Source organism: Megalobrama amblycephala, linkage group LG13, assembly GCF_018812025.1.
Source record: "Megalobrama amblycephala isolate DHTTF-2021 linkage group LG13, ASM1881202v1, whole genome shotgun sequence".
In the NCBI taxonomy this organism is placed as follows: domain Eukaryota; kingdom Metazoa; phylum Chordata; class Actinopteri; order Cypriniformes; family Xenocyprididae; genus Megalobrama; species Megalobrama amblycephala.
The window spans coordinates 25475256-25619434 of record NC_063056.1 but is presented as its reverse complement, the minus strand read 5'-3'; the positions used below and the strand labels follow the sequence as shown (position 1 = coordinate 25619434).

The window sequence follows — 144179 nt, the reverse complement described above, 5'->3', positions numbered from 1 at the left end:
AGTCACGGGGATACAGGACATCACCTCCATGGCACACATACTACCTGACCCCGCCTCAGGTTAACAGCATCCTAAAGGCTAATGAGTACAACTTCAAAGTTCCTGAGTTTGATGGCAAGAACCTTAGTTCAATCATGGGCTTTGACAGCAACCAACTACCGGCAAACGCACCCATTGAGGATCGGAGAAGTGCGGCAACGTGCTTGCAGACACGCGGCATGCTTTACGGAGTATTCGATGGCCACGCGGGCTGCGCTTGTGCTCAGGCGCTCAGCGAGCGGCTCTTCTACTACATTGCCGTTTCGTTGCTGCCGCATGAGACGTTGATGGAGCTGGAGAACGCGGTGGAGAGCGGACGACCTCTTCAACCGATTCTGCAGTGGCACAAGCACCCCAACGACTACTTCAGCAAAGAAGCCTCAAAGCTCTACTTTTCCAGTTTGCGCACGTACTGGCAGGAACTTCTGGACCTGAGCGTTCCTGGGGAGCAACCTGATGTTGCCGAAGCTCTCGTGAGTGCCTTTAAAAGGTTGGACAATGACATATCCCTTGAAGCGCAGGTTGGCGACCCAAATGCGTTCTTGCACTACTGGGTGCTTCGTGTGGCATTCTCAGGTGCTACGGCATGCGTTGCACACATTGATGGTAATGAGCTGCACGTCGCCAACACGGGGGATGGCCGTGCTGTCCTGGGCGTACAAGAACCCGATGGCTCTTTTTCTGCTTTGACGCTCACCAATGACCACAATGCGCAGAACGAATCTGAGGTGCAGCGCGTGAAATCCGAGCACCCGCTTTCCGAGGCTAAGACTGTGGTGAAGCAGGATCGTCTCTTGGGGTTACTCATGCCATTTCGCGCCTTCGGAGACGTTAAATTCAAGTGGAGCATCGAGCTGCAGCGCCGTGTTCTTGAGTCCGGACCGGACCAGCTCCATGAGAATGAGCATGCTAAGTTCATCCCACCCAACTACCACACGCCGCCCTACCTTACGGCGGCACCGGAGGTGACACGACACCGCCTTCGTCCGCAGGATCGTTTCCTGGTGCTGGGCTCGGACGGGCTGTGGGAAACGTTACACAGGCAGGAGGTGGTGAGGATTGTGGGGGAACATCTCACTGGAGTGCACCAGCAGCAGCCAGTCAGTGTTGGTGGTTTTAAGGTGACCTTGGGTCAGATGCAGGGATTGTTGCAGGAGAGGAAGGCTCGCATCTCCTCCACCTTTGAGGACCAGAATGCAGCTACACATCTGATTCGGCACGCGGTGGGGAATAATGAGTTTGGATTGGTGGACCACGAGAGGTTGTCAAAGATGTTAAGCTTGCCAGAGGAATTAGCTCGCATGTACAGGGATGATATCACTATCATTATAGTGCAGTTTAACCCACACGTCATTGGCGGACAGTAAAAGCGGACAGACTCTTTCGTCCTGTTACTTATCTTGTGAACATCTCATCGCTGCATTGTCAGTAATATCAGCACAGCAAAATGTTACCTATACTAGTGGAATGTATTACATTTTTATTTTCACATATTCATGGCAGCTGCCTTAGAGGGGAATCCTAATATCTCAGTAGGTGAGTGGTGTTTATTCCCAATGTTATTTGTAGAACGAAGCCAAACAGAAGAAGTTATCCTGAGCCCACCACAGATCTGCTATCACAATTAAATGGTCAAAATGCAACACAAAACCATAAATCAATACGAACTCTCACATCTTGTAAAATTTATTAATGTAGGTTTAGCAGATTTTGCACTAAAGAGAGACTTTAAGTAGTGAGGATGACTGTAATGTGCCAAAATGTGCTTTTATGTTAAATGCTTTTAACTTCTGAATGAATGAAAAAGGAAAGTAAAATAAAGGTCATTTAAAAATGAGTGTGAAAGAATGAGAATAAACGAAATAGGTCCAGTTAAGTACTTTTAAATGAGATGTTTAATGAGATCACCCAAAAATGAAAATTGTCATCATTTACTCACCATCATTCCTAACACGTATGACTTTTTTTTCTGTATTCATAAATTAGATATTTTGAAAAATTCCCCAGTGACAGTTAGTGGGGCACAGTGTTTTTTAGACAAATGAGCTGTGTCTCATTTCGTAGGCTTCATCCTCCAGAGATCGTATTTGAAAGCTGTATACGTCATCAAGGCTGTCTCATTTAAAAAAAGTAAGTTAGGTTGCAAAGTAAGAAAGAAATTGCAGTATTTTACACTTCACGAGGAAGAACGGTCAGTTTTATTACAGTTACTTTTCTTTAAATAAGACATCCTTGATGACGTCTACAGCCTTCAAATCTGACCTCCGGAGGACGCAGCCTCTAAAATAAGACGCAGCTATTGACTTACAATTATTATTATTTTTTTTTTATTTTTTTTGCATTGTGCAGATGGAAATTAAAGTCATACAGGTTTGAAATGATAGTGAGTAAATGATGACAGAATTTTCATTTGTGAAATAAAAGAATCATCTTTTTAATGTTTTATTTTAGTTGATAATGCCACTAATTAGCATGGATATGCTGATTACAGGAACTTGAAAGCAGCACTGAAGTATGTTTTTCAGAATTTTTCATTTTTTTTTTGAGTTCTTTATTTTAGTACCAGTATTTTGCATTCTTTTTGACTGATGAGTTCTCTCTCTCTTTTTTTTTTTTTGAACGGCATGAATTTAATAGATACAGTTTTTAATGAAGCACATCTTGAAGTTCAACCAAATGATCTTCTCATTACTGTAAAAGTCCTGATAAAGAAGGCCTAAAGTAGGCCTAAGGCAAAAGTTCCAAACATGTGTAAATGTTAATGCTAATAACAAATATTATCTCCGTTACGTTCACATTCTTTCTTCAGTCCCCTCTGACAGTGGATCTATATTTATAATGCTGCTGGCCATTGCTGAAATTCTGTTTACTGAGGAGTGGAGACTTCTCTGAAAGGTGAAGGACAGGTATTTAAAGAAACAGCACAACCCTTCTTGTAAGACACACCTGTACGCTTACATTGCTGTGGGGAAATGTGAACCTGAATGATTTGCTTTATGGATTGTGTTTCCAAGTAACTCAGTTGATTTCTGTTTTTTTTTTTTTTTGTTTTTTTTTTTGTTTTCAGGTGTCAGAACATTTTTCAAGTGATTACTGGCCACAGGGTAGAGATTAGAACTTGAGTTCAATGATATATTTTAAGGTCGGAGGGTTATTGAACAAGGTTAAAACCATAACTCTGTGTGATTGTACTTTCTTGCCTGTTTTCAATGTTCTTCTCAGCTCTTGCACAAGAACACAGCTGATGTTTTGAATGATAGTCAATCAGCAATCAGTATGAAGGTATAGGCTTGCTAAAGTGTAAATAGAAACTACTTTATATTGGAATTGCTTAATACTTGAAGTAAATGTATGCTGCAGCTTAAGTTTGAAATGTTTAACAATATTTTGCAGCATGTCACAAGTGTATTTAACAATACTATATTACTACGTGCTGGTGCATGGCTTGTGCGAGGTCTCTTTTTGTATTTAAAATGTTTTAATAAAAATGTTGTAACCCATTATTGTCTTTTTGTATTTTGTTGTAATGCATGCAGACTAAAGGTTTCAGTTTCTAAGCTGAACAGTCTAGTCAAGGAGATCCAAACAGATCAAGGTGACCATTCTAGGAATGCACATTTATTTAGTATGAATGATTGAACTTTGTGTGTCTGTTTGGAATGCTGCCCAAACAGAGCAGGTGGTTCAGGGACGGGGGTCAAGTCATCCTGGTGTCGGATCACAGTCTCTGGTTTGGCAAACTGTAAGTAGGTCAGTCTATCATAAGGCTCTGTCATGACATGGCAATTTTGAAACTTTAAATGTCAAAAGTTAAGTGGGTTCAAGGACACGCATTTCTATAGTTTTGAAGTTGCGTAGCCAATTTAATGGGCCTAACCCAAATACCTACAGTCAGGTGGTTCATTATCCTGACACAACAGTTCAAAGGTTTGGGGTCGGTAAGATTTTTAAAATGTTTTTGAAAGAAGTCTCATGCCCACCAAGGTTTCTGAATTTTCAGCATCCTAACTTCCGTCTTCAGTGTCACATGATCAATCAGAAATCATTCTAATATGCTGATTTGGTGCTTAAAAACATTTCTTCTTATCGATGTTGAAAACCTTATGCTGTTTAATATTTTATTTTATTTTATTGAATGATTCTTTGATGAATAGAAGGTTAAAAATTATCTGAAATATAATTTTTTTGTAACAGTATAAAAGTCGTTATTGTCTGGAAGAAAAAAAAAAAAAACTGAAGCCAAACTTTTGAATAGTGGTATTAATAAGACTTAAAATGCAATACTCACTGTTAAACAATATGTTACAGGGGACCTCTGCTCCATCTCTATTCACCAAGACGTCATTGGCTAGAGGGGGAAAAAAACACTGAACCTCACTGTCAATCTGACATTAGTTTGCAGACAGTCTGTAACATTAGAAATCGAAGGAATTAAGAATATATAAAAAATGGAAATTAAATTATGTTTAATCGTGCTATTCGCACATTGTCCAATTCTCCACCTGAGGGCGCCAATGGCCAACAATCGCAAATGGCTCTGGTATGCCAATAAAGTGTCAAAATATCTTACACTATAGTTTAAAAACACCCATAACTAACCATTTTCTGTCTGTGATATAGTGCACGTGCGGAGCAGTTTTGTTTATACTGTCTAAGATGCGCGTTCATTACTTGTAGATATTGTGTGGAGAATGAAAGGATGATTGACAGGTAGAGCAGGCTGATCTCCATGAACGCGCACAATTGACGTTAAATAATGACGTTGACGCAAATCTGTGTTGCTTATGTTACTTCATAAATACTGGTCTTATCTGCAACAAAACAAACCAGAGACTGTTTAACTTTGAGCAAACTCCAATATGCCGTGAATGTTTGACTCCAATCCAGCTCGTGGGTACGTGTATGGACGACACGTACGAGTCTGGAAAATGTAAGGTTGTTGGTCAAACTTAGAGCGGATAGATAGTTTTTTTTTTACTAGGTGTTATTTAATTTAATTGTGTTGTATTTTTGCGATAAGTAGTGTTGTAGCAGCAGCAGGTTTAATATTATTTTATATTTATTCACTTTTTCCTTCTAGGAAAGAGTCCAGATTGTCTGGAGTGAGATAGGCCTGCTAACGTTAGCTGCTAGTGTAAGCATGATGATTCATTCTCAAGCCAGAAATCATCACTTAACATCAAGAGAAACTTCCAAAGTTCCACTGACTCATTCTTTCAATCATAACTGGTCGTTTATTTAATATAAATACACTTATATTGAAATGTGAGTTTTCTACATTGCAACAGTAATAATACACACACACACACAACTTCACATATCAGCTTAATCCATTTGAATTGATAATGAACACCAGACAAGTATAAAATTCAGTTGTAATCCAGTTAAGTTATGTTTTAAGGTCTTGCGTTTCTACACCACAGTTATGTTCTTCCTGTTATTCTCAGTTAGCTGGAACAGACTGTGTTGAAATATAAACACATAAAAATCTTGACTATGAGTTTAGAACAAAGAGACCAAACCACTATCAACTGCATTTATGCATCAGTATAGAGGAGAGTCAGAAAGTATATATTCAGTGTACACATTTTTAGCTCATATATGGTGGTAATATACAAATACTTTGGTTTTGGATGTGTTATCATTTCATTTCCTCAGCATTATAGAATTGTCAATATTTTTAGACTAAACTTTCAACTGATGATTATTATCCTGTGCTTATCCTTCATAACCTACCAGCATTCTCTATGGCCAAATTAATTTAACATTTCAGATGTGTGGTTAAACTGATAGAGCTGTTGGCATGTTGATATCTGTTTAATGAATAATGAAAATGCTTGCAATATTTTTTATATTTTGAATGTTATTTTTCAAACTGCTAGAAAACAATTGCATTCGGCAGGGCTACTTTCATTCGCACTATTTAATTTCAGAGATTTGTTGCCTTATTGAGAAAAAAAAAGGCACTTGCTTTCATTCGTTTTTGTCATACAGGACTTACCAGACTATTTATACTCACCTGGGAATATAATGAATTTAATACCTTGATTAATTGCACGGTGCTCATTGATGGATGTGTTGCACTGAGCAGATGAAGTGGGAAGCGTGTGCATGTGCTCTCACTGCACATTGAGCTCTCGGTAAGCCTGTGAATGAATGTGTGCAGATGGGGTGGTCTGTATTACTTGGTGAGTTAGTGCTGGGCTACAGATGGGAGGGTCAGTTGACACTGTTATGATTTTAATGTATTCTCAATTTGGCTCTGCTTCTTGTAACAGTTGTTTTGTTCGGCAGAATACCATCCAAACTGCCTAAAAGATGCATGTGTGTTGTAAGAACAGGAATCAGCTCCTGTTTTCTTGTTTCTATGATTTTGGCTGTTGACAACACGTGTTATGTGGGAGGGACAGAGTCAGAAGTTGAGATGATGATCAGATGGCTAGGCAAAAAAGAACAGAGGAACTAGATAGACATCTATCTACCACTCAGCCATTCATCCACCCATCCATCCATTTTCAGCCACAGGCAAGGTCAAGAGAGAAGTGCTGCTCATCTGTCAATCCATCTGATCATCCTTAGCTAGTGGCAAACAGAATGTATGAGAGAGAGATTAATGTAAGTTGCTATGTCCTAAATTGAATTTGAATTGAATTTCACTGTCAGTAACCGTTGACAATTAAAGGGTTAGTTCACCCAAAAACGACATTTCTGTCATTAATTACTCACCCTCATTTGTTCATCTTCAGAACACAAATTAAGATATTTTTGATGAAATCCGAGAGGGTTTTTTATCTCCCATAAGAAGCTGCATCAACTGCATAGGAGAATGACAGGGTAGAAAGGAAATTTTTGAACAAAGTCGTTATTTTTGTTTTGTTTTTGCGCACATAAAAAGTATTTTCGTCGCTTCATAACATTAAGGTTGAACCTAGTTACACTGACTATTTTAACAATGTCTTTACTACTTTTCTGGACCTTGAATGTGGTCATTTTGTTTCTTTCTACGGGAGATTGAAGAGTAGTCAGGAACTCACTGCGCCTTCAAACAACCCAGGTGAAGAAAAAGTACACTTCTACAATGTACTTAAAGTGCGCTATTTTCGTGCACTAATTTTGTACTTAATATACTAAAAATTCTTCTTTAATACTACTTAAGATAATCTTAAGAACATCTAAGTGTACTCAACTGTGCTATTTTGAGACAGCATGAAATATGAACTAAAATGTGCTTTTAATATACTATGTCTGTATTTAAAAAATATATTTAGATACCACTTGTAGTACACTATGGGTTCAAATGTGCTGTAAGTGGTATCTAAATATATTTTTTAAATACATAGTATATTAAAAGCACATTTTAGTTCATATTTCATGCTGTCTCAAAATAGCACAGTTGAGTACACTTAGATGTTCTTAAGATGGTCTTAAGAAGTACTAAAGAAGAATTTTTAGTAATTTTTTAGAATTTTTAGTATTTTTTTCCATGTAAAATTAGTGCACGAAAATAGAGCTTTAAGTATATTATAGCAATGTACTTTTTTTCACCTGGGAAGTCCAAATGAGACAAAAATATCCAAATGGTGAATCATTTCAAAAGAGTCCGCACACTCCACCAAAGAAGAAAACCATCAAATGCGAGACAAAAACAAGATTTTTACTGAAAAAAAAGAGAAAACGTTTCGGTCACATGTGACCTTTGTCAATGCCAAACTTACAATCATTTTCTATGGGAGATTAAAAAAAAAAAAAAACCTTGAGGATTTCATCAAAAACATCTTAATTTGTGTTCCGAAGATGAACGAAGGTCTTACGGGTGTGGAACAAAATGAGGGTGAATAAATAATGACAGAAATTTATTTTTAGTGTGAACTAATCCTTTAAGTATGTTATGTAATTTCACATCGCATGTCTGGTACAAATATGTGGTCTTGTTGCATTAATACAATAAATACTTTTCTCTTTATTTACCCTAAAAGAATGGTAGTGAAATGTGAAAACATGTAAATGAAGAAACAAATTCAGAGCTGAACACAACATCCAGCCCATCCCTCATGTTGTAACGCGCCGGGATTTAAACCTGACTAGTGCCTTCTCTGCTAGTTAGCTACAAATTAATATTTACACTGCCAGATAACAGACATTTTAGAATTATTTTGTCTTGCTGGGGAGGTTTTCTCTTTGTACTGAGTCCTTAAGCTTAAGAATGATTTTTATTTATATTTTAATCATACTGTGTTTTCCCAATTCCCCAAGTTGATAATGTAAACACAACTCTCCACTCTCTTAACTAGTTTTCACCCATGACACCAGAGTGCAGGAAGACAAGAAGCTCTGTGTGTGTCTGAGTCCAAAAATGGACACAGAACTCCCACCGGATGAGCTCTGGCTAATATCAAACATAAGATATAACCATGTTTTTTACCATTACCCTATGACAAACTCTTCACTCAAACTTTCTCAGTGAGTTCATTTTCTTTTGTTTTTGTGTGTTTGTTATGGAACATTGCTAAGAGACGGACACATATGAAGGTAATAGATCAGCATGAAGAGATACAGACAAGTGATACAGATCGAGAATTTATGAGAGTGATTTTTAGGCATCTCTGGTTTGTTTAATTTGTCTCTGGTATGTCACATTCTCATCTTGACACTAACATCTGTCACTTTCAAGATCTGCATTGTATGATAATATCTTATAGAAACACAGGACATACAATTATGTAAGAATTATGTAAGATTTGATCTTAGAAGCAAAGACTTTACTCATTACTATCTTAAAAAAAATCCTTAATGCTTAAAAGCTATATCATTATCTTTTTTTTATTACTGTATAATTTACATGTTAAAAAAATGTTTAAATGTGGGACAATTGTGGATTTATTCCATTTCACTATAATGAATAAAAACAGTATCTGGGTCAAAGTATTACTTTATTTACAGAATGAACAATTTCAGTTAATTTCAGTCAAATAAGCAATGTTGTCATTCTGTGAATTTTATACCTTCTTCAGTAATAGAATTACACTGCAGATCTGAAGGGCATTTAATAGAACCTGGCCGTTGACCTGCACAAGACATGCTTTAGAAGAAAAGTCAAAAACAAAAAGATTCATCACATGGAAAGATTTTAACACATTTTAGCTGATTCTTGAATAATGGGGAATAAATATAAGATTTAGTTTTTTTATAGGTTTAATCCATATGAAATATGACAACATATACTCAATGTCTCAAAGTACTCTACTGTACCAAAAATATACCACAAATGTTTAAAATATATATATATATATATATATATATATATATATATATATATATATATATATATATATATATATATATATAAACACTAGGGGGATATTTAGGTCAGATATTTAGAGCTTTTAAATAAAAAATATTTAATAAAACTACCAGGTCACATGACAAATCATTTACTGTTAAAACTGTCAGATGATGCAATTCTTGAACATGTCTAGGTAATGATAATAAACCACTTTACAAAATAAAGGTGTGTGTGTTGAGGGCCATGGACGTCAGTTTGTCTGGGTTGTGTACTGAATAATGTTTGCACTTGGCGTTTTATCTTGACTCTAGAGCATTGCTTTATTCTCAGTCTCTTCACCAGCTGCTGCTCTCCTCTGATTCTTCTTCTTGATTCGGTAAACAACAATGACCAGGAACAGAACTGGAAAAAAAAAATTAAAACTCAATTTGCTTGTTTTTATGTTTAAATATAAACAGAGAAGAACGAGTTCCAACATATCAGTCTTACTGATGAAGCCGAATATTCCTGCCAGTATGCCAATGGTGCTGCTCATGCCCAGCTTCCAGCTGTGAGCTTCTGGCTCCATGTAACAGTAGCCCAATTTAGTGCAGTTACATATACGCACTAAGAGAAAAGATAAATCTCAGCTTAGATGTCATACCATGCTAAAGTGCAAGCCTATGAGTGAGTTGAATGTTATATATGAAAGACAGAGAAAAAAAATAGTTTACCATCAAACTTTTGAGTTATACCCATCCCAGCATTGTCTTTGATGTTGATGGGAACAGTGACATCCTGATCACTTGAGGGCTTTTTCTTCAGAATCAGGTTCGCTGAGGTTCCTGCAGACACCCAAACGAGTTTACACAGCTATGTAAGTAAATTAAATGCAGCATTCACACAGAAGGGCTTTTCACACTTGAAATAGTGAATGCCGGGTCATAGAATGCTAGGTTATCTTGCTTCGTGTTTTGTTTCACAGTGCTCCTTACAGTAGCGGCTGCTGGCAGTAAATTTAGGTATGGCAGATTCTGGGTCTTAGCGCTAGTTTATGATAAACATTTTGTAAGCTTTAGGCTAAATCCTAATTGCTGAATGCATCAGCCACACTTTAGGCAGAATTCTAATGTCTTTGCATTATTTAGCCTGAGGGTGATGCTCTAAAGATGACTGACAGACTTTAATACACACAACATAGTACAAACGCATAGAATGTCATCTTAGAATTGCCTTAATGTAGTATTTTTTTTTACCTCCGAATGTTGTTTTAGAAAATTGCAAGTTGTGTAGGAATTCCACAGAGGAAAACAAAGTCATGTCTATTCTCAGAACAAACATAAAACAAACACAACAGAACTACTGTATATAAAGACTGTTCACATGAGCATGTTTGAACTAAAGGATTTATACTCTTTATATCGTCTTAGTCTGGAGTGAGGTTTACGTAAGGTAACGTGGAAATAAGCGGGGCAGCCAGAAAACAGTTCCATTTTCTTTTCGGAGTCCCTGCAACCCCTTCAGCCGTGACTTATTCACGATACAGCACTAGCCTCGAGTACCTCATTGCTTTTATAAAACTGTTACCACACAATACAAACATTAAAGCCAAAAATATGTATAAATGCAACTTTCATGAAGTAAACTTTCACTAAAAGCCTTCCTTCCGCCGGAAAAAATAGTTCCTAACAGTGAACAGCAACAGAAGTTACATTATTATGCCATTAGATGGCGGCAAAGACTGTCTTTATGAGTGTGTCAGTCAGTAGCGAAGACTTTTACATTGAAAAGACTGAATTGTTGTGAACACTGAACAAGACGCAACTGATAAATGCTTAGCGCTGTCAGTCACGGGAAAACCCCTTAACTGTTAAAAGGACAAGATAATACATCAGACATTTTTATTATGAACATAGGACTGACCTTAAGGAAAATGCTAAATCTGAATGCAGGTAATACACTTGTTCACTTGATCTCTTTCTCACAATACTCTTCATAATACAGTAAGCTTCAATGAACAATATCAATTGAGAACATACCGTTTACGTTGCTAAGAGTGGTTGCTAAGGGTGTTGTGTACACAGAACCATTGGGTGAAGCGGTCATAGCTGTGTTTTATCGTGAATAAAACACAGCTATTGACCAATCAGAATCGAGGACAGGAACTAACCGTTTTATAATATTAATTCAGTGTATAAAGAGGTCTGTGTTTGGATGAATATTTTGCCCATACAGACAAGCCGCGACTGGCTCCTAATTTACCTGTGGTTAACAATTAATCCTGGGTGTTCATAGGCTGCTGTTTCACACTATACATTCCTAAACCCTAGGTTAAAGGTGCTCTAAGTGATCCTGGGCAGAGTAACTTCCTGTTGACGTTCGAAGTGTTGTCAAACAAAACAGAGGCTAGCTAGACCCTCCCTCCGCCTCCTCCTCCTCCTCCCCCTCCCCTCCGTGCTTCCTGCAACAGTAATGAACGCGCATTTAAAATCATTCTTGTCGGTTTATTGGCTGGAGCATGTTTATTATGTTTTGTGGTCCAGGCTGCACCAGTTTGTTTTTATTGCCGTTTTTCGGAGCTTGTGGCAACTACAGAGACCTTGTTTTTTACAGTGTGTTCAGGGGACAGGCAGCGAGCGGATGCGATTGGCTGTCTGTTGCTAAGCATAGACATAACATCCTAACACAGTTTTATTTCAGACTCTACACATTTGGTACCACAATCTGAGGTTAACACTACAAAAGTGGTGCTAACCCCGGGTAAAACACTTCTAAATTACAAGTGTTAAACGTTTCTTTACCCGGGGTTAAAAGCAGGGTTTAGAACGGCGGTAACCCGGGGTTAAGCACAGTGTGAAAAGTGCATGAGCCTGTTTTTTAAAGGCTACAGTGGCTAAACTAAAGATCTGCTTACCATCCACAGTTTTGAGCTCAAAGTTTGATGACTTGCGGTTAAAGGAAAAGGTGAAAGGCTCTCCATAGGGGTCGGCATCATTATCTACAGCAGTGAGTGTCAAGGGGTTCATTTCTTGGATGCAGATGTAGTTCCGTGTCCACTTAAGTTTAGGGTAGTTGTCGTTCACATCCAGCAGGTGAATATTCACCTTCATCTCAGACTCCTGCTTGTCTCCCTCTGAAAGGAACAGAAATAGATTGTAGAATTTACCAAATGACGCTGGCCTGGAAAGGCAATGCATTGGTGCTCTCAGCTCTGCTGTGTTCTCACCTGTCTCATAAGCAATGACTGTGAGAGTGATCTGCTCCACTGTCTCTCTGTCCAGAGCAGCTTTAGTCTTCAGCTCACCGGTGTCAGCGTCCAGCTCCAACCAATTATGTTCATCTCCTTCCATCTTTAACCTGACAAACAGAACATTTAAAAGCAGGAATTACATAAAAGACATTTAAAAATTCTAATTATTACGTACTAACAAGAGGTATCAAACCTCTTGCTACCAAATTTTACCAGCGTAGACAGAATTATTAATCTTTTTTTTTTTTTTTAAGATATTATTGGTCCACCAATAGGCTCTCTCTTCAATAATGTTGAGAAGTAGTATAATCAAACCACTGCAAACAAACAATCTCATCTCATATATGATCTGATTATGTAGGAGACACAATGCAAATCATACTTGATAGTCTTTCCCTCTGGATCCTTGGCTTCAGCTTTCATTAATACGGTTCCAACCGTGATGTTTTCTGGGACATTGACATTAAGAGTGTCCACTTCAAATTCTGGGGGCTCATCCACATCCACTAGCTGAATGACAACAACTGCTGTGGCATTTTCATTATATTCCACTCCTTTGATCAGGGGCTCAGGATTACGGGCATCAATCTGAAGGTTGTAGACGCTCTGGAGCTCGTAATCCAGTGGCTGAAGAACGAGAATATGAAAACAAGGAAATATAAAGGGGACAAAAAGCAGAAATGTACATGAGAAGTTTTTGCAATATGAGTCGTCTTGTTACCCGAGCGATGTAGACTCTGCCCTCTCCAGTGGATTCATCAACCTCAATGGTGAAGAGGTTATGTGGGTCTCCAGAAGAGATGTGATACTCCACCCTAGAGCTTCCTGTTCCTGGGTCATCTGCATCCGTGGCTTTGATGGTGAGTAAAGTGGTGCCCACTTCAGCCAGTTCAGGAACACTGTAGGTTCCATACTGCAACAGGGAAGCAGAGATTTAATATTTAATAATCTATTGGAAGAAAGAATGCAATTTATAATTTATTTATGAGTATTTAAGTAGTAAAATAAAATGTATACATCTTTTTTCTCGAAGACAGGGATTTCATTATTAATGTCGATGACCTTGATGATTGCTTTACATTCTGTTGAGTAAACTACAAACAAGTGCAAAAGTTAGGACGCACATTCTTCTTCATAAATGTTCATTTTCAGTTCATTTGAGTTCAGTTTGCATTTACCTTGATCAGCCACTCTGAAGGTGAGCTCATACTCAGACACCACTTTCCTTTGAAAGTTTTGATTGGCTACTTTGATTTCACCATTTACTTGGTCGATGGTGAACATTTTCTCAGACGGCTTGATAGGCGTCTGGCTCAGGAGTGTGTAGGTTAGTAATGAGTTCAGTGTGTTCTCCTCATCACTATCATGAGCAGGCAGAACACCAATCAGATTACCTAAAGACATGCATATCATTAAAAATGACATTTAGGGAAAAGATAATCCAATCCGAGAAGCCTGAGACCACATTGAAAATCTGAGATTCAAAACCTAATGATGTTTATGATGTAAAATAAATGTTTTAGATTCTGTACTTTTTCTAGGTCACAATATGTCTAATTTTTGACATTGATCATGTGATTTCATTTGAATCTGATTGATCGATTTTACCTATTGGCTCATTTTCCTGCACTTCAAACACAGCTTCATCACACACAGGAGGGTTATCATTCACATCCTCCACCCGGACAAAAATCTCCAAGGGTTTTTCCAGCTCAATGCCCTGTTCATCTTCTGCCATGGCCACCAATATGTACTAAAAGACACATAAAATTGTTATTAAAGGTCAGGCTTAAAATGCAACACTCACTTTTATACAATAAGAAACAGTTAAATAGTTTGAAGACCCCTTACAAAGTAGTATTTACTATTTCTCTCTTTCAGTTCAATTTCTCATGCATTTCTATTCACCATATTTTTCTCTTCTCTGTCCAGAGGTGCTGTAACATGGATCTCTCCATCTTCATTGATGGTGAAGGGGAAGGAAAGTCTTTCTTTCTGTACCAGCCTGTATAGTGCGGTGGGATCATTGCTGCGCACCTATATATAAATAAAAAACATGCTTACTCATTTCAATGTAAGATTTGTAAACATTTCAATAAAATAAAATTATATACAGTGCCCTCCACAAATATTGGCACCCTTAGTAAATATGAGCAAAGGCGGCTGTGAAAATAAATCTGCATTGTTTATCCTTTTGATCTTTCATTCAAAAAATGTAAACCTTTCATCAAAGTAAAACAATTGAAAGCGTGGGGAAACGTACATTATGAAATAAAAGTTTTTCTCCAAAACACGTTGGCCACAATTATTGGCACCCCTAAAAATTCTTATGAGTAAAATATCTCTGAAGTATATTCCCATTTTTTTAGCACACCAGGGTGATCATGAACATGAAATTGTCCAGCCATGACTTCCTGTTCCACAGGAGTACAAATATGTGTAAACACAAAGGCCACATTCCCGTTCATCACAATGAGTAAAACCAAAGAATATAGTTCTGATGTGCAGCAAAAGATTGTTGAGCTTCACAAAATAGAAAGTGGCTGTAAGAAAAAAGCTAAAGCATTGAAAATCCCCATTTCCACTATCAGGGCAATAATTAAGAAGTTCCAATCAAATAAAGATGTTACAAATCTGCCTGGAAGAGGACGAGTGTCTAAATCGTCCTAATGAACAGTAAGGAGGAAAGTTTGAGTGGACAAAGTCTCTCCAAGGATCACAGCTGGAGAACTGCAGAAATTAGTTGAGTGTCGGGGTCAGAAAGCCTAAAAAAATTATCAAACAGCACCTACATCCCCACATGTTGTTTGGTTTCAAGAAAAATCCTCCTCGCGCATACAAAAACAAACTCCAGCATATTCAGTTGTCAGACACGACTGGGACTTAAAGCAGGACCGGCTTCTATGGTCAGATGAAACTTAAAAAAGAGCTTTTTGGCAGCAAACCCACCAGATGGGTTTGGTGCAAGCAGGGATAAAAACTACCCCATGCCCATGGTTAAATATGCTGCTGGATCTTTAATGCTGTGGGCCTATTTGTTTTGCTGGAGGTCCTGGACATCTTGTTCAGCATCATGGATTCTATCAAATACCAACAGAGAAAAATCAAAACCTGACCGATTCTGCTAGAAATCTTATAATGGGCCGTGATTGGATCTTCCATCAGGACAATGATCCAAAACAAACATCAAAACCAACACAAAAATGTGTCACTGAGCACTGTCACTGAAGCTTCTGCCATGGCCGCCCCAGTCCCCTGACCTGAACCCTAAAGAAAATGAGTGGAGTGAACTGAAGAGAAGAAGCACCAACATTGAGCTGGGAAACTGAAGGATCTGGAGAGATTCTGTACAGAGGTATTCTCAAGTGTTCTCTCCAAACTCATCAGGCATTATAGAAGAAGACTGAGAGCTGTTATCTTGGGAAACGGACGTTGCAATAATTGGGTGCCAATAATTGTGGTCAACATGAACTAGAGAAAAACATTTATTTCATAATGAGCTTTTCCACACATTTTCAATTATTTTACTTAAATGAAAGGTTATAATTTTGTGATTTTTAAAAAAAATGTATTTAAGATCAAAAGGATAAATAATGCAGATTTATTTTCACAGCCGCCTTACTAAGGGTGCCAATATTTGTGGAGTGCACTGTAATTACATTTTTTTATTATTATTATTTGAATAAAAATAAAAAGTGTAATTTTTAAAAGTATAGGCACTGCCTACCATAACATAACATTGTATTTAGATCTAGACTTACTGTGGTAAGATACATAGGGTATTCCTCATCTAAATTTTCTTTAATGGTGATTGGTCCAGGGCTGAACCAGAGGTTTTGAATGATATCTATGCTGATTCGTGCTGTGTTGCTCAAAGCGTTTGGATCTCCCAAATCTTCCACACGAACACTCAGTACAAAGTCTGGATCAAGGTGAAGATTCACTTGTCTTCTTTCTGCTCATACAAAATAAACACTCATTAATTATTACTGTTTATTCAACTGTGATAGAATTTGATTGGCTGAGTGGCATTCCATTAGGTATTTAGTACTACACTGTTTCACTGTTGAAGCCTCTTTTCTATCATTGGGACGCGAAACAAAGTATTGAACCAATTGCTTCGCAAAATTATTCAGTTTCAAACCTCTCAAAAAACCACAGGTTGTCGGCACTTGCAGGTCAAAATGGTGTAAATGCAACGAAAACACAGACCAAACACATATAAAACTTTTGACAAACCAACTGTAATTACTTATATGAAATTATAATCTAAATCAAAACAAAAGATTTAGTATGAATATCAGCACAGCTGATCTTGTCGCAAATAATTTCAGTTCAGAGGTGTATTTCATGTCCATTTATTTAGCAAGTAGCTGTGGTGTTCACCTTTAAATAGAGAGTTTCAATCAATACTATGTTATTCCACAGCATGATACAAACTAAGGAAGTGACAGACCTGTACATTTCTGTTAGTAGCATGATGTTGATAGATTTGAGCTGGTAATGTGAATCCTGAATGGTGAAGTAATCTTGGGTCAAATCCTGCCTCATTTCTGAGACTGTTGTAATCTGCACTGATGAGGGGCTGAACTGCTTGAGCTCAATTAATGACTGCGTTCTTATTTACAGCACGTGGCACGGTCCACACACCAGAGCAAATGTAATCACAGAAGTGGTCATCCACAGACATTAACACACCAGATTAATCTGAGTGTGTATGTGAGAGTACTGTAATCAGCTCTGTTCATTTCAACCTCATTCTGAATGAGGCAAGTTCTCATTTACTCAAAAGATGGGATCAAACAGTGTAGAGAGACCCAAATACTGGTTTCATTTGGTCCATCTATACATTTCGTACTGAAAGTTCTGTGTTATTCATAGTGAAATGCTAGTCTCTGTGTCTGGCATGATTATATGCACAACTTAAACTGCTTTTTCAAATAATGCTGTGAGACCAAATCTGTTAAATAGCATGATCATCGTGTGTGTTTCTGTGGATTCTCACCAACACGCTCGACGCATGTGTAAAAGGGGTTGTTCTCTAGTGGTATGTTGTTCTTTGGAATACAGTAGTCCTCAAACTTCTTCCTCAGGACATCAGGACTGCCACGGACCTCATCACGGCTATATGTTACAGTGGGCCTGGCCCTCAGAAACTCAGCTCCTGCAATACAACAGCAATGTAATGAAATAACAGTTTGGCACTCAGCAAAAATCACTTACAATAACATGCACATTTGAATTTTCCATGTATTTTTGTTCCTGATGTGTTGATGTACCTTCATCTGTTATAAAGATCTCTCCATTGTCTGGGTTTATGTCAAAGTAAAACGTGTCTCGGGGACTGGGGATTTGGTTCACAATGCTGAATTTCAGTTGAGCATTTACTGTGTCGGGATCATCTGCATCTGATGCGGACACCTGCATGAATACAAATCCTGCACACACACAAGATTAAAGGGTTAGTTCATCCCAAAATGAAAATTCTGTCATTAATTACTTATCCTCATGTTGTTCCACACCCGTAAGACTTTCGTTCATCTTTGGAGCACAAATGAAGATCTTTTTGATGAAATCTGAGAGATGTCTGTCCGTCTATTGACTGCCTTTGCAACTGAAACGTTGACGCTTCAAAAAGTTCATAAAGAGATCGTAAAACTAATCCATATTAATTGAGTGGTTGGTCCAAATTTTCTGAAGAGACTTGATTGCTTTATATGATGAACAGATTTAATTTAGTCTTTTACTCACATGTAAACATTGATCAGCGAACATATGCAGAAGCTCAACTGTTACCTGAAAAATGCACAAGAAGAAAACCTCTTCCGGAAGCTCAAACGTGCTGCGTAATACACACCACGTAATTAACGGTGTTGCCGCGGGTTGTTTTTCTTGTCCGCTGGTTAAAGCGACCCCAATAACGTGATATTTAGCCCCTGAAATGCTAAGTTTACCAGGGAAACGCCACCAAAAAACCCGGATTTTACCCCACGGAACTTTTTACTGGCAATTGGGCGGGTTTTATTCACGTTTGGTTGAGCTCAGTATTGGCTAGCTCCTGCATGACGCAGGTGTCGTGCTGCTCACGTGAACAGCGTCAGCCAATACTGAGTCGGCGTTCTGACATAGAACCTTGGAAGCGTTGAACATAAACGGTGCATTCCAAACGGGATATATCGCCCTCCGAAGGGCACTTTGGAGTGAAAATAATCACGGCCGCCATATTGAAGGGTCGTTCCAAACCGAAGTGCTCAAAACTGGCCACTTCAAAGGGCCCTTCGGAATGAAGGATTTCGAAGGGTACAACTGATGGACACTTCGGGCCCCCATGATCCTTTGCACAGGGAAGTTGTTTGGCATCACAGAATGGGTACAGAAGGTTAGGAGTTCGATTTTACCTATTTAGTATGTATAGTATTTTTCTATACTACTGTAATATTTAAACGAGTTAGATTTGGTACATTATTATGGTCAAAACGACATTGTACTTCAACAAAAATACTTTACAGCTCCTTTTATCAGTCCATTCAAATAAAATACATATTATTTTTTAAAATACATAGATACAATATACAATATGGTGCGATAAACCTAAAATAAATAAATAAATAAACTAACGTTAAACAAAGGGCGCAGCTTGCACAGTCTACTCCTCCTTGATTGTCTCGTTAAGCTGACGCTGAAGTGCGTTCCAAAAGAAGAGTTTTTTTGACCCCTACACCCTTCATCCCTTTGAAGCTCTCACTCTGGAGGGTAAACCCTTTGAAGGGATTAGGGCATAGGGATGAGCATTTCCGAATGGAACGCAGGGAAAGAGTGTACGAGACTGACGGGAGACGTGAATTTGTTGAATAAAGTTGTTATTTTTGTTTCGTTTTTGCACAAAAAGTATTCTCGTCGCTTCATAACATTAAGGTTGAACCACTGTTGTCACATGGACTATTTTAATGATGTCTTTACTACTTTTCTGGACCTTGAATGATGGTAATTACATTGCTTTCTATGGGGGAATAAAAAAAAAAACTTCTTGGATTTAATCAAAAATATCTTCATTTGTGTTCCGAAGATGAACGAAGGTCTTATGGGTTTGGAACAGCACGAGGGTGAGTACTTTTGGGTAAACTAATGAACATAATGACAGAATCTTCATTTTGGGGTGAAGTAACCCTTTAAAAGTACTATGAAAATGGAAAGTGTTTAATTTTTTATTGCTTAAAACAGTTTAGAGAATCAGCAAGTTTCAGCATCTAATGATAATGTATGTGTGTTTCTGACCTGCAGGTGAATGCTCTCTAACACTGCCACTGTACTGACTCTCACTAAAGACAGGGGCATTGTTGTTGACATCCACAACTTGCAAAACCACCGAGTAAGGCCCATCAACAATTTCACCATCTGCTGAATGTGCCTCAATCTGAAGATAAACACACAAATATAGAATTGTTTGTATTGGAATTAATATAATCATGTAAACATATTTTTTGGGACTTCATAAGTCTTGCAGTGTGTCGTGCTATACAATTTAAAACTTTTTTTTTAAAAAAAGTGTATGTCTACATACATTTTATATATATCAAACCAAAAATTATTCAGATACTAGATATAATTTTTTAATATTTTTTTACTAGTGGGTGCAGGACACTATTCATTTATGTAAGTGAGGATAGCAAAATAAAGTAAACTGTGACATATTATACCCAAAAATTCTTCATACAGTGGACTACCAGTAAAATTGATAAAAATTTGGAACCAAAAATTATTCAGACACTTTGACCTGACCATGTTTTGCTTAAGTGTTATCTGACATAATTAAGATTAAACTTTTCTGAGACAGTTTAAATTTTGTCATATTTTATTACCATTTTTTAACTATAGTGAATAAACTGTAATGAATGAAATGTTCAAGGTGTCTACATTTATTTTGGTTTGACTGTATATAATGTTCAGTTTTTATTTATATAATATAAAACATAATTTTATATAATTATTTTATGGTTTTATGACCTCATATTAACTGAAAGACTACAAAGGAACAACAAAGGAATATTCCACAAAACCATTTAAAATGAACTATTGAAGGTAATACAGGGATTAAAAATTGTGAAAAATAAATGGTGACCAGTTTAAAGACCTAAAGTATAGACTTTCCATATATATATATATATATATATATATATATATATTTGAACCCAAAATCATGTTGCTAAAAAATAATCCATGGATATATTATAGACCCAGGTGCTTGCATGTTATGTGTAATATATTTTAAATACACAAATATATTACTTCTAGATGGTGTTTTTTCTCAGGGCTCCATTCAAGAGGATTCTCCAGGAATAGCCAACCGTCTGAAGAGATACTGATCTTTTCTTCGGTCTCTCCACTTACATGATATGAAGAGACATCTTCCGATGCAGATGTAAACTGAACAAAGAACAGATTTCTAGAATATTTTCAATGAAAACATTCAAAAAATATTACTGACGACAGAAATAAATGTTCTAATTAAAATGTCTGTCTTGTAGAGACAACTAACCATTCAAACACAAGAACGGAGCCTACAGTACCTGGTAAATGGGATAAGGCACAGGTGTAGCCTCTGGCACATCTAAAACTTTATTTTCTAATGGCCCCTTTTTGTCCTCCAGACCTATCCCATGAGCCTGAGAGAGGAAAAAAAGGTCTGAGTGAGAATTATGAAGAAGAGCACCCGTTAAATGCTGAATAAAAAATGACTTGCTGCAAAGTCACCAATATAGATTATAGAGAATATTGTCAACCACACCATATGTTTTCAGTTATCAATCTAGACAGTCCTGGGAATGGGATTTCCTTGCAAAACACCCTACATCTGACGACACTTCTTAATAAATAACTGAATAAAGCTGTTTAATTACTATATTGTCTTACTGCAACGTAAGCAGTAAATAATCCATTAAACTTTCTGTGATGTGAAGGTCGCTGAATATTTGCCCATGTTTGTGGATTATTTATGTAGAACAAATCATTTAACTTTCCACTGGCTGAATGAATCCAGATTGTGTCTGTGTGTCAAGTCTCTGATTAATGGAGTGTGGGCAGAAAAATGGACTTCAGCACAGTTACTCATTTATGGACAGAATAAAAGATTGTAAGGAGACTACAAGGTCACCGAGTTAAAATCCTACTCGCACACACACACACACACTTACAATGCTGACGAGAAGGGTCAAGTGTAGCAAATGTGCACCTCTCATCGTCCCGGTCAACAAAACCTGATGGAAAAGATATAAAAAAAATTAAAAAAACATTGCCTTTAATTAAAATCACCTTTACTATAGCTACTACAAACGTAATTATAATTTATAGCAGTGAGATTTGTTTATCCCTGACATGATGGCTCCAGCTGTGCAAACTGAGCAATATTAAAGCATACTTTGGAGACACATAATTACCATTTGGCCATTCGGGAAATAAAACCATTTGCTTCTTTAATGTTAAACTTCAGTCAATGATTATCAGCGAAAAGTACTATTTAACCAGAAGTCCTGAATAATATTTTAAAACATTACAAATATTTCAGCTTGTGTGTACAGGAATTTCCTTGTTTCATTCTATTTTGAAACTAAATTGTGTATATTTTGTCAGTCCCTCTGTGGGTGTCATATAAAAATAGTGGATTGGATGGTGAGATCTTGACTCTTGTCATGTGGTACAGTGTTTCTGTGTGTGTTTCATGAATCGCAGCCCATAAAAAGGTTATTTAAAGGTCACTTGGCATTCTAGTGTGGGTGGTGTCCTGTGCCATGTGTGCATCACAGTTTATTACATTTTACAATGTCTGTATCGACAGTCATATTACAAAGCCTTTTAAACAAATGAACCATTAAATAATTATGTACATGTGGATCCACACATCTGAGAAGAGGAACGGTGTATTGTGTAGTGTATTGTTTTTGCTTCTTTCTTTGTCTGACTTCCTACCAATTAATTTCTCAGTTTCAAAGAAACAATAGAATATCAATTGATTCTCAAATATAATAACTTTGTGTAGATGTTGCTTTGTAAAAGCATATATATATATATATATATATATATATATATATAGGTTTCTCAATTTCACATATCATTCACACATCATTCACAATGTAAAAAAAAAATATTTGTTGATTTCTTAAAAAAAGTAAGCACATATTTGACAAATTTGAGTTAATAGAATGAAATAGAATGAAAGAGAGAGAAAAATATTAACGATTATGAGACACTTGGTAAATGAAAGCAAGTTGCAGATCACAAATTAATACAGGAGGTTGTGTACAGGTGTGGTTCCAGTTCAGCTCAACCATATTTATCTAGACAAACAATAAACATTATTATCTAGAAATGTTTATCTGAGCACACACAATGTGTGTGAACAGATAAATATCTCTAGATAAATCTGATTGTGTTAGTTGCGGTTTGAGTTTATCCAAGAGTGAATTAAGCTGTGTCGGCTGTTCTTTATTTCAATATTGTACTGAAATAAGCTGTAAGGTTTAGTGCTTTACTGATACTGGATTTTTATTTCACTTGTATCTGTCGGATCTATTGTGAAAGACAGACACACCTTGAGACAGATGTGACACAAGGTGACATTGAAGTTAATGTGACCTCTGATAAGCTACTTCTTCTGCTTAAAACTCATTCAACACAGATAAATTATTGTTTCCCTATATCTGTGTGTCTACGTACTTAAGAAATCAGGACATTCTGTGCACAAGCTGAAATCAATACTCATGCTCTATGTTAAATACCAGCTCAAGGCAGCAGCTGTAAGAATGAGAGTAAAGCAAATATCAACATTTTTTCAAACTGAAAGTGTTTTAAACCAAAACCAGGCAAATCAAACAACGTATAAAATGTAATTATCCATCAATGTGAGGTTATATAGATATAACAACAGTAAAGTCTTTAGTATCGAGGTATGAGAACAAGAGGCCTTGTGACCTCTGATGACATTCTAACAGAATAAGATAAAAAAATATCATAGTCTCACTAGTTCCTCTAGACAATATATGCTCATAAATATGTTCAAAACCAGAATGCAATATTACAATGCTACGACGCTTTCGATTTGGTTGATTTGCTGGTCTACACCCTTCTGAAAGCACTGAACAAAGTCAAACAAGACCACAGCCTGTCATAGGCAGTGAAAGCATCATCACAATGCAAATGACATATCGGTAACTATAAGATATAGTTTTAAAATCAGCCTAAGCTGAAAGACAACAACTAAGAAGAAATAGAAGTAAGGATAAGACACACAGACCTGTCAGCAGAGCTCCTCTCCTCAAAAGACTGTGCTTTCAGTCTTGCAGAGCTTCCTGCTCAAGTCAAAGTTTAACTCTACTTTATTGAGGCTAATCATTATCTACTGATTTATCATGAAAGGGAGTGGACTGTAAATTTACGGTATTTTATGGCACTATTTGGCGAATAGTATACTGGATCGGTGGATGTGTTAATGTGTAAACATCAAGCATTTAATTAAAGTCACCATGAAGTCAAAATTGGCAATTCTTATGTTTATATGCAATATTGCAGTATTTATTGTAAATGATTTAGATAAATTTATCTATTTATTTTTTTAAACTTCATGTTCCCTCTTAATTTTTAATTAAAGTAACTTTCTCTCCCTCTTGCAGCAACATCTTTTCTCGTCTCTGATGATGTGTTTACTCGAGTGAGGGCGGGACAACCTGTCACTCACATGACATCACAGCAATAGCAAACTACAACCGTCCAATCAATTCCAGATTGACAAAATCAAGTCCCGCCCAAATTTTTTTCTTGTTCAAGAAGCCGTTTTACTCGGATATACGTCACAATATGGAAGAAAAGACTATCAAAGTCAAAGGACATACACCAAACATTCATCCACAATCTCGCTCATGTGACTTCCTCTGCTATCAGAAACCTCACTTTAATATTTTCTATGCAAAACTATTAGGACAAAGGCGACAAAGCAAAATTTTGAGGACAAGCTTGGACAAAAATAGAAAACATCTCTGAGAGCAAGATGAAAATCACTGTACATTCACAAAGAGTGTAAAGGTCACCTTCACACAGCTGTGTGCTCACAATCTTGAGTAATACAGGGCTGCAATCTTTGGCCCTTGATCTTTTGAAAGACTCTGGCTTGGTTGTTCTCCATGTTTGAGCCTCAGTTCTTCCGATACTGAAAATGAACACATTTACAAGAACTTCTATTAGTATTCATCAATGACACTTAAAGGAATAGTTCACCTAAAAAATAAAACATCAATTATTCACCCCCAAAACTATATGGCTTTCTTCTGTGGAACACAAAAAAGGAGATATTTTTAAAAGTCTCAGTGTGTTTATTTATTTATTTTTTTATTATCACCATGAAAGTCAAAAAGTCCTTTGTTGCTTTGTACCCCAATAATTTCATTGTATTGACAAAAACAGTTGAAACATTCTTTAAATATCATATTTTGTGTTCCACAGAAGAAAGAAAGAATCATTTGATGATTTAAAGAATGATTTTAAACATTCTGATACTGGTAAGAGTGACAGCACACTTTGTCTCAGCAACAATTACATAATATAAATTAAAGCAAAAGAATACTGCAAGACAGTAACTTGTTGAAAATCTACTGTAATGACTTCCTGTAAATGTGATCCTTTAAATGTAAATGTTTATGACTAAAGGCACCTTGAGTGGCAGTTACTCAAGAAGTTCCCATGCTTTTCCATTGACTAATTATGCAGCCATATCAGCAAAATGGAAAGAAGGACAAGGGTAAAGGTTAAGATTAGGAACGAAGGTATTTACTGCAAGCATCGGTACTAAAACAGAGAAACCTGCTGCTGAAGATGTGAACTATTACACATGGTTGACCACATTTTTTTAACATTGCAAAACTGTTGCAAGTTTGCTGTATCATTTCATCGAGTCTACCTCCTGCCTCAATATGAGCAATACCTGACAATCTGCTAGCCTGCCTCACTCAACAGTAAGTATACATAAATAAACAGGCAACACAGCTGCCTAACTAGCTTCAGTATTACACAGTTTTGACACATACACTACATTCATAATCATTCAAAATTATCACACAGCAGTGATCACACATCACTTGAATGTGTCATTCATTTGTCCTTCTCACCTTTGAAAGGGAAGTAGGAGGAGTGTTTCTGAATAACAGGAACAAATGTATTCCTGTAATACACATATATTCACCAGTAGGGCTGAGACTAAAAAGACCATGCAATTATACACATAATCGGTGAATTATCTTTATGTATACAGAATTATCTTTATATATCAGTTTTGTACAGTGAAGTCAGCACAGTAAAGTCACTTGCATTAAGTAACAATAAGGAAGACATTTGTTACTGTATTTATTAATCTTTGTTAAAGGGTTAGTTCACCCAAAAATGAAAATTCTGTAATTTATTACTTACCCTCATGCCGTTCCACACCCGTAAGACCTTCGTTCATCTTCGAAACACAAATTAAGATTTTTTAGTTGAAATCCGATAGCTCCGTGAGGCCTCCATAGGGAGCAATGGACACTTCCTCTCTCAAGATCCATAAAGGTACTAAAAATGTGTGAGTACAATGGTTCAATATTAATATTATAAAGCGACAAGAATATTTTTGGAGCGCCAAAAAAAAAAAAAACTAAATAACGACTTATAACGACTTATTTAGTGATGGCCGATTTCAAAACAATGTGTCAGTGTGTCGAATCTGCTGTTCGGAGCGCCAAAGCCATGTGATTTCAGCCGTTGGCAGTTTGACACGCGATCTGAATCATGATTCGACACACTGATTCATTTATGCTCCGAATCTTCATGAAGCAGTGTTTTGAAATCGGCCATCACTAAATAAGTCGTTATTTTGTTTTTTTGGCGCTCCAAAAATATTCTCGTCGCTTTATAATATTAATATTGAACCACTGTACTCACGTGAACCGATTTAAATATGTTTTTAGTACCTTTATGGATCTTGAGAGAGGAAGTGTCCATTGCTCCCTATGGAGGCCTCACGGAGCTATCGGATTTCAACTAAAATATCTTAATTTGTGTTTCGAAGATGAACGAAGGTCTTACGGGTGTGGAACGGCATGAGGGTAAGTAATAAATGACAGAATTTTCATTTTTGGGTGAACTAACCCTTTAATGTTAGTTCAAAAAAATACAACTGTTCTTTGTTAGCTCATGTTAGCTCAGGTCCATTAAGTAATTTTAACATTTACAACTTTTGATTTTATTAATTAATTAGTATATTTTTCATTGCTATAGTTCATGTTATCAAATGTTAGCAATATCTATTGTCAAAAATTTGCTTACTTGATTGGTGACCTAGAAATTGCAAGTATCTTAGGGTGTTAAATTTGTCAAAATCCTTTTTTGACTTTTTTTTAAATTATACTATATCCCGGACTTTAAATGCATATTCATACTTTGGACCCCACTGTATGTTTAATTGTAAATCGGTTGAAAACACACTTAAAGGGTTACCCGTAAGACCTTCGTTCATCTTTGGAACACAAATTAAGATATTTTTGATGAAATCCGATGGCTCAGTGAGGCCTCTATTGCCAGCAAGATAATTAACACTTTCAGATCCCCTGCAAAGGTACTAAAACATATTTAAAAGAGTTCATGCGACTACAGTGGTTCAACCTTAATATTATAAAGCGACCAGAATACTTTTTGTGTGCCAAAAAAAACCAAAATAACGACTTTTCAACAATATCTAGTGATGGGCGATTTCAAAACACTGCTTCGAAGCTTTAAGAATCTTTTGTTTCAAATCAGTGGTTCGGAGTGCCAAAGTCACGTGATTTCAGTAAACGAGGCTTCGTTACGTCATAAGTGTTTTGAAATTTCAATAGTTCACGCGACTTTGGTAGTTTGAAATGTGATCCGACTCACTGATTTGAAACAAAAGATTTGTAAAGCGTCGAAGCAGTGTTTTGAAATCGGAAATGTTGAACCACTGTACTCACATGAACTTTTTAAATATTTAAATACATTTTAAATATGTTTTAGTAGCTTTCTTGGCATCTGAAAGTGTTAATTATCTTGCTGGCAATAGAGGCCTCACTGAGCCATCTGATTTTATCAAAAATATCTTAATTTGTGTTCCGAACATAGACTGTAAAAAAAGATGAAAGGTCTTACAGGTGTCGAACGACATGAGGGTGAGCAATAAAAGACATAATTTTAATTTTTGGGTGAACTAACCCTTTAATTTAGGGTACGTTTACACAAAAATGATGTACTGAAAATAGAAACATTTTTCCTTTGCGTTTTTCCACAAACAGACGACGATCGTCGAAAATGACTAAAAACACTGTATTATGCTGCCAGGCCAGTAGTTGGCAACGTCACTTGGTAAATAAATACTGCGCGCTTATAAACTGAACACATATTGCGCGTGACATTACCCTTTTCACAAATTCACATTTTTGTAGTTTACATGGAGGCAATATCGGTATTGTTTTCAAAAACTTGCACTTTGAAATCCGTTTTCAAAAGTTTGCATTTTCGGGCCCCCAAAAAGCCATTGTGTAGTAAATAAAGGCCAAAACACAGACAAAAAATGTTTTCTGTATTTAGTTAAAAATTGTTGTGTAAATGGCCCCTCAGCCAATCTGCACTCTTGTATTTGAGAAAAATACAACATCTGTATTATAATAATATGCCCCCATATTCACTCCACTGTAACAGCTGGTGTATGTTTTCATCAAGGTTAATGTATGATGTACTTTAGAGATGCTTTTCAGCTTTTCTGGATGTGTGCACTTTCAAAATGACTAAAGCATTTTAGATTCATCATAAAAAAACAATATTTTATTTCTTTTGGATGCTATATGCTCAAACTGAGAAAAAGTTGGACAAAACATGTTTTTACACACAAACACAAGGTACGACAAAGAGTTCTTACAATTCAAAAGCAATCCTATCAGCAAGTTCATTAAAAAAATGAAAAGGATTGGTTTTGACTTGGGGTTCCCACAAAAACATTTGTGTACTTAATGGATTTTGAAAAGAACGATAGGTAACACTAGAGCATTCTGTCCTTCACAGAGGGATCGAGAAGCCTGTAATCATTGCTCTTCTACAGTACAGTCTAATATAGACATACCTGGCTTTCTTAAAATCACTTACTTTGCACCCAAATTTCATACAATACAATTCAAACATTCAGAGCCATTCAAAGTCACACACTACAGACTCATCAGGTCATGACATGATTTAGACTTGAGTTTGAAAGCTGCTTGCTTGTTCTTCTTAGCAATCAGTTTGTTAATGAACCGCTTCGCTTTCTTTGGGAGACTCTCCCGACGCTTTTGAAGAGAACAACGCCTGGTGAGGGCCTCCAAGCTGTCTCTTCGTAGACGGAGCTGGCGGATGATGCCCTCAAACAGCGGCCAGACGTTGTGTTGCATTGCTGCTGACGTCTCAATGAACTTACAGTCAAAGACAGCAGCAGACGCACGACCCTCTGAAAAATAAGAGAAGAAAGTATAAAATGAAAATTCTCAGTGAGGTAACACAAAAAGTACTTTATCAATCCCATGAGGGGGATTCACAGATTAAGAAAATTAAATTTTAATGTTACTGCAGTGACCTTATTTAAGATAAAGAGTAGGGCCGCATTTAAGAGTTTTACTATATACTTACCACTAATGGACACTTCTCGGCAGCGGACCAGGTCACATTTATTGCCGACCAGGATGATTGGAGTGTGGTCAGCCTCACGTTCACGCCGGAGCTTAATACGAAGATCTGATGCGCGAAGGAAGCTTGAACGATCTGTTATGGCATAAACTATAATGAAAGCATCTCCTGTCTTCAAACATCGCTCCTGCGTCCAGCTGTCCTCATCCTGATGGAAACAAAAATTAGAATGTCTCAGAACCTCCAATCACTTATAATAAAGTATAATAATATATTAATTGCAGACAAACTAAAAGTGTTACCTGTGAATCCCACATGTCGAGTAGGGTAACGGTGGCCCTCTCACCGTCTACTGTAATTGTCTGCTCAAATACTTCACCTGACAATATTAAAAAGGACAAAGAGTTGAAACAAGGTTATGAATACTGGCCAGAGCAAAAATTAAAATTATAATCTGACTTACTTTAAGACAGTATATGAATTATATAGCCTATATTGAAAATAAAAAATATCTTTATTTGAAGTTTTCGGTGCAATCTGATAAGGTTTGTCTTGTGCAACTCTTGTGACTTTGAAATTCCACACAAGGGACTCTTGAATATGAAAAGATGAACCTTAAATGTTTCTTAAATGTTTAATTGTACGATTATGATGGAAAAATGTTAATTTATGAACTTTATAAATATAACGGATAGGTCACCCAAAAATTTAAATCCCCCTAAAAGTTCCAAACCTCTTTGACAATTTTTCTTCTGCTGAACACAAAAGATATCTTGAAGAATGTCGGTAACCAAACAGTTGATGGGCTCCATTATTTTCCATACTATAGAAGTCAATGGAGCCCATCAACTGTTTGGTAACCCATATTTCTTTCTTCATAGAAAAAAGTAATTCATACAGCTTTGGAACAACTTGTGAATGAGTAAATGATGACAGAATTTTTATTTTTGGGTGAACTAACCCATTAAGAACGTCAGTTGAAAGGTATTAGTGCACCTATATAGGCTCTGTGAAAAGTTGGAGTATAAAAGAAGCGTCGAGTTAAGTGTCAACATACCTCCATACAACTCGCATTCGCTGCCCATGCTGTCTGACGCCCCAGCGAATATACTGGCGAGCGCGGACTTCCCAACGCCGTTGTCTCCGAGCAGGACAACAGTGAAGGGTCCGACCGAAGACGGAGTCGGTGACTCGGTTGAGAGAGCGGAGTCTGAGGAGGCGGACGAGCAGGAACTGGACCGGGACATACCGATGTCAGAGTGCGCGAAACCATCGCTCAGCAGCTGCCCACCCTCCGTCCCGCAGATGCTCCACCGGTGCAGGTGATGCTGAACGCGGATACTGTGGCGCCGCATGCTCGCCAGCAGGGTCATATGTGCAATTTGTCGACAAACACTCGGTTAAACGACGGTTGTCTCTTTGAGTGTGGCTGAGGCAAAGAATTAACAGACTAGATCGGACGGTGTAAAATTGTGCTCCAATAGTCCCATCCAGCAGAAACCTGCTCAGCAAGAAGATCTAATTGCTCTTAGCTCCGTTGTCTTCAATTAGGCACACCTGAATGAGGACTGGTGCTTTTTGCCCTGGTAATCCTGTCCGTCTATATTTTGCGCAGTAATGTGCTTGGAGCTCTCAGTTCATGGTTATATTAAGGTCTCAGTAGCAGTGAGGATTTCCTTGACGTCACTTCTCCCTCCCAGTGAGCTTCAGCGGGTCTTTCCTTATACCGACTGATGGGTGGAAAATGCAGTATTTCATCTCTAGAATCATGTCTCGAATCGAGACGTGATTCTAGTCCTATGGGGTGATAGGAAACCCGACAATCTTTGAGAGAAAAACAGATTTAGGGATTTTTTTTTTAATAGCCTACATTATTAATGTCCACTTTCCATCATTATAACATAGCCCTTAATATATTCTCACACTACGGAAGAGGATTAGGGCCAAGCAATAATAAAAAAATAAAACCATCTCGAGATTAAACTCGTTAAATTTCGAGAAAAAAAGTCGAGATAAAATGTTGAGAATAAACTCGTTAAATTACGAGAAAAAACTCGTTAAATTTCGAGAAAAAAGTAGAGATAAAATGTTGAGAATAAACTCGTTAAATTACGAGAAAAAACATGTTAAATTTCGAGAAAAAAAGTCGAGATAAAATGTTGAGAATAAAGTCATTAAATTACGAGAAAAAAGTCGTTAAATTACGAGAACAAATTCGTTAAACTATGAGAAAAATGTCGTTAAATTTCGAGAAAAAAGTCGAGATAAAATGTTGAGAATAAAGTCTTTAAATTATGAGAAAAAAGTCGTTAAATTACGAGAACAAATTCGTTAAATTATGAGAAAAAAGTCGTTAAATTACGAGAACAAATTCGTTAAATTACGAGAACAAATTCGTTAAATTACGAATTTGTTCTCATAATTTAACGACTTTTTTCTCGTAATTTAATGACTTTATTCTCAACATTTTATTTCGAATTTTTTCTTGAAATTTAACGAGTTTTTTCTCGTAATTTAATGAGTGTATTCTCAACATTTTATTTCGACTTTTTTCTCTAAATTTAATGAGTTTTTTCTCGAAATTTAACAACTTTAATCTCGAGATGGTTTTATTTTTTTTATTATTGCTTGGCTCTAATCCTCTTCCGTCTTTATATATGAAAATAAAAAACTAGGCTATATAACTATTTTTATCCCTTTATATTTCAGGAATGATGATCATACATGGGGTTCATTATAAGTTTGAAACCTGTATGCCTGTATCTAGATTTTTTTTTTTTTTAACAGCCTAATAATTCCTTCTGAGAAGTGTTTCTCAAGTGTTTTCGGGTTCAGGTTGAAAATAAGGAGTTACAGCTTCATGCAGTGGATCTATAACAGATTATGCTGCATACTAAAACCAACTAAACAAAATTGACTGGAAAAAAAAGTCAGTGACATTATGTAACCGTGATTAGTATGTTGGTTAGCAAAGTAAACCATGGTTAAAGCAGGACACATGAGGACAGTAGATCCTATAAGGACAATTAATCGTATTCAGTAGCTACAGACACAAACAAAATCCAAGACATTCTCAGTCACTAGCTGTCAAATCCGTGTCTGGTACAGCAGTTTCCGTATTCTAAATATACTATATAATTTATATTAAGATCTGATAGACTTGAATTGAATGCTAACAAATCATATCTCGTGGTCATTTTATTTCTATTCACAAGAGACCAATGTGACCAAAACTAACCCAAACCAAGAACAATTTCAGTCTTTTCAATATTACATGGCATGCAAACAAATCAAGGGGTTAGACAGTGTACAACACCAGATGCTCATGCTCTCTATTTCACATATGTGCAAACGTGCACATAAACATGTACCGAGATGCAGATTACATTCACTCTGCTGCTCAAAGAGCCACAAATGACAGATTATAATGAGTTATTAATGTAATTGCTGGATTATGAGGACTGTTTCTATATTCAGAATTGATATGGACAAATAGATTGGATGGATAAGAGAAATTGCAGTAGAGTGCTGGATTATTTCCTTCATTCATTCACTTCTCTAAGAGCGGATCAGAAATAGGCCTTTAGAGATCAGAGAGGGTCAGAGATGTAAAAATGGTGCTTTACAGATAATATGGATGACTGATGCACCGCAAACATAAAACTAAAAGCATCATGGTGCTAACTGCAAAAGCTTATCAGTCTGGAACAACGTCTGCAAAAAGAGATGTAAATGGGTTTGTGCAACTTGTGTGTGTGTTCAGGGCTGCTATGCTCGTAGGGTCAATGAAGACTGAGACCTGAGCTGACCGTTGATTCCAATGCAATAATTGCAGTAACTGGGCCATGCGTCAGGAAAGAAGGGATGAGTTAATTTAGTCTTAGAGAGCAAACACGACAAAGAAACAGATTAGACAGGGTGTCAAGTGTCAACTACCTTAAAGCATCCAAGTTGAGATGTTCACCTGGACGATCAACTTTGACACGTTTGAATATTTATATATGGGTCATTGACGAATAAGGTTTTTAAAAGTGTAAAAAACATAATGGAGATATTATTCATTTTGAAGTTTTAAGTGTTCACAATGAGATTATGTGGGTTTTATAATCAATTAACACTGCTTTTGTCATTTTTTTACAAGATGGACAAAATTTGTCACCAAAAAAGTCATTCGGTTTAACCAAAAATCCGGTTTTACCGAATTACACTTTTGGTTATACTGAATGAAGATATTTTCAAACAATGCAAACAGGCTGATATCTAGTTAGCTTGTTAGCTAGCTAGCAAAACGTTTTATATTTAGTACAAGTTTTTAAAATATTACAATATTTTCCATGTTTTATAGCGGTTGTACCGAATGACCTGATGTTTCGGGACATGCGTTTGAGCAAGTGAAAACATGAATTTTTCAAATAGTTAAAAGAGAGTTATTTGCTTCATGACCATGTGGTCCTTTGCAGGTGTCTGAATGATGTCACATCCTGTCACATGATATTGACCGCATGACTTGATCCAAAATGGTCCCTGGTTACTCCGAATGACATCAATGAAATTCATTTTTCCTGACATTCTTTCTCATAACAAAGAAACAGCTTCCACACATTATTTTAATACCATTTTGCACTATGTTGATATATGATGTTATAAAATCATGCCAGAATAAAAAATATATACATTTATTTCATTTTAAGATATTTTAATCACAAATGAAATGGCTGTATTGGCCTTTGGACAGTTAAACCGAATTACCTTTTGACACTTCAGAATCTTTAAAATACCTTTATATGTAGCAAAATATAATTAAAACCTTTTGGATTCAATAACAGAGATCCAGTTGTACTACCTTACATACTTTGCTTGTTATATCTTCATTTTTATTATTATTAAAGCCTTTTGAAAAAAAAAAAAAAGACCCATCACGCCATTGACCCATATAAATATCAGCATCATTGCTCCAGTTTTCAGTGTCACATGATCTTTCAGAAATTATACTAATATGCTGATTTGCTGCTCAAACATTTATTATTACGTTGAAATTTTTTTGCAGCAGTTGTTTATCATCCAGGTAAAATACACAGTATTAAGACTCAAGGGTATGTAAACTTTTGAACTGGTTCATTTGTGTAAATTCAGTTATGCTCTGCAAATGCAACATTACGTCCTCATCAACTAACTGATCTGAGCACACGTCTTTACTTTGTTCTGTGACAATGTTACTAATGGTGACAATGGACAGATTTAGCTAGAAGCTGCATTAAACGAACCATCTGTGCAACTAATGTAATCCAACACAGCAACATCTACAAAGGTTCTCCTATTGAGATGGAACAAGCCTGGTTTTGGAAACATTCAATAGAAATCATACAAATGTAAAAACGAGGGTGATAAAGGGGGGAAACAATAAACAAGAGGATACAGGTCAAGCCTTATTTAATCAATGGGTTCTGTATCCATAAACACTAAAGAACAAATTAAACCAGTGATTAAAAACTAACACAAATTATTATATTTAGAATAAATTAACTGTGGAAACTGGATGTTCTCAGGAGAAAAAAATAAATAAACTACCCCTGGTTTCACAGACAAGGTTTAAGCCTAGTCCCAGACTAAAATGCACGTTTGAGCTGTTTTAACTGAAAGCAACTTGCATTGACATCTTAAAATATGTCAGTGCCATTGTGTTGTCTCAAGATGCACATCCACGTTTATTAAAAGCTACTTGAATTACCTAAACTACGGCGTAATCCTGGCTTAATCTAAGTCTGTGAAACCAGACCTTAATGTGACAATGTATTTGTCTGACAGATGCTCTGGTGCCATTTCTAATTATGTTATTAATCTATCAGCAGGTTCCCTAAATGGACACAAACACACTTGCAGACAACCGAGATGTAACAAGATTTATTAAAAGAAAAATTTTTATTGTTCAAATATACATGAGATATTTACACAGCTTGAGGGCAGTGAGTTTGTATATAATTGTCTTTGGGAAGAGTTTATACTTTAGAAGTGGTGCTTTGAAAGGCGTATGTGATGTGGTTACGGGCATGATTTAGGTAAATGTCATTATATGACTGAACAGCTCCAGAAAAATGCCTCCACTGCATGAGCTCAGACATGCTGACTCGTTGCGGAAATGACATTGTGCTGTCGGCATGGCGACCCAGCTGACATGCCCTTCCGGTCTCCTCGTTTATCTCCTTCACAAAACCTGGCACAAATACATGCAAATGAATTAAAAAGGGCTACTAATGAAAGGCATATGTATACACACACACTGCATTTAGGCATGTACACATAGTCAAGACAATCTGCTGAAGCTCAAACTGAGCATCAGAATTGGGAAGAAAGTTGATTTAAGTCTCTTTAAACATGGCATGGGTGTTGGTGCCAGACAGGCTGGTTGGACTATTTCAGAAAGGTCTGATCTACTGGGATTTACTAGGGTTTACAGAGAATGTTCTGAAAAAGAGAAAATATCCAGCAAGTGGCAGTTCTTTGGGCAAAAATGTCTTCTTGATCCCAGAGGTCAGAGGAGAATGGCCAGACTGGTTTGAGCTGATAAAAAGGCAATAGTAATTCAAATAACCACTTGTTATAACCGAGGTCTGCAGAAGAGCATCTCTGAACGTACAACACATTGAACCTTGAAGTAGATGGGCTACAGCAGCAGAACACTACACCGGGTGCCACACCTGTCAGCTAAGAACAGGAAACTGAGGCTACAATTTGCGCGGACTCGCCAAAATTGGACAATAGAAGACTGGAAAACATTGCCTTGTCTGACGAGTCTCGATTTCTGCTGCGACATTCAGATAGGGTCAGAATTTGGTATAAACAACATGAAAGCATGGATCCATTCTGCACTGTATCAATGGTTCAGGGTGGTAGTGTAATGGTGTGCGGGATATTTTCTTGGCACACTTTGGGCCCTTAGTACCAATTAAGCCTCATTTGAATGTCACAGTCTACCTACTGTTGCTGACCATGTCCATCCCTTTATGACCACAAATCATCTCAAACTGGTTTCTTGAACATGACAACGAGTTCACTTTAGACACCAAATCTTAATCCTATGACTTCAGAACCCAGAAGTCCAATTTGCCACTGATTCCTTCAAGATTTTCCTGAGGATTTTCAAAGAGTAAAACGAAGCCTCTGGTAATCATAACCTTACGATATTTTGACGTTTTGTTCTACAATGTACACTGCACACACTCACGCCTCAAACTGTATTATCTAGTTACTTTTTTTTCAAGTTTTCAAAAATGAACATAATGGCTTCAAAATGATCATTTTTGCTGTGTGCAATTTACGTCAAAGTATAGTCAAGTTAAGATTACTAAAGGCTTTATTTTACACATAAATCGTAAAACCCCATAGGAAAATCTTGAAGGAATCAGTGGCAAATTAGTGTTCCAGGTTCTGACGTCATACCTCCACCACTCTATAGAGCACCTTTGGGATGTAGTGGAACGGAAGATTCGCATCATGGATGTGCAGCCAATAAAATTGCAGCAACTGCGTGATGCTCATTAAGGACGTCAATAAGGACCAAAATCACTGAGGAATGTTTCCAGCACCTTGTTGAATCTATGGCCTGTGAGTGTGTGTGCATATATACATATATATAATGTTTATAAATATATAACTGAATTTTTAGCAGCAATACTTAAGCCATTAGTGGTCTTTCAGAAAGCATTCTAATACGGTAATTTTGTGCTCAAGAAACATTTATTATTATTATCAATGTTGAAAACAGTTGTGCTAGTTAATATTTTTGTGGAAGCTTTTATACCTTTTATAAGCCTTATAATGTAAACCCTTTGAACTATCTATTTTGGGGCTTTTTCAGGAAATATTGATACATGTGACTGATTGCGCATTAAACAGTATATCAAAATTAAATTAATGTTCAAAATTTTTTATTGATTGACAGCCCTAATGCATAACAGTAGAAGAATCATCTAGTTTCTCCTTTATTTAATTCTGTTTAGTTTTGTTTGTTTGATTAGATTTGTTTGCATTTATTTACCTGGTGTATTTCCATCTCCGGTGCACTGGCAGTCCAGCAGGTCATGTGTGAGGCAGGATGTATTAGGTTCAAAACTGAAAAGGTCCCGTAGCTCCTCAGCAGAAAAGCTACTATGCTCCGCTTTTTTGGCCAGGTCCACCACTGTCCCAGAAAGCCCCTGTTTACTCACCTGCCTCTGATAGATCTTCTCTTCTATGGAACCTATAAGGAGACACATGCACACTACTGCAGGCCAAACTCGTGCACAAACCCATAAACAAATACTTTTTCCATCTGACAGCCTTCTATAAATAAGAGACTGTCTCATCATGTGATATGTGTCATAACATAGAGCCTATTTGTAGAAAAGAAAGTTTGTGTGGGTTATGATTGATGAAAGCCTGTGAGATGTTTCATGTCAAGTTCTTCTTGATATTGCACAGTCATAACAAGCATCTAAATGTATCACTCGACAGACAGGCTGGTGATACTCATTTTCTGGGTAATTAAAAAATGTTTTGGTTACCTGTTGTTAGAAATCTGTAGATGTGAACTGTTTTCTTCTGTCCATCTCGCCACACACGTGCCATGGCCTGACAGATAATTATCAATACTAATTAAATGATTGAGTCTTATATAACAAATGTTATCACTCAAAGCTCTTAGAAAGCATTCATCATGGCAGTGAAACAAAATGATTGTGACATGAAAGATGCAGAACATTTTCACATAAATACATGAGAAAAAATGTGAGGATTTATAAAACAGGCTTATGGTTTTTTTGCATTCACTGCCACCCAGTGGTCTGTATTGAAGGTACAACTAAGACAAGCATGTGGATTTACAACAGTGAAGTCCAACTGCAGTCAGTGTTTCTAACTGATCTCAAAACACCATGAATAGCATGATATCTGATTTTGTGTAATACTGTATAATGTATAGTGATTTATTATTGCTTTACATGCTAAGTGTAACGTGGAAGTACACTGACCTGTATATCATTGGCAGGGTTCCAGTCTATATCATATAAAACAAGATGGGAGGCACCAATGAGGTTTAGCCCCACCCCTCCAGCCTTGGAGCTGAGTAGCAACAGGAAGTTGGATGAGTGTGGGCTGTTGAAGGAATCAACAATTCGTTGTCGCTGGGCAACAGGTGTCTGTCCATCAAGCCGACACCATTTATAGCCTATTTGATCACAGACATCCTGCAGCAAGTCAAGAGTCTGTGTGTAGTTGGACACCAAAACAACCCTAAGTAGAGAAAGACAGCGAGACAAAAATGTGCACGAGTCTCATACTCATCCCAACAAATTTGACTTGTTCAGACTTGTTGTTCTAATCACTTCTTGAAACCTTTAAAACGAGATGATGTCTGTAATGAAGTATGGCAGCAGTGGTGTATATGTGGTACCTGTCTGTTCGATTGACATGCTGTATTGCCGACAGCAGGTCTTTTAACACTAGAAGTTTTCCAGAGTCTGCAGTGCTGAAGGCACCTGTGGAATATCCGTCAGGAAAGAGTTCCATAATTCCGTCCTCATACATCTCATCTGACTTTTCCTGAAGCATATACCACAAAGCATGATTAAAAAGCAGCAATATTTAGATAAAGAACATGAAAGAGCAAAATACCATCACCTATTGTACCTGTAGAGTGTTGTAGAGCAGCCCGGGGTGGTTGCAGAGTTTCTTGAGGGCATTGATGCATACGAGGTGTGGGCTGTGTGTGTAAGTGTGTGTGCTGGCACCAGAGAGGCAGGCTCTGATGGGCCGCGTGGCCAGAAGGACTCCATACAGACGCAGCTGCAGTTCAGTGGGTTTGCAGAATACGGTCCACTCAATCCGTTCAGATAAATACTGATTAATGATCTCCTGAGTGCGCCGTAATGTAAACACACCTGTTAGACGAAAGAGCTCAGCGGCACGTTCCTCTCCAATATTTCGCTCTTCCTAAAACACAGTTCAATGCACAATATACCACACCAGCTGATGAATACAGACAAGACACACAGTGTATACACACACACACACACACAGTACCTGTCAAAAGTTTGGAAACATTACTTTTTTTTCTTCTTTTTTCTCTTATGCTCACCAAGACTGCATTTATTTAATATAAAAATACAGCAATTCATTTGCAAAAATAATTGTTTTATATATATATATATAATATAAAATATAAAAAATATGTGTGTGGATCATACCATGAAAATATTCATTATCTTGTTACCTCAGTGCAGGTGGGCTGGCGAGATCTGAGAATGGGCTCTTCATAAATCTTCCTGTAGGCAGCAGATGTTCCCAGAATTCCTGGATTTACAAACTCAACGATGGAATAAAACTCCTGCAGGTCATTCTGCACTGGAGTTCCTGTTAAAATAATAATTACAGAACTTTTTAACAATTACATAATGTTATACTACTACACTTGTTTATAAAAGTGTTGTGTTTGTTTGAAATAGGAAACCTGTTAATATAAGACGGCGTTCACATGAGAGTGCTGTGAGCGCGCTGGCCGTTTTGATGTTGCTGTTTTTAAGTCGATGACCCTCATCACAGATGAGCACTCCAAAATCCAGCTCTTTCAATTGGTCCACAGAGCGCAGAAACATCTCATAACTGATCACCATGACGGAGCAAAGAGGAGAAGAGACAAAGTCCTCCACGCGGTGATCCTACAGAGACAACATACACTTTTAATCCTCTTATCTTCATCCATCTAACTGACACAAACAGCCATGCATACACACCTGGTCCACAGTGTAAACACTAATCCTCTCCCTGCCCAGCCACTTTTTGAACTCAGCAGCCCAGTTCTTGACCAAACTTCCTGGACAAACCACAAGTCCCCTCTTCAGTACAGGCCGCCCACCGTAGGGGCCTTGTCTCAGTAGTGTCCATAGAATACAAACACACTGCAGCGTCTTCCCCAGTCCCATCTCATCTGCCAGAATAGCCCCACAGCGTCCAGGAAGTCTGCAACACACAAACATACATAAGTAAAGAAGTGCATATGTAAGAACACTGCAACAACAGATAAACTCTTATGGTAGCACTTTATTTTACAGTCCTGTTACTATGAACATACTTTGCACTTATTATAGTAATTACAATAACTGGTTAATAACTACGTACTAACCCTGAACCTACCCCTAAACTTAACCTTAATCCATGTAGTTACCTTATATTACCCAGTACTTTCTTAGGTAAGTACACAGTGCACGTACCGAAAAATAAAGTGCAACTCTCTTATTTACCTCATTCCCATTAAGCATTCATAAAGAAAGACCACGCCCTCTCTCTGATGTGGCCGAAGATGATTGGTCAAGTGGGGGTCGATGACCACGTCCACCAGTGGAGAACCTGATTTATTATACAGCCACTGGTGTTCAGTTGTTGGTCGTGGCATCACCAGGGCACCTAGGGACAAAGCAAGACAAATATGGATATTTTTTAAAAGACCACCAAGTCTTTAGATTAAAAAGCAATAGTTAAAATTCATAAGCCCCCGGTTTAAGGCTTAAAGGGTTAGTTCACCCAAAAATTATGTCATTAATGACTCACCCTCATGTCGTTCCAAACCCGTAAGACCTACTTTCATCTTCGGAACACAGTTTAAGATATTTTAGATTTAGTCCGAGAGCTTTCTGTCCCTCCATTGAAAATGTATGTACGGTAGACTGTCCATGTCCAGAAAGGTAATAAAAACATCATCAAAGTAGTCCATGTGACATCAGAGGGTTAGTTAGAATTTGTTGAAGCATCGAAAATACATTTTGGTCCAAAAATAACAAAAACTACGACTTTATTCAGCATTGTCTTCTCTTCCGGGTCTGTTGTATATCCGCTTTCACTCCACAGTGACGCTGCTTCTTCTTCTTCTTTCCTGTTTTACGGCGGTTGGCATACAGCTTATTGGTGCATTACCGCACCCTTCTGTTTTGGACAGTGACGCTGATGACGTGTTATTTGATGCGCCCGAGCTTCGTTTACAGTCTGAGGGAGACGCACGCTGTATTCAAGCTATTCTACATTGTTTGTATTTTGGTATTGCTATATTTTTTAAAATGGTGCGTAAGTGTGCATGTCGCGGATGTCCTAATTGCGTCACTGTCCGGAGCAGAAGGGGGCGGTAATGCACCAATAAGCTGGATGCCAACCGCCGTAAAACAGGAAAGAAGAAGAAGAAGCACTGTGGAGTGAAAGCAGATATACAACAGACCCGGAAGAGAAGACAATGCTGAATAAAGTCGTAGTTTGATGCTTCAAAAACTTCTAACTAACCCACTGATGTCACATGGACTACTTTGATGATGTTTTTATTACCTTTCTGGACATGGACAGTCTACCGTACATACATTGTCAGTGGAGGGACAGAAAGCTCTCGGACTAAATCTAAAATATCTTAAACTGTGTTCCGAAGATGAACGAAGGTCTTACGGGTTTGGAACGACATGAGGGTGAGTCATTAATGACATAATTTTCATTTTTGGGTGAACTAACCCTTTAAGACTAATCCCAGACTAAAATGCACGTTTGAACTGTTTTAACTGAAAGCAACATGCACTGACATTTCTTAAAATATGTCAGTGTCATTGTTTTGGCACAAGATGCACATCAGTAATGTTTTTTCTAAGGCACGTTGATAAAAGCTACTTAAATGTCCTAATTGAACTAAGGCCTAATCCAGGCTTAATCTAAGCCTGTCTGTAAAACCAGACCATAATCTCTAAGGGCAAATGGATATGCTAAATAATGCAACTGGGAATTTTAACCATTTTTAATCACCTTTTGTCTTCATTATTTTTATTTTTTTTAAATGGACTTGCAGTGTGACAAATTTATTTTATAATTTTTGTTAATATTAATATTCAATTTATCAATTACTGTAAGGACATAAAAGAACATGAATAGTTATAAAATAGACAAATGCTGTATTAGTTGAGCATGTGCTGTACCTGGTGTGTTAGGGTCATGTCTGGGTTTACAGATCGGTTTGTCAGGTTCAGTCTCTGTAAGTGCACCTCCCTTGAGCGCTGGTCTGCTAAAGGATTTGGATACTGGTCGATATACAGGAGCCTTCAAGACCGTTTCTGCAGGAGTTTCAACAGCAGCATCTTGAAAACAACGGCCTTTGGCGTAGTCCTCATCGGATATGACTCCCATGACCTCAATTTGTTTCCCTCCCACCATAAGAGTCTCACCCTCACACAAGCTCTCCAGCTCTGATGCCTTGTAGCCTGAACCTAACAGAAAAACATGGATTTAAAACACACATCTACACAGGCTGAATAATTATTATCATGATATGAACAATAACCGATAAATGGCCAATAGTAAAAAAAAAGTTTAAAATTTTTTCTAAAAAACAAAAACAAAAAACAACAACACTTCAATCATTTTACTGCTTTAAAAGTGAATTTAGGTATCCCAAAATTATAATGTACAGTGAGGAAATTGGATGTTCAGATATTTGCTAAAAATTACATTTAACAATGTTATTAAATTAGTGTTTTTAAAACCTTTAAAGCATTTGATGACAAAAAAGAAGAGTGAGCATAATCTGCACAAATATATATATATAAACTGGTAGCACTTTACAATAAGGTTCATTAGTTAAACATTAGTTAATGTATTAACTAACATGAACTAACCATGAGCAATACATTTGTTACTGCGTTTACTAATCTTCGTTAACGTTAATGAAAATACAGTTGTTCATTGTTTGTTTATGTTAGTTCACAGTTCATTAACTAATGTTAACAAGATTTTAATAATGTATTAGTAAATGTTTAAATTAACATTAACAAAGATGAATAAATGCTGTATAAGTGTAGTTCATTATTAGTTCATGTTAAATAATGTAGTTAACTAATGAACCTTATTGTAAACTGTTACCAAAAAACTATATTGACCAATAAAAAAAACTTTGTGCATCCCTATATTAAAATATGCATTTATGTGCAAAATCAAATCCAAAAGTATTGCTAGAATGTGCTGTGATAGGCTAACCTCGTCCAATGTCCCGCCCCTCCATGTCTTTGAGGACAACAGTCCGCCCCCTGGCAACTAGCACAGCGTCACCTTCCCAGCGCTTATGCTTCCTTGATGACGCCTTGCACCACATTACACTATAGTAGCGTGCTTTAAGAATAAACAAATAAAGGATCAGCAATAATACCAAGACATAGCAATAGCCTACATCACTGACAATGTTCTACTGATTACAAAGACTCAATAAGTTAGAAATGTGCCTTTATACAACAACCAGGCATGTGCAGAACTGCTGATATTGTGCTTTTGTTCTGTCAGTCTACATAATTACAAGTCAGGTGACAAACAATGACATTAAAATAATTCACATTTGCAAGAATTTCACATCAGCCTAAAGTCAGCATGAAATCAAAATTGACAATTATTATTTTTTTATGTATTATTACAGGTTTATTATACATGATATCTCTGTGCACATAATTTTCTTAAAATTTTGTTCCCCTGTAATCTTGAAAAACATTAACTTAACCCTTCCCCTCACAATCACATCTCTTCTCTGATGATGTGCGCATCAGCACAAGGGGCGGGGCAACCGCAAACAACAGCGATCCAACGATCCAATCAATTCCCAAAAGACAAAATCAAGCCCCCGCCCCTACATTTTGTCTAATTTTTGAAGCAGTTTCATTTTAATATACATGCAAGCAATTTCCATTTCATACTGAGTGCCTTAAATAAACGCATTGTACTATAAATAAACACCCAAATGAAGTCCACACAAACACCTCAACTGAGAAGGTTCTCATTCATTGCTGTTGCTATGTAACACTTCCTGTGTGACAAAAAAGAAAAAGATAAAAGGACAAGCTTAAACAGAGATTAAAGCAATTAGGAATTTATTAGCGAATATATATACAAAATAAAAACTCATTGTCTTCTTCAATCAGGGCATTCACACATTAAAAATTTTAATTCCTGCAACAAACATCAGAAACAATCCTCATACAAATGTCGACTGAATAGAAAAACTGTACAAACAAGAAATAACTATACAAAAAGTCAGCTAATTTCGACTTCATATTAACGAGTTCCCTTTGTGATACACTTGCAGATCCGACACCGGACGTGTCACATCAATGGCAATCCTTGGCGTAGTCTGGCCGCCCTCAATTTCTCCACTTTGACCCTTGACCGGAGAAGCTCCTCCTCCAACTGTTGCTTTCTCTTAAGCCCCTCCCTCTTCTCCTCTAGATATAGTCCAAGCTTTCTGTGATTGGCCAGAAGCAGCTCATGCTCCTCTCGTATCATCTGCAAAGCTTCTGCCTCAAAAACGGGATTTTTGAATGCCGCTCTCCCCCTCTGATACGCGCTCCTCCTGGCACCGAGTGCCGACGGTGAGGGTGGCAGGTGTACAGAGGAGGGGCACGGAGAAAGAGAGGCCGCGTACACGTGGGAGGCTAAATCCTCCTCCTCCTCATCTTCCTCCTCTTCCACTACTTCACTGTCCCTCTCGTTCTGTCCGTGGTGGGCCTGACTGCTCGGGGTGGCGATGGTGACAGGTGAACCGTGGGATGTAATCAAGTGGATATCAGGAGGCGGTTTCACATCCTCCGTCTCCACCCTCACAGCCTCAACATGCGGGTAGTCCGACAATGCTGGGAGGGACAGACTGCTGCCCGGTTGCTCGACTGGAGAATTCCTCTTGAAATGAAGCCTAGCACAGACACATACACATGATTTATTAAAAACAAAACAAAAAAAAAATCATAAAATGTAATTTTGAACATGATTTATAAAAATGTGCTGACAAGAGCTTTGACGAATGCTCATTTGTATGTCATCTTGGGAAAAATTCTCAGTTTTAAACCAATAACATGTCAACCATCTGATTCAACTACCCGATTCAAAAGAATCAGATCATGTTCATCCACAGCTCTCAGCTGGATTGACTTGTGGTGAGAAAAGAAAGAAAGACCTGTTGTTTTGTCAACACAACAGAAAGCCTAAGATAGAGAAGACATGGAGATGCCAGTGGAAAGTAACTCCTCTGGCACACGGTGACAAACCTGGCATTAACGCAGCATCGGAAATACGGTTAATGACATCCAAATCCCCTCAGTACTGCAGCTTTCCTCTGGCACACGACAGAGTGAAAGGACAGCGAGTGTGTGACTGCAATGTGTGCTTTGATCGCACTAAAACTAGCAAAGGAGATGTCTAACAATATTGCTAATTTCTAATTGGCTGAATGTGACAATTAACACAGCAGATAAGTAAAAATCTGGGGAAAATGTATGTTAAGATATTCAAAGAAGCTGTAATCAACATTTAACAGCCAATCTCATCTTTTCAGAGAAGCCAATTAAAATCCTATAGGTATTCAGAGATATTTACTTGTTATTGGTTTAAATTTTCCATTGGGTGATCATAATGTTTTTGATGCATCTGATAATGTGTGAGTTTTGTTTTTGTGTGAACATGTGTGTATTTGTATGCTCAATCTCACCTCTGGAGTGTGCTCGGCTCCTTGTCCCCTACATGAAACAGCTGTGGTATCATTTCCATGATGCGCTTGGTTGGCTCCGAGATGCGGCCCCGGTACGCGGGCTGGGCGTGGCTTCGCTGCAGAACTTCCTGCTTGGCACTTTCTTTAAGTCGCTTATAAAGGGTCCGAAGACCCTGTGCCGTTCTGGGGGGCCTCTCGCCTCCAAAACTATTATAGCGTTCTGCTATGCTGTCCCAGCACCGGTTTTTATCCACAATCACGGCATGCTTGTTGGTGTGCTCCTCCAGAATGCGTATGTGAGGCTGGACCAGCCGCAGAAGATCCAGTTTCTCAGATAGAGTGAAGTTGGAGGAGCGGGCCTTGCCGACCATGCTGTTTGTCATGAATAAGGTAGACATCCTGCTTTTAGGCTGGTCTCAATGCTCTAGGTTTGATCTCCTTCTCCTCTTTTCCCTGTGCTGTGTGTGTCTGTCTTTCTCTACTCACTTGTGTGAGCAGACTGCTGCACTGCTTGTCTCTGTTAAACAACACACACATGCACAAACTGGCTCGTAAGAAAAAGAATCAGGCTTAACTAGGCCAGCCTCGATTAGGCCCACGCCTACCCGGGGAGGGCTTTGCTGAAATTCCTTTTAGCTTAAGCTGACGCAGGTTCAGTAAAGCTGCTTAAGCCTGGCCTGACCTACATAACACACCCGACTACATTAGACTAGAAACACAGCGGAGCTCTCTTATGCCGCTGAAAACAGCGACATGTGTTTCATTATTAGCGGGAAACGACTGACGGCGGGTTTTGAGCGTGTTGTTATATTTTAATCGCGTCAAGTCCGTGTTTTGACAGTGCGAGTGCGCGCGACTGCTGAAACAGCAAAGGGAAACATTAAACTGCCGCTTAATGAGCTCGAGCCAGAACATCTCGCGCATTATGTGCAGACAGTGTTTGTGTGTGAGAGAACTGCTTTTAAGACACCAGTTGCTATATTTCCCAGGCTGACACACAAATGCACCACAGCTTACAGAGTGCAGGACAGCTCTGCCTTGAATCTGTGCGCGGCACGATTACGATCACACACACTGCGCCTGTCAATCAAACGGACCGTGTGCACGGATTGGTTAGTTTCACTCAAAGCCGAAGTTAAAGGAGGGGAATAGAGATGCCGTTTGTTCAACCTGACCGCTCGCTGAAGCTTTTGATGCTTTCCATTTCTTTATTTTCTGTACTAGTTTTGGTCTAAGCTTTAAAAAGTGACCAAGTGCATTTCCTCCTTCTTAGTCAGAGTTTTTTTATAGTGTTCGACAACTTCATTCAAGCAACTTCTGCGAATATCAACGTGATAAAGGCTTGCAAGACCACAACAGACAAGTCTTTTATTACGCGGCTCTCTGGCATTTAGCGTTACAATCAACCATGGCAACATTGTTTATCAGAGCGCTTTTTTCTTGCATAGATGAGCTGCTTGTGTCTATTAAATCTATTTTAAAAGTGTTTTGTTCATGGAGTCCAAGTTTAAAATATAGTAACAAGTAATGCATTACACGTTACTACATTACCAAATGAAATGTATTATACCAACCAGACTGCAAAATCTGTTTAACATTTATTTAACCAATAGGTGTTTATTCATAATAGATAATTAATCCTTTCAATCACACACACACACAACACACGTTTGTTTCTGTGAATTTTGGGGACATTCCATAGGTGTAATGGTTTTTATACTGTACAAACCGTATTTTCTTAAACCTAACCATCACAGGAAACTGCACATTTTTACTTTCTCCAGAAAACTCATTCTGTATGATGTAAGCCTTTTGAAAAATGGGGACATGAGGTAATGTCCTCATAAGTCTCCCTCTCCTTGTAATACCTATGTCATACCCATGTCATTATACAAATTGGTGTCCCGATATGTCACAAAAACGCGAGCTCACACACACACAAAACGTGACAGTGCTGTATCTTACCAGCAGTTGTGCAGTTTGCATGGGTGTTTGGCTGTATTGAGCAGCTGTCCTTATCTGCTGATTGTTCAGCTTCAGGAAAGTCAGGTGAAGAGCTGAGGCTGTTTTCCTTACATTCCCCCTGAGGAACAGCACTCAGGACCCTGGCTAATGCCTTACTGCCCAATGGAGCATTAGACACAGCTGGAGAATCTTTACTACTCAAACACCTCTGGACCTGCAGGGAGAAATAACTTAAACATGGCAAAGGGAAACAAACCCTAACAATGATGAAGCAAAATGGACCTACTGACGATAAAAAGGTAATAGACCCTTTTCACAGACTGCGATGACAGTCATCAGCATCGTAAATCTTGCAACTTTTTTATATTTTCATTTTTAAAAAATGTATGTATATTTATAACACTATACTTAGTATTATATTACCTTTGCATCAAATTACAAAACACTAGTTAATAGCAGTGCATTAAGACATTATCAGTCACATATAAATTATGTACATAATCAGAAACATTGTATAAAAATAGTTTTTATAATTTTTTTAATCATTATATAGTTTTGATTTATTCATTCAACCTTATTGAGCAGCACATTTCCCAAAGCAGATGTGGGTGGTGGTGACGGTAGTGATTGTTCTGGTTGGGGATCCAATAAAGGTGGTCCATCATTCCTCGCTGGCCCCGGTGGCATAAACCTGGGTTTCTTAGCAGCATTGCCACGGATCTGACTTGGAGCTCCAGATCTACGCATTCTGTCAATGAAGATACACATACCACTTTAGCTGAAGCACCACGCAGTTATAAAATCACAAAACCTCAAAGGTCAGATTAAAGGGATAGTTTACTTACTTCTGTAATTTAATCATAACTCTTTTAGTACTTTTGAGGAAGAAATATTTGAAAAACAAAAGAAATGCAATTTATACTGCCCCAGCAATTTGTTCTCAATGATTATTATAATTTCAGATTTCAACAGAACTGAGTTAACACCACACATATTTTAATTAATTTATTCATATAATATGTGAGTTAACAGACATTTTAGAGGTGGCATAAATGACATAAATGAAATTAACATTTCATCCTTTATTTCTTATAAAACACCACTGATTACAAATAAACTGTGTATCTTTATCTACTATTTGTTGTCATATATTAACAACCAACAGCGTCTACACTTATTAAAGTCTCGCAAACATTAAATATAACAACACAGTAACGGTTTTTAGCTCATTCATAACCATACAGTCCGACGTGAGGGAAATAAATAAATCGCGGTTCAGTTGAGTGTTTTTGATTCACTAAAAAGAATCGGCTCATAAGAGTCGTTCGTTCAAGAATCGGACTACGCTGGTCGGGGTGTATAACTTTAACTTACTTCATTAAAAAGAACCGTTTCAGAACGGAAAAGAATGTCATACAGGTTTGGGATGACAGAAATGTGATAAACAATGACATATTTGAATGAATGACATCACTTTGGTGAATTATCCTTCTACCCACAGGATATGTAGCAAGCATCATTGCTGTCGTTAGCGAAACCAGGGTAAACAAAGTTAACAACGTTGTGTGCCTCTAAATCTCCAATAACTTGTCAAATGTACTACTTTAATATACTAAAAGTAGACATATAGTACGGTCAACGCTTACCTGTTGTGTTTCTTCCTGGTCTGTCAACCACTTTTTTTATTTTCAAAAATTCCCTCGAAAAACATCAAGCTCGAGTCTCCCGCGGAAGTGACGTATCTTCACCGCGATTGGTCGAAACGCGACGTGACAAAGAGGGTGGAGTGGAGGAGCTTATGAGGAGCAAAAATCAACAGTGAAGAGAAGAGTGTCAAAGTAACCTGTGTATCAACAGTGTATCATTAAATATTGCCTGCAAAAATTTTATCTAATCCAGCTGAAGTAAATGAAGCAATACAGGATCCCTCTCAAGCATCACTTATCAACCAGGCAAGTACTAAGTGCAATTTACACTTTATTAACCCTTACTTGTTTTATTTTTTATTTATGTACATCATACAAGCATGACCATGCAGCTTTTGTAGTTATATCTTTGACATTCATTTACAACTGTTTACTGTTTTGTATGTTTTTTATTTAATCCAAAATCAAATCACATCCTTACAGTCTTGCATTAATTTATTATCATTCATGCTTTAGATTCATATTACTGTAGAAATGGGTTATTAATGAACATATTTTACTTGCAAGCACTACACTGACTTTGGTATGTTTTCTGCTTTTCATTAGTACTTCACAGGGGTTTCCACAGTCGAGTAACGACTGGATATGTCAGGCAATTATTATTTTCAGTCCTGGAAATGATATGGAAGTAAATCTTAAAAAGTCAAAGATATAGTCTATGTTTATAGTCTATATATATATATATATATATATATATATATATATATATATATATATATATATATATATATATATATATATATGTTATGTTCAGCTATTTGATATATTTGTTATGTTCATCATTTTGAAATTATGTTGACTGGAAAGTCATGAAGAAATCATGGAAAAGTCATGTAAATTCATTGGTCAAAATGTGCAGGAAAATTGACTTTTAATGCTTTTAATGTAATTTTTTTATATATAGTGATTGACTGTGATTTTATTTCATTTTATTTCAATTGTTTTAACTCTTGCATGTGCACAGATTCACATCTGCTTGCGTTGTGCCAATGTTTTATATAGCGCTGCAAGTCTGAAAGTGAAGCTACAATGTAGCCATGTAGAAAATAATCCAATCAGAGTGTGGGAAAGCGTAATCCTGTGTAATCCCAGCACAGCCATGAAGAACAGAGATCTTTCAGGCAGTGAGAGTGCCCAGACAGACACAGCAGCACTGACAAACATCCTCTCCTTCATTAAAGAATTCATGATTATACAGTATTACCTCAGCTGTGAATCTGTAATGAATTATGAATTTAACTGGAGCTCCACATTTTACAAAAGCAATAATTTAGCATTAAATGCTCTATAATACCCTGGATGTGATCCGTGTTGTTTCCCCTCACATGGCCAGGCAGGTGCAGGAACACTTGCACAGGTCACCTGTAACCTTTAAGCGGTTGTTTTTGAGGAATGTGTGCATGATGTCAGTGAGGGGGGAGCAAAAACATCTTGCATTTATTCTCTAATAGGCACCTTATATATACATGAGTTTTGTAAAAAAATTAAAGTTTACAGTAGAAGCACCAGAAATTTCTCTTTGGATGTGTAGAATATTTGTGTGGTCAAATATATATTTTTTATTTATTTATTTTATGTGTATGTGGTCCCGGTGTGCCTCTACCTTTGTATTTGGGTGTTGGGTTGCCAGGTGCTTCAGTCTCATTTGATCACAGCATGATCAAGAGTTTCCCAGAGGGTTTCCCTAAGGGATCTTGGCAGGTGTGTGTTGTTGTTGTTGTTTTTCTTTTCAGATTTGTTACACATTAGATGGTCGGTGGTGCAGGTGAGAGTTGCTTAGCAAAGGTGCCTCAGAAATTGTATTCCACACAATTTTATGCACATTAAAGAGTCTGTTTCCTAGTATTTAGCACAAATGAAGATGGCACACTGACCTCAGATCCCTAGTGAATTTCTAGACTCATAACCCCACCCACTCATGTTTCAGTCCAACAGCTGCCACCTGGCTGTTTCTACGGCAACTGACCAGACCACCTTCAACAACCACACCTGAGAGAAGGAGAGAGGGGGAGAGAAGATACCACAGACTCTGTTAGGTAATGTCATTTTATATATATATATATATATATATATATATATATATATATATATATATATATTTCAGTGATGTTTAAATATTTTTAATTTGTTTTGCTGTTAAACTTACATTAATAGCCTTAAAATAAATAATGTTAACTTTCAGTTTTCAATTTTTTTTACCACATTTAGCAAAAATCTATTATTTATTTTAATGTAAAATAAAACTTTTTTTTACATTTCTGTACTAAGGATTAAGGCATTTAACAAATTAATTTTGCTGCAATATAAAAAAGAAAGTAAATGTTTTGCTAAATTTCTGTTTTTAAAAGTTTAAGTCATTTATTTAAAAATATTAATGTGCAAAATATGTAATATTTGTATTTTTTGTAATATTTGTATTTTAAAATTGAATGAAATTAAGAATCGTTTTCCATTATATTAGTGTAACTTATTGTAAAGTACTTTTTTTTTTTTTGCTAAATGTCTGTTTTTAAATATTTAAGACAAATATTTAAAAATTATTAATGTGCAAAATATGTAATCTTTGTGTTTTCTGTATTGCTGGATCCATCCATACATCAATCCATTCTCCAAACTGCTTATCCTCTGTAGGGTCGCGGGTGTTTTGTTGGATTTTAAAATTACATTTTTTTTCAATCTTAACCATGAGGCAACTTTATGGTTATAAGTATTTTACTGTGTGTGTCCTCTAGGATGGGCTACGATCTGGAACGCTTCGTAGGCTATGTGAACGAGGGTCTGCTGTGCTGTGTGTGTCGGGATGTGTTAGAAGATCCTCTGCAGGCTCCGTGTGAACATGCCTTCTGCAGCTCCTGCATTCATGGATGGCTCATCCACCATAACAGCTGTCCTGAGGACCGCTTGCCTTTAGACATCACACATCTACGCCCACTATTCAGGTACCACAGATGTATAAGCACCTGTATTTGCACATAATCACTTCAGAATGATCCTGCCATTCATTTTTATTGAATCATGCCTCTTACCTATTCATATGACATACATGTGAATTGTGTGTTACAGATACATGAGGAATGATTTAGCAAGGCTGCAGGTGAGGTGTGTGTTCCGGCCACAAGGTTGTGAGGTCATATGTGCTCTGGAGTCTATTCATCGGCATGAGCAACAGTGTGATTACGCTTTGCTGAACTGCAGTAATGCAGGTAGACATAAACAAGCATATATATATAACTATATCTTAGTACCCGTACCCACACTTTTTTTTAGGGAACAGGTGGCTTATACACGGCAGCTACTGCCTCATTCATACATATAATACAAAGCGCAGTTGTAACAGCAGATGAATGAGTGTTGTAACCACAAGATAGAGCACCTACTACTGAGTAATCACGTCTTTAATTATAAATGAGGGACCCCCTCAGGCAGCCAATGAGTTGAAACGAGGCAATGAGCTAACAGAGGCAGATTCTTGCACATAATAGATATGTATTAATTTCAGTAAACCTAATGCAGCATTCCCTAATCCTGGAAATATTTGTTTGTGTGTGTATGTATGTATATAAATATGCAGGTGACGAGTACTTGTGTTACCGTTGTGGTAGGTGTTCTGTGTTTTATGTGTGTTTTGCAATCTCTGTGTGTCTTTTTCTTTAAAAAATAAGCTTTTTTTTTCCATTTGCCCAGCCAACATTTTACTGGCTTGCCAAAAATGATACATTTCAAATGTTTAGTAATTTATAATTTCATATTCAGATTTATAATTTGAAACAAATGATTTTATTTCATATTTTAAAAAAATATTATTCACATATACACATTTAATATTTTTTTTCTTCACAAAGAAAATTGGAAATAATAGCTGGACATTATACAGTAATTTTTATTATACAGCAAACTCAAAGACAGTCATAAATTCATAAACACTTGCTGGAAACTGTTAGCATATACTATTGTTCAAACGTTTGGGGATAGTAAAGTTTTTAAAAAAGGTTGGATTTTTTTTCAGCAAGGATGCATAAAATTAACAATAATTAGCAATAAATCACCATATTAATATGATTTCTGAAGGAAATCATTTAGCTTTGTCATCACAGAAATACATTTTGAATTATATTTAAAAAGAAAATATTATATAACATTTCACATATTACTGTTTGTACAGTATTTTTGATCAAATAAATACAGCCTTGGTGAGAATGAGACTTCTTTCAAAAACCCCCAACTTTCGAACAGTAGTGTATATTTAATTTTTAAAATAATTTTATAATTTAAAATATTTAGATTTATCATTTTAAATGTATAGTTTTTACATTTAATATTTAAAAATATTACTATTCATTTCATTTTATCAAATGTCAAGTTTCCTTACAAAGAGAATTGGCAATAACAGCTGGACATTATAATTAAACAGAACATGCAAAGGCAGTCATAAATTCATAAACAATTTTGCTGGAAAATGTTGGCATGCATGGGAAAACATTATTGATTGGTTTGTAGACAAGTCAGTTTTTGCATTTTAGACAAATCCTCATATGTCAGACAACTAGATCATTTTAATTAGGAGCTTATTGATCAGTCCTGCCTGTTATGCTTTAACAAGAATTTTTCTCTGTGCATGAACATTTGCTGTGTGCCAGGGTTTCTTCTGTCCTCTGTTTAATGTTTCACTGCATTTGTTCAGGCTGCCCAGTTCAGGTGTCGCGGCGCTCTCTGGAAGCTCATCTGTGTGTGTGTGAGTACAGCAGTAGAGTTTGCGCAAGCGGCTGTGGATACACAATCCTAAACAATGAGGAGGCCCAACACAACTGTGTATCAGAGCTACGAGCTGAGCTGGACATGCTCAGGTACAAACAATCTGCTCAAGTCATATGGACTGTGACCATGTAAATGCTGTAAGGTTAGAAAAATGTGTGTGTATATTTATTATAGGGCGGAATTAGACTGCAAAGTCGAAGAAGTAAGGCATGAAATGGAATCTCGCTTGGATTCCCAAAGACGACACATGGTGCAGAAGGAGAGTTTGCTGAGGAGTGAAGTGGATGAACTTAAGGTATGATACTTTTCACATCAGCAGGCTTTTTATGCGTGCAGTAGGTTGCTGACAGGTGTGTGTTTGTGCAAAGGGTCAACTGTCCCGCGTCATGGCAGATGTCCGCATTCTACTGGGTGCAGAGAGAGCACGCAGACAAGAGCTAGAGAGGGCGGAGCTTGAGAAGGCAGAGCTTCTTGAACTTTTAAAAAAGGAGGGGCTCAGACCAGCCACACCCTCTGAAGCTGCAGCTCCGCCCCCTGCTGAGGTGCCGAGAAAGCAAAGCCCAAGAAGCCTAGCTTTGGACTGCATCAAAAGGAAGAATAGAGAGGTGACGGTTATCTGAGGATGCTGCTTTTCACAATGGAACATATGATGCTAATAGAAAACCACTAACTGGAACTCATTTTCTGAATGAAGCCTGATTATTGGATCTCCTCTGGGTAAACTGAATGAGTGCTATGAGACAGGTCAGGTGCTAAGAATAAACCAAATTGTGTAGAAAAAAATGTTTTTGTATGTTTTTAGAATTTGAGAGGCTTGTTTTCCCATTTAAAAGAACAACACAGATGCATTCTGCTACATTTGTTGATATTAAAACAGTTTTGACAAATTACACTGTGGATTTTTATATAAAAATACACTCAAAAACATATCCTCACAAGAATTTAATCATATTTAACAGTTTTAAAAATGAGAGAAACACAAAACATGACAATGATATACACAATATCAGTCGATGGTTGCAACAGATACAGCAGATCCACATCCTGATTGGTCCTTTAGAGCCTGACGGCTGAGTCTGCTTTGCTCAAGGCAGAGTTTAGCGAGTGAATGAACGGACGTGTCGGCCCCGTCCGCCTCCGCTTCCTCCGCTGCTGAACTTCCCTTGACCACGTCCACCTCCACTTACTCCACCTCCTCCCACACCAACTCCACCACTCAGCCAGGACAGGCCTGTCCCTCTGCCTCTGGTGGCTCTGTCTCGAGGAGCCAATCGGTAAGCACCTGAAGAGTTAGAGAGAGGGGTCAGTAACTGTTTGATAGAGCTGTAGGGTGAGCTAAAGAGCCATTCAGAATATTTATTAGTGAGGTCTTTTTTGCAGCTTTAATGATTTGAAAGAAGTCACCACTGAGGGAAACATCCAGAAGGTGGCACTAGTGTAAAATAGTGGTTGAGCGATATGGTTTTCTTTATAGCCAATGCCTAAAGATTATATATGATTCTTATTACTTTTGTCATATTTAAATACTAATATATATATATATATATATATATATATAGTATTTAAATAATATAGTATATATATTAGGGATGGGCAATATATCGCATGCGATTCTCACGCGCATTTCGTCAGTAAAGCCGGTTCCCTGATTACCGCTAAATCACCATCACCTGCTTTCAAATGGTGCGCCATTTAACAGACAGAGCCGTAGTTCACTGATAAGCCACGCAATATCACGTTCATATCGCAGATGAATCGCCTTCGATAATGAACGCGATATTTGCGTGGCTTATCAGTGAACTACGGCTCTGTCTATTAAATGCCGCACCATTTGAAAGCAGGTGATGGCGATTTAGCGGTAATCAGGGAACCGGCTTTACTGACGAAATGCGCGTGAGAATCGCATGCGATATATTGCCCATCCCTAATATATATATAGTATTTAAATAATATATGAAACATTGATTTATAGATTATATACATTTTTATAATGTATCACTTAAGTTTAAAAGTGATTGACCTATATTTTTAAAAGCCAGAAGCTTATGATTTGTAAATAGAATTATTTTGTATACATATTTATATTCTATTTTAGAAATATTTATAAATATGTTTATATTATATAAATTTAGCTGGGCCATATGATTTTAATAATTATTAAAGTAAACGTTATTAAATACTTTAATTATAAATTAAGTAGTAAAAATATTTAAAAATAAAAAAATGCGTTATCTGTTTATTATCTACACAAAACCTGTCGGTAGATTTTTAAAGTGATGCAGTGAAACTAGTTAAATTACCGTCAATCGGTCAAGCAGGCATGGTCATCAGCAGCTGCTGAACATCCCAAAATAGTGAAATACTAACCAATCGATCTGCCTGATCAATATATTGCTCTTGTTCATTTGAAACCCTTATAAGCTGTCAATGTCATGTTTGATGGTGATTAAATGGCTATTATATAGTGTTTCTATTATTTTTAAAAAAAGGATGGGGGGCCTACCTGTAGGTGGCTGTCTGGAGGGTAACGGTCGGGTGAAGTTGCTTTGTCCTCCACGAGGTTCGCTGTAAGTCCCTCTGTGAGTGACAGCTGTCACCGGAGTGCTCCAAGCAGAGCCTCGACCACCTTCACGCCGTGGATAGTTACCTAAAACACAAATTATTTTAAATGGTTTAATCAGCCACATATAAAAATAGTACAGAGTATATATGTGCTGAATTAAACATATGCGTGTACCAGCGAGCAGAACACTCTTGGGGGCAGGTGGAGTGAAGAAGCGGGTGTGACTCTGGAAGCCTCTCCCTCTGGTTCCTCCAGTGAACAAGCCTCTAGTTGGTGGCTTGGCTCCTCCTCCCTTTGGTGGTCGTTTGGGCAAGGCCAGGCCAGTGGGCGGACCTACGTCCTTGAACTCTGCGGCAAGGAAATCATCTACATGCATGGAAGGAGGCCGACTGGTGTTCTGCTTGCGCTGGCGGAAAATGTCATGTGGACGACAGAGCTGGCCAAATGCACCACGACCGCGACCCCGAGGGGCCGCCATGATATGAGCTCGTTTTGCAGGCTCCACATAATCTGACTTCCCACTAAAAACAAAGAAAATGATTTGTTGAGTTCATATATTCAAGGTAAAATAGTAATCTCAGACTAGAACGGTGTTTACCTGGATGTGATGAAGGTCTCATGTTTGTGCTTGCCCAGTCTGAAGCCTTTGGTTGGTTTGCTGTGTCCTGGTGAAGTGGGTTCACTTAGGAATGACCGTTCTAACTCCGCTTTTAGGTCTAAGTCTGGACAACACTGCTGGGCCAGAGCAACTAGGTCTACTTTTACCTGCAGCACATACATTTACAATGACCACATGAATCAATAAAAATTAGTAATTTAAGATTCAGAATCACAAAAGTTAAAATTAATCTTTATTCTAAAACTTGATGCTAGCATCTATTTATGTAGCTCTCCAATTGTTAAAATACATATTTTAAAAACACAAATAGATTTCTTGTTCCTTCAAATACATATCCTCACCATGTCTACTTCTGTCTCCATCTCATCTGACTGGAATGGAGAGAACCACAGGGCCTTTAACTGCTCATCCAGGACATCTGAGAGAACATAAACTGTCCTGAAAGTAGAGAAACAAAAGAATGAGGGGAGAGTGAGGGGGATGTAACATTGGAGACACATTTTCAGGATGCAATGATATAGAATTTGATCTGTATCAAGTAATTGCATTAAATACAAGGAATGTCTGAAGCTACAAATGTACAAAATCAACTAATTGGTAGGTTGTCTGAACAACTTATTGATTAACTGGCCTGTATAATTAGGTTGCTTTCAGGTTCACTTGACCCCAGTTAGACATATTTCGACATTTTTTATGTTAAAAAAAAAAAAAAAAAAACCAGCTAGATGTACAACAGAAATGGAATAGAATGCATTTAAAAAAAAAAAAAAATGTAATTTTGCCATTTTTTTTATTGGGTCAGGACAGTACAGCGAATTGACAGGAAGAAAAGTGAGACAGGATGAAGAAAAGACCAAAAGTTGGGACTTGAACTCAGGTTGTCTGATGTCATAGTGCTACCCACAAGGCTATCGGCTCCTACAACTATATTTAACCTAAAAATCACAATGCTTAGGACACTCTAAGAAGTGTGCCATTTTAAACATGCAAAGTTCCATGGGTTTTTACCATGTAAACAGATTACTAAAACGACGCTAATAGAAAAGAAAAAAAAAAATAGATAGATGATAATTGACTAGTCTGGAGCCTGACAACTAATTGACAATTGTGACCCATCCCTATTTAGTTTCCCCATTTGACTCACTACACTCACACGTGTTATTTTAGTATCATTTAGATACTATAGTTTATAAATATTTTGAATTAGTTTTTATTTTTATATATTCTGTTTTCATTTTAAATTTTAGTTAGTGTTTTGTGTTTTTATTTGTTTTTTTATGTCTATATAGTTATTTTTATTTCAGTTTTAGTAATTTTAGTATATCAGGTTAAACTAAATGAAAATGAGAATTATTATATAAAATAGTTTTTTTATATTTTATTTTATATAACTTTTATTACAGTTTTATTTTTATATAACCATCATCACCCTGTCACACACACATAATTACTCTCTCTGTCCATATTACCTGTGATTGAACTGTGTCTGAAGGGGCTCTGGTGCAGGTAAAGTGGGCTCAGTTTCAGGCTCTACATTAGTTGTAGCATCTCCAGAACTTTCGATAATCTGTCGCAGTCCAGCCACATTCTCGAGCAGAGTTTCCAAAGACTCATCCTCCTTACAGAGCTTCTGCACACGAGGAAATGATACAGAGTAGGAGAAGATTAATATGAGGGTCTCCTTTCATGCAGGCTATAGGGCACAACTTAATTATGATGTATAACCTAAGCTGCCGCATGTACCATGATATGCTTCTCCAGTTCTGATAACGGATGCTCCCCTGAGTCCTCCTTCCACTGCAGCAGCTGCTTCATGTCGCTCACACTAAGCGCCAAAGATCGACTGTCTATGTCTTCATCCTAAAATCAAAAATGAATGAATGAATATGTATTAGCATATACATAAATGCATATACACACACAAATAAATGTGAACTTATTCTGTTGTCAGCCTACCATAGTTTCACTGTTCAGAATCTGTCTCAAAAAGTCGAACAGCACTGAAAGAAGCTCAGCGAACTCTTTATTTAAGGACGCGGTTTCCCTGCGGATCAGAGATGAAACGGCCAAGCTGTGTTTCTTCAAAGAGCTGCAACACAAACACAAGAACATTAACCACAAATATAACACACAAAAACAGTTTACATTTTCATATTACTGCAAAGAAGTCAAGGGATGCTACGATAATTATTTTCAAGTTATGGCTGATAAAGAATAAATAGACAATATTAAAATCCTATATTATTTTGTCTAAATAAATAAAAAATAAAGGCATCCCAACATAATGTACAGTATGAAAAATGCATATTCATTTTGAGATTAGGTAAAGACTACATTTAACTGGGAAAAATATCATTTTAAAAGTAAGCGCAGAGGAAAATAACCATGCACAATAAAATTTCCAATATTTCACAATGATTAAAAAAAATCTCCAATATTGAGTGATAGATAAAAAATAAATAGACATCAAAGGCATTGTGACACCTTTTGAGGTGATAGAGACCATAGTCGTGCTCTGTGAGAAACATCATGGTTCGCAGACATGTGAGCTGGAGTGTGTAGCTGCTGTGTGTATTTCCCAACACTTCCAACATCCCATCACATATGCACGTCATCATGTCTCTGGTCGGCAGCGAGTTGGCCAGCTGCTCTGCCTCGGACACTGACGCTTCACCCGAGCCACTCACGACCAGTGACACGTCCTGGTCACAGAGTGATTGAAAGATGGAAGCTGTCAATTCAGCGTTCTGCTGCGCTGACAGGCCGGCATCTGCGGGTAGGACAAGCATGGCGAGCAGAGAGGGAAGAAGCTCTGATAGTTTGTCCTCCACTTTCCCATCACTCCGCCCCTCAATGCGTGCAGATCCACTCAGCAGAGCCAACATGGCCGTCTTGCAAGCCCGTTGAGATGCAAGAGAGTCGAGGAGGGCTAGTAACCTTGTCAAGCGTGAGCCAGCTGCCTCCCTAAACACACAAAACACAATCCATTTGAGCCGTCTGGAATATACACGCACACTAATCCATCCATGACAGATTATTAATTTTTAACTGAATTACACTGTATGCCAATTATTCAAATTAATCTTAATTAACTGCATATAACTGAAAGACATTACATAACTGCTGAAGACAAAAGCAAGGGCCTGCAGCTGTACTAGAGGGGGTCTGCCAGTTATTTATCACATTTGACCAAATTACAATTCCTACATTTGTAAATATTTATTTAAAAAAAAAAAGAAAACAAAATTTTATAACTGTGCAATATTTTTTAGCAAGTAATTTTACAATTATTAATTTAAATAATAATTGTATATATATATATATATATATATATATATATATATATACACAGTACAGTCCAAAAGTTTGGAACCACTGAGATTTTTAATGTTTTTAAAAGAAGTTTCATCTGCTCACCAAGGCTACATTTATACAGTAAAAAAACAGTAATATTGTGAAATATTATTACAATTTAAAATAACTGTGTACTATTTAAATATATTTGACAAAGCAATTTATTCCTGTGATGCAAAGCTGAATTTTCAGCATCGTTACTCCAGTCTTCAGTGTCACATGATCCTTCAGAAATCATTCTAATATGCTGATTTGCTGCTCAATAAACATTTATGATTATTTTCAATGTTGAGAACAGTTGTGTACTTTTTTTTTTCCCAGGATTCCTTGATGAATAGAAAGTTCAAAAGAACAGCATTTATCTGAAATACAAAGCTTCTGTAGCATTATACACTACCGTTCAAAAGTTTGGGGTCAGTAAGAATTTTCATTTTTATTTTTTTGAAAAGAAATTAAAGAAATGAATACTTTTATTCAGCAAGGATGCATTAAATCAATCAAAAGTGGCAGTAAAGACATTTATAATGTTACAAAAGATTAGATTTCAGATAAACACTGTTCTTTTGAACTTTCTATTCATCAAATAATCTTGAAAAAAAATATTGTACACAAATATTTTGTACAATTGTACACATTAAATGTTTCTTGAGCAGCAGATCAGCATATTAGAATGATTTCTGAAGGATCATGTGACACTGAAGACTGGAGTAATGATGCTGAAAATTCAGCTTTGCATCACAGGAATAAATTACTTTGTGAAATATATTCAAATAGAAAACAGTTATTTTAAATTGTAATAATATTTCACAATATTACTGTTTTTACTGTATTTTTAATTAAATAAATGTAGCCTTGGTGAGCAGACGAAACTTCTTTTAAAAACATTAAAAATCTTAGTGGTTCCAAACTTTTGGACTGTACTGTATATATATAATAAACATACTCCACACGGCTCCGGGGGGGTTAATAAAGGCCTTCTGAAGCGAAGTCATGCGTTTGTGTAACAAAAATATCCATATTTAACAAGTTATGAAGTAAAATATCTAGCTTCCGCCAGACCGTCTTCTGTATTCAGCGACATCAGTTAAGCTTTTTTCATAAGTTTAATACAGAAGGCGGTCTGGCCGTGTGGAGGACGTTTATGATGGATGGATGCACTTTCTTCAGCTCATACTCGTTGGGTCCGTTCACTGCCATTATAAAACTTGGATGCGTCAGGATATTTATTAATATAACTCTGATTGTGTTCATCAGAAAGAAGAAAGTCATATACACCTAGGATGGCTTGAGAGGGTAAGTAAAGTTTTGGGTAATTTTCATTTTAAAGTGAACTAATCCTTTAATGTGATAAAAGTGGCCTTACTGTTGCATTTCCTCCTGCAGCTGCTCCAGCAATGTCCTCATCACCAGAGTCGCAGTGGGTGCAGCAAGATCGCAGAGCTGTACACATACACGGCGGAGCATGGATAGGAGAGGCGGACAGCTGCTGACACACACGCACCTTAGCACTTCCTGTAATACTCTAGCCTGGGCGTGTAAGTGCACACTCCACAACTTTCGTGTGTTCATTGCAACCCCGATGTCTTGCACTGATAGTGCCTGAGAGAGCAAGAGGGAATTGGCAAGAGAATGAATTAATGAAACTATTTTCTACAGATACTTTTAATTAATGAACCATATAGTTACACAATGTCGCTAGGCAGCTAACTAGGGTTTGAAACATAGCTCCTGTATGTGGGACAATCAGCAGCAAGCAATGACAGGTGCTTGTTGCCGTGTATGTGTGTTCAGTACCTGTGTGGTCTGCATGGGCAGAGGCAGAGGAAGCAGTTCTGACAGCAGACTGAGGCTGCTATAGATGTTCTCTGGAGCAGCCAGTATAGAGTTCAACACTTCCTTCAGCATCAGAGACCAGCTGTTTCCAGCCACGGTCTCCTCTGAACCCGTCTCCTGTTCACTAACCGCATGTGTAAATGTTAACATTATCTCTGTCACATCTCCCTGGATACGCAGCTCCTCTGCATCCAGGCGACCAGTTGTCGGCGTGGAGCAGAGGATCTTGTGTAGGGCGACACAGACGGAGGGCACACGCACGTCACGGAACTCACAGGTTCCCCCGCACAGCAGCTCTGTCAGCATGGCTCGGATGAGTCTCAGTGAGCAGGAGGCCACTGACAGCATCATGAGTCGCTGCGCTATGGGACCCATTGGCCCATGTAGTCGCCATGGCAGCAGCAGCAGTGATGTAAGCTTCTGGAGGACTTTAATAAAAGTGTCCATCCCCTCTGCACTGAAGAGAGCTATGATGGCCTGATTCCACTTCAAGTCTTTCTGCTGACCTACACACACACACACACAATAAGTCATATCAGGACACTTAAGCTAATATTTTCATTGGTATTTACAAGTGTTGTTGTCACAATACTATTTCAGTAGTCTTACACTCTAAACAATTCTCTACAATTTAGATAATGCAGCAAAATATATATGTTGTTTTATATTGCACTTTTAAGCAATGTTAAGTGCATTAATTCTGCAAATCCTAACGCACAAATCTGATATGTTTTACAAATTTAATTTGATTTTGTTGATTTCGTCTGTTTAGTATCTAGCTAAGACAAGCAGAGTTAAAGCTGCAATATGTAATATTTTCTGCCCGCTAGAGGTCTCTAGAGGTCTGTTCAAAACAAAGGTGTAGCTTGATGATGCCAAGTTTGAGCGTGGAATCTTGGGACATGTGGTCTTGACCTCAACAGCCGGTGGAAAAGAATTGGGATAGGACTCGGGAAGAAATCATGTTCATGGATGCGATTATTAACGTTACTGTAGTATGAAGCGGAGCAGGACCGAGTGTTGTGGAACACACACCTCACGAACAGCGGAACTTTTATTATTGTGCCACAGTTGCCGGTGCTGCTTCCGCTTTTCAGATCAAGCGTATGAGGTAACACAGCTCTGTTTATCATATTAGATACATTTGAGTGTGTTGAAAATGATGTTATAGCGTTACTCTGTGCGTTCGCTTGGCGGCTGCTGTGAGACACTTGTTGCACACTGCAGTAAGATAGATCAATATTAGAATATCATATTAAATGCTGGATGTCTTGTGTTGATTAATGGCATGCAATTAATTTTAAAATGTATTGTATGATGGAGAAAATTCTGTTTTATTGTTACTAAAATTAAAGCTGCATCTGATTTTGCTATGTTAGCTACTTCACAAAATAGTGTTTTTCTCTGAGGCATGGTAAAGCATGGTACTCGCAAAAAAATCAAGAAAATTAGAAAACAATAAGACTAAACGTGTTAAGCTATATAACAATAATTAATTTTCTGTCTATAAATGTATCAAAACAGTTGTTCTATTGTCTATTAAAACATGTAAATATTAAAGCGCCTTTGGTGTTTCCATGGTTTCTACAAAATAAAATCGGAAACCGAGGGTAACGCGGGTATGACGCTATTGACAGGAGACTCCTCACACGTCCCGGAGCCTTGGTTAAAATTGCAATTTTCTCACGATTTACAAATAGTTGCAAACATTTGGGATGTTTTAAGTATTCAAGTGAACAAAATATATAACACTGGCCTAGTGGTTTTTGGATATTTTACTGCAAAATTTTATCATATTGCACCTTTAAGATTAAGGCATACAGTAGCTTACCTGCCGCAGAAGTTGGAGGGCAAGCAATGTGGCACAACACTCTGAGAGCACTTACAAGACCCACTCCATCTGCTGTCATCAAGTTCTCCAGATTCTGACAACAGAAACAGCAAGACTTAGTTACTACGCCATATTTAATAATACATTATATCTTTATTATGGTGTAAGCAGTTTATTATGTTATTATTAAGGGTGTTACATTGTTTTCAATGTCTTGATCAATGCTTAACATAAGATCTATCTCTATGATAGATCTCTATCATAACTTCCGAAAATGCCATAAAAGTTTTTATGTGGTTGATAAGCTCACCTGCTTTATGTAGTCAATAAGTGTAGGAATGCCACTGATATCAAAATGTAATTTTTCAAGTGGCTCCAACCACTTAGACAGCTCTGAAAAACACATTTAATCATAGAGGTCAGATGTGAAAGCACTTACATTTACTAAAAATTATACAATGCTTTTTCGACCTTGGAAAAAAATCTTTCTTTTTAATAGATCATGGAACTGGTGGTTTGGCTGACATTGAAGTGTTAGGTGGGCTGCAAAAGAGAAGCAGACTAACCTTGAAGCTTGGCATTGTTTTCATCAGCTTTGCAAACATTAAGAAGTGGAGTGGTATAGTGCTCCATCATACGGAGATCACCTGACGTCTGAATAACCAGCAGTACAAGCATACAGGCATAGTTATACGTTACAGACTTTCTTGCTTTGCCTTCCCTGAGAGAGTGAGAGACAGTCAGCAAATTAGAGAGAACAAGACGTTTAGGAAGAAATATTCATTTTAAATAAAAAAAGATATTGGAGTGCCTCAGGGCACTGTATATGGCCCATTTGACTTTATTAATAACCTCTGTAAATGGTGTAAAAAAAAAATGTATCATCACATTCTAATTTGTTATTACATAGATTACCAAAATATATGCTCTAATAAATCAGACATTTTTTCAAACAACATCACATATTCTCACCCTTGGCCCTCTTTGGCATGGAACTCTACCAGGTTGACCAGACAGCTGAGGTTATTATCCAAGCTAAAAGTGTGCGCAACAGCGTTTCGGCCTGTGCTGCTAAAGCTAATGAGATACAGGCTGTGAAGTGTTGCCAAAACATCTGGATTATCGCCATCTTCAAGCTCTGCCCCGTTCAGCTCAGCAACACCTTGTAGTGCATGTAGAGTTTGCATAAGCCAGACCCAAAAACCATCGTCAATCAACCCCTCTCCACCTGCAGGAGCATCTTCACCCTCACCCTCTGAAAGGGGCGTCAGTGGAGTCAAGTGAGAGGGTGGGGTCAGGTGAGTAAGGGGTGTGAGGAGACGAAGCAGCAAATTGGTGGTTTCGTGCTGGCTAAGAAGGAACAGGAGACCCTGTTGGGACTGGGACAGGAAACGCATCAGCTCTCTGACAGCATGCAGGACTCCGACGTGGGCACATGTAGCTGGATACGACAGAACAACTGCCAGGGATTCCAGAAGGTGACATGCATGCATGTATCTGTAAAATATAAAACAATAATTAAAAGAGATGCTATATATTTGGTTAAAAGATACACTATGTTACTTTTGGCACTCTACAAATTTGAGTGCTTTCTGTCCCTCCATAGACTGCCTTCACAACTGGAACTTTCATAAAGCGTTCGTAAAACTAATCCATATGAATTGAAATTTAATTTAGGCTTTTACTCGCATATAAACATCGATCAGCGAACATACACAGAAGCTCAGCCGAACGAGAATGAACCTCATTGGTAACACAGCACGTTTGAGCTTCCGGAAGAGGTTTGATCTTGTGCATCAATCAGGTTCAGTTGAGCTTCTGTGTATATTCGCTGGTCAATGTTTATATGTGAGTAAAATAAAGAATTAAATTAAAGAATTAAATCTGTTCATCATATAAAGCGATCTTGTCTCTTCAGAAAATTTGGACTAAACTGCTCAATTCATATGGATTAGTTCTCTTTAAGCGTCAAAGTTCCAATTGTGAAGGCTGTCTATGGAGGGACAGAATGCTGTCAGATTTCATCCAAAAAAAAAAAAAAATCTTCATTTAGGTTCCGAAGAATGACATGAAAGAATGAAAGTCTTACAGGTTTGGCATAATTATTGATAAAATTTTTTGGTGAACTAGCCCTTTAAATCATTCATACAACTAATGTGTTTAAAAATGCTGATGCATTCATTAATGAAACTTTTTAAACGTTATTTTAAATGGCAAATTTATAAGACTTGACCTGAAGAAGGGCAGACGCAGGTAACATGCTCAGTCGATCTCTCTCTCGCTCTCACTGTCTGTTTAGGCTTGTTTAGTGCAAATCTATAGAGCTTCTGTTCAAATCACATTGGTACACGGAGTATAAAAGAGCCAATTGGCGTAAAAAATTACATTCTTCACTCGTTATCATTATTACCTCATTTAACATTCAATACACATGCATGAAGTGTAATACAAAGGCATAGCCTTATGAAAAAAAACATCACGGTTGCTGCGGTTGGCTTGTTAGTATCGCGGTTTTACAATATTGCAGTTATCACGACAACCCTAGATACTGGGCTACTCCGCAGCGGTTGTCGTCCTTCCCGATCTAAAATAGTCAGAATATAAACACTTATTATAGGCATAACGTAGTGATTCAAGATAAGACAAAAAAAACTGTTTGGAAGAAGTATTCATGATATACTCCTTTCATTATATAGATTTTGCAAATTTTGAAAAAAAAAAAAAAAAAAAGTTACATAATATTAATTATCATCACAAAAAAAAACAAGATGTATCAGTTATCTAGCCACATGATACTGACCTGTACAGAGTTGGATAGGGATCATCTCGCTCTGGTGGCCCAGTAATCCGGGCACTGGTGGGAAAAGCTTTCCCAGGAGGCTGGACCATACAGTGCGGTGCTGTCTCCAGCAGGTGGAGCAGTTCCTCCAAGAGACCTTGCAGCCTCTCCAGGTCACCTTCTGACAAAGAGGCAGATTCCAGCAAGGTATCGATGTCCATTGGGCTTTCCCGCTCTAACTCTTGGGTTTCCCTCTCATCTCCCTCCCTCTCAGTGCTTTCTCTGTCTCTCTCTCTTACTTCTCTCTCGCTCTCCTCTCGCTCACCCACCTCCCCTACCGTGGGATGCCGTTCAGCCCAAATGCTGGCTGTCCTCTGTAGGTCAGTCAAAACCTCATAAAAATGTCCCTTATGTAAAATGGCTGCTCCTGCCGTTGCGACACGTACCGTCTGGTCCAACAGAAACAGATCCAGCAGACGCTGGTACCCACTTGTTCCATCAGTGTCATGGTGATGGTCTCTGACCAGGGCCTCAATGCCCTGTGGCTCACTGATGATACTGTCGAGAGAGCGCAGCACATTGAGTTTCAGAGTGGATGAAACGTGCTCTGCAAAAAGCAAGCCCAGAAGGCTGCCAACAATCCCTTTCTCCAGCAGATTCTGCACAGCCTGGGCACCACAGTCAGCCAGGGCAGAGGCCAGTTTGGTTCCTGCTTTGAGCTGGCGCAGGTTCAGAGCTATAGGCTGTGCCAGGGCAGAGTCCAAATTAAGAGCTTCACAGCTCCAGTCAACCAACCGCTTCAACTTTTCGCTCAGCAAATTAGGGTCCTTCATAGAGAGGAAGCTCATCCCTTTTACTAGAAAGGCAGGGATTTCCTCTAGAGCAGTTACCCAGCCTGCCCCTCGCTCTGCCCCCTGCCCCTCCCCCCAGGCCTCTAACAGCTCTGAGAGTTTAGCTGCAGACTCCGCCCACAAGGAGCTTGAGTCCTGGATGTCTACCGTTTTGAGGCGTTTTAGCTCCGCATCATAACGCGTGATGTGCGGAGGGGTGAAGTGCTGGAGAGGTCGGAGGTCACGCTCGTATGGATCATACTGAACAGTTGGTAGTGAGGCGAGGTCCTCAGGTGTGTAGTCCAGGTCAAAGGCAGGCAGCTTGAAAGCCCCACTCTCCAAATCCTCCTCATCACTGGATATCTGCTCATATCCATCATCACCTATAGACAAAAAACAAAACATGTCACACACCAGTTGCCTTTCCAAAGCACAAATAGAAAACAGAACATCTGTTACACTGTCACTGGCTGAGCAAATCTAGCAAGTAACAATTGTCCTCACACGTGAAATATCTGGGTCATTTTTCCAGAGCACCTGGTTTATTCATCCTCACTTCAGTGCCACTTCTCACCTTCTGCATCTTCATCCGTCACCTCATCACCCACTTCATCTTCCTCATCATCTTCATCCGGCTCGCTTCCCTCAGACTGCACATCTTCATCCTCCTCCTCATCAGCCGGCCCCTCGTCATCCTCCGGCTCTGCGTCCGAGTAGGTCTCATCAGCAGGAAGAGACCCTCGCTCAGGTGAGACAGGTTCCAGGTAATCATCACCCTGTTCTGTGTTCTCCACCTTCACCGGACCTAAAGCACAGACAACAAAACAAAGTTCAGTGCTCAGCACTACTTTTTTTCAGTTAAAGGGCCAAAATATAACAAAAATGGAATACTAATAATGTATAGTTGAAAAATTTTGATTTAAACAAGGTTTAAATTTTGTGACATAAAATGAAGAAATAATAAGACTAACTTTTAATTCCACCTTTCACTTGAACTCTTATTCTTACAATATATTATCCGACATGTATTATCGAAAACGTATTAAATTAGGGAAACTCAAAACAGAAGCACTTTGACCACCACTGTATATATACATAATCTTTTCCACATGGACATACACTGACCAGGTGCAGGTAGCGCCTCCTCTTCGTCGTCATCTGGAGGAGGTGGTCCTGGTGGGGTCCGTGGTCCTCTGGGTTGTGGTCTGGGTGGGCTGCCGTTAAACTGCTCTTCATTCTCCCACTCTGCTAGAGATTCAAACACACACACGCGCGTTTAATGTTTCACATGAGGCAATGACATTATATATTTGTGTATAAAAATGTTTGTGCTGACCAAGCTTAATGTTCCTCTTGGATCCCAGCTGCTGCTGTTGGGGCGGAGGGGGTGGAGGAGGTGGTGGAGAGTCCCGCTCGTGGCTGTGAGGGCGCTCTGCTGTGCCATACACTGCCAACGTCAGGCATGTGTACCAACCACGCAGGACCAACCCATCTGTGTTTATCTACAATAACAAAAGACAAAATGAAAATTTGGACATGGTGTGAGACTCTAGAGGGGAGGAGCAAAAAGTCTCGCTCAGTCCAAAACACAAATTAAGGCTGATTTGCCTACAAGCCATGTGAGTTCAGGAGCTGACAGCTTTAATCATTACAGAGGTATGTGCAAATACATTGTGGATTCCGGAAAATGCTTTTCAAGTATTTATTAAGCAGAGGAAAGTTGCCGTCAGCAGTTTTGGAGAAACCACAAACATATTGGTGCATGCGTGTTTTACATGGAAATACGATGCTGGGCTGTAATGAGGGGGTCTCTTACCTTTCCATTAGGCCTGAAGATGATTGATTTGTTCTCATCATACTCAAGGCTAGTGTGAAACAAACACCAACATCAATGATTTGAACAATCAAAGAGTACATGCATCTATACAGCTATAGATTTGTGAGATGGCATACTGTATTTCTCGCTGAGCCTGTCCTGCACAGGTGTGCATGTGTATGTGTGAGTTTATTTAGTACCTGCCCAGCCTGTCAAACACCGGAGCGTTGGGTTTGGACACATTGTTGAAGAACAGGTCCAACTGGAATGCGTGAGGGGCTGTTTCCCTGATGATACACAGGAAAGGGGCATTGTAACCGTCAAAACCCAAACCTGAAACCCCTATCTGCCATCAGCAGTCATTTTCTGTCTAATAAAACTTCCTGTAAATCAGTTAGCCTGCAGGAATCATTAAAATATAAATCCCTTTTTAGTACAGATGTTCAACATGTATTAAATAGTTTTATATAGTTTGTCCTAACAAAACAAACATTCCTTTTCTCTCATTCTTCTTTTAACAAGTCTGGAGACAAGAAGGATGAGGGATGAGATCATGGGAAAAGCTGAGAGTGGTCAGAGAATAGGGGGTGTGGTGGATCTGTTTTTAAAGAAGGAACAATAGCGACCACAGAAACCTTTTCCAATTTCCTCAACTGTCCTCCAGCCATTTCACTTCACTCATGTCCTATTGTGTGCTACAGAAACATTGGGATGGTTTGTACACACTATAAACATGGTAGAAGCACATTTAACTGTCATAATATATGTAGTGAAAATTAGGGATGTTAAAAACATCTCTTGCATATTTACAAGATTGTCTAATCGTATATTGTCTGAGTGTGATATTTATTTTTTTATTCGGCAAGGATGCATTAAATTGATCAAAATTGACATTAAATACATTAATAATGTTATAAAATATTTTTTTAAACAAATGCTGTTCTGTTTTCAACATTGAGAATAATAAGAAATGTTCATTGAGCACCAAATCTGCATATTAGAATGATTTCTGAAGGATCATGTGACACTGGAGTAACGATGCTGAAAAGTCAGATTTGACAACACATGCCATCACAGGAATAAATTACATTTTAAATCCAAAACTTTTCAACAGTGGTGTATAATAACGGAAAATTTGCTCAAAGCAGTCGACTTAAAATAATTATATTGAAATTTTTCATTAAAGGCAGTGAATTCAATAGACGTAGCATTGGTTCTTTAAAAGGGATGAGACATCACGTAACCTTTTTTTGAGATTTAAAGCTGTTAGCCTATCAGCATGAAAAAATGCTCTCACTCTAAATGCATCCTATTGTGTTAGAAAATATGAACTGCTAGAAATAAAAAGTTGCCCTCACTAACCAACTAGTTGGTGGTTGGATGACCAGCCAACTACGGCTGTTAAACGATTAGTCAACCATCCTAACCCATCCTCAATGAAAGAACACTTTCAGGCAATGTGGATGTACAATATGTAGAGGGATTCAATGTAGAAGTGTGTGTGTGTGTGTGTGTGTGTGTGTGTGTGTGTGTGTGTGTGTTCTCACCCAAATGCTCTGCTGTCAGGCAGGTTGCTGTGTGCTTTGATGCCAGGGGGAATGACTCTTACTTCTGTGATCAAGACACCATAAGGAAACCGCACAACATCCACATTTGTCAACTTGTAAGAGAACAGACACAGAAAAATGTTAAGAAGCTTATCAAGACAAGGATAAATGTTATCACAGATAGACTGATGCAAAGGCTAGATTTCTCATACACACACCCTGACAGAGCAGCCAACCAGAAAAAAACAATCAGGCTTATTCAACTGTTAAAGTCTTGGAATTAAGATTCCTAGGGTTCAAAGTATTCAGAAACACAAAAGCATTCCCAGAAATGAAGCTCTTATTGAAAATGGCAGAACGGCATATACAGTCCCTTTCCTCGACAAACTGTAATAGGGCAACAGGCCTGTCCAACCTGTTTCTAAAGAGCTGTTGGAATACACCGGTGGGGTGGCAGATTGCTGCAACAATACAAAAGCACTCATCAACCACAAGCATACATACACACCCAAATAAGACCAAATTCCAGGACAACAGACCCGTTTCCAGCCTTTACTAACAGGACACTATGTAAAACACTGGAGTGAGGAGAAATGTAAGAAGCATGTAAAGCAGGGGTCGGCAACCTTTTTGTCATGAAGTGCAATTTTTAAATTTTCAAGTTAATCACTGTGCCACAACACTGATCGGATAGCTATGCATTTTGTTACAACTGTTCCATTTACACTTGGCAACATGTGTTTCCGCAAAAGTAAATATTTATCTAATCTTCAATTCTGGCACTATATGCAAATTCAACAGTTCACATCAATGAAACCAAGGTATGAGTGTAATTTTATTTAATATAAGATAATTTAAAGATCAAAGACCACAATTGGAGAGAGAGCGAAATCAGCAGTCTCATTAATTTAGTCTCATTACTTTTAATGAAGATGATTAATTTGCGGCAGTTTGCACATGGGCTTGCTGAAGTGATTCTCAGTTACTCCTCCACGGCGGGCTATATCTGTGGTGATGCGTATTGCAGTGGCGCTGTCATATCTGGCTAACAGAAGCCGTTATACCACACTCTTGCATGTTTATTATTTTATACCATTTTGGGAGGAGTAAAATTTACATATGTGGCTTCAACAACCAGATGCATTTTGTTCAGTTTCACCTGGAACACGAAAAAAATGCCCTCTCTTTCGGAGGGCATTTATCCCTGGTCTTTTCACAATTGGATAGCTATCCAATCAGAGAGAACACATGAAGTGACAAGGTATGCATGAGAGGAGTGTTCAAATGCATCACAGTCATATTGATGTGTGTGGAATGTTTAATAGGACTCTATATATTTGGTTGAATATCTCAGAAATTTATAGCATTAACTATGTGTGTAGCTGTCAGTAAGTAACTTGTGCGCATGATGAGCAGTGGTCGCACTAGTGGTTTGTCAGAGCTGCGTGCTTTCGTTGACTTTTGAAGCAGTTTAATTCTCACACTCAAAATGTAGATGTGTGTGTAGGTGCAAGGTCTTTTATCTGAATGAAATACATACACCTCTCTCACTTTTGCTCACATGCCAGCAATTACTCCTCTGCGTGCCATATGTTGACAACCACTGATGTAAAGAAACTTTAGATACAGAATTAAAATCCATGCATGCCAGGTAACCACAACCAGTTAAGAACTATAATTGATCTTTATAGTTATCCAATTATATTATGCTGAAAGCATATGAGGCTGGTTCTCTTATAATGCGAGGACATTATTTTAGAGAGGTGAATGTAATGAATGTATGTTTTGTCAACATTTAGTTATAATTTATGATGTGTTTTCACTTGCTCCTGCGGTAAATTTCTGGATAATGATGATAGGAAACCCCCCCCCCCCCACCGAGCTCACGACTGCCTTAAACAGCATAAACAAAGTTCAAACAGCTAATATAACCCTCAAAATGGATCTTTACAAAGTGTTCGTCATGCAACGTGTCTAATCGCGCAAGTATGGTATTTATTTGGATGTTTACATTTGATTCTGAATGAGTTTGATAGTGCTCTGTGGCTAAAGCTAACATTACACACTGTTGGAGAGATTTATAAAGAATGAAGTTGTGTTTATGAATTATACAGACTGCAAGTGTTTAAAAAATGAAAATAATGACAGTCTTGTCTCCGTGAATACAGTAAGAAACTATGGTAACTTTAACCACATTTAACAGTACATTAGCAACATGCTAACGAAACATTTAGAAAGACAATTTACAAATATCACTAAAAATATCATGGATCATGTCAGTTATTATCCATCCATCTGCCATTTTTCGCTATTGTCCTTGCTTGCATACCTAGTCTGATGATTCAGCTGTGCACAGATCCAGACGTTTATATTGCCTGCCCTTGTCTAATGCCTTGAGCTGGCATATGTAAATATTGGGGGCGTACATATTAATGATCCCGACTGTTACGTAACAGTCAGTGTTATGTTGAGATTCGCCTGTTCTTCGGAGGTCTTTTAAACAAATGAGATTTATATAAGAAGGAGGAAACAATGGTGTTTGAGACTCACTGTATGTCATTTCCATGTACTGAACTCTTGTTATTCAGCTATGCCAAGGTAAATTAAATTTTCAATTCTAGGGCACCTTTAAAGGGATCCTACTGCACCCCAGAACTCATCCTCATGCAGTCCCAGTTGTATATGGCTTACTTTCTTCAGATGAACACAAAGATTTTTAGAAAAATAATCAATCTCTGTGAGTCCATACAGTGCAAGTGTATGAGACCCCTGAAGCTGACGCTTTTAAAATCATGAGAAATTAACACAATGGTAAACCATAGGACCCCAGTTAATGAAACAATGTATTCTGAAGCAAAATGACAAGTGTGTCTAAGAAAAAAAAAAAACTTTAACTGTAAACTTTAACTATCTGGCCAACTGTCATGAGTTCATGCTTGAAGTAAACGTCAGCACATTGTGAAGCCTGAGAAGTGACATCCTCTGTGCTTCCGCATCACTTTTTGTGCTTACAGAGATTGATTATTTTTATAAAAATCTCTGCTTGTGTTTCACAGAAGAAAAAGTCATGCACATCTGGGATGGCATGAGGATGAGTAAATTATGAGAGATTTATAACATAATTATATAATGTACTGTTACATATAACAGTACATTATATACAGAATCACAAGATACACAGAACAAAACAAACAACTATGGTCAAATTTTAAAGTCAGCATGAAACAAGTTGCCATTGCCTTTTCTTTCCTATTGTGTTGTATATCAAGGAGAAGCAGCTTCTTGAACAAGAAAAAATGTAGGACGGGACTTGATTTTGTCCATCTGGTATTGACTGAATCATTACGGTTTGCCATTGCTGTGATCTCATGTGAGGTTGTCCTCACATGAAATAAAGAAAAAATAATGATGTGCCCAGATAAATCATTGATAATAAATACTGCAATATTCAAAAAAAGAAAAGAAAAAAGAATTACCTATTTTGATTTCATGGTGAAGAAATATGAACTCAAGTATATGAAACAAAATTCAAATATTAATCTCTTCAGCAAAAAGATACATTAAATACAGGGGTTTCTTTTTATTGAGGTCAAATTCCTTGCACATTCCTTACCCCGGCTGCCTCAGAAAAGTTCTATACATTACAGACAAACACCTTGTTTACATGCACATGCGGTGCTGTCACATAAACATGCCCGCGAGCTCATCTGAGCACCAGGAGCGTTATTGAACAAGCAACGGCTTCTACGTCTACAACAATATATGAGCATGTTATGGTCAAATATATCTAATCGTTGGTTTATCACAGTACATGCTGCTTGTTAATAGCAACTGCATACGCTGCCAACAACAACAACAACAACAATATCGCCACGAGTTTGTTTGCTCTGGGGAACAACTTATATCTAACGTCAGGTTTGCTCTGCCGCACAACATCTATAGTCTGATAACGTAATTGTTTTAAAATAAGAATAACGTGTTTTTATGAAAATGTAAATTCTATCTAGAATCAACTGAATATGTATGAATTACTGTGCTAATTAGCAAGCTAACTGTTTACAGCGCACAATGCGTTATTACAATGGAAACTTTAAGAACGCGCAAAAACAATTTGACGTCTGTTATACGTTATAGTCTCTGCAACATGCGGTTAAAAGACACGGGTGAAGATGGAAAACTCCGCAAGTTTACCTCTGCACTTTGATGCTTGAACGTGTCTAAAAAGAGCAGCTCCATTGCAGAATCCCCCGCCATCTTTCTTGGTCACATTAGGACTTCCGGTAAAGAAAATACTTCCGGAGTTTTCAGTAGTGTCGGATGTGTTGTAGTAGGATATCACTAGATTTTTGTAAATGCAAATAACATGCTCTAAAACATTTCAGTAAAGCCATATGAACAAAAATATTTTAGTAATGGCAACTAGATTTCAATAATTGCTCTGTATATAAATCATATAATTGTGCACATGTAGCCTACGAAAGTGGTAATAGATTATACAAAAGTTTAATAATAGACTACGTTTCAAAAGTAACATAAACCATATACAACAACACTTTAAAAATGTATTGGCTACATTAAAATATTCTCAAATTCACATTTTCTGAATTAAATTATCATATTTAAAGGTTTTCAATAAAACATTATTAAAGGATTAGTTCACTTTCAAATAAAAATGTACTGATAATTTACTCACCCCCATGTCATCCAAGATATCCATGCCCTTCTTTCTTCAGTCGAAAAGAAATTAAGGTGTTTGATGAAAACATTCCAGTATTATTCTCCTTATAGTGGGCTTCAATGTCCTCCAGACGGTTGAAGGTCAAAATGACAGTTTCAGTGCAGCTTCAAATGGCTTTAAACAATACCAGATGAGGAATAAGGGTCTTATCTAGTGAAACAATCGGTCATTTTCGGAAAAAAAAAATGTAAATGTATATGCTTTATATAAACAAATGATCGCCTTCCAAGTGGTTCCGCCAAAACCGCACTTTTCATATTCTTCAAAAAGCTTACGTTGAATGTCCTACGTCTTCCCTATTCTACTTATGGAACGAACGCAGCGCCAGTTCCATTTTTTCCGTAAGTAGAATAGGGAAGGCATAGGACATACAGCGTACCATTGAAAGCCCTTTGAAGCTGCACTGAAACTGAAACACTATAAGGAGAATAATCCTGGAATGTTTTCATCAAAAACTTTAATTTCGTTTCGATTGAAGAAAGAAGGACATGGACATCTTGGATGACATGGGGGTGAGTAAATTATCAGGAAAATTTTATTTGAAAGTGAACTAATCCTTTAAAAAGGAATTACTGGAATTTTTGAGTGATTCTCGCAGATAAATAAAAGAAGTCTAGTGCTGTTGGAAATAGGCAGATAATGGATTGGGTTCTTCTTAACTCCTTATAAATAATGAGGAAGCCGCTTATCAGGCAAGTTAAACAAGAGAGTAATTTCACTAGCCAATAGGCCTATAGCACAGAAGAACAAAAGAAGAAAAGAAAAAAAACATTATAAAGTCAAAGACTTTAACTAATCTTTTGCTTTAACATTTTACATATTTCCCCATCTCATAATAACATAAGGGAAGCCTCTTGACAAATTATGCATCTTCATTCTCCTAAGGACCTGAAAGAGTCCGATAACAGGTGCTAACAAAGCAAGAAAACAATGCTAAAGGGTAATAATAAAAGCACTCAAACTTTGAATTAAGGAAAATATTAAAATCCTTCAATGATTTTCTTGGTGCAGCACCTAACAGACTTGCCACATATTGCTGGAGGTGCAAGAGCTGGTTGGGCAAGAGTTGCGAATACTCTGTTAATGACATAAAGCGCTGAGGTTTGATAAACTATCCACTGAAGTGAGCAAATATGATTATCGCAAAAGAAGGAAGTGACATTTAACCAATAAGCCTACAGTTTTGCTTCTGTTGCATTGATTTATCAGACAAATAAACAGACATTTCCCACTCTTTTTATCTCAATAAAGTGATGGCAAAATCATGTGTTGGTAAAGCTTTTTGCTTGCGGGGGATTGTATGCTTGCTTTCTATCTATCTTTCTTTCTCTATGACTGTAATGGTAATAATAAAGAATAGGCTACACTTACTGTTATGACTGCTTTATAAAAGATGACTCTGCCAATTACACTGGCTTAAATATAAAGACGTTCCTTGTGGTTTAGATATTGGCTATTGTAAGTTTATGGATTTGTTTTGTCAGACTAATATTTACCTAGTTAATAGTACCATTTTAAAATGATTGTGAAAGGCCTTAGGATTTTACACATTAGCTAGGCCTACGTCCTGTTCGCGTTTGATGGCAGGTGAGCAGGTGTTAACGCTGGGTTATTTTATTAGTGGAGTGTGTCAACGTGTAATAAACACTGCAGATCCTGAATTCCCTCACATCATGTAGCACGAGCGCGTTTTCTGCGTGCCCTGCCACGTCCTTGTTTCTCAGCAGCAGTAGGAGGGCTTTCTCTTGGGCAGGTATCTATTACCTGTGTCACGTGGGCGGTGGCCAGGTAGGGCTCACACAAAACCAGCGCGATCCAAGCAGCCATTGCGGAGCAGAGCCAGGGGTTTCGGACTGATTTGCATCGATTCTCACGCAATTAAAAGGCCACGGGACAAATCAAGACGAGTCCGAACCCGGCACTGATCTGTCCGTAGGTGTGGGGTCACTGAGCTCTTTGCTTCTCTGTCACCTGGAGTTGATCTCTAGGGTTTTGCTTTTGCTATCGGGTGGTGACAATAGTTTTTTTTTTCTTCTTAAAAATGACGGTTAATCCTGATTATCTGGTGCTTTTATTCACCACCACATCTGGCGCAAGTGGGGACCAGCTGGGATCAGATGAGAAGGAAATTGTACAGTTGGTTTGGCAAGTTGTGGATTTAGCGACTAAAAAGGTGATTTCATATTTCCTCATGATGGTTTGTGTGTGCGCGTGTGCGCGCGTTTGTGTGTGTTGTATTTCTGGTGGAGGTGAGAGAGAATTCGAAATATTTTACATTTAGCCTATATATATTATATTTTATGAATTACGAAATCTAAGGCCAAATATTTATTTATTTATTTGTATTTTCTACTCTCTATCTGTCTATATATGCTTGTGTATATGTTAAACAAAAATTACAGTCAACTCTAAGACCATTTATTTATTTATTTATTTTCTATCTATCTATCTATCTATCTATCTATCTATCTATCTATCTATCTATCTATCTATCTATCTATTTACTTTTTACATCCATCAATTTATTTGCCTATGTAAATATATATGTTGGATTGCATTTCTCCCTGCATCTAGGCTGGCGAGGTAAATGAACTGCTAGTCAAACCAGATCATGTTGAGCTTTCTGAGGAGTGTCAGGAGGTGAGTGGACTCACCGAGGATGCCTTGACAACTGCTGATCCGCTTGAGGAGGCCATTGAACAGGTGATGATTCTCATATCTGTCTTGACAGGTTGGCATTTATCTTAAAATGGGTCTGTTCTTGATTTTTTTTAGACTTAATTGGATGGTTCAAAATACATAAGGATGTTTGCATTTAAGAGTGGATCATTTCAAAGGACAACTTTCTATTATAACTCCCCTTGAGGGAAGGTCTGCCTATAGACCATTTAAACTCCAATGAATGGTTGCATATCTATACACTCTATTAAACATATTGTTTAACAGCTTGTGGATTGATATTTGCACAAGCAGCCTCATCATGGGTATGCATTAAATGCCACAAAAAGTGCCGTTTACTCAAAAGGTGTCTTTGTGTGCAGTTGAATCAGAAGTTATGTGCAGAAGTGGACGCAGGTGCAGGGAATACCTTCTGTCTCTGTACGGATGGACAGCTGCATGTGCGTCAAGTCCTGCATCCCGAGGCTTCCAGCAAGGTATCGAACTCTAAATACTGAAAGTGTGTGGGTGATATTTGTAAAACGTTTAGCCAATAATTTATGAGCATAAATGTGTTTTCTTGACTGCTTTCTTTTGTGCTTTTCAGAATATTTTGTTGCCTGAGTGTTTCTTCTCGTTCTTTGACCTGCGGAAAGAGTTCAAGAAAAAATTCCCATCAGAAGGGGAATTGAAAGACTTGGATCTTCAGGTCATGGCTGACTGTATCCTTAAACAAAATTCTGTATTTTTGTAAGTCTTAAATGGATGAGAGTAGATTAATACACACATTAGTTCATAATTATCTGACAGCCAGTGTGAGGAAGTTGCATTTGAGTGTTTGTGAGAGAAAGATAGGCAACAGGGTGTTGGCTGCAGGATCTCAAGGTTTTGAAATGCAAATAGACTCACAATAGTGTGGGTTCAATTGAGCCAGCAAGAGAAAGCCAAGAGTGTTTAGCCAACAAGCTTAACCTGCCACACCTATGCTGTAACGTCTTAATGCCTACACACACACACACACACACACACACACACAGTCAATCACATAATGCAATAGCACAGCCTTCTGCCCAGTAAGAAAGGTTAATCAAAAGTCATTCTCTCCCTCTATGTTTCTTCATGGACGACAGCAGTGTTTCAATGGTCCTTTTGCAATTATAACCCCCTGCTCTAGTTGTTCCTTGCATCTTTACCATGTCATTAACCGGTAATTAAGGTGTCAGCAGTAACACTAAACACAGACGCTGTATTCCTTGACTGCGGTTGCGATCAGATTTGAATGTGGTTGTAGATTCTTCTCTTCATGCTTTCACTGCTTACAAAGTTCAGCAGATGTCAGATATTGTTTTAGCACTCATCTCAGAGCCTGTCTGTAAGTCCTTACAACTTACCTATTATTGTCTGCACACATAGAGTTAATATTCATAAGTGTTTTTGTTATGAACCTGTTTTATTCTTCTTCATAGGCCACAAATTCTCCTTACCTGAAAAAGTGAATGACAAATTTGAGACGGGCACCTGGTAAGAGCTGTTTCTTATTTAAACTAAAAAAAACATGTCTTTAACTGTGTTCAATTGATACTTTGCTTAAAATGCCTTGAAATGTTATTGACCAATCCTACCTAAGCAACTGCCATCCACCATTTTATAAGCATACCAGAATTTATTTATTTATTTAATTTTATTTAATTGTATTTATTTATGCTTAGCTCTTTTTTTGCTGTTTTTGAATAGCTGGAAATATCAAGACATTTTTTTAAATATTTTTAGATATTATTACAGTATTACAGTAAAATCATGGGATTTTCTATAATGAATATGTATCTTTCTTGTTAGAACCCTAAAATATTAAGATTACTGTTTGTGAGTGCTATTTCTATAAAATTAATCAAATGACTATAGAATGGAGATCGGAAATTCATGTTATGTGTTTAGATTCAAATTTTACATTCAATTTTAAAGCAAAATTTCTGCTGCAGCACTTATAGTAGTGATGGATATAGTTCTTGGAGGATATTAGTATTATAGAAGGTTTTATTACTTAAAGGGTTAGTTCACCCAAAAATGAAAATTCTGTCATGTATTACTTACCCTCATGCCGTTCCACACCCGTAAGACCTTCGTTAATCTTCAGAACACAAATTAAGATATTTTAGTTGAAATCCGATAGCTCCGTGAGGCCACCATAGGGAGCAATGACACTTCCTCTCTCAAGATCCATAAAGGTACTAAAAACATATTTAAATCGGTTCATGTGAGTACAGTGGTTCAATATTAATATTATAAAGCGACGAGAATATTTTTGGAGCGACAAAAAAAACTAAATAACGACTTATTTAGTGATGGCCGATTTCAAAACAATGCTTCAGGAAGATTCGGAGCATAAATGAATCAGTGTGTCGAATCTGCTGTTCGGAGCGCCAAAGTCACGTGATTTCAGCCGTTGGCAGTTTGACACGCGATCTGAATCATGATTCGACACACTGATTCATTTATGCTCCGATGCTTCATGAAGCAATGTTTTGAAATCGGCCATCACTAAATAAGTCGTTATTTTGTTTTTTTTGGCGCTCCAAAAATATTCGCGTCGCTTTATAATATTAATAATGAACCAACTCAACTCTTTCAACTAAAATATCTTAATTTGTGTTCTGAAGATTAACGAAGGTCTTACGGGTGTGGAACGGCATGAGGGAAAGTAATAAATGACAGAATTTTCATTTTTGGGTGAACTAACCCTTTAATAAATCCTGAGAAGCACATGATGTGCAATAAACTATGTGGCAGCTCTTATTCACTAATGGACATGTGAAAGATCAGTAAGAATCACATACCTTTGTTTTTTTTATTATGAAATATTTATTTAAATAAAAACATTAGATGAAATGCTTATAGTAGTGTCACCCGTCATCCTGTTCAGTCCTATGAGAAGTTCTGTAAAACTTGTCTGAGTAGTAACCAAGGGGGTGGAACTTAGCAAAGGGTCACTTGACATGTAAATATTTTTGCCATGCTGGTCTTATGTTTCTGTTTAAACTGTATGTATGTGTGTGCATAGCAGTAAGATGGAGAGGGTGGATGATAACACAGTGATCAGAGCTCGGGGTCTTCCATGGCAGTCCTCAGACCAGGACATCGCCCGGTTCTTCAGGGGTCTCAACATCGCCAAGTATGCAAACAACCCGCAGACAATTCTGGTTTAATCAATTATCATTCTTCAGTGTGTGCACAATAGCAATCTGTCTGATGATTGACTGTGTGTGTGTGTAGAGGAGGTGCTGCATTGTGTCTGAATGCTCAGGGCAGGAGGAATGGAGAAGCACTAGTCCGGTTTGAGAGTGAAGAGCACAGGGATTTGGCCCTCCAGAGACACAAGCATCACATGGGCACCAGATACATTGAGGTACACACACATTCATAAAGCTATTAATACTATATAAATATATTTTTAACTCCGTTTCTGTAAATGAAGTTACATTTAGTGCCGTGATGAACCGGAGTCCTGTTACATGCACCTTTTTGTAATCGTAGTAGTATGTAAATTCTCATCACATTATTTTGCATTGCAGGTTTACAAGGCAACAGGTGAAGACTTTCTAAAGATAGCAGGAGGTAAAAAGACTATTTTGTTTTTTCGGACTTGAATGTGGATAGGGTTGGGAACTAAGAACCAGTTCAGAACTGGTTCCATAATGAATTAAATGCCATAATCTATTCTTATTCAGAACCGGTTTCATTAGATGAAGAAAAGAAAAGAAAAGAAAAAACAGAAAAGTGTGACTCGTGTAGTCTGATTATATGTAAAGATGTCAGCCAATCACAGCAGTAGGCGTTTACACTGAAGTCTCACAGCAGATCAGAGAGCTAAAACTAGTTAGTCATAATTTAGAAAATGTATTAACATTATAAGTGCACCTCAGGAAACATTATAAAATAAAAAAATCCAGTTCATGACCCCTTTAAGCAACTGGAATCTTTAGCCATCCCTATATGTGGAAAATCTTAGTTCTACTAGTTAGTGTATGAGTGCAGTTGTAATATAAATTGTGTATATTATCTGATTTAATCTGAGTTTGTGATCTTTCAGTGTTATTTGCATTGGTTTCAGTTTGTTTTGTGTGTGACTGTATTTTTAGCTTCAGGTTGAGAGGCTGACGAATATTTGTGAATGTGTGACTGACAGGTACCTCTAATGAAGTGGCCAATTTTCTGTCGAGGGAGAATCAGGTTATCATACGCATGCGTGGACTTCCGTTCACTGCCACCGCAGAGCAGGTGCTGCAGTTCTTCTCCCCGGCATGTCCCGTGACCGACGGCACCGAAGGCATTCTGTTTGTACGCTTTCCCGATGGCAGGCCCACTGGGGATGCGTTCGTCCTGTTCTCCTGCGAGGAGCACGCTCAGAACGCACTGAAAAAACACAAGGACATCCTGGGCAAGAGATACATAGAACTGTTCAAGAGCACTGCGGCTGAGGTGCAACAGGTGAGAGCAGCGCTTCCTGTTTCAGTTGTGGAGAGAATTTTTAGTTGGTTTGGATTGTTGGACAGACTCAGGAGGGAAAGAAAACGTGAGGTCTTTGGATGTGTGAGTGCGTGTACAAGTTTGTACTCTAGCTGAACGGCTCTGCTCGCTGAACAAACACTCAGCTCAGTAATCTGTAAAAGATTAGCTTTTCAAAGCTGTCATAAAAACTCTCTCTTAGACTTTCTGTTCTTCAGTGCAAAAAACATTTCAAATTTCATTGTTACTAATTTTGTGGAATTACTTGGAATTCCTTCTTGTTCATTTTTAGCTGTCGTCATCAAATCAAGCTACTCAAAAATAGCAGGCGGTTGAGCTCAACCTGTGTTTGAGCAGACATTGTGTGTGCTTGACTATCTCAGCTGTGTCTATCACAACAAGTAAAGGGTTTTTGATGAAGGGTGTATCTGTTAGAACACAGGAAAAGAGAATCCCATCATGCCCTATATTAATAGTTGGCTGTTGTTAGGTTATTTAAGCAGAATATTTACAATTGAATCACCAAATGATACCAAAATCCTGAAAAAACGATTCAAATTTAATAGAAAACATGTACTTAATCCATTACACAACAAGTGGCAACTGATCCTGCCTATGTACCTGCTACAACTGTAAACTATTTATTTATTTATTTATTTTTACATCAAATGCATTTTTTGTTTGTTTGTTTTTAAGTGTCTAATAACCAATATACAGAACTGATTTTTAATTGTTTATAGCTACTTTACATAGACTAAGTTCACACAGAAGCAGAATACGACTCAAAAGACTCAAAACCACATTCTCTGAAAACCGGCGCTGTGTGAACGAAACCGGACCGGACAACTAGTTGTCTGTCACGTCATACAATATGAGAGAGCCGTGTCTGTCCTGTGTGTGGTTTCAGTAACTTAACTGGACGTCGCCATCTTGGATATTACTTTATCCACTGTTGCTATGGTTAGTTACTGCACTGTAAAACCGAACAGTGAAATTAATTAAATTAAATGAGTTTGTTTCACTCGAATAATAATGAAAGTTCATTGTACTTAATAGGAAAAAGTTGCATGAACTCAAAATTTCATTGTAGTAAGCTGAACTTAATATGATTGAGTTGAGCTGCAGCAGATTTCTAATTCCCAGCATGCTTTGCGTCAGACCATATAAATAACTGTTGAAATTAAGTGTTATTTTGTGTGTTTTTGCACAAGATTAACATATGGAGATATAAGTTAATGTTTAATGTTGTGTTATGTTGGGATTCAGGGGGGTTCTGTTATGTGGTGAAGAGTAGAGCATGTGGTTAGGTTGAGGATGAGCTGCAAAACATTTAAGACCACATATGTTGTTTGATTACATATATGCAAGTATGTAATGACAGTCTCTCTGATAGTTATAATAGCATAAGTTATTTGCTATGTAACATTTAACCAAGATCTGAATGTTATGTTTATGTAAATTAACTGTATGTAATTAACATTATGATGAGTTGGGAAAGGGATGCTGGTGACGGGATTGTTAGTGAGAGACACCTGTGCACCACACTGGCCTTGATCCGCTTCCATGGCTCTCAGCCCCGCCCCTACTTGTCACAAAAATTTTAAGTTCTACCAACTTTAAAAAAATGAGTTAGTTTACTGAAATGTTTTGAGTATTCTGAACTTATTGGGTTTTACAGTGTGGTAAGCAATACGGGCACATTGATTTCGAGACTCACTCCTGTAAGTAAATGCGGTTGTCAATCTCAAAAACAGACAGTGTGAAATAGCCATAATCATTAGACTACAGCAATGAATGTTACATGCATAATAAATATATTTAGTTTTATGAAGAGTATTTTTAATGCCATTTTTAAGTTGCTGTTTTTTGTTTGTTTTTTTCTATCAAAATGGTTGCAGATATATTCTTTGTTTTGGGCTGTCTAACATTTACCATGTGATTTTCACTTAACAATGCAAAATGTCCATTAACTTTTACCTATGAACTGATAATGGGGAAAAGTATGAATATTGGTAAAATATGGCCCGGTTTCACAGACAGGGCTTAGCCTAAACCAGGATTAGTCCTTTGTTCAATTAGGATATTTCAGTAGCTTTTATAAACGTACACTAGAAAAAAACATCACTGGTGTGCATCTTGAGACAAAACAATGGCTCTGACATATTTTAAGATATGTCAGTACAAGTTAGTTTCAGTTAAAACAGCACAAAGATGCATTCAATATAGGACTAGATTAAGCCTTGTCTGTGAAACCGGGGGTATATGTGTTAAACTGATTTTAGGTCTATCTCTACCAAAGTACAGATGGTTTAGACCGGTCGAAACAGGTAGCTAAAACATTAAACGTTTAAATATAAAGCAAGAAACCTAGGAAACCAAAGTGATGGTTTGGCTTGCTCAAACAGAAAGTGCATGGTTTTGCAGGCTTGATCTGGTAAAGTTCCAGACCCAACATACAATGGGCAAGCTGTCTTCATATATTAGGGCATTTGAGGATATAGACACACCAATCTTGTATTTGCATGTTTATTTGTATAGCGCTTTTATCAAAACATATTGTTTCAAAGCAGCTTTACAGAAAATGCTTGTTTCAGTGTTGTTACAAATTAGGAAAAGTTCTATTATCAGCCAGAGATGAGTGTATGTCCATATGACAGTAGTATACAGCTATAATGCAATGCATGTTATTTGTCATGTATTCAGTTAAGCAGATACAACAACACGTGTTAGCCAGCAATTACAACTTGTGCATGTAATTACAACAATATAAGGATAATGGCACACAGTATCAGTACCTCCATTTAGAATTCATCCCATCATCTCCACTCTGGAGCTATAAACAGGTAAATGTCTTCTTGATATGCATTACCAGTCATATACTGTAACTCCAGCATTTGTGTGTCAGGTACTGAACAGATACTCATCTGCACCGTTGATTCCGGTGGCTCCATCCCCCATCCTGTCTGTTGTGCCACAGCCCACATTCGTGCCCCAAACAGCAGCAGTGACAGGTGTTCGGGACTGCGTGAGATTGAGGGGTCTGCCGTACGATGCCAGCATTCAGGACATTTTGGTTTTCCTGGGGGAATACACTGCTGACATCAAACCACACGGAGTGCATATGGTGCTTAACCAGCAGGTAAGGCGCTCAGACCCACTTATGTCCTTTATGAATTGTGGTATACTAACCGTCGTTACTGACTTTGATTTCATTTGGAGATAATCTAATAAAATACACACACCTTTGTAGTTCAGAATGTGTTCTGTCAGAGAGGTTCCTCCCTTTGGCTCAACCAATCCATAAAAATGGGTGGTTAATCAATCAGTGCAGCAGCTTCTGTCAGGACTTGTGTTTCTTCATTCCTTTGTAATGTGTTGCCGTCATGCCTTTGTTCATACAATATTTTAAAGCACGATAAAGAGAACTAAACTTGAGCACAAGATGTAAGATTCAATATTTCCACACAAACAAGGTTTCAAAGATAGAAACATAAAAAGCTGGCTTGCATATTTTCAGCTAGAAACAAAGATTTTAATGGTTTTGATTCCTCTGTTTCCTTAACAGTTCCATTAATGATTCTTTTACACTATCTTCCAAAGGTTTGGGGTCAGTAAGATTTTTAAAAATGTTTTTGAAAGAAGTCACTTATGCTCACCAAGGCTGCATTTAATTACAGTAATACAGTAAAAATAGAAATCATGAGAAATATTATTACAATTTAAAAATAACTGTTTTCTATTTTAATATATTTTAAAATGTAATTTATTTGTGTGATGGCAAAGCTGAATTTTCAGTAGTCATTAATCCAGTCTTCAGTGTCACATGATCCTTCAGAATTCTAATATGCTGATTTGCTGCTCAAGAAACATTTATTATTATATTATTAATGTTGAAACCAGTTGAGCTCCTATATTTTTTTTGGAAACCATGATTACTTAACAGTCGGGATCATTAATATGTACGCCCCCAATATTTGCATATGCCAGCCCATGTTCAAGACATTAGACAAGGGCAGCCAGTATTAACGTCTGGATCTGTGCAAAGCTGAATCATCAGACTACTTAAGCAAGCAAGGACAATAGCGAAAAATGGCAGATAGAGCAATAATAATTGACATGATCCATGATTACATGATATTTTTATTGATATTTGTAAATTGTCTTTCTAAATGTTTCGTTAGCATGTTGCTAATGTACTGTTAAATGTGGTTAAAGTTACCATCGTTTCTTACTGTATTCACGGAGACAAGAGCCGTCGCTATTTTCATTATTAAACACTTGCAGTCTGTATAATTCATAAACACAACTTCATTCTTTATAAATCTCTCCAACAGTGTGTAATGTTAGCTTTAGCCACGGAGCACTATCAAACTCACTCATTCAGAATCAAATGTAAACATACAAATAAATACTATACTCACATGATCCGACGCATGCATAGAGTATGCATGATGAACATCTTGTAAAGATCCATTTTAGGGTTATATTAGCTGTGTGAACTTTGTAATTGCACTGTATTATAGTCGAGAGCTCGGGGAGCGCGCGATTTAAAGGGGCCGCAGCCTGAATCGGTGCATAGTTAATGATGCCCCAAAATAGGCAGTTAAAAAAATTTATTAAAAAAAATCTATGGGGTATTTTGAGCTGAAACTTCACAGACATATTCAGGGGACACCTTAGACTTATATTACATCTTGTAAAAACTGGTTCTAGGGCACCTTTAATTCATTTGTTACTACTGAAATTCATAAAATACTACTGAAAACTAAATGTTTAACTACACCTTGTCATATGAACCACCAGTCAGAAACTACACCAACTGTAGTTGTATAGCTGTATGTGTTTCTGTTGGTTCATCAAAAGAACCATAATTCGTTCGTATATGGATTGTAGGACAATTGAAACTGTTTGCACTGTATGTTTTTGAATCCATAAGAGTCATTTGTTTCAGGAGATGTTCTGTAAATAAACTACACTGTTCACTGTTTGGTGCTGTAGATTCAGTAGCAGTAATGTTGTTTCTTTGAATAAGCAGTGCAGGAATCTAGTGCAGTGATTGTTCTAGTACAGTGTTCCAGTATTTCTTGAAAAATTAGTTTATTATCAGAATAATTATAATCCTTATTATGAATAAGAACCAGTTTTCTGTTCCCAACCCTAATTTTAACTTGACAAAAACAGCCACTTCTGACAGAAGATGCTGAAAAAACACGTCCTGTACACTTGTTTCATTCTTTTTAAAATTGCATTTGTTTGTGTGTCTGATCAGGGTCGTCCGTCGGGTGATGCTTTTATCCAGATGCGTTCCGCTGACCGGGCGTTCCTGGCGGCCCAGCGCTGCCACAAGCGCAGCATGAAGGAGCGTTACGTGGAGGTGTTTGCGTGCTCCGCTCAGGAGATGAACATCGTGCTGATGGGAGGAACGCTTAACAGGAGCGGCCTCTCGCCGCCGCCATGTAAGTTACGACGTAAGTGCCGCTGGGCTCTGGGACTGCTTCTCTCAGCTGTGTGTGCGGGTAGGTGGCGCTTCACGCCTTCCTGTTTTTTTCTCCTTTCTCTCATTCATTCACTTATTCATGCATTCATTTGGTGGGTGTCCTGGCCATATTTCCTGTCCAGACAGGAATGGGCATCAGGAGCAGTAGGAATCTGGTTGGGTGAATGTTTTATTTTATTTTTTGTTTTTCATTAAATTTAGATCTGATGTTTGTCAGATGCTTTTCTACAGCGGGGGAATGAAGGGCTTTGATTTGGGGTGATTCAGTGAAATCTTTCTAAATCTAAATGTGCACAAAATTTCAATCCACATCATCATAATGCCACCAATTGCACTTTCAAACGCATTGTGTGTCATGGATCTGTTTGATTTAGTTTAGATTTCTTTCTTTCTTCATTTATAGTTCTGGATAGATAGTCAGCTCGGTAACTTTCCTACCCTAATGACCAACAGCGGCTCGTAAAATCCTCTGCATGCCACAGGTTGAGTCTGGTTAAAGGTGCCTGAACGCCTGTGGCTGTGTGCTGCTGTGTGTTGAAGGGTGGAGGGAACATACCTGACTTGTTAGCTGAATAATAATGGCAGATATTGACAGTTTTGGGTTAAGGTTTGCTGCATGCTTTATGTGAGATGTAAAGTTGGGATAGGTATTTTAATAGTAATACTTTTCTTGAACTAAACTGATATTTTTTGACTCTGTGAGCAAAAGGTTTTGGCCCATTTCATATTACAAAAAACACATAACCTTCACATGATAGATGAGTTTTGTAATCGCACCTGCCAGAGTAACTATGAGACATACTTGAATTGGCTGCAAGACAGCTCATTTAGATGCTGGATCACAGTGTGACAGGTTGTGTTTAGGGTGGGCTTTTGAGGTAGCTACTGGTGCTGGTGGCTACACTGTTGATTTGCCTTGTTCATTTTTTGTATGATGAAATGACTGCATGAGCCTCTGATGACAAACAATAAACAGGACTTGAAAGCAGTTTAAAGGTGCAAAGCCCTCATTGTAACTGGCTTAGGATCGGTCAGGACCACACCCTATAATTGGTTGGCGAAAATACCTTGAATAATTGCTAGGTAGCTTGAATTTTAGTCATAGTTTTTGTCTTTTAATTCTTATATATATATATATATATATATATATATATATATATATATATATATATATATATATATATATATATATATATATTTTATTAGTAATTATTTAAATTCATTCATTTTAGTCCGCTTTATTCTCACTGAAATGGCATACAAGTTTGTCAACAAAAATAACGTTTTGTTTGACATTTTAGTGTGAAAAAAAGACTAAAATACAAGAAAACTGTATGTTCTTTAGCTAAAACAATAGTTATTGAGGGAGAAAAACAGAAAGTTTCAGTTTATATAATTTATGTTTATATGATTTTTAGCATTTTAATTTGAGTTAGATTATTTTAAAATATTAAAGGGTCGGTTCACCCAAAAATGAAAATTCTGTCATTAATTACTCACCCTCATGTCATTCCACACCTGTAAGGCCTTCGTTCATTGTTGGAACACAAATTAAGATATTTTTGATAAAATCTGATGGCTCATTGAGGCCTGCATTTACAGCAAGTAAATTTACACATTCAAATGCCCAGAAAGCTACTAAAGACAGTTCATGTGACTACAGTGGTTCAACCTTAATTTTACGAAGCAACAAGAATACTTTTTGTGCGCCAAAAAAAACTAAATAATGACTTTATTCAACAATATCTATTGATAGCTCATGAAGCTTTACGAATCTTTTGTTTCAAATCAGTGGTTCAGAGCATGTATCAAACTGCCAAAGTCACGTGAACCATTGAATTTTCGAAACATTTGATGTAACGAAGCCTCGTTTACTGAAATCACATTGCTTTGGTGCTCTGAACCACTGATTCGAAACAAAAGCTTCGTAAAGCTTCGAAGCTTCATGAAGCAGTGTTTTGAAATCGCCCATCACTAGATATTGTTGAATAAAGTCATTATTTAGTTTTTTTGGCGCACAAAAAGTATTCGTAACATTACGGTTGAACCACGGTAGTCACATGAACTTTTTTAAATATGTCTTTAGTAGCTTTCTGGGTGTTTGAAAGTGTTCATTTACTTTCTGTCAATGCAGGCCTCACTGAGCCATCAGATTTTATAAAAAATATCTTAATTTGTGTTTCAAAGATTAACGAAGGTCTTACAGGTGTGGAACGGTGAATAATTAATGACAGAATTCTCATTTTTGGGTGAACTAACCCTTTAAAAATAATTTATTAATTAACATACTTTTAAGTCATCCTGTGGGCCTCTTGGAAGTTTGCTGAGGCCCATTGGTTCCGAACCATTCAGCTCCAACAGGTCAATTCTTGCTGGATTATTTCAACTTTTTTTTCTAAAATCATTGCTAGCGCATTGTTAACAGAGTGGTACAGGGATGACGTCAAATCCCAGAAGACTAATTTGCCACTGGTTCCCTCAAGATTTTCCTATGGGTTTTTAAATTTATGAGTAAAATAAGGTCAGTGGTAAACATAAGTTGACAATACTTGAACATTTTGTTCTACAAGCTAAACTGCACACACTTACATGCTTTAAAAAAATAACAGCTTCAAAATTTGTTTTTGGATTATGGTTGTGTGTAATTTATGTTGTAGAACAAAACACCCCATTATAAAACGCCATAGGAAAATCTCAAGGGTGACTTAGTCTTCCCGGGGTTTTGACGTCATCCCTGCACCACTCTATATGTTGCACTGTTACCTTTTCTAGTTCTATTTTCATCAACCATAAACCATTTAATTATCACCGTGGTGCAATCAAAAAAACTTTTTTGTCATCGATTTCGTTGACCAGATTAACACTACAATCCCATCTGATGGTCAAAACTGGAAGCTTCACGGTTGTTTTTTCACTTAATAATTCCTCAATATTCCACTTCGCCCATTTCAGGTTTGTCTCCTCCATCGTACACGTTTCCTCACGGGACGGCTGTTCTTCCTGCCGGAGCTGTCCTTCCTGCAGGAGCAGTGCTACCTGTGGAGCCAGCAGCTATCTACCCCTCCCAGTTCCTGCTGAGTCCCCGGCCCCTTCCACCAACAACGGCCTTCTACCCTGCTAGTAACCAGCTGTACATGAACTACACCACCTATTATCCCAGGTAAGAGTTATATCTGTTAATGTTGTTTTTCTTTATAAGATAAGCCATGCACATATACAGTAGGTATGCAGTGTATGAGCGATAGTTCACTGCAGTTTCTTTCACAGAAGATGATTAATGAATGATTGAATACCACTTATCTTTAAGTTAATAATAAGTTAGTAAAGTCTAATACTCAGAGTGTACATATTAATCCAATCCAGAGGCTGTGTCCAAAACTTAGGTAGTTTACTGAGGAATGAAGGCATCATAGATGCATAGATGTATCCAAGGTTTAAATATTTGCTTAGTTAAATCTAGAATTCACTTGAATTGCCTTGGAAACCTGTCTGAACCAGGAATCTTCTTACATAAATGTGACTTACTTATCTTGTACACACAGTCAACATATATTAGAATACTCACCAGTAGCTGTCTTATGTTTTCTGAGAGGTTTCACAAAGTGTGAATATTTACATACAACCACTGTGTAAGTGTGTATGTTTGTGTTTGAGGGTAATACAATGTGTTTTGTGGGCTTGTACCTCGATGAGCTGCTCAAATGAAGCTCTAAAAGCTGAATGTTGACTTTGTCTTTAAGAAGTGCACAACCAGGACTGGGTGTGTTTATAAGGCTAACACACTAAAAAGTGAATGTCACACCCAGGCCCATTAACATTTTAGTTCACTCCGTAGTGGAAGAACTGGTTTAGGAACTGATTGTGTATGTGAGATTTAAGGAGAGAAATATGATTATCTAGCTTGAGGAAGGCTGCAAAAAAATGTGAAGAGGACATCCACAGAGTAAACCATCACTCTGACACAGCAGCATTGCCTCGACCAATGATGTGTGATTGGGGCGGGACTATTTGATAGACCAATGGAAGAAGGGAATTTTTAAAATATAAAATAAAATATAATATAAATGATATTTAATATGAAAGTTTAATAATATATATATATATATATATATATATATATATATATATATATATATAAAATTTAATATATATTTTTAAATGTTTTGGCTTATTTGGCTTTTTTTTTTTTTTTTTTTGTCTGTTTTCAACAGCCCACCTGGCTCCCCCCCTAATATCAGCTACTTCCCTTCTGGCCACACCCATTCAGGCTCAGTCATCTCAGCCCCGCCCACAGCACTGATACGAATGCAAGGCCACGCCCCTTCCCACGCTTATAATAGTGGGGTTAAAGAGATTCTCAGCATGGTGCATGGGTATCAGGTGAGTTTAAAATCCACCCACCACTCTATTATAATACCAAGGGACAGGAATTTCTCTCATGCCATTTCTATGATTATTTTAGTTAAATTCCTGCCAAATAGCAAGTAACTAAATTATTTACAGTTCACTGATCTCTGAAGAATTTAAATGTATTAGCAAGCAGCTTCTAATGGGCTTTCGTAATGTTATTTAGCGCCACTGATCCAAATACAAGTCCTAGTTTGTTCCACCTCAGAAACTTGTGTGTGTGTTTATAAGCAGGGCAGGGCTGGTTTGTAGGGAACATTAAGGTGTGTCCTTTGCCCTGCAGTGCTCAGCATTGAAGATTTCGATGCTTTAGTGGGTTTGAGTAACAGGATCGCATAGTTGCATTGTCACACCCCCTCGATGAGCTAAACAGGTTCCTCTGGTCTAAATTCCCTCACACACACAAACCGATCTAAGGTGCGGTGAATTGGCTTGCTCTATCTTGACTTCAACTTGACTGCTGGTTTTCCGTTCCATTGCTTTGGGAGGCCAGTGTTATTATTCTGAATGTTGCCATTCAAGATTGGGTAAATGAAATCTTCATATATAAACAATGCACAAAAATGTTATATATGCATTGCATATATATAATTTATACATATTTTCAGCAAATATCATTTTAATACAGCAATAGTATGTACTGAGTAGTACTGCGAATTAAACAATATTCATCTATTTGGAAGCGGACACCATATATTTGACACCACAGGAGTGAAACCTTCTGTTAGTTTGCCTAATTGGCTAATGAACCCATTCTAAAAACAGCTGAGACTCCTGCCATGCACAGCCACAATGTGCGTTTTTCCCATGCAGGCTGTACGTTCGCCTCAGGCGGTTTGCCTGTTAGTCAGTAGGAGGGCTGTCACTCATTTGAGGTGGGGCTTATTACAAATAATGAGGCATGTGTCTCTTGAGTAAATGTAATTTCTTTCTGTCTCCTTTAGCCCGGCAACACTGATGCTTTGGTAACTCTCCCTTCTGTGCTGTCAGCCAAGCAGCCTATGGGAGACCAGTCTGTAGGAGGCGGAGCCTATCTTGACTTGCAGTTGCTTTAAGCCAATCTATTGACGAGGCCACGCCCCTGTGGTGGATTCAACAAACCCCTCAAAACAAAGCAGTTTATGCCATTTATGCTATTTATATGAGAATTTAAAAAAAGAATTATATGTATTTTGACATTAATGTATATTGCACATTGTTTTTTATGCATTAGAGCTAATATTCTGCTCATAAGGTTTTTGCTGAAGACGTGTGTATGCGTGTGTGTGTGTGAGAGAGAGAGAGAGAGAGTTTGTATGTTCGTGTACATGCACATGCAGTGATGTTCACTCAGGAAATAGCTTCTCAAACCAGGGTCTAAACATTATACCTGCCGAATCAATGGCAGACTTTCACTGAAACCATAAATTTAAGCCAAAGGACCAGAAAAAAAGTGTGTTAGTGCCTCCCTGTTGATGTGACTCTACCATGAGTATGTGTGAATGCGTAGAGACCTTCTCAAGCCTCTTTTTTTTTTTTTTTTTTTCTTTGAAGGTTTTAATTTGCATGAAGTTTATAGTGCTAGCTGTTATAACATGTTTACAAGATTCGCCAAATCCTTGCACCACGCACAATGCAGTTCGTGGATGTCTGAAACATGTAGTTCTGCAAGTCATTTCGCCAAATATAGCTCAGAATCAGGAACAACTTACTTTTGTGCTTTATACCTGTGTGTCTGTGTGTCATGCATCAGAAAAATATGTATTGTCCGTACCAATCAATGTACAAAAGTCTCTAGATAAATGTGCTTGTTGATGTGCGTATGTGTAGTACATGTAACCCAACTGATGAATGTGTGTTTGTATATAGGTGTGCGCACCGTAACCAAAAGTCAATGCATGTGTGTTTATTTACTGCACTCAGAGAGTGTTTTTGGGCCTGCTGTAATGCACACAGGTGTATTTTCACCCATTGTCTGTGTATTAAGGAGAGTGTTTGTGTGCATCTGCTGGAATGTGAACAGGTTTATTTTTTACCTGCAGCTGTATCCCATCTGTATCCCTTCTGTTTGTTTATGCCAATGTGCCTCATTTATTACACTCTGTGCTTTTTTAAATACTAGGAGTAATTTGCATGTTTAGGCTTTTATGAGCAGTAGGAGTAAAGCGTATGACAGTGAAACAGTCGGTGTGATTTATTTGTACCTACAGAACCTACAAATGCCAACAGGCAGTAGTTAAGCAGAAGCACTACTCTCTCATGTTACCGATCTGTTACCATCATATTTGTAATTCTTAACATAGGTAGAAAAGAGAAATCAAGAATTTGGCTGTTTGGAGAAAGTATTATTTTATTTTGATATTTTATAATAACTTAAAATAAAGTAAATTTAACAATATTTCTGAGGGATTGAGTGACTGACTCATTATGTTTGTATTTACATTTCCACACTTAAAAAAGTGATTGAGCTACATGAAATAGATTTTTTTTTCTCAGTGTGGTCATATCAAAATATTAACACTGGAGCTGCTCTCCTTTATGATAATCAAGTTGTATACAAGAAAATAAAAAGTTTACATTTCATTTTGTTTCTCCTGATCTACTTCTCAAAGGCAAACATGAAATGCGTATTTAACGCCCTCTAGTGGGCAATGTGATCATCAAAGCTTGATCTCGTCAATGTACTTCCGGAAATATCTTCCTTGTTTTTATATTACAAGAGAGAAAGGAGGTTATTGTATAAAACTGCAGTTTCATATGAAATGTATATTAGTGATATAGCAATACAATTTTTCACAAAATATATATTAGAAACCTTTAACTTTGCATGACATTTAAGCACATGTTCAGAATAGAATACTAACTAGCATACTAACTGCATGTTGCGCAGTACACACTATATATACACCGTCTGAAAATAGTATCTGATGCAGTACAATATATAAGGGCACGTTTTAAACCGTAGTATGCTAAATAGTTACATGACCTCATTATGCTTTCAGGTTAAGTGGCACTAATTATATCAGAAATAAAAGGTTATTTTAATCCAATTTTAAAATTTTGTATGTAAAAATGTATTTAAAATTATAAGTAAAATGTCTTTGGGGCTGGTCAAGTAAAATAATGATTTAAAACAGATGTTAAAAGTTACAGCTGATATTCAAGTTCACAAGTCACGTTTGAATGCATTGCATTATGGGATATAGTGACCCAGGCACTGTGCTCTGTTGTACACTATGTAGAAGATCATCCAGGTATTTTGCATATTGTGCACAGTATACATACTGCATACTACAGAAAAAAAGTATGTGTAGTACAGTAGTATGCTATTCCGAACATAGCCAAATACAGTAGGCCTAAACACTGACAGCTTTAAGCGGAGCCTGAGGCGTTTAAATAAACTCTGCCCTTCAAAAAACCATTGACAGATTATAAAACATTGAGAAAAATAAGTGATAAGAATTATTAAAAGTTAAAGAGTCATTATGTCAGTTTTTACAGCGCCAATGCCGATGCCATGCTATGAACAGAACAAGCAAACAAATGTTTTTGTTACTTCTTTAAACACTGCTGTGTGGTATTAGCAAAATGCTTATAGCATAGAGGTTTGTTCAGGTCCATATGCTGTGTAACAGTGAAATACATTAGTGCATTGAGTTAAGGGCTCATCTTTCTGTGTAGTTTTTGTTGTCTGTAAGCAAATGAGTGTGTTGTCTCAAAGCTCAGTCATTAATAGGGCCCTCAGCAGTTTCTCTCTCTCCATCCGCAGGTCTTCAGAGCTTCACACATACAAAAACAGATGAATAAACAGAAAGAAGGATGGGAACAATCAGAGAAAAAAAAAAAACATTAAAATGTCAGTCAACATCAACAGATGGAAAGAAAAATGGACAAATATAAAAGAAAGATGAAAAATCTCAGAGAGACAGCAGATCTAGTAGGCAAATATACATCTTAGTGGAATTATTCCACATTTTGGAAAGAGCCTGACTGTTGTGTGTGTATGTTACCTTTCTGTATGTGCCGCATATGGTAGCAGGTGAGGTACTGGACTTGGAAAGAACAGCGGGGAGCTGTCATGCTCCAAACGTGGAGTATCCTTCTGCTGTGGAGAAAAATAATAATGTCTTTATATTGTCACATACAGTATCTCTACCAGGGGTTAAAGGGTTAGTTCACCCAAAAATGAAAATTCTGTAATTAATTACTCACCCTCATGTTGTTCCACACCCATAAGACCTTCATTCATCTTCAGAACACAAATTATGATATTTTTGATAAAATCCAATGGCTCAGTGAGGCCTGCATTGACAGCAAAATAATTAACACTTTCAATGCCCAGAAAGCTACTAAAGACATATTTTAAAGAGTTCATGTGACTACAGTGGTTCAACCTTAATGTTATGAAGTGACAAGAATATTTTTTGTGCTCCAAATAAACAAAATAACAACTTTATTCAACAATATCTAGTGATGGGCAATTTCAAAACACTGCTTCAGGAAGTGTCAAAGCTTTACGAATCTTTTGTTTCTGCCATGAACCATTGAATTTCGAAATGTTTCGAAATACTTATGACGTAACGAAGCCTCGTTTACTGAAATCACGTGACTTTGGCAGTTTGATACATGCTCCGAACCACTGATTCAAAACAAAAGATTTGTAAAGCTTCGAAGCTTCATGAAGCAGTGTTTTGAAATCGCCCATCACTAGATACTGAATAAAGTCATTATTTTGGGGTTTTTTTGGCACACAAAAAGTATTCTCGTCACTTCATAATATTAAGGTTGAACCACTGTAGTCACATGAACTGTTTTAAATATGTCTTTCTGGGCATCTGAAAGTGTTAATTATCTTGGTGTCAATGCAGGCCTCGCTGAGCCATATCTTCATTTGTGGTCCGAAGATGAACGAAGGTCTTACAGGAGTGGAACGACATGAAGGTGAGAAATTAATGAGAATTTTCATTTTTGGGTGAACTAACCCTTTAAATTGATTTTGATTGTAATAGAACATCTGTGCAACAATGTTTAAGAAACCAAACAAAACTTTTACTGCATATCAGTGGATGTACATCAGAAACAGTGGTTGCATTTTATTTTGTGATTTAACCAAAACATACAATATCCACCTTTTTTTTCAACGCAAAGTAAGCTATTTTCTGTGAATGTGTGAGACTTCCAATTCATTAACCGCTATGGTGAGTAACAAGAACAAAGTGTAGTTATCAAAACAGTAAAACTATTTGTGCTACAAACCAGTGTGTTTATGATTACGATCATAAAATAAAATTATAACAAATACCAGTTTGCAATATCAGGAAGCATAACAGACTGCTTTTATACAGCTAAAATAACTGGAAGCTATTGTGACATATCCTGAAACAGCTTCTCAAACAAGAAAAAATGTAGGCAGGACTTGATTTTGTCTATCAGGAATTATTTAAATCACGGTATTGTTGTGGTTTGCTATTGGTGTGATCTTGTGTGAGTGACAGGTTTCCCCGCCCTCATGCCAGTCATCAGAGAAGAGATGTCGTTGCAAGAGGGCGGGAATTGCTTTGATTAAAGATTTGAATATTGATGTGCACAGATAAATCATTTATAATAAGTACTGCAAAAAAAGTACTTTAAAAAAAAAAAAAGAAAAGAAAAGAAATGTCCATTTTGATTTCATGGTGACTAAGTTAAAAATTTTGGTGGAGAGAGGGAAGGAGTTGGAGCGGACAAGCGTTTGAACGGTGCCACGCCTGGAGGCGAATATGCGTCATCTCTAAATGACTAAAGAGGGAAGCATAATTCTTAAGGTAACTGACTATAAAAGTTTTTTTTTTTTACACTGAATTCACTTGCTAAATAATTACAGTGTGTCTACGGGACGGGAACATATAACGATGCGTGTGACAATATGAACTGACAATATTTTCGCACTTTCCAGCACCATTTACCCTGTATAATTTAACAAAACACACATACATGTATACAAACATATAAAACACTAATTGTGTGTGAAATTGGATCCTTTTTAAGAATAGTGGGCCTGATGTCATTAGGGACAGTTCACCCAGTTCTCTCTCTCTCTCTCTCTCACACACACACACACACACACACACACACACAAACACGTATTACATTTTGGAATAGTAAGTCTTACCGGTGGATATATGGGTGGCTGGACCTGTTTGTCCAAGGAGCTGTTTGATGAGGATTTTACCATATTGCACTGGGAGGAGATGGCTGCAAGTGCCTCAGGGAGGTCATCTTCATCACTATGGTTACTATATGAAATATTTCAAGAGAGTCCTCATTGTTAAATCTAAAAGGCCTCAGAAGAAAAAAAATCCAATGCCTAATGACTTACAAGCTGAACTGTCTGACCAGGCGTTTGCGCCGGTCCACTCTTGGCTTCTCTATGTTCAGACTGCTTGAGCCTGAATCCTGTGAGGAGCTGGGATATCTGAGATAAGAAGCCGAAGTCGGTGAATATAACACATAGAGACAAAGACGCTTGCTGGTTTCTGGTGCTTGAAAACCATCTGAGACATTTACCAGCTTCCAGAGTTAGTACTTGCTGTTCTTACCTGTCAGTTTGGTCTCCACTTGAAGAGTTCCCTTTCGAGGTTCCACTATCACTTTGGGTGGCTCGCTACAGTAAGAGAGAGTAAAGCACAGGCTATGCATCATCTCACTGCTACTGTCACATGCCCTCATTGTGTAACCTCAATATTTGTGCTTAATAAACTCTTATAGTCACCCTGTGTATAGTTGTACAGTTATCCATACTGACATTTTTCAGCTAAAAACAGCTTAAGGTGGTTCCTAGCTGGTCTAAACTGGTTTTAGGTTATTTGGCTGAGGTCAGCATGGTACATCATCTTGGTCAACCCATTATGTTTGTTAGAACTCCTTAGATGTGGTATAAGTTAGATAAGGGGGATTAATTGAGCTGGTTAACTTTTTAAGTTTGCATGAAATGAAAATTCACCCTATCCATTTTTGTAAATGCATGTTATAGATCTAACTGAATATTTTATTCAAGTATGTGTTTCATTTTTATTTAACTTGTAATGTTTAATGAAAATGTCGATCTTAATGTGGAAACGACTCTAGTGACGTATGCTGGACTAATAGTTTAGTTCACTTAAACTCCGCCCCTTTCTTACAATCGCCCACAAGCTCGCATTCTGATCTGCTTCCATCCAATCAACAACCGATGGATAGAACCTCTTCTACAACCCCATTTCCAGAAAAGTTGGGACATTTTGTAAAAGTAAAATCAAGAATCTGTGATTTGTTAATTGTCTTGAACCTTTTTTTTTACAATGTGTTTACTGACTAACTTAATTGTATTTTGTAAATATAAACTCGATGTCCACTTTTCCCCAAAACACACTGAAACGTGGACTCATCTGACCACAGCACACATTTCCCATTGTCTTTTGGACATCTGAGATGATCTTGGGCCCAGAAAACTCAACGGCATCTCTGTATTGGAATTGATAGCTTTTTCCTTGTGTAACAGAGATTCGAGTTGCATTTCTTGATGCGGCTGCAGACTGTGTTTTCCAAAGTACTCCAGAGTCCATGTGGCTATATTTAATACAGTAGCATGATGGTTTCTCATGCAGTGCCATCTGAGGGCTCGAAGGTCATGCACATTCAACAGAGGCTTCTTGCTTGCATGCCCTACATGGACTGAGATTTCTCTGGATTCCCTGAAATTTTTCCTCAGTATTATGTATGGTAGATGGTAAAAGACTTCAATTCTTTGCAATCATGCATTGAGAAACGTGAATTTTGAATTGTTTGACTTTTCTCTCATGACATATGGCACAAACTGGTGAGCCATGACCCATCTTTACTTGAAAAGATGGAGCCTTTGGTGGATGGTACTATCAGACACAATCAAAATACCCTCATCCTGCTTATTCTGGACTGTTTCTAAACATTTAACTTGGACATTCCATAATCTTTATTTCACTTTTATTTTGCCTGGTTGCAGCCATCAAAATCAAAATTGTACAATTAAGTTGGTCAGTTAAAACATTGGAAATGTTTTCTTTTACTTTTGTCAGTTAAATGAAGGTTCAAGAGATTTAACAAATCACAGATTCTTTATTTTATTGCATTTTACAAAATGTCTAAACTTGAAATGGGGTTGTATTATTCGTTACACTCAAATGTACGTCACAATACGGAAGAAAAGATACGTTGCTACTTCCGTTTCATCGCAACCTGACTACCTTTAGCTGGAATTAGCCTACCTGTCTTGACAGGTACCTTACTTGTAGATAAATAAATAAATAAACTTTGCAGCAGCTTTCATGAATAGAGTGTCATGCAGTTACTTTAGAGATGTTGCTCTTTAGTTGTTCCTGTAAAACTGCAGGGGAGGAAGGAAGACTTTTCTCGGAAAGTGGTTTTTCCTCTGCCTGTAGTTACAGAGAGAATGAAATACTTATACTAATTCAAATGCCATAAGACAGCTTTAAAACCGTTTCTATTTGCTCCAAGAGACTGATCTTAACTGACCATGTCTATGTTGATGTGCAGGGCCGGCCAGGCTGCAGGTTCTGCTTCTAGCTGGTTCTGCAGAGCTCGATCCAACTCATCCGAGAGTCCAGGAGACACAACCCAAGCTTCTGATTTAAACAAACACATACATGTTCTGAATTTAACTAGTTAATTTGGTCAATGTTTTTTATTTTTTTATTTATTTTATCATCAGCTGGGGGAAAAAAAATCATCCTGAAAGTGATTCCAAATATTCCTCTGTCATTGTAATAGGTGTGGTGTGGACTCCCCTACTCACAATTATTAAAATGTAATAAAACTTAGTTATAGTTATAGCTATATCGTTCTACACCCCCTAAAGAGCTTGAGGGGCAGATTGTCAATCTATGCAATAGTGGATTTTTTTCAGTGACCTTGTCTGCAGGTTAAAGAGTTAACGTTAGTTCACCCAAAAATGAAAATAATGTCATTTATTACTCACCCTCAAGGCCTTCATTCATCTTCGGAACACAAATTAAGACATTTTTGATTAAATCCAATGGCTCGGTGAGGCCTGCATTCAAAGCAATGACATTTCCTCTCTCAAGATCCATAAAGGTACTAAAAACATATTTAAAACAGTTCATGCGAGTTCAGTAGTTCTAGGTTAATATTATAAAGCGACAAGAATACTTTTTGTGCGCCAAAAACAAAATAACGACTTTTCAACAATATAGTGATGGGCCGATTTCAAAACACTGCTTCGGAGCTTTATGAATCGAATCAATGACTCGGATCTCCTATCAAACAGCTAAACTGCTAAAATCACGTGACTTTGGCGCTCCGAGTCACTGATTCAATTCGCAAAGCCCCAAAGCTGTCCCATCATGTTGAAAATTCGTTATTATTTATTTTTTTGGCGCACAAAAATATTCTTTCTTTTTATAATATTAAGGCAGAACTACTGAACTCGCAATAACGGTTTTAAATATGTTTTTAGTACCTTAAGAGAGGAAATGTCATTGCTTTTATTGTAGGCCTCACTGAGCCATCGGATTTAAGCAGAAATATCTTAATTTGTGTTCCGAAGATGATTGAAGGCCCACAGGTGTGGAACGACATGAGGGTGAGTAAATGACATAATTATTTTCATTTTTGGGTGAACTAACCCTTTAAATACGCCAACAGGTGGTGTGAGTCACTGAATCATTTACTTAACTGACTCATTCAAACACTGATTAATTTAGAAACGGGTCACGGGGTTGTTTTAAGGACCACGCGCAACCGTTGATTCTACGTTGGCGCAAAAATATCTAACAAAATGTAAGTTACTCAATATAACTATTTTTTATTGAACTGTTGTGAACAACAGAACTCTTGTCAAGTCAAGTAGTTTTGGACTCACTAGGTTTAGCTGTCGTGAGGCACAGCGCTTCCTGTTTTTCATATCCGAGGTGATGGTAGCAGCGATGGATCTTTCCAGAATGAGGAGCTTCGTTCTCTTCCACACTAAACCTCCGGGTGTCTGCAGTGCTCAAAGGGAAACTATAAAACAATGCACAACAATGACGCCGAGTACAATGGTATATGACAGCTCTGCATTATTTTTGGTCGTATGACGGAGAGATTCAGAACAATAAGGTCCTTCAAGTTCATTCATATAGATCTACACATCCACCCACACATGCAGCAGAATGGCATGTCATTTTTGTTGATTCTATACATTCACAACACAATTAACGTCAGCATATAACTAATGCAAACCTGAGCTGGTACTTGTTTATTGATTCATTTTCAAGTAACATGTTATGAATAACCACGGTAAAATGACATGCAGAAACATGCACACACATCTTTCTAATGTAATAACAAGAGTGCTTATGAAATTAATTTCAATGGATGGACCAACAACAACAACAGCGTGTTTATGCAAATGGTGTTATTAAACAGAAAATGGAACAGTGCAAATGTTAATACAAAAATGAGAAGCAAATGTCAAGGGTTTACATAATCAATAAAATTGAGTCGATTAGTGTAAACAACACATTTATTAAGGCAGGTCTCATTGCAGCAGGCTGTAATCATTAAAAGCCCCCGTCCCTTGCTGATTGAACGGATTTCAATGGCTAAACACGAAGGTTTCTAACTTAACACTTCAGCAAATACGTAATGATCATTAGCACATATAGAACAGATGTCACAAGTACTTTCAAGGTGGATTTAAATTAAGATACAGGGTTTGTAAACAGGTAGGTGCTTGTCTTGGAATGATATACAAGTGATCTGCACTTAAAAGTAAACTTATATTATGAACTTAAAATTATAAAATAGGCTATAATCTAGAACAAGGGTGCTCAGTCTCACTTCTGGAGGTCCTTGCATGTCCTAGCACTGGAACTAAACTGAGCGACCCTGCTATAGAATATAAAGCCACAACAGCAGCAGTTACATATTCTGACATTGTCTTTCAGGGAATTTGCTAGTTCTAGATTTTATTTTAAATCATGCAAAACTCTAAAAGCTATTAACATGCAGATTGTCAGACGTCAAGGTCTGCATACGTTGAATATGTTTTTGTCATCTCAGGATGCATTTGATCGGATGAGACCTGATGGATGATCACAAGCAATGAATGAGACTCCTGCAGGTGAGATGATGAAGAAGGATGACCGTGATTGGATGCGAGCGTTCAGCGGTCTCTTTTACTAGGGTGAGTGGCTCATCCAAACACCCTTTCACATGCTCACAGCGCAGTCATAACTTTGTCTCTGTGCACGATAGACACACTCCTGCCACTGCGCTCAATCAAACCGCTCTCACCAAACCCACCACTGCTCGCAGGGGGTCTGTCCACATAGGAGGGTCTAAATCAGACACATATGTACATGCAGGTGAAACACAGATGAGATCGGCCTACATTTTGTGATTTTTTTTTTTTTTTTTAAAGAAACTGAAATACTGGTAGAGGTTTTATCTTGGTAGATCAAATGTATACCTGTGTGGTGGTGGAGCGTGTCCCAGTTCCATGGGCTGTACGTATAGTGGAGGGGTCAGACTAGACGCGTGTGATCTTTGCCAGGGTTCCTGTGCAATTGGAATGTTGTGCTTATACTGGAGGGAAATAGAAAAATTATGATTCACGTTAGTGAAGTCTCTTGGCAATTACTTAAAGGGATAGTTCACCCAAAAATGAAAATTGTGTAATCATTTACTCACCCTCATGTTGTTCCAAACCTGTATGAGTTTCTTGCTTCTGTTGAACACATACAAAGATATTTTGAAGAATGTCGGTAAGCAGACAGTTGACATTAGCCATTGACTTCCATAGAAGGTAAAAAAATTCTATGGAAGTCAATGGCTACCATCAACTCTCTGGTTACCAACATTCTTCAAAATATCTTCTTCTGTGTGTTCAACAGAAGAAATAAACTCATATAGGTTTGGGAGAACGTGAGAGTGAGTAAATGATGACAGTTTTCATTTTGGGGTGAACTATCCCTTTAAGCATTAAGAACTCAGTCTGCTAAATCTCAATCAATGTAAAAAAAAATAAAATAAAATAATGCTGAATTATTTTCTTATAAGTATTTATTTATTTGAATGTGTTAGATACTCAAGATTAAAATTACTCACAAGGTTCTGGGGTTTTCTATGGAACCCCTAAAGGGACATGGTGTTGAGGAAAAAAGTTGTCAAAAAAAATTATACTTAAATGCTTTTGCGTTCTTTTGCTAAAGTATTGCGCTCCCTTGAGAAACTTTGCATTCGCTTGCTAAATTAGTGTCGTGGAAATAATATGAGGTGGGAGGAAGAACGATATTTCATTGCTTTTGTGAGCAAACACAAGGTTTCTTGGGTGCAGGCAATACTGAAGCGCTGAAATATAATTTCCGTCCCATCTCATATTTTTTCTCCATTACCATCGCCCTTAGGGGCTCTGTAGTAGTCAAACCTTTTGCAAGGGACCCCCAAATATGATGATCACTTCACAAAGGACCCTAAAAACTTCCCTAAAATATATTATTATTATACTTTTCACAAAATATTTCACAATAAATACAAAGAACAGTTCTGTACAACCCACTTTTGCTACTGTTACAAAAACTAGAACTGACAATAAAATAAAACAATCATGATTTCCGGGCTGTCTTTTAAAAACAGAATGAAACCATAAATATGTAATTTTACAAAAATATATTTCATTAATATGTTGAGTTTACATTAAATTTGGCAGCCTTAAATCAATTCACGAAATAAAAAAAATGCCTTGGGTTATGTCTAAAACCCCCTGATGTAGCTAATAAATCCCCATATGTATTTCTTCCTAAAATAATCATATAAAATGAAGAAGGATATTGAAAGCATACCGGTTTTAAGCTTGGCTCAGGGCTGGTCTGTGCACTACAGAATGGAAAGAGAATCATTCATTACAGAATTACAACCAGTAGAAATAGAACAACCTTTCATTATACAACTGCAACAGAAATTAGAAATTAAATAAGCATTAAGTTTTTATATCCGAGCGCTCGTGATTGTGTTTGTGTGGCTTTACCTTAGATGGGGATGTTTTGCTGGAGTCATGGCTGTGGAAGACAAAAGCAGTCATATATACACATGACATATGTGATGTGGTATTTGATTAAAGCAGCATTTAAAGGCTTTAGGGCAGATGCAGGGTAGACACAAAGATTAAGCATGTCGAAAATGCATTAGGTTGATTATTGAAAGGAGAAACTGCATATGGCACACAGACCTACCCTTGGCCATAGACTGGGCTCGTGAGGGGTATCTTTTACTTGGTCTTCTTTCAAAAGTGCTTGCTCTCCTGACTTTACCACTGTGTGTGGCCTGATATTCGGTCCTTCCACTGTAAGCACAAACAACATGATACTTAAAAGCAAAAGGGTAAATATATTGCCAGAATAGGTGTGCATGTGTGAAGGGATGTCCTGATCAAGTTTTTTGTGATCTGATCAGTCATTTAATATCCAGTATCTGCCAATACAGAGTACTGATCCAATACTTGTAATTTCCTAGTGCTTGGTGCACACTTCAAGTACATTAAAGTTATTAAAATCAATCCAAACTATACAGGGCAGTGAAAAGAGTTTCTCAAGGAAAGGGGCCCAAATGTAAAAAAAAAATCACTATGGAGTAATTCCAATATAGCAATTACTATCATAATTACATTTAAAGACCTATATTGGCAGATGGGTTACACTTTATTTTAAGTGTCCTTTTTACAGTGTAATATAAATTTAAGTACTGAGTAATAATAATTAACTACAGGTAGGCCTACTTACTATAGAATTAGGATTAGGGTGTGGTTCAGGTTAGTTGCATGTAATTATGCACAACGTGATTAGTACTGATTACTACATTAAAGTAATGTGTAACAAGGACACTGTATAAAAAAAAAAAAAAAAAAAAAAAAAGTGTACCCCAAGTGTTACCAGTAGATGTAAACATCTTTTACAATGGTATACTGTAAAATAGGCTGTGTGGTCACAATTATGAATACGTCTTGTATTTTATATGCGCAATAAGCAGAATAATTGCACAAAAAAAAAAAAAAAAGGGAAAAAAAAAAAGTGGAGATAAGGTTAGAAAGCATGTGTGTGTGTGACCCGCTAAAACAGACCGGATTACATTTCAGCCACCTACTTCACAACATCTGCATGACAGCTGACATTAAATAAAGTATCAGGCTTAGGATAGCTAATACCAATCAGTAAAAGAAATGCTTAATCAACCCTGATACAGATCCTTGGGATCAGCTTTGGACATCCGTACGTGTGCGTGTATGTACCTGAATCTGAACCGCGAGCCGAGGCGTGTGAAGTCGCTGCGGCTGCTCTTGTTGTGGGTTGGCTGTCTGAGCCGGAAGAAGGCGTGGCTCTCGACTGCACACTTCCATAAGTGCTTACACTCCTGTGAACTCGACAGCTGAAACACAAACGTGTGCTCCTGCTCTCGGCCCTGCACACACAGATATACAGATACATACAAAAAGAAAGTTTTGGAGCACTTAACATTATAGAGCAAGGTTTTTTTCCAAATTATGAATTAATCTTTTATTATATTTTAATATTAAAACAATTTTAATTATACAAAAACTAATGTGTGAAAAATATAAAAAGTAAAATATTAAGTTAGCATGAACAAAGTTGAACTTCTGCTAAATATTTCATTGTTCCTCCGACATTAAAAATATTAAGCAAAATTATTATTATTATTATTTTTTTTTTTTACATGCGCATGATTCCACAGCAATATTGATTATTTTAACGGCAAATGTAAACATCATATCTATCAAAGTATAGAGTAATTTTTAAATGTATAATTTTAGTATCCTGCAATGTGAGCACAGATAAATGAGTGCAAGTTTATGCATGTACAACTCACCTGCTCATCATCCTCCACCACTACTAATGTCAGTCTGTTCTTCTTGAAGTCAAGACGGGTTATTTTAGGCCTAATTGGAAACATTTATGACCAGAATGTCGAGATGGAAAGTAATAATCCAGCCACTAGTCAGAACAACAGGAGTTGAGTGTATCTGTGAATCTCACCAAAAAAAGAGGCCAATTTTGCTAGATCCTTCGAAAACAAGGATTCCAGTTGGTGTGAGTCCCAGAGCATATTCTCCTCCATCTCGTCCCTGCAGAGAGTCAGTATACAGCACTGTTACACTGCAACTACATACCATCTCAAAAGTATATTATACAGACTACTGAACAAAAGTTTGAGGTCAGTAAGATTTTTTATTGTTTTTGAAACCAGCCTCTTATGCTCACCAAGACTGCATTTATTTGAACAAAAATACAGTAAAGAAAGTAATATTGTGAAATATTATTACAATTTAAAATAACTGTTTTCTATTTGAATATATTTTAAAATGTAATTTCTTTCTGTGATGGCAACGCTGAATTTTCAGCATCATTACTCCAGTCTTCAATGCCACATGATCCTTCAGAAATCATTCTTATATGCTGATTTGCTGCTCAATAAACACATTAAATTAAATTAAAAGCAGTTGTGCTCAATGTTTTTGTGAAAACTGATATATTTTTCAGGGTTCTTTGATGAATAGAAAGTTCAGCATTTATTTGAAATGGAAATCTTTTTACATTATAAATGTCTTTACTGACACGTTTGATCAATTTAATTAATTCTTGTTGGATAAAAGTAACAATTTCTTAAAAAATTGTTGCAGTTTTCCTCCTGATATCACAGTTACTTTTAAGAGCAGATGGATGAATGGGAGCATCATAGTACTTCTAGAACTGCTATTATAAAGATTAATTCCACTACTGTAGTGGCATATTGTTGCTGTTGTGAAGGTATAATGCAGCAGAAAGATGCAATGGAGTTATTATTGAGTTACAGGATTGTCTTTGTAAAATAAAATACACTATTGTTATAGAGCTATTATTATTGGAGATAACTCTGCTATTGTGAAAGTATAAGAGGGTGAAGACAACAAAATATGAAGCCAAGAATTGAATTATGCTCTTAGAACTGAAATTATGTAAATGAACTAAAGTAAGTGATCTCACCTTCACAAAGTGCATGTCCACTCCATACATCTCCAGCCACTTGCACTTATTCAGAAAATTTAGCTCAGCTTGAGAAGGACTCATTCCCCTGTAGAGATATGTAACATTCAAACTCATGCGCCGTAATGAACACCATCAGGGCTCCATTCAACCCTTTGTCCAGTACCCCATCATTTTATGGCTAGACTACAGCAACTCCCTCTTGCACAGCCTGACAGCATCTGCCATATGTCCCATCTAGCGCATCCAAAGTTCTGCTGGACTTGTTTTTAACCTCCGGAAATCCTCTCACATTAAACTTCTGCTCTGCTCAAATCTCTACACTGGCTGACGGAATCTGTAAGAATTCAATACAAGCCATTGTTTCTGTCTTACATTTACGCTCTGGCCCCCCGGCTATTATCAACCCCCAGGTCTATCTCAAGTCTAGAAATGTCTAATTTCCAAAAACAACAAACAATCCAGACACATTTAAACAAATGCAACAACTCATCCTTAGAGACTGATCAGCAGCTGAGCACATACTTGTACAGTAGCACGCTGACTTTGATGATTGCTCCTAAAACAGGGTCAAATGCAGAGCTGAGGATTTAATTAAAACCACAGGGAGTCTGTGTTTAGAGTCTGTGTGAAATGCATGTAAACATTTCAAGTGTGATTTTCACTAGCAAATGAAAGTGTCCAAATCTAATTGAGTAAGACCGAATCTGACACTTCAATCTGTTCTAAGGACTTAATTCAAAACACGGGCATTCTTAAACCATGTTCTAACCAGGTGAGAAGTGACAAAGCATCAAGCGACTAACCAGACTGTGAAACAACTAAATTTTTTAGCTTTCTAAACATCAAATGTGTTCTGATTGGCTGTGGTTTAGTCAAATTACATAGTACTTTTGCTTTCAGTCTTTTAACCTGTATGTGAAGACATACTGTTAGCTGCCAAACTGTATAGTGTGGTGGGGATAAGAAATACTCATTCATACTCATTACCTGCACTCAGCCCATTTGCGGTAGATATCAGCCTCCATAATCTCCGTCTGTTTGGGTGAAAAGCGAAACTCTGATACCAACACAATAGAGTGTTCTAATGGATCACAATCCCCAAGTTCACCTATTAACATACAAAATAGAAAGGAATGGAAATGAAAAGGCAGAAATCTGCTGTAAATATGCAAATACATGGAAAAAAAGTCCAAACTGGCCATTAAACACACAGAACTCACTCTGTAAGCAATAAGCCCCGAGCTCCACGTACACATCATACGGACATTTTAACCTGCTCAGGGAAGAAGGAGAGACTTAATGACCCTTAAAACAGCCTGTAAATGTGTTTGCAGCATATAAAATATGACTTTCAAAACATGCAACTGACAGAGTTTTCAAACAATGATCAAAATCCACTTCCGTAAAACGTGAGATGACGAGACCCCGTGTTTATGTAAGAAAGCGTGTGCACCCTGTGTGGGAAAGTGTGTCGGATCGTATCTTTGCTCTTAAATTAGAAGCTGTGTGTTGGTTCTCATTGGAGTTTCTTTTATTAAAAAGGAGCAGAGCAGCACCCAGGAGACCAGACCCAGATTATACACACTGAAACAGAGCTTTTATTGGACCCCGGTAGAAACCCTGCCTCACTGTGTGTGCGTGTGTGACAGAGGGAGGGTCAGAGGTGTGACAGGGCAAAATGGAGGACATGAAATGCCCTCACATTTTCCACTGCGTGTGCATGTTTGTGTATGTCTCACTGTGAGGTAAGCGTAATTTCTTACTTGCCGGACAGTATGTCTTGTCTAAGCTGCAGTACGAAGAGATACCTGCAAAAAAAAAGTGGTTATACAGTCATTAATCTCAAAAAGTCAAAATCTGTAAAAAGTCAAATATTTTTAAAATAGTTGCATGACCTAAAACATGAAATATTATAGTTCAGATAGGTTAAACATACATATTAGGGATGACCTGACATTAAATTTCAGGCTAATATGATAAGCAGATAATTATTTGGAACACTTTACACTAAGGTCTCATTTGTTAACATTAGTTAGTGCATTAACTAACATGAACTAACAATGAGAAATATATTCTTACAGCATGTACTAACCTTTGTTAATATTAGTTAATAAAAATGTTCATGTTAGCACTAGCTGGGAAACCTTCTTTATGTAAACAGACGTGACTTAATGACGCAAAGACGAACGGCGGCATGCTCGAATTTCCCATGGAAACCCACCAGTACCACTCAGATTAGAACACATTTTTACAAGCTTACCGTTGTGAATCAGGCTAAGGTAAGGAGATAGTTTTAAAAACTGGCTGGTTATGTGCTCAAATTGATTTTGGACAATTTTTAACCAAAAAAAGTTACGGACTGCAGCTTTAAATTTCATTGACTGTTAGATGATAAGGTAATCTAAATGTAAAAATAGAGGAAATCACCATGCACAATTTAATATTGACAGATAGAGATATTTAAAAATCGCTAATATCAGCTGATAACCAATATAGTACGCGTCGCTAATACATAATAAATAATTCACCCAAATTTAAAAAAGTTATGTACTCATCCTCAAGAGTATTTCAAGTCTTCTGAAGCTATATGATAAATTTGTGTAATTTTAAGTCACTTCAGAAGACTAGCGCATTAATCCTACAGGACCCTTGTGTTATAATTTTAATAGTGCCTTTTTTTTCCATTTTTTCCATTTTGGAGCTTGACAGCCCTAGTTTTCATTCACTTGTGGAGAAGAGTGGCCAGGATATTGTTTTTAAAAAAGATCTTTTGTGCTTCACATAAGAAAGTAAGTCATAATGGTTTGAAACAACATGGGGGTGAGTAAATGATCAGTTTGAGGAGTTAAAGTGCTAGACACAAGGTGAAAGCATATATGACTGCTGTTGTTTACCTGGTGAACTCTTCATGAAGGTTATTGGGCTCTGAAGAATAGAATTTAACCCTGAAAAACAATCTGTACGGAGGTCCATCTACGACAGAGAGATTTTACGAGTAAGAATATGTGTACGCTGGAATGAAACAGACACTCATTGTCAATGACAATGAAATTTGTACATAAACTTTAAAGGAAAAAAGACAAGAAGCTCTCCTTGAAGGTTATGAAAGATTGTTGTCATAGAGACAGGCATAAGTCAGCTAATGTTGATTCAGTGTGACTCAACGGCTTTTAAAAATGTTGTAAAGCATATACCATTCTGAAGGGTTGCACTGCGGATATGCAATAATATAGAGAAGACACTACAGGGACTGAATCAATGGCTTCTTTTCACCGACAGCATAGTCTTTTTTAAATTGCACACAGGTTGCATGGCCTGAAAGATTTTAAATCTGTGTTGAAATCAAATTATACTGACACTGTTTCCATCTCCCACTTTCTCCATCCAACAACATTCTCTTTGGTGATCTGCGTGGGGTGTGTCTTGCACAACATACACTGGGATTGGCTCTAGGCACTCCCATTGTATACACTCAGACACTTGTCACTACTAGTCACTACGGCAACAGTAGATTATGATCCCAAGGTCATGAGCCATCTGTAACCAGCCAACTAAACAACTCCACAATTACTAATTGTGTGTATGTGTGAGAGATGTCTTATGACTACTCACATCTAATCTGCTTCTTTATGGGTTTGGCTGCATCCAGCCAGTGCTGAAAACATAAGGAAATTTGAAAAACAGCATGGGAGGATTGGGGGTGACAGTGGGAGGGAGGGAAAGGGAACAAGACAAAGAGTTTGTTATTAGTCTGAGTGCTGAGAAAAAGAAAATCCTGTTGTTCTGATTGATGTTGAGTGGCTGTTTCACACTGACACACTCCATTTCTCATTTCTGGTCTAAGAGCTGCAGCTTAAAGAAAAACAGGTCACTGCCACACGCATGCACACACGCATACAAACGCTCATTGAGTACCACTCACCGCAACCTGCTCTTGGTCCATGAACTGCAGACCGAAGTAATCAGCCTCCACCAGATCCAAATGATACATAATCTGATCAAACAGATCCTGTCCTTTGGAATGTTTCTGAAACGCACACATTTAACACAGATAAATCACTAAGTGTGGAAAGCTTGGGGCTTCACACTGATCTTGAGACAGTTTAAGGGGACACCTGTGGAGCATGCCGTCGGCAGGAAGTTGCTCCGGTGCGCCTGCAGGGCTCGATGGCCCCGAGTAGGCACAGCGACGTACACGCTGCATTGATTTTCATATGCACTCATCACGGCTGAGTGATGTAGCTTAAAATATCTTCTTTTTTTTTGTAGTCAGAAGAACCATAATTTAAAAGAAAATGTTTAAGCAAGTTTCATACAATAAAAATCTAGTTAAGAATAAATAGATAAAACAACTACTATTCTCATTTTTCATTTTAAATGAAGACAAAGAAGAATATATAATACATTTAATTTAAATTTTCCATAAAAACAGAAATCTACACAGCCGTTCAAAATCTTTGGGTCAGTAACGTTCCAAATTCATATTTTTATTCAGCAAAGACACATTAAATTGATCTGTAAAGACATTTATAATGTTACCATCAATGTCTATTTCAAAGAAATGCTGTTCTTTTGAACTTTCTATTAATAAAAGAATCCTAAAAAAATATTAATATTAAGCTTAAAGGGATAGTTCACCAAAAAATGAAAATTCTGTCATCATTTACTCACCCTCAAGTTGTTCCAAACTTGTATAAATGTCTTTGTTCTGCTGAACACAAATATTCTTCCAAATATCTTCCTTTGTGTTCAGAAGAACAAAGAAATTTATACAGATTTGGAACAACTTCAGGATGAGTAATTAATGACAGAAATTTCATTTTTGGGTGAACTATCCCTTTAAGCAGCAGTTTGCTACATTTATGATAGTAAGAAATGTTGTTCTTGAGCATCAAATCAGTATGTGTAATAATATTTCAGAATATTACTGTTTTACTGTATTTTTGATCAAATAAATGCAGCCTTGCTAAGCATAAGAGGCTTCTTTCAAAAACATTAAACATCTTACAGACCCCAAGCTATTGATTTGAAGTGTACTTATATCTTTACAAAAACACACAAAAATATATTAAAAATGTAACACAGGGACAAGACAAGAAAGGAATGTGAAACAAATTGAATGTCAGTCTTTAGAAAACCTAATTTTTAATCAAATAAAAGTGCATCAGAATTGTCGCAATATTCATACTTAATTTTAAATCGCCCACAAAATCATGGCAAATACACTGTGAATATTCCAAACCTTTCGTCCAAACCTTGTCTTAATACAAAGTAATTTGACGGATGATAACGAACCCAGAGCACTTTGAAAAGCCAAAGAGAGATAAAAAAAAAAAAAAAAAAAAGTCTCTATTTTGTGTTTTGTGCAAGGTCTAGATGAGGGGGACCACAATACCACACACAAAAGAAAAACTCCAGAAAGAAGAGATTATCTCTAGAATAGTTCATGATGGTCAGATGATTTTCAAGGCTAGCATCCACTGTGATCAAAAACTCAAAACGAATGCAGAGAATTTGGAATTTAGCTATTGATTTGTTCCATTTGCGTGATTGATTTCTTTTGTTGGTTTGAGGATGTTGTGGGGCGAAGGAGGGAGAATAGGATTTTTGCAATTACACTACCATTCAAAAGTTTGGGATCATTTTTTTTTTTTTTAAAGAAATTAATACTTATTTAGCAAAGGTGCATTTAGACATTTTATAATGTAACAAAAGATTTCTATTTTAAATAATAATGCTGTTCTTTTAAACCTTATATTTAATCTAATACTCCTGAATATCAAGTATCACTTTGTTTTTTTTTGTTTTTTTTAAAAACAAAAATACTGAACAGCACAACTCATTTCACTGGTGATAAGAAATATTTCTGGAGCAACAAATCAGCATATTAAAATGATTTCTGAAATATCATGTGACACCAAAGACTGGAGAGGATTTGCCATCACAAGAATAAATTACATTTTAAAATACATTAAAATAGAAAACATTTATATTCACAATATAACTACCTATTAGTTTTAATAACTTTTTGTGATGTTTTGCTGAAGAAATGTGCTTAAATGCCACTTGGTTTGATATTTTCTTATGTAATGCAGTGAGATTGATAAAAGTGTGACTTGAATGTCCGAATAGTTTTTGATAAGCGTGATAAGATGTGAAACTCACTGAATAATAAATTACAATGACCTGAAGGAATGGAGACATTGACATGTACTTATTGTTTTCAATTGGAAGTGCTGTTCTATTGTGCTAACATTTAGACTGGGAACCTTGATATTTAGACAAGCTCCACAAGGCACACAGACAAAATCTAAAAGACAGATGACAATACTCACACATACTGTATATAAGGTACACACATACTGTATATAAGGTGCACACAAACCAAGGCTGGAGCAAAAATAGCTTGAAGTGTCAGAGGAGAGTGGCTGGATTTGGGACACACCCTGAGGGGGGCGGAGGGTGGCTATTATTCTCTTTGATACTTGCTGCTGTTCAGGTTGACCTACAACCCTTAACATACATAAGTCAACATACATTTTAGAGCTGTTCTCTATTCTCAATACACACAAAGTAGTACAAACGAGTCCTGCATCAATAATGAAAATGGTTCGGTTTTGAAACTAAACTGATAATCATGTTAGATGTTTGGGTTTCAGATGACATTGAGAGGGGTCAAGTCAAAAGGAATTTATGATATGTTAAAGCTGAAGTACTGACACACAAAATGTATTGTATAAATTCTTTGACATGTTTAGACTTGTATGGCATAACGCTGCCTGACTATGACAGCCATGTTTATAAACCAGCGATCAGCAGCACCGTCTTAGAAATATAAAATGATCATTTGTGCACTGTGAACTTTAGATGTTTACAGGGCCTATATTGAGAAGGAGACATTTTCAATTAAATGTAATTATATAACAGTTCTAGTCCTCTTATTTGTGTGGCCCAGTGATGTTCCAAGAGTGCTGTTATGACACACTTTTGTATCATTTTCATTTGTCTATGTTCACGTGTTCTAGACCAGAGCATGTGAGTGGTGTGAAAGCAGATTTTGCCTGAAGAACGGGTTTGTGACAGTAGGTGTATGCGTTTTCTCTTGCTCCATGATCGCTCAAAGCGGGTTTCTCTCACTAGCAAGGAAATAAAAAACGTGGAGTGGGGCTGGAGCACTTTGACCTGCCAATAGTTTACTTTGCGCAAGTTAACAAACAGAGGCGAGCAATTTAAAACGGACTGGTAACATCTCTATTGTGTTAGTCAAGACAATTACATTCAACAGTTTCTCATTAAACTAATGTTATGGTCACATGACAATGACAACATGACGGATGTAGTAGGTCCGGATTAGATTCATTTAACACACGTTTATACTATATAGGACGTACATTTTTAACAGTTGCAGCCTATTCCAAGAGTATGCGGCATTGGACTCAGCCACTGTCATGGGCCAAAACTTCTGTCACTCCTGTCCATACACCGTTCTATACCAGTGTTGTGAGAAATCGGGTCCTCCCTCAAAACTGGGTCTCCATTAAGACCCCAAGTAATCCCATTGGCCTTTTAGTGGGTACGCACTTGATTAGGCTACAGTTCCTGCAAATTTATGTTATGATATGTCATTTGAACTGTTATAATGACCGGTGTAGTTAGCTTACATTATGACATAGCTTAACCTGATAGCTTAGCTTATACATTTGCACTTACCCTACACGTATTCACAACAATCTTTAATGTAGTTCCATAAGCATTAAATGTCAGTTTTAAAAGAGTGTGTTCATTTATGTTCAATTATTCTATAACTTTTTTTATTATTGTTTATAAAGTTGATTAGTGAAAAATTACATTATGTACAAATGTTTTATTATGCACTATATAGCAAGCAAGTATATTTCAAATCAGTGTCGTTTGCGTACTTAGTATACCTAACTAGCTACTATTTGATGGAGATTCTCACGACAACACTTTCTGTCTTGCTTGTTGGCATGTAAAGCTTGATGTTTTGGTTTCTTTTGGGAGTATTTTCACTGGCTAAGAAAAAATATACGAACAAACTGAGAACATCTGAGAGATACGCAAGTTAAAGGGATAGTTAACCCAAAAATGAAAATTCTGTCATTATTTACTCACCCTCAGGTTGTTCCAAACCTGTATGGAGTTCTTTCTTCTGCTGAACACAAAAGAAGATATTTTGAAGAATGTTGGTAACCAAACCCCATTGACTTCCATAGTATTTTTTCCGTGCTATGGAAGTCAGTGGTGCCCACCAACTGTTTGGTTACCCATATTCTTCAAAATATATTCTTTTGAGTTCAGCAGAAGAAAGAACTTCACAGGTTTGGAACAACTTGAGAGAGTGAGTAGCCTAAATAATGACTTTCGTTTTTGGGTGAACTATCCCTTTAATGGATATTATTGTGCTTTAGTAGTACTAAACCGTACTGATAACGATAGTTAAAAAACTACATTACATTAACTCAAATTCACAACAAAATTAGATTCAAAGTAGGAGGTAGTAGTAGGTACAAAGTAGGTACAGTGTTAAAAATAGATATTCTATAGTGAAATGACAAGACAAAGTTACAAACAGACAAACTGTCAGTCAGAAAGTAATCAACACATTTCATGGCACGACTTGCAAAAGAGGGACCAAAGGTTAAGCGCCTAACTGGTTCGTCGAACAAATGGGAAATAATTTCTGCAAAACACTTTGGCATTGGAGAAGAGAAAGAAAATCAGCTGGGGAACTCCGTGTGTGTGTGTGTGTGTGTGTTTTCCTCTCTGGTTGTTTCATTTTCAGTGAAAGCTCCCAGTGCTCGAGGGAATCTGCAGGTTTGTGTGACAGGTTGAGCGGTCGCTATAGGTGGGAAGTAAACAGGAGGACGGGATCACGAGCACCATCTGTTTGCATCTCAACTACCGGGACAGGACCCAACACCAGGGAAATCCGTCCGGCCACACACACAAAACCGAACTTTGACGTTAAATACTACATTCAAAACAATCAAGGTGACTTTTCTCTCACGAAAAGCTAACTAAGTCCTCCACTCACCGGTAACTCCACACTGACATCTGATCCGTCCAGCAACAGGACTCTGCATGTGATGGCGTCTTTGCTGTTGCCCGCAGCGGGGATGTGGACTACGGCTCCCCCGGTCACTACGGTCGGCGCGTGAATCACCTGCTGCTGGTGAGCCTGCAGCACCGCGTTTCCGCCTCTGCCAGTTCCGTCCAGCTCGTCTGATGTCCGAAAGCGTCGCTTTGACCGACGGCTAAACGTCCTGCGCAGAAAGCCCATCATCTTTCCCCCGCGAGACAGCGCTTTAATCAACCCTGGAAAACGGCACCGATACCGGACTGCTCAAGAGGAAGGCATCCAGCTGTTTCCAATGCTTTCCGCGATGAAGAAAGGCGGCGTCTACCGGACTGAGGCGTGCAATGCAGAGGGGACAAGTCGGGATACGGCGACCTGTCACGAGCTCCGTTCCTCGTGGCGTACGGACGAGAAAACACGAGCGCACCTGCCAAAAGCCACGGGAAGATACTCCGATCCTTTCGCTCGTTTGATGTTTGTTTCAATAAAAAGTAATTGCGCTTTAAATGAACTTCCCCTCGCGCTCACCGGAGTCCAGATTCGGCTAAAATGATGGCGCGTTAGTTCCCTTCTGTTATTGACCGAAACTGATGTACCTCTCAGGTAAGTCAACCAGAGGAACTGGCCAAGCAACCTGTTCTGCGCAAGCGTTAAATCTCAGAGCAACACTCAAACTTTTTTTCCCTCTTTGGATCGGTGTGCGTGAGGCAGCGCTACCTGCTGGTAAGCTAAACAGTGATGAGGGTGAGGTTACCTTCACGCGAGTCACTCACCGTCACTGAATTCCCCAGCAACGACTACAAATCAAGCAGCCCTCTGCTATCAGGAAACAATATGCGCCAATCGTCAGCATTTCACGCACGCTCATTCGAGCCCCCCCCCCCCCCCCAAAACCATCATCATGAATAAGAGAAGAGGCACAACGTGATAAGAATTACACATTTTATTTATTTATTAACAGAGGTGAATTTAATTATTCTAGTAGTGGATTCGTTGATGTACTTAGTAGATCTCACAAAGTAGTGTCCAGGTCAAATTTTTACCACCAAAATCAAAAGGAAAACAGGAATGATATTTTGCATAAAGACAATAGTTTACATTTTTTATAAGTATTATTATTTTTGTATTGTGGCATTACTTTTAGGACACTTAAAGGGTTAGTTCACCCAAAAATGAAAATTATGTCATTAATTACTCACCCTCATGTCATTCCACACCTGTAAGACCTTCGTTCATCTTCGGAACACAAATTAAGATATTTTTGATAAAATCCGATGGCATCGCCAGCAATAACACTCCCTTTTTCAATGTCCAGAAAGCTACTAAAACATATTTAAAACAGTTCATGTGACTACAGTGGTTCAACTTTAATATTATAAAGCGACAAGAATAATTTTTGTGCACCAAAAATAACAAAATAGCTACTTTATTCCACAATATCTAGTGATGGGCGATTTCAAAACACTACTTCATGAAGCTTACGAATCATTTGTTTCGAATCAGTGGTTCAGAGCGCCAAAAATCACGTGATTTCAGTAAACGAGGCTTTGTTATGTCTTAAGTGTTGTCACAAAAAGTATTTTCATAGCTTTATAATATTTAAGTTAAACCACTGTAGTCACGTGAACTGTTTTAAATATGTTCTTAGTAGCTTTCTGGACATTGAAAAAGGGACTGTTATTGCTGGCGATGCAGGCCTTACTGAGCCATTGGTTTTTATCAAAAATATCTTAATTTGTCTTCGTTCATCTTTGGGTGTGGAACAACATGAGGGTGAGTAATAAATGACATAATTTTTTATTTTTGGGTGAACTAACCCTTTAAGTGCCCCCATTTTTCATTACAAAATACAAATACATCATTTGTTGTACAGCCTTTAATTGGGGGTATAAATAATGTACTGCAAATAAAGAGAGAAAACATTAGGAGTTCTTAAAGTATATGTTTTTATTTTACGCAAAATTTTATTCTTTTTTTTTTCTCTCGGTTTTGGGGTCAAATGTAACCTGAACTTTTCTTGCCATATTTTGTGAGATTCACCCAAATATAGCACTTGGTGTATATGTGGGAGAGAGAAAGAGAGAGTATGTGTGCTGTAGGGACCTATTAGGCTTATACGTCAAAGTGCATTATGTTCTTCCTTGATCCGCACAGCTGTCAGGAGAGCCACAGCAAGAGAAGAGATTGTCCATCCATCTTTATCCAGACACGCCCTCTACTCCCTGCCCCTTTTTCATCCATCTTTATTGACAGTTGGATCACAGCAGCAGAGCTTCTTCCTTCACTTCTGTGTTTTTAAAAACTCCTCTCCTGTCCCTCTCTTCTCATCAACTATTAGGTGTTGAGCTCTGTTTGAATCTCTCTCTGTACACCCTCAGAATGGCCTCACACACAAAGGTGAACTGGCACTGGAAAACAAACATGCACACAGCATGAGTAATGACGGCACATCCAATAAAATCAGCTTAAGATATTCAACCTTCTGATCCAATGGGCAGATCATTAAAAGTCATTTTAGCCATTCGGGGTATGATGTTACATCTAAACCACAATGAGTGATCACCTTTGACCCTTTCCCATAGATCTAAATGACCGTTCTCTTTTTATGTCATTGGCTGGATCCAAAAATCATATATTCTCTAAGTAGGTACTTCTTTTGAAGAAGTACTTTGCAACTGTTAAAGTATGTTCAATATAGTATGAATGTATGTTGTGTGAAAGTAATCCGAGCATACTATATCTGTCGTCTTATCATTGTCATGTGACCTAGAGCGTCAATTGTGTCGCTTCCCTGGCATTCACAACTCATCTGCCCTCATGGGATAGTAAAGTGACCATTTGATGTGAAAGTAGTAGGTCATCCAGGTACCTTTTGCCTACCGTTTTATAAATACGATGAATTTGGACACACTTTGCTATTACCTTTTTTTTTTTTTTGCCTACAATATAGTAGGGAAGTATGCATATTTAGATACAGCCATTGCATTTCTTATTTAATGACAATATAAATTCATTTGTAATATATAATTCTTTGGGATTTAACAATTCATGCATTACATGGCATCAAAAGGAACTGTGACCTGCTTGTTTGAATTGACCAACTGGACAGAATGACATTGGCTTAACCAATTGTATGAGTTTGAGGCGAAACTATCAGTTTGATAACAGAGAGAACATCTGAAACTCTTTGTTGGTGCCAAATTACACATTTCAACTTTAACTTGTGCGTATGTCTGTGTGTGTTTGTACCGATGTCTGAACCAGCATGGCCCTCTGCTCTCTCATCAAAGTAATGATCTCTAGGGGATACACTGGCTTTTCCTTCTCCATCAGTGTCATGGCGGTCTCCATGGTGATCAACACACCCGTCCGCCCGATTCCAGCACTGGAGAAAAACATTCTCTCTGTAAGATGAGCACCTGATAACATCTATGTGTCTGTGTGCTGGAAGTCCCCTCACCTGCAGTGGACCATAAGAGGCACAGACTCCCCTCTCATACTTCTCATTGACTGGACAAAATCCAGGAAGTCTGAGGAATCTTCTGGTACCCCATGATCCGGCCAGGCAACATACTGCAAATGAGTGATTGAGCGCTGCTGTCCCGACTGTTAAAAAACAGAGAGAGAGAAAGAGGGCGAGGCTGAGTGCAAGAGAATGCTTGAACGAGTTTCCATAAAGGCAGACAAGTCTAAACACGCCTGTGTTTTGCCTTATGCAGAAGGATATTTATATGAAATATTCCTAGAATGAGAGCATTAGGGCATTATTCATAAATCAATCTAATTATTGAATTTCAGTGACGTAATTATAAAATAATATGAATGTATATTGTGTTTGCCTATTTATATTTCAGTTAATGGATTAAATACTGATAGGATAAAATCAATTCAATTTAGGGGTAAATCAGATCGTACATACATTGTAAAAATGAGTCCCCAGGTTCCTGTCATTCTTTAAAACAACATTTCAGCTCAGAAATTACCAAATACACTGACATTTTAATTTTCCCTTCAGCTCCATCATGATCTTACAAGTAGGTGAAAGAGGAAGAAGTGATCTTTAAGTTCTTGAATATATGAGTCACAGTCTGAAGGCCAAAGTGGAAAAAATAATTCAGTTATTGTGACAAATCGGGCAGAAAGGAATAATTGGTTCGCAAGCTGTGTGTTACGAACACTCACACACTGGCATTTTTCCTGTACCCCCCAATCATCTCTTTCCTCTCTCCTTTTCTTTATTTTTTTCATCTCAGACACACACATACCCTATATGGACGACAAATGTGTGATGTAACCTCCGTCTGCTGTCCGTGCTGAGATTAACTCCCACCAACAGAGACAACAGATGGGTCTCCGTTCTCCAGCAATGATAGATTGTTTGTGAGAGTGAAAGCATGTATGTGAATGTACATGTACATGTATGCACAAGGTCCTATGCTTTTGACCAGAGCGGTATATGACCTGCTTCCCATGTTTACCGTCGCAAACAAATGCTCACACACGTCGACTCTCTTTCACACACATCAAGCTTTCACAAAAAGATGCTTAAAGCCAAAATTCTGTTTTAAATGAAACATTAAACTTCGGCATAATATGACTAACAGAGCATGAGTAATTACAAATATTTACATAAACACAGAATTTTGCCAAAAATAAGACTAGAATTAAAAACACAGCCAAAATGGCTTTTATACATCCTGACCACAGATACAGATGTGAATAATTTAATAAAACTTTGTTTGATTGTTTAAAACCCCCATGAAATTGCTTGACAAGTGGTGTTCTCTCTCTTGTGATGTATTTCCTGTTGAAACAGGAAGTTTAGGAGCGATATAGCAGTTTTTTGAACTGTTACTAAATTTGGAATATCATACTACTTTAGCTTTTTTTTTTTTTATATAAAGATAAAGATATGGCATAAATAGTAAGAATAGTATGATAGTATAACTATTCCAAATTCAAACATCCCAACATTCTAGCCTTACTATTTCTGACATATACAGGATAGAATGGTATAAAAATTACTATTTCTGCCATATATAGTAGAAGAATAGTATTGGTAGGCTAATATGTTATTCTGAATTTATACATTATTTTCATACAATGAAACAATGAATACTGACACCAAGCAGTGATAATGGCGAGAGCGAAACCTCAGCGTTAAACACTGCTGAGCGTGGCGGGATATATTTTCCGTTCATATTTTCGGCTATTCTTCTCTTTCGGCCAAAAACTGAAAATGCCATTTTCAGCAGCTGAAATTTCAATGCATCCCTAATAAAAATAGGTAGTGTAGTATGATGTTTCCCGGAGGCTAAAGATTGTAAAGTTTAAAAGCGTACATATGCTAAAAGTGCTCAATTAATAAAAGTACACCAGCATATGGTTGACCTAAAATAAGTCACAAACTCATTTTGAATGCAAGTGGTCTTTAACAGTGTATATTCAGTGAGCGTTGCATGTGTTGCAGGTGTCCGTTTAAAAGTATGTCCACTGTATTTGTTACCTGAGTATTTGTGACTGTTAGTTCTCGAGTAACATATGCCAGATTGCACTCCTCTGAGTGACAGCACACCTGAAGATACCCATAATCCCTCACTTCAGGGGGATGCGGCCAGTATTGGTGGCACTTGGTCTGTGGAAATGGAAAAGAGATTATTGAGCACAGCATAAAAAAAAAAAAAAAAAACACACACACACTATTGTGCGCCCTCTCTCCATCCCTCACACACAGAGTTTATTAAATCATCCCTTTGGAAAAGAATGCAGAGCGCTTGGTTACCAAGCAACAGTCAAGCTGAGCCGAAGAATACGGGACTCACAATAAGCTGTCCTTGGGGGACTGGAGGTGTGTGATGGGTATCGTCTGATTAGGTGTCATGTGTGTGTGTCTGTTTGTAAGACTTTATCTGTCATAAAAGTGAGTTCAGGACTTGAGCGTATGAATGTGTGAAATGTTCATGTTTATTAATATTGTAACTCACATTGCGTGTAGTATTTAACCGTTTTCATTTCATGTGTGTGGAGAACACGTGTGTGCAAATGCATTGATGTACCCGTCCTCGCTCAGTCAGTGTGGTTAGCATGATGATGACACTGACGTCCTGCTCCCACACACTCCTCCAGAAGTGTGTACAGGTGTTCGGCAGTGGACCCTGAGCTGCTATGTACCGCAAAACACAACCCGCTGGCTCAGTCTGACACACAAACACACACAACCGAGTCTTCAATATGTCATCCAGAGCCATAACTTTTTTTATTCACAGCTAAAATGAAACAATGAAAAATTAAATATTAAACAGAAATAAAATGAGACAGATAGTGATCCATACCTTCACATGACTGGCATTGATATAATCATCCCCCTCCTCCTGCAGCACCACCCTAGTGATGTCATCTGAAAGAAAAGAATGAACGAGCAGAGAATGAGGAAGAGGGATTTGCGGATTATGTGAACACACTTCCTCAGACTAGCTTTAAAGAGCATTACGCCTCATTCCCGAATCGAAAGCTTATACGCAAATGAATAAAATGATATGTTTGACCTTAGCCCTAATCTACTCCAGTGTGGTAGCTTTGTTCAATCTCATCATGGTCATCCAGTAGCCACTCTCTTGTTATAAAATACAACCTTCCTGAAAATTCTTGAATTCTTGAAGCTTTTGAATGCTCTTTCAACTTTCAAATGTTTTTTTTAAGCTTCATATTGTTCTTTTGAACTTTCAAAGCCCCCAAAAAACATATGAATTATGAATTATAAATTGAAAGTTACAGTTCTGACCTGGATGCTGTTCAATACAGTGTTCAAGCCATGCTAAAATACAAGAAAGTGTAACGGCTGTGGCGCAAAGCATATGTTCACCTAGCTTACATTTATATTTAGTGCTCTTGCTTTTATCTAAAGTGACTTAAATTGCGTTTATCAATTCATGCATTTCCTGGGAATCGAACCCATGACCTTGCAGTTGCTAGTGCATACTAACCTCAGTGTACAAGTCAGGTACTATATTTTCTAGCAGAGGGATGCCACTTAATGGAATAGCTTGAAGTTTTAATGCATTAAAAATAACTAGGGTTGGGTATTGGGAGATAAAATAATCACCAAAAAAAATTTAGTTGTGTACAGTTGTGGCCTAATGGTTAGAGAGTCGGACTTGTAACCCAAAGGTCATGGGTTCGAGTCTTGGTACCGGCTGACAATATAGGTGGGGGGAGTGAATGAACAGCACTCTCTTTCATTCTCATTACCCACAACTGAGGTGCTCTTGAGCAAGGCACCTAAACCCCAATCACTCCCCAGGCACCGCAGCACAAAAAATGTCTGCCCACTGCTCCGGGTGTGTGTTCATGGTGTGTATGTGTTCAGTACTCACTGCTGTGTGTGTGTGTGCACTTGGATGGGTGAAATGCAGAGCACAAATTTCGAGTATGGGACACCATACTTGGCTACACGCCAACTAACTTTCACTTTAAACATTTAAATTGCACATAAAGCTGTTTTTATTTCAAAATTTTAATTATATAATTATGTTTGTACTCCAATTTGTGTTGAAATATAAACAGTGGCTAAAATGATGGCTGTCGTAAAATCTGCCATGCCACATTAAAGAGCGTCAAAATGACATTTGTCATTTGTGATAAAATTGACCGATCATCAATTTTCAGCACAAGATCGATCTTGTGATTTAAGAATCAATATTGGTTCATCCAAATTAAGATTGATTATAATATTTTTAAGTCATAATAGTACTCATTTTATACAAGCAATAACACTTGTGACTTTGCTATATTGTTAACATAAAAGTTACAGGCCACAATTATTCAGTTTAGCATGTGGTAAATGTTCTTGTTTGGCAGAAAAAGCAATACAACTTACATGGTAATACATCTTTGTACCGATTCTTGTCCATATTCTCGGACTGCTTTGCGCAAGACATTAACATTCCCTCTTTCTTCCTGTGCAACTTCTGAGAGTAGCAAAACACACATACACATGCACGGATGACAATTATCAGCAAAGCACACAAATGCTAACTGAGACATGCTGTAAAATGTTTCCATGCCCCAACCTCAAATTGCAGAAGCAGCGTGCCAGTGACCAACCCCCTTTCCAGACGGGTCATGGACTCCTCTAGTGTCTCTCCAGACGGCTGGGTGGACAGTGGGGATATTTTACCCGGAAGAGTGAGACCCTCACCCAACTGTAGGGTGGGTTCGGCTCGCAAAGAGACACCTGTAAACAAACACTGTTTGTGGTTTCTGATTGGATGTACAATCTAAATGCACAAGGCACATCAAAGATAAAGTTAAAACAATTAATCCCCCCCGAAACGCATTTGTTTTGCCTAGACATAAAGACACACGTTCATACCTTTGCGGCGCACAAGCAACGCAAGTTCCTTGCTGTGTAACTCTCGGCTCGCTTTGATGAACATGACCACCTGCTGATGCGTGTGTTCTGAAATGTCCCGCCCATTTATCAACAACACCTGATCTCCCTCCATCAGTGGAGGCACACAGCGACCAGCCTGCAACACAGCCGATATTTGTACAAATGTAAAAGCCAAGAACCCATTCATATTCACAAGCAGCCGGGATTTTTATGGCTTACCGGAGATGCAGGGTTAACATGAGAGATGGCCAGCGGCATCTTCTGATCCACACCTCCCTAAATATTAGCCAACAATGTCCTGATAAATGATCTCCCACACAAAACTCTGAAATCAATTTGAACAATGATGATAAATATGCAAACTATATCATGTACCAACTCACTTTAACATTGAATCCAAACTTCCCATCTTGGTCCGGGCTGATCCTCACAAGTAGCAGATCTCCATCAGCTGTCACACTCTGCACACATATAACCACAAAAATAGGGCCTTTTAGGAGAGTAGGACAGGAAAAGGTAGCTAGCTACAAAAAAATGCTAGCTACAAAATAATGAAATATTAGCATATATTTAGACATTTTTCACAACATTCTAACAGCAAATAATACAAACAATGGTCACACTTTAGATTAGATCCAATTCTCACTATCAACTATCAACTATGACTTTTGTCTCAATAAACTCCTAATTACTGCTTATTAAACACTTAGTAAGGTAGTTAAGTTTAGGTATTAGGTAGGATTAAGGGAAGTAGAATATGGTCATGCATTAATATGTGCTTTATAAGTACTAATAAACCATCAATATCTTAGTAATATGCATGCTAATAAGTAACTAGTTAATAGTGAGAGTTGGACCCTAAACTAAAGTGTTACCCATGCAACAAATGAGGGCTTCAAACGTGAGCTCAGAATATTGTTCTTCTTTTGTTAGTAGACTGCCTCAATCTAAGCTGTTTTGCATCCACATTGATAGCCTGACAAAGTTTGGTCCAAAAGTCTGAGACCACTAGTGAAACTGCTTCTATTTAATACAAAATTATACTATCATTTTATCACTATGACATTTTGAGTGAAAGGAAAAATTAACAGAATTGAATGTCCTAGTTTTTCTTTAATGACAGCAGCAGTTGAGCTACATGTTCTCCAGCATGATTTGAAAATGATCCAAAAAGCATCTTGTGCGTCAATAGAAGAACATACAGTATGACATAGAAACAGCACAGAATTGTAAAGAAAAAAAATCATTTGAAGTCATAACTGATCTTTTAAGTTTCAACTTGTTTCTAGTTGATAAATATCCCAGATTTTCATTGCGGTCTCAGACTTTTGGGCCTCACTGTGGTTTTAAAATATTTCCATGTCCTAGTCTTGTAAATTGCGAGCAAGATTTTCAGTCACTCATCAGCATGACTGTAGTATCAGTGTAGTGTTTTGATTTGTGAGAATGACAAAACACAAGATTTTAGTTATGACAGCAGGCTGTCTTGGTGCTGTGGTACAGGTCCTGTGCCTTTTGTTGCATTCAGCATGTTCAGACTGTTCAGCAACATTTTGATTGCTTATCTGAAATCCAATCAAGTGGTGCTCCTGACCACATCACAGATTATTATAGATTTAAATCTGTTCCACAATGAATCTCATGATGCCATGTCAAGAACTATTATTCAGTTTGCATATAAAAAAATATCCAATTATAAAAAAATATCCAATTTTTAGGACCAAAAATTCTCTCTCAAAATTACAAACATACAGGTGCTGGTCATATAATTACATTATCATCAAAAAGTTTATTTATTTCACTAATTCCATTCAAAAAGTGAAACTTGTATATCATATTCATTCATTACACACAGACTGATATATTTCAAATGTTTATTTCTTTTAATTTTGATGATTATAATTGACAACTAAGGAAAATCCCAAATTCAGTATCTCAGAAAATTAGAATATTACTTAGGACCAATACAAAGAAAGGATTTTTAGAAATCTTGGCCAACTGAAAAGTATGAACATTAAAAGTATGAGCATGTACAGCACTCAATACTTAGTTGGGGCTCCTTTTGCCTGAATTACTGCAGCAATGTGGAGTGGCATGGAGTCGATCAGTCTGTGGCACTGCTAAGGTGTTATGAGAGCCCAGGCTGCTCTGATAGTGGCCTTCAGCTCTTCTGCATTGTTGGGTCTGGCATATCGCACCTTCCTCTTCACAATACTCCATAGATTTTCTACTTCCATAGATTGGGGTTAAGGTCAGGCAAGTTTGCTGGCCAATTAAGAACAGGGATACCATGGTCCTTAAACCAGGTACTGGTAGCTTTGGCACTGTGTGCAGGTGCCAAGTCCTGTTGGAAAATGAAATCTGCATCTCCATAAAGTTGGTCAGCAGCAGGAAGCATGAAGTGCTCTAAAACTTCCTGGTATACGGCTGCGTTGACCTTGGACGTCAGAAAACACAGTGGACCAACACCAGCAGAGGACATGGCACCCCAAACCATCACTGACTGTGGAAACTTTACACTGGACCTCAAGCAACGTGGATTGTGTGCCTCTCCTCTCTACCTCCAGACTCTGGGACCCTGATTTCCAAAGGAAATGCAAAATTTACTTCCATCAGAGAACATAACTTTGGACCACTCAGCAGCAGTCCAGTCCTTTTTGTCTTTAGCCCAGGCGAGACGCTTCTGTCTGTTGTTCAAGAGTGGCTTGACACAAGGAATGCGACAGCTGAAACCCATGTCTTGCATACATCTGTGCGTAGTGGTTCTTGAAGCGCTGACTCCAGCTGCAGTCCACTCTTTGTGAATCTCCCCCACATTTTTGAATGGGTTTTGTTTCACAATCCTCTCCAGGGTGCGGTTATCCCTATTGCTTGTACACTTTTTTCTACCACATCTTTTCCTTCCCTTCGCCTCTCTATTAATGTGCTTGGACACAGAGCTCTGTGAACAGCCAAACTCTTTTGCAATGACCTTTTGTGTCTTGCCCTCCTTGTGCAAGGTGTCAATGGTTGTCTTTTGGACAACTGTCAAGTCAGCAGTCTTCCCCATGATTGTGTAGCCTACAGAACTAGACTAAGAGACCATTTAAAGGCCTTTGCAGGTGTTTTGAGTTAATTAGCTGATTAGAGTGTGGCACCAGGTATCTTCAATATTGAAACTTTTCACAATATTCTAATTTTCTGAGATACTGAATTTGGGATTTTCCTTAGTTGTCAGTTATAATCATCAAAATTTAAAGAAATAAACATTTGAAATATATCAGTCTGTGTGTAATAAATTAATATAATATAGAAGTTTCACTTTTTGAATGGAATTAGTGAAATAAATAAAATTTTTGATGATATTCTAACCTGTATTCATTTTTGCAAAATAAACATGCACAATCATTTATTTTTATGGCCATTTTCCACCCTCCCTATGACTATTAAAATTGTCAAATTTTGCTGCCGTGTGCTAAAGAAATGTCTACTGAAAAAAATAACAGCACTTTTCTGCATTTCCGTATAATCTGCAGATCTAATATATTTTTTAACTTCCCCATCCATCAATCACAACAATCCACACTCCGCAGTGAAATGTGCCACAGGGACCTTCTTCATTTCAACCACTCAATTTAATGCAGTGATCCTTAGGAAAGATATGTGGAGAAGCTTTGAAGGTAGAGCCTGTTGTGAACCACATTTCCCTTGATCTTGCATCATCGGTTATCAAATACAATAACACTCACCTTATCCCAGGCGTGAAAATCATCTTCTTCTATGGTGACGTCATCACTATGAGACCAACTACCACTCGTCCTCCCCTCCTCCTGAGTTTTCCTTCAGTGTAATAGGATTTTAATAATTTACTATGAGCATAAATACAATTGAATGCATATATATAGGTGCAAGGCTATGTGCATTTGCATATGTAGAGTAAATTTGCCTGTAAGTATAGAACACGTCTTCACTCTCAGTCATGTAGCTCATTTCATTGGTCAGGTTGTCCACAGATGATGGGCGTGGCTTACGGACGTCATGACGTAAACGAGGACTCCTCCTAAAATGAAAGATACATTCAACAAAGACACTAAACCTTTTATTTAACTTATGAAACCTAGACCTTTGTGGTGGGTAAGATTTTTAAAAAATATTTTTTAAAAAGGTCTCTTAAGCTCAGCAAGGCTGCATTTATTTGATCAAAAATGCAGTAACAAAAAAAACATAATAAAAAAAAAAAAACATTTATTCCAGTGATTCCTGAGTTCTCATAATACATATCAATGGTGGAAACAGTTGTGATACTTTTTTCAGGATTCTTTGATGAATAGAAAGTTCAAAAGCACAGTATTTTTTGATTATAAAAGTCTTTACTGTCACTTTTGTTTCTAAATCTTGCTTAATAAAAGTGTTTATTGTAATTTTAAAGAGGTACTAATTAAATAAAAATTCTTACGGACCCCAAAAACTCTATAAAAAATTTCATCATCATTTCATTGTTTGTAAAAAAAATAAAAAATAAAAATACATTAAATAACTTGCATTCACTGCCATAAAGTTGAAATACACTCGAGTGTATCTGAGCATTGTTACCAGTTGGGCGTGTTGGGGGGTGACCGTGAGGGTAGACTCTTGGTCTCTAGGTGTTCCATTGAGTTGGATCTCACCGCAGGGTTCAACATTTTTTCACCAATCAGTTTTCGGTACAGTGGGATAGAGCTTGAACAAAAATATATGCAATTAAACTCACACACTCATTTGGTGGAGGCAGCAATGAACTCTAATTAACTCCAGCAATAATGAACACTGTAATTTCTTAGAATGGTTCCGTCGTGACTCTGCCCATGTACCTAAGTTTTGAAGCCGAGTGAGAGGGTTTCCTATTGTAGAACGTATGGTGGTCCACGCAGGATTTCCACACGTTCTTACAGGCGCGTGAACTTGGCATTGAGAGAGAGACCACGTGGTGGCCGAGCTCACCCTGTATCACACATATAAATAGGGAAAAACACAACAAAGGTGATGCTTTTACAGTATTGAGGCATCAAGTTTCTGGCTTTAATATGGTAATTCCTGTATTTTGCTTTTGTTTCAAAGAAAGAGCATGATTAGACATGCATATCTTACATGTTTCCGGCGTAGGTGGACAAAGAACCTTTTTCTTTTGAATGCAATTTTGATGATGTTAATCCTGAAAAAAGGCAGCCATTCAAAAAGCATGCTCTTCATCAAAAAACTATACCAGAATCAAAATACAGGTTACAGTTTCCAAGGCTCTTAATTACGCTAATAACAGTAATTATACTTTTTCTGCAGTGTTTGTATCCCATCCATTGTAATGATAATCACAGTACAGATCCAAACAGAGCTGTAGCTCTGTCAAACATCATTTGTAATAGCTATAAACATCCATGTAAGATGCTTAAAAAGTGCATTTCATAAAGAACATAATCAAGCATATAATTAATTGAAGAAAGGATATGATTGGTTAAAACTCACCAGGGGAAAAAACTGGAGCAAATTAAATGACAAAACAAGGCCACGCCCCCTGATGTAATCCCCACCCAGAGGGCAGGGTTGCTAACATCCTATAGACAGGGATTTAGGAAATTTAATTCAGTAGCTTAATAACATAACCAACTTTAAAACAACATTATCTTTTATTTCTTGACATTTTGGAAGTATGAAAAATGTAGGATTTTTAACCCAAATGGTACCTGAGCATGATGTAGCTCCACTCCATACAGGTCTAATGTTCTCGCTGTATTCAAATAGCACAGCTCTGCTTCACTCTGAGACAGACCTCTGAAACACATTCAGACACATTTAATAACTGTGTGCGTGTGTGTTTAAGTGATAGTATGCTGACATACTTGTGCTGTGGATGCAGCGACTCCACTTTCAGAAGGAACTCCTGGTCTTGGTCAGGGAGAAAATGGGTCTGACTGAGGTAACCAGCAGGAGTTTCAGGAACATAGTCTCCAAGCTCAGCTGTCAATCAGACAAGAGTATTAAAATGCTATGTTTGAGAAACAGTAATTGTATGTGCTTTGCTCAGTAATCTTTTTGACAGTGCCATTAAACCCAGCTTTTTTTTGAAGACACGCCTCTTCCAAACGCCGACACATTCTCTGCAATATCAATGATGTTTCTATGGCAGAGCTGCCAATCAAAGTGAAAAGGTGTCATTTCCTCAACTTACACTGAACAGAGTAAGAAGCCAGTACCACAGCTGAGCTTAAAGGACACTTTAATCTGCAATACAAAACACACCATTATATTTTGGGATACAAAATATATTGTTGTGACATCAGTGATTTTTTATTAGTATTTGTCAACAGGATATATTTAGTCAGTCAATATTTGGTATTTAAATGTCCATAGCTGTGTATTATAATTCTTGTTTATACACAATACTATGTGTTTATCAGACCACACACACAGCCTCCCTGTGCTTTACTCTGTAACCAGAAGCACCTGTTTTTCAAGGATGATGTAACCAGCATGCCGCATCCATTATAATGATGTGGGTTGCTGGTATTTTTGCTCAATTCATAAAAAAATAAATAAATCAATACTAGATATATTATTCCCCCCAAAAAATATTTGGTATTTTTATAAATTTAAACAATATACTTTTGCTAAAACAGATTTCCAAATAAATGGATAGTTATCCATCTTTTATACTGTAAATTATAATGTTATGATACCTAAATTCAGTTGTAGCCTATAAAACTACTGATTACACATATAAATAGTATACATTTATAACACCTGCCATTTATCGGTTATCAGCCATAACAGAAAACATTCATCAACTCAGCTGCGTTTAGAATTTGACATTACTTTCTATTTTCGATCACTCATTCAGTAACTCAAAAAATAATGGCATAACGTCAGTCATTTTCAGTAGTATGAGAGTATAAAAACTACAATACGCTACTGTTTAAAGATTTTTAAAAAATAATAATAATAATACTTTTTTTTTCAGAAAATTACATTAAACTGATCACAAGTGACATTTTTAATATTGCAAAATATTTCTATTTCAAATTTTTTATTCATCAAATAATACTGAAAAAAAAATTATCATGGTTTCCACAAAGATATTAAGATGTTTTTAACTTTGATAATAAGAATAAATGTTTCCTGAGCACCAAATCAGCATATTAGAATGATTTTTGAAGGATCATGTGACACTGAAGACTGCAGTAATGATGCTGAAAATTCAACTTTGTCATCACGGGAATAAATTGCATTTTAAAATATACTAAAATAGAAAGCAGTTATTTGAAGTTGTAATAATATTTCACAATATTAATGTTTTCACTGTATTTGTTACATGTGCCCTGGGTCTGTGTTCATCTACTTGGTTATATGGACTCCATTTCCCACAATTCCCCATCTAGGAACTAATCACACACTCCCACCTGTTTCCCATCAGTGACACTTTATAAGCTGCACTCTAACACACACACACACAGACACACACAGACACACACAGACACACACAGACACACAGACACACAGACACACACAGACACACAGACACACAGACACACAGACACACAGACACACACACACACACACACACACACACACACACAGACACACAGACACACAGACACACACACACACACACACACACACACACACACACACACACACACACACACACACAGACACACAGACACACAGACACACAGACACACACAGACACAGACACAGACACAGACACAGCTGAGTATTGTTTAGCCTTATGGTATCCTGTTATCTGTGTTTTCCTGGTTTCCTTGTTCTGCTTTGCCTTGCCTGTGTTTTTGACCCTGGACTGATTTCTTGTTTTTGATCGTTTGCTGCCTGCCTTGACCATTGCCTGTGTATTGGATTACTCTTTTGCCTTGCCTTCCTGTTACCGTTTGCTGGCGTTTGACCCACTGCCTGTACGACTACGCTCTTATGAATAAAGCCTGCATGTGGATCTCCAACTCCGTTGACCCGCTCCCTACATTACAGTATTATCTTTATTGATCAAATAAATGAAGCTTTGGTAATCATTAGAGACTTTAACTTTTAAATGGTACTGTAGTATAGATGCAAAAGCAACTTAACATTTACCTCCCCTCACAAATGTCCTTCTTAATTTGCAAGAAATAAAAATGCCTGCAAAACAAAATAAGGGTCAGAAAACCTCTCAATGTATACACATAAATTATAAATATATACATTTCTTTCTCATTTACACATAAGCAGGGAGATGTACCTGGTCTGCTCATGCTGGAGGGAGTTTGGATCAGAGATGAAGAACCTCACTCTAAATATTAAAAAGAATGGAGCAGAACCTGAGGGAATAAAAGTGGGAAAAAGAGCAGAGGACATAGTCAGAGGAAAAGGAACCAAAACATAAATAGTGCATACACCAGTTATTCTCTGATTAAAGTTAAATGTAAGCTCAGTGTCATACTATTTCTAAAATAAGGAAGGGAAATTGTGGTTTTGGCAACCCCCTGAAATCTAAGCAAATCCATTAAATCATATTTTGGAGTTTAAAAAGCAGGTGGGCACTGAAGCATGAGCTGTAATCACAGTCTCTGCCTTACTGCATGCACGTCACGTCTGATGACTCAAGCAAGTTGATTAATTAAATCAGCCACCTCCGATTCTTATGAGGAAAACAAACATGTGTCTCCCGATGCTCTTTTAAGGGAAACAAAATTCTTTGTGCTCCTATGACATAACTCATCAAACATGTGCACTCTTATTATGGTTATGTCTGTGGGTGACGTCTAGGTTCACAAGAGATCTGCTTCCACAGAACTCAATCAAGCCCTGCCGATTTCCACAGAATTAAAACCACATTCTATATATCCACCAACCTCTGGCTGCATTTCATAACTGCATTTCTTTGAAAGAGTTTTAAATAATGTGGTTTAAATAAATAGTAAAATAAGTCTGGTCGATACTGATAAGCTGATAATACATTTCATATTATGGCTGATGTCTTACCAATATTACATTCTGTATTATTTTGTCAAAATAAATGAGTAAGAAAGCTAAATTATCTTAAATGGTACAAGTAGGCATCCCAGCATTATAATGTACAGTATGAAAATGCATAGGTCTAGTCATTTTAAGAATGGCTAAATATTACATTTAACAGTGTTATTAAAGTATTGTTTTTAATTAGCATTAAATGATGGCAAAGAGAAATGTAAATGTAAAAATAGGGGAAATGTGCATGCAAAATTAAGCCAATATTCTTATTTTCCGACATAATTGTCACTTAAATGCATTGACTGCGGGTTGTCTATATGTCTAGTTTCTCTCTCACCTTTCAGCTGTTTCTTAAAGGGTTTGTTGGGGTCCAGCCACCTCTGAAATGACAGATATAATTAGTTATCACTGAAATCATCATGTTTCTTAAGACAGGGCATTATATTTCTCTATTTCTGGGTCACCACTTGAACTCTTGCAAACAATCACACATTCAATTACCGGAGAGCTGGATGTGTCCTCACTGATCTGCAGGCTGAAGTACTGTTTCTCTACTATGTTTAGGTGTTCACAAGCCAAGTCGAAGAGCAGATGACCAGCATTGTGTTTCTGCGAAGCAATAACACATTCTGTCCCATTAGGATTAGTACCAGTTTACCAAATCTATATTTATGAAGTGATCATATTCTACATGGTTTAACATAGGCTACAATGACATATCAAATTACTGTATGTGTGTAGTGGTAAACCAATATAGGTTTTTCAATACCTAATGGGGATATTAATATCTAGAAAGCAGGGTGGCCCATATAATTCTGATATATACAAACACTACCGCAAAAGTTTGGGCCCAGACTGTCCTTTTTAAAGTCTCTTAAATCCAAGGCTGCATTTATTTGATAAAAAATATAGCAAAACAGTAATGTTGTGAAATATTACATATGATATACATCTGTTTTACATTTTAAAATTTTATTCCTGCGATGGCAAAGCTGAATTTTCAGCAGCCATTACTCTAGTCTTCAATGTCACATGATCCTTCAGAAATATGCTGATTTGCTGCTCAAGATTTATTATTATCATCAATATTGAAAACAGTTGAGCTGCTTAATATTTTTGTGAAAATATATTATTAGGATTATTATTTGATGAATAGAAAGTTAAAAGAAGGAATTTATTTTAAATAGAAATGTTTTGTGATATCACTTTTGATTAATTTAATGCATCCATGCTTAATAAGTGTTAATATCTTTAAAAAAAAATCCTACTGACCCCAAACTTTTGAATAGTAGTGTAATATAATTCAATAATGCAAATTATATGTGTAAAAACTTGCCGAAATGACAAGAAAATATAGTTTAATTAATAATTAAATGTAATTAAATTAAACATTTTAAAATAATACCATAATAAATTAAATTAATTTAAATTAAAAAAGCAGTGAGATAAGCTCTTTTATTAACTGGTCAATGTTATCAGCCAATATAAAATAAATAAATAAATAAATAATCACAAAATGGCCAAATATCATACAAATATAACTGCTCTAATCAATTAACATGAATCAACATTTTAATGAGAATTTTTCTCCTTCTTAATTTTAACTCATTACTCTTCCACCTTTGTTAAGCAGAGCCCTCAGTTCCACTGCCCTCATTTCTATAATCTAGTCTAGGGGTTTTCAAAGTGTGGGGCACATCTCCCCAGGGGGGCACCAGAGCATGTCAGGGGGGCACCAGAGCATGTCATGGTAAAAAAATTTTTTAATTAATTAATTAATGAATGAATTAATGATTGATAATTGTTGTTTCCGCTCCTGTTTTCGTAAGTGCTGAAACGTTTTCCGTCCAAGGATCCAGTAAGCAAATACATTCAAACAATCAGTCCAAAACAGCCCCAATGCAGAGAAAACCCGGATGATTTCCTCAGAGATAATAAAAAAAAAAATAGTGTATTTGGCTTCCAAGGCAACCCAAGCTGTTTCTCATCGTGCTGTGTTTGAAATAAAGACTGGCAGCTCAAAACACCCAACCGCTGCATGAGCATACGATATACAAACTACATTTCACGGTTGGATAAAGCAAACCAGTGTCGTGCTAGTAAAGTTTTGATGGATGATGTAGTCAAGGTAAAGATGATTACAGTGACATAACTGTAGTGTGTATGTGTGCGGCGAGTAAAAAAAGAGGGTTGGGGAGGCACCTTTGTGTACGTTTTGTCAAAAGGGAGGCCCACTGACTTTGACTTTGAAAACCCCAGATCTAGTCTAAGACCTTGTTTTCTGTTGACTCCTACATGTATATGACGGTTTCTGCCTGACAAACCATGCCTGTGTGCACGTAAGGGTGGGTGGATGTCCTTCAGAATATGAAGCCAAGGTTGCACCAGTGCAATATGGAACATGAGAAGAGAAGCACCAGTGTAATATCCATCTCCACCCTCTAACTGCCAATAAAGCCAAGCTCATACACACACGCATATTACCCCTCTCTCTAGGGCTTTAAAAGCCATATTCGCTCATCCTACGAACACATCTGCATACACTCTTATACTCACATTGACAGTAAAATGTTGGGATGTGCCATCAGGGAAGAGCACTACACACAGTAGCCCGGAGCGTGGCATGTGTGTATGTTTGGACAGGTCGGCACGTCCAAGAGCAGTGATCTTGTTTCCAAGCATGCACCATGGGGATGTCATCTCCTAACACTGTCACATATGCACACCTGCCAAAACAAGGAGTCAGACAGGTTAAACGCAATAACTTATTCCAAATGTGAAGGTGACGATGACGAAGACGATGACTCCCTGTAATAAAATAATGTGACACATGTACAGAACTTCTGTACATACCATTCCAATGTTATGAAACAAATGTATACAGCACACATTACCATGTGCAACAGACATTTTAAAAACATGTTGCGAATTGCATTCGATGACGAGACCTCAGCAAATCTCTCATAACTGTAATTATACATCCTGTGCAGGTAGAACGTTCCACCCCGAATTATTGATGGACAGGTCAGCACACATACTGTGCCTATGACACACATGCCAAAATAAGATGAACAAAATAATAATTATATCTTAGGGAGAAAAAAAAACAAAAATCACAGATTTAATGATTTTAGAAACAGTAGGCCTGTCATGACGAGTGTGAGAAGCACCTTAGTTTTTGATAACGTCAGAATAGAGCTGCACGCTATGATATCATCAACGTGACAATGTAGAAGCATTTGGGTTTCATTAACTCTCACTTACTCATCCTTTTCTCTTCCTCACACACACAAGTACACACTCAGTCACACTCTCTAGGTCTAAACATGTTCTTGCATTGTTTTTCACACTCTTCTTTTCTACCAGCACTGTCCAGGAATGTAGACTATTTTATAACCCGAAGAGGCAAGGAAGATGAAGAAAGAGTTTCACTGCTGAGGTTGAGACAGATAAATAATTTCTCTGCCCATAAATACAATAGTAAAAGAGTAAAATACATTGACAATATCTTTCCTTATTGTCCTACACTGTAAGAAAGTGATCAAACGTAGACATTACGGGGAGGACAGTCATGCATCTGTCAAAGCCAAATTTATATTGAAAGCAGAAAGCAGCTTTTATCTTCAAACACACCAGTTTATTAATTGTTGGTACAACTGTGACTTAACATTCATTAAACCCAAAAATTACATTTCTGTCATTAAAAGGCACAATATGTAAGATTTTTATATTAAAATATATCCAAAAACCACTAGAACAGTGTTATATATTTTGTTGACTGTGTACTTAAACTATCCCAGATATTCCAAGAATGTTTAAATCCAGAGAAATAAGCAATTTTAACCAGGACACGGACCGTGTCAGTGCATCGCCTATTAATAGCCTGCCTTACCCTCGATTTCCGATTTTATTTTGTAAAAACCATGGAAACACCAAAGACGCTCACAGACAAGGCTTAAGCTTAGTCCTAGAATAAAAAGCATGTTTGAGCTGTTTTAACTGAAAGCAACTTGTACTGACATATCTTAAAATATGTGAGTGCCATTGTTTGGTCTCAAGATGCACATCAGTAATGTTGGTACATTTAAAAAAGCTTAAATACCCTAATTAAACTAAGGCCTAATCCTGGCTTAGGCTAAGCCCTGTCTGTGAAACCAGGCCTATATGTTTTATTAGACAAGGGAACAACTGTTTGGATACATTCATAGACAAAACTAATCATTATTATATAGCTCAACACATTTAGTCTTATTGTTTGAATCTCGTTTTCTTGTTTATGTTAATATGATATTCTAATATCAATCTAGTTTACCGCACAGCAGCCGCCGAGCGAACACACAGATTAACGTTATAACATAATTTTCAACACACTCAGATGTATCAAATATGATAAACAGCGCTGCGTTACACCACATAAGCTTGAGTAGAAGAAGCGGAAGCAGGCAAATGTGGCATAATAAAAGTTCAGCTGCTCCGTCTCGCTCGTCTCTCATCGTACAGCAGCCTCGTTCAGCTCCAACAGCACTCGATCCTGCTCTGCTAATAACATTCGTTAATAATCTCATCCATGAACATGATTTCTGCCTGAGTCCCATCAGATTCTTTTCCTCCGGCTGTGAGGTGAAGACAACATCTCCCATAATTCTACGCTCAATCTCGGCGTCATAAAGCTATGCCTTTGTTTTGAATAGGCGACCTCTAGAGGCGAAAAACTCACCTTCATGTCGTTCGAAACCTGTAAGACCTTTGTTCATCTTCATCATCATCTGCAAAAACCAAACAAAAATAACAACTTTATTTAACAATTTCTTCACTTCTCTGTAGGGCTGGGCGATATATCGCATGCGATTCTCACGCGCATTTCGTCAGGAAAGCCGGTTCCCTGATTACCTCTAAATAGCCATCACCTGCTTTCAAATGGAGCGCCTTTTAATAGACAGAGCCGTAGTTCACTGATAAGCCACGCAAAATCGGGTTCATTATCGTAGTCGATTCATCTTCGATACTGAACGCGATTTTGCGTGGCTTGTCCGTGAACTACGGCTTTGTCTATTAAAAGGCGCTCCATTTGAAAGCAGGTGATGGCGATTTAGCGGTAATCAGGGAACCGCCTTTACTGACGAAATGCACGTGAGAATCGCATGCGATATATCGCCCAGCCCTACTTCTCTGTCAGTCTCCTACGCTGTTGACATAGTAAAAACAGTGCAGTACTCCCATCAACTGCGTAGGAGACTGACAGGGAAGAGAAGAAATTGTTGAATAAAGTTGTTATTTTTGTTTTGTTTTTGCGCACAAAAAGTATTCTCGTCGCTTCATTACATTAAGGTTGAACCACTGTAATCACGTGGACTATTTTACCGATGTCTTTACTACCTTTCTGGGCCTTGAAATTTGGAACGACATTGCTGTGTATAGGGAGATCAGAAACCTCTCGGATTTCATCAAAATGTGCTCCGAAGATGAATAAAGGTCTTACGGGTTTGAAACAACATGAGGGTGAGTAATTAATGACAGAAATTTCATTTTTGGGTGAACTAACCCTTTAATGTCTTTTCTGAATGTGTATTTTGTTGGATATTGGATATTGGTTTTTCCTTCCTCACATTGTTTTGTATGTGTGTAAACATACTTCACTATGGTGATAAATCAGTGCCCTCATTTGTAAAAACAATACAGAAAGTAAAAATAAAGTTAGCGCACACACATTAGGAGCAGTGAATAGTGAACACACAAACACACACAATACAAACTGTGGACACACACCCAGAGCAGTGGGCAGCCATTCATTGCATCGCCAGGGGAGCGATTGGGGGTTAGGTGCCTTGCTCAAGGGCACCTCAGTCATTTTCTGCTGGTATTGAGACCTTCGGGTTACAAGTCTGACTCTCTAACCATTAGGCTCCCCAGAAGCACTTCTGTGTCACCTTTAAAGGTCCAGTGTTTCGTGGTTTTTTGAAGCTTTGATTGTGTTTATAGTGTGCAATATAACATGTGTTCATGTTTCGCGTGTAAAAAAACACAGTATTTTTCACATAATTTACTTATCTGTATACCGCTGTTTCCACTGTCATAAAAACGGGCTGATGACTTCCTTGTTCTATGAAGTCCCTCCTTCAGAAATACGTAACGAGTTCTGATTGTGCCAGCGGTTCCTGTGTTGTGATTCGACAGCAGCTTCTGCTCCATCTTTCAAGAATAATCTTTGTGCGAATCCGGCATTAAACTGATTGAGATTGAGGAAGCTGTCCTCAGCAAAATGTGCTGCACATAGTTTTACATGTGGATTATAATTTTCGGGAACCGAGTTAAACATAAATTGTAACCATTGATCTCTAAGTACAGCGTCCCTGGGAAGGCCAAACAAAGGTGATTGGACTGCGGGATAAAAAATAACAGCGTTTCGACGACATGGAGACAAACACACTCCACAAACGCAACTCTTGCTCTTCTCCGTGGGAGCGCAACAAGACCACGCCCCCTTTTTTGTGTGTATTCCTGTGGGCGGAGGTTAGTCAAAAAACTGTTTTAGTGACATCATTAAAGAAGGAAGTAGAGGGATGTAGTCCAAACTGGCCGTTCGATGTAGGCGACTTCTGTTAAATAAAATATCTCGCTTGGCATTGAACTTTGAGCTTTAAAATTTTACAGATTTTATTTATACTCTAACAACAACATTACACACTAACTAAAGTTTGAAACATGGGATCACGAAGAACGGGACCTTTAAAGTGTAAATTTGGCATTAGACAAGTAAACATGAGTGTGTTTATGCTTTGACAATACTGTATGCAAAACATTCACATCAATGAAGTACTTTGTAATTTGAGAGAGAGAAAAGGTGGCTAGTGAATTTGATACAGATATAAACATGTTGTCCTATGGAAATACTATGTTGTTATTTGATACTAACATTATGACAATTCATGTTAACAGCCTGCAGTTCATTCAAATTAAGGAACATAAAATCTCTCTTTTATTTTCAGACCTTACAGACCCTGATCGCTCTATGGGTCTCTTCTGCAACTACAGAAGTTATATCTCTGAGACTAGGGAAAATACACACTGCAATAAACAGGCTTTGAGAGAGATTCACCTGGTTTTGCAACCCTTTCTAACATTATAAAACACACTTCAGAGAGCTAAAATATATGTTTTACTTTCACTCACTCGTTTGGAAACGGTCTGGGCTTGCGATCATTAAAGGTTAATGTTTACCAGAAGCTCAGTTGCAAAGCGCTACACGCTCGAGCTCACTTTTGAAAGAAGAGATATTTACGAGGAACGAAGTGTAGTTACTTAATACAATACTTCATAAAACAAAGGCCCGTCCGACCCTAGATACCGTTATGCAATGTATTCGAAACATGAAAGCAAGACTGGACATTTCGACACGAGAAAACAACTCAAAGTTTCTGTATGAGACACGGACTTTCTGGGTGTGACGTCTCACATTTCTGACTCAAGTTCACGCTGATCTGCTGGGGCTCGGGCTCGGGCACATATCTGAACCGAACTGTCACGAAACCGAACGAGCGAACAGACAGTTCTGCACCAACATTTTGGCTCGAATAAATATCTCACATTAAACGAAACAACAATTATGGTGGCTTTCTCGCGATATTTTTAAGAGCCATCCAAAAGTGAACAGATTTGTTGTTTTTAAAGCCAAATGAACGTCATTTGGCATTTTCTTTCTTCAGCCCACTAATCTGGCAGACCAAACGGGATATTGCTATAGCACAGAAAAGCGTCACAAAGTTACCTGTTTGATGTGTTCCCAATGTCTCTGCGATGCTATAGGTGCTTAGTCCCCGTGATGAGAGAAAAGTTTCCATTTTAAGGCGATCATAGTCGCAGGTGTCGGTAAACTTCCGGAATATGTTATTTTTCTCCGGGTTCCTTCGGGAGGGCAATCACGGCGTCACTGCGCTGACCACGAGCCCAAGATCTATCTTGAACATGTAGCAAGTGTATTGTTATTATGTTTCCCTTCTCACTGATAGTGTGATTACAACACACCTTTCACAAATTTCCCAATGTGCATGTGATTGTCAACCCACACATAGAGACTTCCGAGTTTACACGAGCCTTGATTTCTAGGCGTGAATCGTGTTATGCGTGAACTCTCAGGAATTTCATGGGTGCGCGCGATCTCAGGTGCGTGTGCACGCCGGTTTAGGGCGCTGCCTCCCCCTGAGTCAAAGCACACCTGAGCCCAGAAAAAAATACTCATGCCTTCTGATTAAAAAACAAGACAAAAACGTTGCTGCTGGTCTTAACTGGTCTGGTTTTTAATGTTTTTTGGGTGCTTTACAGGGTCAGGGTGGGAGACAAGTTAACCGCCCAGCTAAACATTCACGAAAAAATTCTTCTTAAAGGGTTAGTTCACCCAAAAATGAAAATAATATCATTTATTACTCACTCTCATGTCGTTCTACACCCGTTAGACCTTCGTTCATCTTCGGAACACAAATTAAGGTATTTTTGATGAAATCCGATGGCTCAGTGAGGCCTCTATTGAGAGCAAACCATTGA

The 144179-nt window shown here is 37.6% G+C and overlaps 9 protein-coding genes across 18 annotated transcripts in view; 3 read left to right on the top strand and 6 right to left on the bottom strand.

The window, feature by feature from the left end:
* The window catches only part of pdp1 (pyruvate dehydrogenase phosphatase catalytic subunit 1), a 6818-nt gene extending 3279 nt beyond the window's left edge, over positions 1-3539 (top strand). For both annotated transcript variants that reach the window (XM_048152964.1, XM_048152963.1), the window contains exon 2: positions 1-3539. This exon is cut by the window's left edge and continues 181 nt beyond it. In XM_048152964.1, the coding sequence (XP_048008921.1) occupies positions 1-1406 (1406 nt within the window). In that variant the 3' untranslated portion in view covers positions 1407-3539.
* A 5411-nt stretch (positions 3540-8950) lies between these two features.
* On the bottom strand, positions 8951-24747 carry cdh17 (cadherin 17, LI cadherin (liver-intestine)). Of its 2 annotated transcripts, none has more exons than XM_048153810.1 (19): positions 24629-24747; positions 21743-21805; positions 21119-21214; positions 20838-20975; positions 19827-19965; positions 17831-17989; positions 17557-17715; positions 16313-16506; positions 14460-14588; positions 14160-14304; positions 13730-13945; positions 13569-13645; positions 13273-13464; positions 12934-13178; positions 12528-12658; positions 12216-12434; positions 10036-10146; positions 9812-9928; positions 8951-9724 (listed from the first exon to the last, which is right to left on the bottom strand). In XM_048153810.1, exons 2-19 carry the CDS (start codon positions 21785-21787, stop codon positions 9630-9632), a joined length of 2607 nt encoding a protein of 868 aa, XP_048009767.1. In that variant the 5' UTR covers positions 21788-21805; positions 24629-24747; the 3' UTR covers positions 8951-9629. The 2 variants fall into 2 exon arrangements, with proteins under 2 accessions (XP_048009767.1, XP_048009768.1); XM_048153811.1 differs by lacking the exon at positions 24629-24747 and adding an exon at positions 23839-23896.
* Positions 24748-28378: 3631 nt separating this feature from the next.
* gem (GTP binding protein overexpressed in skeletal muscle) lies at positions 28379-31154 on the bottom strand. The gene is made up of 4 exons (XM_048154260.1): positions 30289-31154; positions 29534-29610; positions 29235-29439; positions 28379-29055 (listed from the first exon to the last, which is right to left on the bottom strand). Exons 1-4 carry the CDS (start codon positions 30602-30604, stop codon positions 28778-28780), a joined length of 876 nt encoding a protein of 291 aa, XP_048010217.1. The 5' UTR covers positions 30605-31154; the 3' UTR covers positions 28379-28777.
* Positions 31155-35117: 3963 nt separating this feature from the next.
* rad54b (RAD54 homolog B) lies at positions 35118-49658 on the bottom strand. Of its 2 annotated transcripts, XM_048211627.1 has the most exons (16): positions 49359-49658; positions 48286-48460; positions 47713-47926; positions 43260-43391; positions 42452-42493; positions 42206-42340; positions 40505-40667; positions 39998-40223; positions 39715-39922; positions 39478-39617; positions 38895-39197; positions 38659-38807; positions 38237-38498; positions 37772-37838; positions 37267-37467; positions 35118-35442 (listed from the first exon to the last, which is right to left on the bottom strand). In XM_048211627.1, exons 2-16 carry the CDS (start codon positions 48457-48459, stop codon positions 35228-35230), a joined length of 2631 nt encoding a protein of 876 aa, XP_048067584.1. In that variant the 5' UTR covers position 48460; positions 49359-49658; the 3' UTR covers positions 35118-35227. The 2 variants fall into 2 exon arrangements, with proteins under 2 accessions (XP_048067584.1, XP_048067583.1); XM_048211626.1 differs by having other exon boundaries at positions 42206-42493.
* Positions 49659-50148: 490 nt separating this feature from the next.
* On the top strand, positions 50149-54793 carry rnf41l (ring finger protein 41, like). The gene is made up of 8 exons (XM_048211555.1): positions 50149-51119; positions 51346-51454; positions 52151-52357; positions 52482-52621; positions 52990-53016; positions 54100-54262; positions 54348-54468; positions 54542-54793. Exons 3-8 carry the CDS (start codon positions 52152-52154, stop codon positions 54791-54793), a joined length of 909 nt encoding a protein of 302 aa, XP_048067512.1. The 5' UTR covers positions 50149-51119; positions 51346-51454; position 52151.
* A 307-nt stretch (positions 54794-55100) lies between these two features.
* virma (vir like m6A methyltransferase associated) lies at positions 55101-75692 on the bottom strand. 2 transcript variants are annotated; one of them, XM_048211624.1, is made up of 23 exons: positions 75537-75692; positions 71346-71458; positions 69999-70085; positions 69799-69847; positions 69319-69484; positions 69108-69230; positions 68557-68787; positions 67174-68365; positions 65346-65870; positions 64940-65094; positions 64684-64766; positions 64374-64467; positions 62504-63048; positions 62073-62308; positions 59840-60319; positions 59312-59444; positions 59099-59215; positions 58825-58985; positions 57697-57793; positions 57335-57501; positions 56911-57257; positions 56677-56820; positions 55101-55455 (listed from the first exon to the last, which is right to left on the bottom strand). In XM_048211624.1, the coding sequence occupies exons 1-23, from the start codon at positions 75597-75599 to the stop codon at positions 55271-55273; spliced, it is 5493 nt and encodes a 1830-aa protein (XP_048067581.1). In that variant the 5' UTR covers positions 75600-75692; the 3' UTR covers positions 55101-55270. The 2 variants fall into 2 exon arrangements, with proteins under 2 accessions (XP_048067581.1, XP_048067582.1); XM_048211625.1 differs by having other exon boundaries at positions 69108-69227.
* Positions 75693-77841: 2149 nt separating this feature from the next.
* On the top strand, positions 77842-95710 carry esrp1 (epithelial splicing regulatory protein 1). 4 transcript variants are annotated; one of them, XM_048152087.1, is made up of 15 exons: positions 77847-78256; positions 78658-78786; positions 79125-79238; positions 79349-79463; positions 80015-80113; positions 80208-80262; positions 81803-81910; positions 82012-82144; positions 82311-82353; positions 82925-83226; positions 86150-86383; positions 88514-88712; positions 91694-91901; positions 92953-93121; positions 94093-95710. In XM_048152087.1, the coding sequence occupies exons 1-15, from the start codon at positions 78125-78127 to the stop codon at positions 94201-94203; spliced, it is 2151 nt and encodes a 716-aa protein (XP_048008044.1). In that variant the 5' UTR covers positions 77847-78124; the 3' UTR covers positions 94204-95710. The 4 variants fall into 4 exon arrangements, with proteins under 4 accessions (XP_048008046.1, XP_048008044.1, XP_048008043.1 ...); XM_048152086.1 differs by having other exon boundaries at positions 77849-78256; positions 81800-81910; XM_048152088.1 differs by having other exon boundaries at positions 77852-78256; positions 81800-81910; positions 88514-88700.
* Positions 95703-119123, bottom strand: epb41l4b (erythrocyte membrane protein band 4.1 like 4B). 2 transcript variants are annotated; one of them, XM_048152084.1, is made up of 24 exons: positions 118235-119123; positions 113102-113206; positions 112792-112834; positions 112074-112152; positions 110943-110987; positions 110400-110452; positions 110167-110287; positions 109177-109264; positions 108190-108278; positions 108023-108092; positions 107427-107596; positions 106375-106484; positions 106170-106200; positions 105985-106018; positions 105251-105277; positions 104613-104728; positions 103023-103162; positions 101657-101766; positions 101473-101556; positions 99706-99770; positions 99486-99581; positions 99279-99402; positions 97138-97232; positions 95703-96906 (listed from the first exon to the last, which is right to left on the bottom strand). In XM_048152084.1, exons 1-24 carry the CDS (start codon positions 118481-118483, stop codon positions 96843-96845), a joined length of 2208 nt encoding a protein of 735 aa, XP_048008041.1. In that variant the 5' UTR covers positions 118484-119123; the 3' UTR covers positions 95703-96842. The 2 variants fall into 2 exon arrangements, with proteins under 2 accessions (XP_048008041.1, XP_048008042.1); XM_048152085.1 differs by lacking the exon at positions 105251-105277 and having other exon boundaries at positions 118235-119122.
* Positions 119124-120205: 1082 nt separating this feature from the next.
* On the bottom strand, positions 120206-143752 carry ptpn3 (protein tyrosine phosphatase non-receptor type 3). 2 transcript variants are annotated; one of them, XM_048152602.1, is made up of 27 exons: positions 143407-143752; positions 140359-140407; positions 138198-138367; positions 136143-136250; positions 135979-136021; positions 134911-134989; positions 134766-134810; positions 132850-132902; positions 132521-132638; positions 132365-132452; positions 132147-132235; positions 131775-131838; positions 131498-131628; positions 131241-131366; positions 130594-130707; positions 130397-130487; positions 127052-127129; positions 126888-126944; positions 126648-126804; positions 126346-126509; positions 126153-126243; positions 124609-124673; positions 124333-124473; positions 123783-123911; positions 121737-121882; positions 121526-121661; positions 120206-120684 (listed from the first exon to the last, which is right to left on the bottom strand). In XM_048152602.1, exons 3-27 carry the CDS (start codon positions 138339-138341, stop codon positions 120604-120606), a joined length of 2538 nt encoding a protein of 845 aa, XP_048008559.1. In that variant the 5' UTR covers positions 138342-138367; positions 140359-140407; positions 143407-143752; the 3' UTR covers positions 120206-120603. The 2 variants fall into 2 exon arrangements, with proteins under 2 accessions (XP_048008559.1, XP_048008558.1); XM_048152601.1 differs by lacking the exon at positions 140359-140407 and having other exon boundaries at positions 143407-143751.
* Between the last annotated feature and the right edge of the window lie 427 nt (positions 143753-144179).

Excerpts from the sequence above, each read along its gene's own strand:
- ptpn3 (XM_048152602.1), bottom strand. The coding sequence starts at position 138,341 with ATGACATCCCCATGGTGCATGCTTGGAAACAAGATCACTGCTCTTGGA. Across the intron at positions 132,236-132,364 it reads TGGAGCTACATCATGCTCAG|GATGTTAGCAACCCTGCCCT; the intron begins GTACCATTTGGG and ends CCCTGTCTATAG. Across the intron at positions 126,805-126,887 it reads ATGTTAACCCTGCATCTCCG|GCTGGTCGCTGTGTGCCTCC; the intron begins GTAAGCCATAAA and ends GCTGTGTTGCAG.
- gem (XM_048154260.1), bottom strand. The coding sequence starts at position 30,604 with ATGACCCTGCTGGCGAGCATGCGGCGCCACAGTATCCGCGTTCAGCAT. Across the intron at positions 29,611-30,288 it reads CGAATGCGAGTTGTATGGAG|GTGAAGTATTTGAGCAGACA; the intron begins GTATGTTGACAC and ends TAATATTGTCAG. Across the intron at positions 29,056-29,234 it reads CCGAGAAGTGTCCATTAGTG|AGGGTCGTGCGTCTGCTGCT; the intron begins GTAAGTATATAG and ends CTTATTTTTCAG.
- virma (XM_048211624.1), bottom strand. The coding sequence starts at position 75,599 with ATGGCGGGGGATTCTGCAATGGAGCTGCTCTTTTTAGACACGTTCAAG. Across the intron at positions 57,794-58,824 it reads CAGACACAGTTCAATCACAG|GACAGTTTATGTTCTCTCAG; the intron begins GTAATATGGACA and ends CTCTACTTTCAG. Across the intron at positions 57,258-57,334 it reads GAGACCTTCATCACATCCAG|TGGGAAGTCAGATTATGTGG; the intron begins GTAAACACCGTT and ends CTTTGTTTTTAG.
- epb41l4b (XM_048152084.1), bottom strand. The coding sequence starts at position 118,483 with ATGATGGGCTTTCTGCGCAGGACGTTTAGCCGTCGGTCAAAGCGACGC. Across the intron at positions 101,557-101,656 it reads TGCACATCAACATAGACATG|GCAGAGGAAAAACCACTTTC; the intron begins GTCAGTTAAGAT and ends CTGTAACTACAG. Across the intron at positions 99,771-101,472 it reads TAAAGAGCAACATCTCTAAA|CGAGCCACCCAAAGTGATAG; the intron begins GTAACTGCATGA and ends CTCTTACTGTAG.
- rnf41l (XM_048211555.1), top strand. The coding sequence starts at position 52,152 with ATGGGCTACGATCTGGAACGCTTCGTAGGCTATGTGAACGAGGGTCTG. Across the intron at positions 52,622-52,989 it reads GCTGAACTGCAGTAATGCAG|GTGACGAGTACTTGTGTTAC; the intron begins GTAGACATAAAC and ends ATAAATATGCAG. Across the intron at positions 54,469-54,541 it reads GTGAAGTGGATGAACTTAAG|GGTCAACTGTCCCGCGTCAT; the intron begins GTATGATACTTT and ends GTTTGTGCAAAG.
- rad54b (XM_048211626.1), bottom strand. The coding sequence starts at position 48,459 with ATGCGTAGATCTGGAGCTCCAAGTCAGATCCGTGGCAATGCTGCTAAG. Across the intron at positions 42,494-43,259 it reads GGGGCGGGACATTGGACGAG|GTTCAGGCTACAAGGCATCA; the intron begins GTTAGCCTATCA and ends TTTTTCTGTTAG. Across the intron at positions 39,923-39,997 it reads GTGTTTACACTGTGGACCAG|GATCACCGCGTGGAGGACTT; the intron begins GTGTGTATGCAT and ends TTGTCTCTGTAG.
- esrp1 (XM_048152086.1), top strand. The coding sequence starts at position 78,125 with ATGACGGTTAATCCTGATTATCTGGTGCTTTTATTCACCACCACATCT. Across the intron at positions 79,239-79,348 it reads ATCCCGAGGCTTCCAGCAAG|AATATTTTGTTGCCTGAGTG; the intron begins GTATCGAACTCT and ends TGTGCTTTTCAG. Across the intron at positions 81,911-82,011 it reads AGGGGTCTCAACATCGCCAA|AGGAGGTGCTGCATTGTGTC; the intron begins GTATGCAAACAA and ends GTGTGTGTGTAG.
- cdh17 (XM_048153810.1), bottom strand. The coding sequence starts at position 21,787 with ATGAGAGGTGCACATTTGCTACACTTGACCCTTCTCGTCAGCATT. Across the intron at positions 17,990-19,826 it reads TAGAGAGCATTCACCTGCAG|GATTTGTATTCATGCAGGTG; the intron begins GTCAGAAACACA and ends GTGTGTGTGCAG. Across the intron at positions 13,646-13,729 it reads CTTCAGAGTGGCTGATCAAG|TTTACTCAACAGAATGTAAA; the intron begins GTAAATGCAAAC and ends ACTTGTTTGTAG.